The sequence below is a fragment of the Chenopodium quinoa genome, unplaced genomic scaffold (genome assembly GCF_001683475.1).
Source record: "Chenopodium quinoa cultivar QQ74 unplaced genomic scaffold, ASM168347v1, whole genome shotgun sequence".
NCBI classification, from domain to species: Eukaryota; Viridiplantae; Streptophyta; class Magnoliopsida; order Caryophyllales; family Amaranthaceae; genus Chenopodium; species Chenopodium quinoa.
Window position 1 is genome coordinate 3,978,314 of NW_018744080.1, and position 144,179 is coordinate 4,122,492.

The 144,179-nt window shown below is 35.9% G+C and overlaps 13 protein-coding genes and 1 pseudogene across 16 annotated transcripts in view; 9 read left to right on the forward strand and 5 right to left on the reverse strand.

The window, feature by feature from the left end:
- The first annotated feature begins 4,808 nt into the window (after positions 1 to 4,808).
- On the forward strand, positions 4,809 to 6,183 carry LOC110691611 (F-box protein CPR30-like). The gene is made up of 2 exons (XM_021868566.1): positions 4,809 to 5,956; positions 6,066 to 6,183. Exons 1-2 carry the CDS (start codon positions 4,809 to 4,811, stop codon positions 6,181 to 6,183), a joined length of 1,266 nt encoding a protein of 421 aa, XP_021724258.1.
- Positions 6,184 to 30,795: 24,612 nt separating this feature from the next.
- LOC110691556 lies at positions 30,796 to 31,840 on the forward strand (annotated as a pseudogene).
- A 757-nt stretch (positions 31,841 to 32,597) lies between these two features.
- Positions 32,598 to 37,819, forward strand: LOC110691612 (disease resistance protein RGA2-like). The gene is made up of 3 exons (XM_021868568.1): positions 32,598 to 32,646; positions 34,653 to 36,949; positions 36,998 to 37,819. Exons 1-3 carry the CDS (start codon positions 32,598 to 32,600, stop codon positions 37,817 to 37,819), a joined length of 3,168 nt encoding a protein of 1,055 aa, XP_021724260.1.
- Positions 37,820 to 38,376: 557 nt separating this feature from the next.
- Positions 38,377 to 41,725, forward strand: LOC110691555 (F-box protein CPR30-like). Its single transcript, XM_021868493.1, has one exon. The coding sequence runs from the start codon at positions 39,901 to 39,903 to the stop codon at positions 41,392 to 41,394; it is 1,494 nt and encodes a 497-aa protein (XP_021724185.1). The 5' UTR covers positions 38,377 to 39,900; the 3' UTR covers positions 41,395 to 41,725.
- A 4,944-nt stretch (positions 41,726 to 46,669) lies between these two features.
- On the forward strand, positions 46,670 to 47,938 carry LOC110691613 (F-box/kelch-repeat protein At3g23880-like). The gene has a single exon (XM_021868569.1). It carries the CDS (start codon positions 46,670 to 46,672, stop codon positions 47,936 to 47,938), a length of 1,269 nt encoding a protein of 422 aa, XP_021724261.1.
- A 5,376-nt stretch (positions 47,939 to 53,314) lies between these two features.
- Positions 53,315 to 59,640, forward strand: LOC110691557. Of its 2 annotated transcripts, none has more exons than XM_021868494.1 (8): positions 53,315 to 53,945; positions 55,303 to 55,356; positions 55,470 to 55,569; positions 55,656 to 55,697; positions 56,285 to 56,631; positions 57,215 to 57,349; positions 57,542 to 57,715; positions 58,329 to 59,640. In XM_021868494.1, the coding sequence occupies exons 3-8, from the start codon at positions 55,524 to 55,526 to the stop codon at positions 59,277 to 59,279; spliced, it is 1,695 nt and encodes a 564-aa protein (XP_021724186.1). In that variant the 5' UTR covers positions 53,315 to 53,945; positions 55,303 to 55,356; positions 55,470 to 55,523; the 3' UTR covers positions 59,280 to 59,640. The 2 variants fall into 2 exon arrangements, with proteins under 2 accessions (XP_021724186.1, XP_021724187.1); XM_021868495.1 differs by having other exon boundaries at positions 55,488 to 55,569.
- Positions 59,641 to 60,650: 1,010 nt separating this feature from the next.
- LOC110691558 lies at positions 60,651 to 64,744 on the reverse strand. Its single transcript, XM_021868496.1, has 5 exons — positions 64,450 to 64,744; positions 64,003 to 64,051; positions 63,807 to 63,907; positions 63,596 to 63,703; positions 60,651 to 61,026 (listed from the first exon to the last, which is right to left on the reverse strand). The coding sequence occupies exons 1-4, from the start codon at positions 64,525 to 64,527 to the stop codon at positions 63,596 to 63,598; spliced, it is 336 nt and encodes a 111-aa protein (XP_021724188.1). The 5' UTR covers positions 64,528 to 64,744; the 3' UTR covers positions 60,651 to 61,026.
- Positions 64,745 to 68,198: 3,454 nt separating this feature from the next.
- Positions 68,199 to 72,353, reverse strand: LOC110691559 (glycerol-3-phosphate dehydrogenase [NAD(+)] GPDHC1, cytosolic-like). The gene is made up of 5 exons (XM_021868497.1): positions 71,135 to 72,353; positions 70,156 to 70,377; positions 69,554 to 69,801; positions 68,751 to 68,890; positions 68,199 to 68,656 (listed from the first exon to the last, which is right to left on the reverse strand). The coding sequence occupies exons 1-5, from the start codon at positions 71,787 to 71,789 to the stop codon at positions 68,524 to 68,526; spliced, it is 1,398 nt and encodes a 465-aa protein (XP_021724189.1). The 5' UTR covers positions 71,790 to 72,353; the 3' UTR covers positions 68,199 to 68,523.
- Positions 72,354 to 81,129: 8,776 nt separating this feature from the next.
- Positions 81,130 to 82,007, reverse strand: LOC110691560 (auxin-binding protein ABP19a-like). Its single transcript, XM_021868498.1, has one exon. It carries the CDS (start codon positions 81,915 to 81,917, stop codon positions 81,285 to 81,287), a length of 633 nt encoding a protein of 210 aa, XP_021724190.1. The 5' UTR covers positions 81,918 to 82,007; the 3' UTR covers positions 81,130 to 81,284.
- A 17,962-nt stretch (positions 82,008 to 99,969) lies between these two features.
- Positions 99,970 to 100,675, reverse strand: LOC110691614. The gene is made up of 2 exons (XM_021868570.1): positions 100,381 to 100,675; positions 99,970 to 100,292 (listed from the first exon to the last, which is right to left on the reverse strand). Exons 1-2 carry the CDS (start codon positions 100,673 to 100,675, stop codon positions 99,970 to 99,972), a joined length of 618 nt encoding a protein of 205 aa, XP_021724262.1.
- A 2,442-nt stretch (positions 100,676 to 103,117) lies between these two features.
- LOC110691615 (S-formylglutathione hydrolase-like) lies at positions 103,118 to 106,574 on the forward strand. Its single transcript, XM_021868571.1, has 7 exons — positions 103,118 to 103,123; positions 103,574 to 103,763; positions 105,293 to 105,340; positions 105,486 to 105,682; positions 105,799 to 105,897; positions 105,989 to 106,054; positions 106,171 to 106,574. The coding sequence occupies exons 1-7, from the start codon at positions 103,118 to 103,120 to the stop codon at positions 106,348 to 106,350; spliced, it is 786 nt and encodes a 261-aa protein (XP_021724263.1). The 3' UTR covers positions 106,351 to 106,574.
- Positions 106,575 to 107,526: 952 nt separating this feature from the next.
- Positions 107,527 to 123,073, reverse strand: LOC110691561 (DNA helicase INO80-like). The gene is made up of 23 exons (XM_021868499.1): positions 122,660 to 123,073; positions 122,351 to 122,438; positions 121,434 to 121,827; positions 120,865 to 121,294; positions 120,470 to 120,670; positions 120,261 to 120,371; positions 118,948 to 119,357; positions 118,735 to 118,843; positions 118,568 to 118,648; positions 118,225 to 118,397; positions 115,675 to 115,800; positions 114,201 to 114,362; positions 114,028 to 114,085; positions 113,601 to 113,831; positions 113,340 to 113,486; positions 112,028 to 112,579; positions 111,388 to 111,648; positions 111,190 to 111,297; positions 109,827 to 109,921; positions 109,472 to 109,628; positions 108,915 to 109,112; positions 108,633 to 108,785; positions 107,527 to 108,304 (listed from the first exon to the last, which is right to left on the reverse strand). Exons 1-23 carry the CDS (start codon positions 122,705 to 122,707, stop codon positions 108,026 to 108,028), a joined length of 4,572 nt encoding a protein of 1,523 aa, XP_021724191.1. The 5' UTR covers positions 122,708 to 123,073; the 3' UTR covers positions 107,527 to 108,025.
- Positions 123,074 to 129,985: 6,912 nt separating this feature from the next.
- LOC110691562 lies at positions 129,986 to 138,812 on the forward strand. 3 transcript variants are annotated; one of them, XM_021868500.1, is made up of 5 exons: positions 129,987 to 130,429; positions 131,829 to 131,944; positions 132,048 to 136,855; positions 137,415 to 137,531; positions 138,535 to 138,812. In XM_021868500.1, the coding sequence occupies exon 3, from the start codon at positions 132,087 to 132,089 to the stop codon at positions 136,815 to 136,817; it is 4,731 nt and encodes a 1,576-aa protein (XP_021724192.1). In that variant the 5' UTR covers positions 129,987 to 130,429; positions 131,829 to 131,944; positions 132,048 to 132,086; the 3' UTR covers positions 136,818 to 136,855; positions 137,415 to 137,531; positions 138,535 to 138,812. The 3 variants fall into 3 exon arrangements, with proteins under 3 accessions (XP_021724193.1, XP_021724192.1, XP_021724194.1); XM_021868502.1 differs by having other exon boundaries at positions 137,438 to 137,531; XM_021868501.1 differs by lacking the exon at positions 131,829 to 131,944 and having other exon boundaries at positions 129,986 to 130,429.
- A 1,829-nt stretch (positions 138,813 to 140,641) lies between these two features.
- Positions 140,642 to 144,179, forward strand: part of LOC110691563 (probable calcium-binding protein CML49) — a 3,963-nt gene continuing 425 nt past the window's right edge. Inside the window, exons 1-4 of the mRNA XM_021868503.1 lie at positions 140,642 to 141,269; positions 143,018 to 143,064; positions 143,160 to 143,335; positions 143,453 to 143,471. Coding sequence (XP_021724195.1) covers positions 140,705 to 141,269; positions 143,018 to 143,064; positions 143,160 to 143,335; positions 143,453 to 143,471 — 807 coding nt within the window. The 5' untranslated portion in view covers positions 140,642 to 140,704. The remainder of the gene's footprint in view (positions 141,270 to 143,017; positions 143,065 to 143,159; positions 143,336 to 143,452; positions 143,472 to 144,179) is intronic.

Genomic DNA, 144,179 nt, shown 5'->3' on the forward strand with positions numbered 1-144,179 from the left:
TGGGGAACCTGCACTGATCATTCGTTCTGCTTTTAGTTTGTGTTGTTTGAATGATTGCTTGTGTGCTTGGGCTTATTCTAAAGGTGGAAGCGTAGTTGAGATGTGGATGATGAAAGAATATGGTGAGCAAAAACCATGGATCAGGTTGTTTTGTGCTGATATGGAATCTACATATTGGTATTTTTTTGGACTTACCAAGCCTAGAGAGGTTATGATTTTCAATTTTGATGGGCTACGGTATCTTGACTTCAGCTGCGATACACCAATATGTAGCAAAGTTAATTTTCAAGACCAAGTGAAAGCGGTGAATTATGTTCAAAGCCTTTTACCACCTCATGCAATAATCAAATATCCGACCTCCGGTGAAGAGAATAAGTGACATACGTTGGGAGAATTAGTTGCTCGATCGTGTTGGTACATTACATACATTGTGAAGCTTAGCTGCTCGTGTTGGTAGATACATTGTGAGAATTAGTTAGTTGCTCGTGTTGGTACATACATTGTGAAAATTAGTTGCTTGTGTTGGTACATACTGCTGCCTGAAAATTAGTTAGTTGCTAGTGTGGTTGAGACAAGCATTGTCAAAAATAAGCTGTTTGTGTTAGTACTTATGTTGTGAAAATTTGTTGATTGTGTTGATATAAACCTTTGTTATTGTTGTTATCCTGTTGTAAACCTTATCAGAAATGATAATGCGAATCTGCAAATAAGACTTAGCTACTTGTCTTGCTTGAATAATAAGTCAGTTTACCTGAATATTGCTATCATGAGCTGCAATAAATGAGTTGTTTTCTTGGTTTGATTAATGTCATGTGGTTACTGGAGATATGATCATATGAGTTGGATTTGTTTTAGCAAATTTCTTGTTTTAATGTTATCTTGAAGCAGTTATATTACTTAGATAACAAGTGTCAAATCTGCATAGTTTTGCAATTGATGTAATTACATCAATTGTTGGCTGCATGAAGTGTAGCAGACTGTAGGTTGAGCTATATGATCAGTACTCATCAGGAATGAAACCAGGTTTCCCGGTAATAGGTCATTTACTGCATTAAGTTGAGCTATGTGAGTAGATTGTTAGAATCCTAGTTCTGAATTCTCAGTGTAGTATCAGTTTATAAAGTGTGCTCATCTGTGAAACTTGTATTGTGATGCGTTACGTTCTTGATCGATTCATGCTCAACTATAGCTCTGTTAAGCGTATGACTTGCATTTTTCAATCCTTGCACTGATCTGAATCACCAGTTTCTGATTTAAAAAAAAAAAAAAAGAACTTTAGAGGCTGCCTTCGATTTGGATTTGGGTATGTGTCAAATTTGTACAACTGTTTTCATCTCTAGGTATTGATGAATAAAAGGCTTGATCTATGTGAATTATGTCAATTTAATCACTAGTAGATTTATTTTCTGTAGTTGATAGAAGCTAATGAAATGAAACAGATGATAGCAGATAATATGTTAAGCTATTGCAATGTTAGTCTTTCAAACACTTTGAATATATTATTAGATTATTGTTCTATCATGTCTAATATTGGTATAGATAATATGTTAAGTTAATACTTGTCTCACTAACTGTAAGATAGTTTCCCTTATTTTGCTAGTGATCGAAATGATACAAAATGTGCAGTTGAATCCCCTCTTATCATAAACTTGGATCAAAGAGAATACATTAGTTGTCTACTTTTTACATTAGTTATTAGTGAATAAACTTAGTTACTTGTCTACTTACTGGAGTTACTGCAATGAATACTATGAGTTGTTTTTTGCGTTTGATAAAATATCATGTGTAAATACTTTTTTATTGCAAATTTGATTACAAGGTGGTTCAACTAGCTTAACATTTGCTATTATATATAGCAAAACCAAATAATAATAATAATAAATATTTTTACTTGGTTGGAAATTGGATTCGCTTTAGCAAATTTCATTTTAAGTATCCTTTTTTTGTTTTTTTTTTTTTTGTTTTTTTTTTCTTTTTGGAAGGGTCATTTTAAGTATTCATCAAATTGTTTGAATTTGCATATTCTGACTTATATTAATTAATAAGAAAATATTTTATAATGGAAAAATGGTTGTTTGAAGAGTAAAAAATGCGAAAACCCCAAAAGTGGTATAAGAAGCTAGAGTGGATAGTAAATATGAAAAAATATTTAAATATGATATGAGGGGACTACTAATGAGAGAAAAAAGTGAAAAATATGTTAAAAGTTAAAAACAAACAAAAAAAAGATAGGAAAAATTAACAAGAATAATCCAAAACACAAACTCCTTTTCATTATAAACTCAACTAAGGGCATGTTCACATTTACTAAACTGTGCTGAACTGAACTGAACTGATTGGAGCTAAACTGAACTGAACTAATTGGAACTGAATTGAACTGAGATGGAATGAATATTTTATGAGAGAAGGAAATTAGGACATGAAGTGAACTGATTGGAGCTGAACTAAACTAAACTGATTGAAGTTTGAATTGAACTAAAATTCAGTAAATGTGAACATGCCCTAAGTTTTAAATCAGAATAAAATCCTAACTATTAGTGGTCCCTCTCAAATTAATCTTTCTTACCTACAACCATTAAGTTTTTTTTTTTTTAGGCAAGTATTTTTTATTTATTTATTTTAATTATTATCACCTAGACCTGGCACTCCTTACCAAGACCCGATGACCCAAAAATGATTCAAAAACATTGACCTGAAAATGACCCGACCAGACATTTACTCAACCCGAAAATAGAGTTGACCCGACACCCGAATTAACTCGATCCGAAGTTGACCTGACCTGATACTCGAACTTGACCCGAAAGACCTGATACCCGAAATGTCGCACTAAAATTACCTTATAATTGAACTAAAAATGTCTTGTGCCAAATATAACTCAAATTGTTCATCTTTAACCGTAGCCAATCTCATAAATCGAATTGACAGTTATTATTATAACAATAACAATATATTTACTCCATATAAAATTATTGATTTGAGCTTGATCCACAAATATAAAAAAAAAATTCGAACTTCACCCGGCCTATTTTGACCCGACCCAAATATGACCTGAACATACTTGACCCGAAATTGACCTGACCCGAACATACCCGACCCAAACTCAACTCGATACTTGATCCGAATCATACCCAAAACCCGAATCGACTGGGACCCAAATGTTAGCTGACCCGAAAGTGACCCGACCTAGACTCAATCAAAATTACCCATTTGTCATGTCTAAGAGGAACAGGGAGAGGGGGGACAGGGCGGAGAAGGAGAAGACTAGATGAAGTGAAAGGCGTCGAAGGAGGAGGAGATGCAAATGGGGATGTATGTGGGGTCAAGGGGTGGAGGTAGGCGGGTGGTGGGGTGCCGCAATTGGGAGGGGAGAGGAGGGGAGCTGATGAGGTGGTGGTGGTGTGGCAATGAGGACGGAGGCGGTGTCATGGTGGTAAATGGTGGTTTGATGGAAGAGGGAGATAGGGGTAGTGGTGGTGTTGGCTATGAAAGTGGCTAAGGTTTTAGGTGAATGATGGGTGATACTTGAGAGTAAAATGAGAAGAGAGCCAATAGTTTGAATTATTTTTGTTAATTTTTCCGAAAGGATATAGATTAAGTCGTACAATATGTCTGCAAAAGAAAATTAGAGGAAGTATTAAAATACAAAGAGAGTACTTGGTGTACTATTAGTCCCCAAATTTAAAATCTTACCTCTTATAAGAGCCTCTTCAACTAAAGGGGTTGGGAAACTAGGAAAGGCAAGTTTTGCTAGAAGATTCAACATATCCTCGTTGAAATTTTGTCAGAAATCTCATTTGAGGAGTCACAAGTGACTCAGTTTCCATTTATTATTGGAGTCTGAATGGTTCTCAATTACTCAAGTCCTCGAAAATCCCTAAAAGACGAGCGTGCCACCCCTCTTATTCCGTGCTGCATCCAACTAGGATGATTGTTTGAGTGCAATATACCCGCAATCAAAGCTCATTGGTTACATCTCTATCAAGTCATCATGTCAAGTATGCAGGTATGTATGACAATGGGTAGGGTCTAGTAATAACCGGACTCGTACCCGATATTTTTTTCCAATACATATACTCTACCCAGATTCTTAGGGTATAAAATTTTTAGGCCCTTACCCGTATTCTATGGGTATATCAGGGTCTAGCTAAGGTTCAATCAGGATCCTTTACCTCCCCCCCCCCCAATTTGTAATCGTATTTTTTTAGATGCCCGCCTGTCAGTAATGGGGGTTGCTACCATTTGGGTTTTATTTATGTATTTTATTTTTTTTAGATCAATCACGTGCTGACATGTGTTTGATAACTTGCTATATCAAATTGGATCACTGGTAATTAAAGTGGATTGAATATAAAGTTAATAAAAAAATAAATAAATAAAATTCAGTGTAATTTGGACCGACGAAGTAAAATTTGAATTAATCCCATTAATTTTTCCTTCTATTAAATGTCAAAAGTTACAAGTATAATCTATAATTCCATACCATATTCAAATTACAAAACTTAAAAAAAAAAAAAAAAAAAAACAAAAAACAAAAAAAAAAAAAATTAAACATGGTACAGGTGTATTTAAAACAAAGTACGAGTAAATTACAAGAGGTGTTTTCTGTAATTTTTCTGGGCTCCCTCGTTTTGGCCCAAACTTGTCTATATATAAATAGTGTTGTCTTATTTTCTCAGTTTTCTGTAATTTTTCACATTTAAATCAAACAGAGCATCTCTTACTGTATGTAGTGTTGCCGCCAAAACCACTACCATTTTCTCTCTCCGCCTAAATCGCCGCCGCAAATCAAACCCCCAACACCCAACTCCATGTCTTCTCCGCCGGAAAACGCCGACGAAAAAACCCAGATCAAAGAAATTCCGAACACTGAAACCCAAAACAGAGACACCTTGAACAGTGAAACCCAGAACAATGAAACCCAGAACAATGAAACCCAGAACAGAGAAACCCAGAACAGTGAAATCCAGAACAATGAAACCCAGAACAATGAAACCCAGAACAGAGAAACCCAAAACAGAGAAATCCAAAACAGAGAAACCCAGAACAGAGAAATTCCGGCGGACATCATATGGACTAAAATCCTTCCAAGTCTTCCCGCCATTTCACTTCTCCGATTCAAAAGGGTCTGTAAAGAATGGAAGTTGTTAATCTCGAGTTCCGAGTTCATCATTAAGCATATTCGGCACCCAAATTATATCTCCTCGAAGTCTGTTCTTTCAATTTCTCATAATACTTCATTAACTGCTGTCGATTATGGAGATTCTCAGAATGTTCAAATGATCAATTTTGGTCGATATTCCACTACAAATCCCATTTTCTTGATCGGTTCTTGTAACGGTTTAGTTTTGTTGATTCGTTCTCATGCTCTTAATGGTCAATTACCATCTCCAAGTCATCTTCTAAAATTTGGATTTGAATACCGGGTTTGTAATCCTGTTCTTAATCATGATGTTGTGATTCGCCAACCTCCAGGAGTTTTTCTTGAGAGTAATCATTTTGCTGCAAAGGATTATAGTTTTGGGTTTGGTTGTGTTTCAACCGATGACAGTCTAGAATTCTTCGTTGTTGCCATTAGTTTTCAAATGGGATATGTACTTGTGTTTGAATCTTCGACGAGAAAATGGGATACAATGCAAACATTGCGAGAGAATCTGCATATTTTATTTGAAGATGCTTGGTATATACATAGTGGAACACTGGTAAATCAAGCTTTACATTGGGGTGTTTCTATAGCAATTATTCACAAACGCATTGTTGTCTTGGATTTGGTTAATCGGAATAACATCAAATTTATGAAATTGCCGTATCCCAATTTTGGGGAACCTGATATCGTTCGTTCTGCTTTTAGTTTGGGTTGTATCAATGATCGCTTGTGTGCTTGGGCTTATTATAAAGGTGGATATGAAGTTGATATGTGGATGATGAATGAATATAATGTGAGGGAATCATGGACAAGGTTGTTTTATGGAGATATGAGACTTGAATATTGGTATTTTTTTTGGACTTACCAAGGCTAGAGAGGTTATGATGTTCCATTTTCATTGGCTACTAGTTGTTGACTTCAGCGGAGCTCCAGTTGAAGCGAGGCCTCTTGGTTTTGGATATCAAATAAAAGCGGTGAACTATGTTCAAAGCCTTGTATCACCTCATACAGTTTTTCTTGACGGTGAACAGAATGGATGACATACATTAGGAGAATAAGTTGCTCGTGTATACACTGTGAAAATTAGCTGCTCGTGTTGGTTCATACATTGTGAAAATTAGTTGCTCGTGTTGGTTCGTACATTGTGAAAATTAGTTGCTCGTGTTGGTACATTCATTGTGAAAATTAGTTGTTCGTGTTGATACATTGTGAAAATTAGTTGCTCGTGTTGGTTCATAGTCTTCATACATTATGAAAATTAGTTGCTTACATTGAGTCATTGAGACAAACATTGTCAAAAATAAGCTGTTTGTGTTGATCATACTTGTTTCGGGGTTTTCTGATGTCCTGCGGGAGAGTTACAACACCGAGACTGGAACCGGCCGCCTGTACCTGCAAAATAACGGAGACTCCTGAGAGCTCCGCCTCCAACGGTCAAGTTAGTACCTGATTAAGGAGTAATGAGTGCGGAAATTAAAGTGGTTTAGTCTCTCTAGGTGAGAGTGTTTAATGTATAATCCGTGTGTTATTAGAGTTCTCTGTCTTTTTCTCTCTCCTCTTAATGAGGATTAAGAGGAGTATTTATAGTCTTGAGAAGCGTGCCACTCTCTAGGTTTAGGGTAAACCTAGGGCTGACCGGGCTTCTAAACAGGATTGGGCCTTGGTGGCCGGTTTTCCCATTTGGCATGGGTGGACACATGGCGTGTCTCAATTGGTCCGCAGAGGACGTATCTGTGATTGACACGTGGCAGGCTCCTATTGGCCTACGTGAAGGACACGTGGCGGAACCTGGTTGGTCCACTTGTCAGACGGTGATTGGAGGATAAAAATCCCCTAATCATTTGCCCCTCACAGGTGGCACGTGACTGGTCACGTGTCGCCTGTGACAGGTGTCGCACGGTGACAGGCGACGGCCTGCTACAGGTGTCACCTTGCAAACGGCCGAGAGATTTTCCCGCCCACATTTTGAATTTGAAAGCGACCATTCGCCTTCTCACTTTGCCTATATAAGGAAGTGCTGACTTCGGTCATTTTCACATTTGAGAACTTTGCGAGAACATTCGGACCCCTGAACTTGCTCTGACATTTCGGACCTTTTCTGCCTACCGCCTGTTCTGACAAGCCGACTGACCCGGATTTCCAGAACTTCATCAACCGTCACTCGTTCAGGTAACTCAGTTCTCTTACTCTTAATTTTCTTTTTATTTTTTGAAATGGCACCACGGAAGCACACGACACGACCTAAGTTAGTGATCAGCCGGTCACCGGGGACGGCTGAATCTAGGACTAGGAGTGCCGCCTGCCCTTTTCTGGACCCATCTTTGCCCTTTATACAAAGTCCGACTGTATCTGTGTCTATGCAGAACGTGATGGCCAGAACAAAAAAGACTGCCATGATATCAAACTCAGACGGCTCCTCCCAAAGGGTGCTCCTTAGTGAAACATCTGACCAGGCGCCAGATGTAGAATTGAAACGAGGCGGCTGCCAAGCCGACAGTTCTGAGAGAGGGGCCAAGGTGGTCCCTTCCCATCTTACCGTTGATATGTCTAATTTTCCTCCTGCTCCTTCTAAGGGAGAGGAGGCGGGCCCCTCTGGGAGAGGGGAGGAGTCGTCCTCTTCGGACTCGTCAGAGGACGAGTCCGAGTCCAGCTCTTCTGGCCACAGTTCTCCAGGCTCAGAAGAAAGAAACAGTCGCCTACAAGAGGCAAGGCTTTCTCATGCAGTTGAGAAAGGGGACAATTGGGCGGAGCCGTCCGCCTCTCACAGAGAGGAGAACACCCCCTACTACTGCACGGTACCCCGGGGCCGGATCGCAACCATGCAAGACAAAGTGGAGAGCTTTATTGCTAACCACAGAATGGGCCCGGAATATTTACTGTTCGTGCCGGATCCAGAAGACACTGTCGTCTGGCCGGCTGGTACCAGCTATGATGACGACTGCTTTGGCTGCTATGTGGCGGCCATCAAAGCTGGACTGCGCTTCCCATTACATCCGGCTGTTCAGCGGATTTTAGATGGGTATGATTTGGGGTTATGGCAGTTAGCCCCCAACTCTTGGGTAAACGTACTCGGCTATGTGGCCGGGTGCGAAATGTACGGGGTGGAGCCAAGCTTCGAGGCTTTCGCCCACATGAACTATCTCAGCCGGACCCCTAAGTCGGGCGGTACCGGCTGGTATCAATTAACAAGCCATAGGGGTTACCTCATGACGAGAGGTAAGGCGAACAAATGGAAGGATTGGCGGAACACCTTCCTTATCATCGAGGGTTCAGACACGGAGCTGAACAAACGCTTTAACAAGTGGAATAGGGATCCGCCTCTTCTCGCAGGCGGCCGCAGCATGCCACCTGTTCCCCCAAAGGCTAAAAAAGAGATCCTAGACAAAGGACTCTTCAAAGTAGAGACTAGGGTGAACTCTACTTCAGGGGTACGAGAGCAAGTACCCCTGAACTGCGTCCCGAGCTTCAAGTGGCTCTATGACGAGTACTTTTTGGCCGCCTGTGGCCTCAGCAGTCGGTGCTCTAGAGGTAGCCGGCCTGACAAATACTCTGTTTTTCACGCCTTGTTTACTTGAGATTTTTACTAACTTTGCTGTTTATTTTTTTGCAGCTGACGCCATGAGTAAAATAACAGCATCCAAGACTGCGGCGGCCATGTTGCGGGCCTCTCTCATGAAACAGTCCTGTACCGACTCCCCCAACAAGGGGGCACCCTTGGTAGGCCTCGAAACTCTTCCTCTTTTAGGAGTTGTTGTCTTATGCATATACTAACTTTTTTTTTTTTTTTTTTTTTTTTTTTAGTCGGGCACTCCAAGAGCTTCTTCCTCGCAACAGCCGGACCCCAAGGTCCGGAGGACGACTGTTGCAAGCTCTCCTGGGTCTTCCAGGAAAACAGTGGCGGCTGAAAAGCAGCCGACCACTTCTTCTAAAACTCCGGCGGGGCCGCCTAGAAGTATGGACAATTACTTGTAAAAACCTTCACTTGCTTCCTTCTTGACTAGGTCTAACTTGCTTTTTTACGCTTGATGCAGCCGACCCTCAGGAACCTGACTTGGTAGAGGTAGCCAAGTCCATGATCAAAGCAGTTCCTCCATCTGAAATGGAGGCGGTCAGGGGTGTCGGCACCCTTGACCTTGATGGGATTGCAGGGGTCCTTGCTGAGGTATACTTAGCATTGTTTGTATTTGAGTTCCAGGACGCCTGTTATCTTGTTTGGAAACTGACGTCTGTTCCCTTTTTACTTAGGCCCTGCTCCGAGTGAACGGCCTTCGCAAGCCGCTTGATCGGAAAAACAAAGAGGTAAAGGCTGCAAAAGCTATGGCCGCCTCTAACTGTGACAAGGCAATGTTTCAAATTGCCCAAAATGAAGTTCTGACAATTGATATTCTTTATTATCAGGCGCAGGCTACCGCCGCTATCCGGGCCCAGTTAGAGGCGGCCCAGAAGCGGAACAGCGAGCTGGAGGCGACCGTCTCCAACCTCAAGGCCGAGCTTAAACCTCTCCGCCAAAAGATACTCTCATACGATGCCATGGAAAAATCCTTGGCCAACGTAAAAGAACGCCTGGTGACCCAGGAGAAGAGTCTAACCAAAGAGCTCTCGGAGAAGGCTGATCAAGAGAAAAGAGAGCTCACGGAGAAGGCTGAGCAAGAGAAGAGAGAGCTCGTCCGAGAGATGATTGAAGACTTTTCCCAGATCCAGCGCATGACCTGGAGCCGCCTCTTCCCCAGTGCCGACTTTGCCTCGTGGGAAAAAACGTACCGCCAGTGTTCTGAAATATATAATCAAGAGATCCTGGCGGCTGCTGAGGACGAGGCGTTGGAGGAAGCCTTGGTTGAGGATGAGCCGGTTGTGGCGCTTGTGCCACTTGGGGGTAAGGCATCAAAAGAGGATGCAGCTGAAGCCGAGTCTAGCAAGAAGAGTGCTGACCAGGCGGTAGCTGCTAATACCGAACTGCCCCCTTCTTAAGCTTAATGTATTCTTTCCACGGCCTGCGTGCCGTTTGCTTTTGTATTTACCCGACCAGGGGGCCGGGGTTCTGAATATTTTTATCTTCATTAATGAAGTCATTTTTTGCTTGAAATTTGTCTAAGTGTTGAATATTTGATATTGCATTGTACACTATATCGACTGTTTTGCATGGCCGATTGTAGACAGGTACGGATGGTCCGCCTATGCCCCTGGACGACTGGTTGTCTGTTTCCAAGCTGGGCGATCAGTCGGCCATTTATTCAATCGGTCCGACCGAGTAAATAGTATTACCATTTATTCAGTCGCCAAGGAATTAAGTAGGTTAACAAGCGGCGGGTACCGGTTGTTTCCCTATATTGCCAATGTTGGCTTTCAACTCGTAATTTGTTAACCTAGCAAGAGTAGTGGTTGAGAGCCCCTGTTTGTTAAAAGCAGGCGGACGACTCATACCTTTTAGGCTCCATACTAAGTTTGAGTGACTATTAAGTTAACATAAGAGTTACTTAGTCTTCGTCACACTCTAGATTGAGTAGTAGAGGTACCAGGCGACGGAGGCCGGCTGATCCTCTTGGTTTGCCAATGTTTGTTGGCTATTAACTCAATAGGTTACCTAGTAGGAATAGGGGTTTGAGTGCCCTTGTTTGTTTAAAACAGGCGGACAACTCAAACTTTTTAGGTTCCATACCAAGTTTGAAGGAGTGACTATGAGTTAACGTTGGAGTTACTCAGTCGCCGCCACTTATGTTTGAGAAGTAGAGGTACCAGGCAGCATAGGCCGGCTAGTCCCCTTGATTCGCCAATGTTTGTTGGCTATTAACTCAATAGGTACCCCCTGCATTTATCCCAAGTAATACAGGCGGTCATCTGACTCAGATGTCAACTGCTACCACTGGTTTGGTTAGTGATAGAGTTATCCTTGTCTCAAAAACGGCTACGTGGTTGCCCTTGGGGACAGTCGTATAGGTGCCGTGTAATTAGTTTATAGAACAATGTTCCACCCAAAAGGGAGCTGCTCTCTGCGACGAATTTCATCCGGAGGGATGCCGTCGGACGCCTGCTATGATGTTGGGACAGGTCGTATTAGTTTTGTAAATTTGATCAGTTGGCTTGGCGCCTGGTCTGATCATTCGGCCTACGGCCTTGGTAAGTTCTTGGTGAACGTAGGTGCTAAGTAAAAGAATGGGTAGCCGCCTGTAGGCACAGGGTCGGCCAGGCCCTAATCTTTTTAGCTAAGTATTGTGAGTAAAATACTCAATGGAGAGTAGCCGACTGTAAAGGAACAGACGGCATGCCCCTCTGAAGATAGAGTGAAACTCAATGGAGAGTAGCCGACTGTAAAGGTACAGACGGCATGCCCCTCTGAAGAGAGAGTGAAACTCAATGGAGAGTAGCCGACTGTAAAGGTACAGACGGCATGCCCCTCGTAATACAAAATTGAATAGTAAGTGCAAGCTTTATTAAGTAGCTCTTTACTTTACATCATTCAGAAGAAATATTTTTTAAGGTTATCTACATTCCAAGTTCGAGGCAACGGTTGTCCGTCTGGTGTTTCCAGACGGTAGGTACCGTCCCTGACTTCCTCATAGATTCGGTAGGGTCCTTCCCAGTTGGGAGTTAGTTTGCCAGACTCATTAGCCCTACCAACTGCTTCCATTTTTCTAAGTACAAAGTCCCCTACTTTGAGTGGACGCCTGTGTACTTTTTTGTTGTATGATCTAGTCATTCTCAGGCGATAGATCTCATGGCGCAAAACAGCATTGCCCCTCTTTTCAGGAAGTGAGTCTAATGCCAAGCGCATGGCTTCCCAGTTTGCCTCTTCGTCATATAGCATTACTCGAAGAGTCGGCTCGTAGTGTTCTATTGGAAGGACAACTTCCGCACCATAAGTTAGGAGGAATGGAGTTTCTCTAGTCGCCCCTTTTTCAGTCGTCCTAATGGCCCAGAGAACATGTGGTAGTTCATCCGCCCATAGGCCGCCTGCTCGTTCAATCTTTTTCTTGAGACCGTCTGAGATGATTTTATTAAAGGCTTCTACCTGGCCGTTTGCTTGTGGACGGCCGACAGATGCAAAGTAGTTTGCAATTCCTTGGTCACCCAACCAGCTTTTGAGAACAGGCGTCTCAAATTGGGGACCATTATCAAAATCCATAGACATGGGAACCCCGAACCGAGTGATGACATTTTTCCAAATGAATGAAATTACATCTTTCGTCTTGATTCCCTTTACAGCCTCCGCCTCTACCCATTTAGTGAAGTAGTCGACGGCAACAAGTATGTACCTTCTGCCGCCTGTAGCAGGCGTATATGGACCCAGAATGTCCATGCCCCACTTAGCAAACGGTAGTGGGCTATGAATAGTAGTGAGGTCAGTAGCCGGACGGTGAATTAATTTGCCAAACCTTTGGCACTTGTCACATTTTTTCACCATCTCCATAGCATCAGCTTCTAAGGTAGGCCAGAAGTAGCCCTGGCGCCTTGCCCTTTGAGCAAGCGTCCTTCCACCTATATGTGAAGCACAGTAACCAGAGTGGAGATCTTCTAGTATCTCTCGTCCCTTTTCTGGAGTAACGCACTTTAAGAAGGGTTGTAGGTACCCCCTTTTGTGAAGTTCTCCCTTTATCATTTCAAAATTGGTGGCTCGTCTTTTCAGTGCTGCCGCCTGTTGATGATCATCCGGCAGTGTACCGTTTGTCAGATATGCCCTGATTGAATCCATCCAGTTTGAGCTTCTGTCTAGGATTCCAATAGGGTTTTCCTCGATGCTTCTCTTCTCCATTACTTCCCAAAAAACAGTTCGGGGAGTATCGGAGGAGGCGGATGATGCTAATTTTGACAGTGCATCTGCCTGGTTGTTTTCTGATCTCGGCACTTGGATCAGATGGAAATCCTCAAGGGAGCCGACTGCTTGTCGGACCGCCTGTAAATACTTGATCATGGCCGGATGGGTTGCTTCGTATTCGCCATTGTACTGACTTACTATCAATTGCGAATCAGAACAGGCGTCTATTTTTCTTGCCCCTGCCGCCTTGCACATGCGGATCCCGGCTAGTAAAGCTTCATATTCTGCCTCATTGTTTGAAGCCTGAAAACTGAAGCGTAGAGCATACTCGAACCTGTCGCCCTCTGGAGATTGACATACGACGCCTGCTCCACAACCATTTGAAGTAGAGCTTCCGTCCACATATACCTTCCAGACTTGGTCTGGAACTTGAGAGTCAGGAGGACGAGTCATCTCTACAATAAAGTCAGCAAAGGCTTGCCCCTTCACTGCTTTTCTAGGCTCGAAAGTAACTTCGAGGCTCTGAATTTCTATGGCCCATTTGATCATTCGTCCTGACGACTCCATGACGGTTAGGGGCCGCTTGATAGGTTGGTCTGTATACACGACGACTGCATGTGCCAAAAAGTAGGGCTTCAATTTTTTAACAGCCATGAAGAGTGCAAGACCAAATTTCTCCACTAGGGGATACCTCAACTCGGCATTTTTCAGTACGTGACTGACAAAGTAGACCGGGAGCTGACAACCGTCCCTTTCAGCAAGGAGCACAGCGCTTAACGCATGATCAGAGACGGCCAAATACATGTAAAGTACTTCTTTGGGCAAAGGGCTGACCAGCCTCGGCAAGGAATGCAAGTGGACTTTTAATTTCTGGAAGGCGGCCTCAGCATCCGGCCCCCATTCAAACCTTGCCTTTTTCTTAATTGCCTGGAAAAAGTATAGGCATTTGTCGCCTGATCGGCTTAGGAATCTCCCCAAGGCCGCCAGACAACCTGTTAATTTCTGAACCTCTCGGACGGTACGGGGCGACTGCATGTCGATGACCGCCTGCACCTTCTCAGGGTTCGCCTCTATCCCTCTCTGATTGATAAGGAATCCGAGAAATTTCCCAGACTCAACTCCAAATACACATTTCTTGGGATTGAGCATGACATGGTGCCGCCTGAGTGTGGCGAAAGTTTCTCGGAGGTCCGACAGATGATCTGTCTGAAATTAGACTTGACAATCATATCATCAATATATGCCTCGACATTTCTCCCAAGTTGATCAAAGAACACAGTGTTTATCATACGTTGGAAGGTGGCCGGGGCATTCTTAAGACCAAACGGCATGACCGTGTAACAGTATAACCCCTGATCAGTGACGAAGGCCGTCTTCTCCTGATCTTTTTTCCACAAAGGAATTTGATGGAAACCAGAGTAGGCGTCCATAAAGCTCATCAAAGCATGGCCGGCTGTTGAGTCGACCAGGCTATCAATTTTAGGCAGAGGGTAACTGTCTTTGGGGCACGCCTTATTCAAGTCTGTGTAGTCTACACACATTCGCCAGGTACCATTCGGCTTTTTAACAAGAACCACATTTGCAACCCAGTCTGGGAAGTAACATTGCCGAATGAACCCTGCATCAAGTAATTTTTTAACTTCGGCGGCTGCCGCCTGACTTCTTTCTTCGCCATGGTTCCGCTTCTTTTGCCGTACCGGCTTCTTTTTCGGATCCACAGCGAGTTTATGTACTGCCAGATCAGGACTAATGCCTGGCATTTCATGGACTTCAAATGCAAAGATGTCCTTGTATTCTTTCAATAGGTTGTGAAAGTCGTCACCAAGGTTTCTTAGAGCAGTCGTCCCAACTTTGACTGTTCGGTCAGGACGTGAGTCGTCTAAGATCAGGTCCGCATGCTCACCAGCCGGCTGAGGGCGGAACTCATCCGGCCGCTCCTCTGCCAATGATTGCTATTTTCTTGCTTTTCTTGCGGACTCTGTCTGGGACGCCTTTCTCTTTTTGTCGCCTGTTTCTTGAACAGGCGCACTCTCCTTGACATTATCAAGGTCTGTTTTTTCTCCACTTGACCCAGTGGCCATAACAGTGGGCTTGACATCCGAGAGATAACACTCTCGGGCCATCCTCTGATCTCCCCTTAGGGAGCCGACTGTTCCATTATCCCTCTCAAATTTAAGCAGCATAAGAGACGGGATTATAACAGCCTTGGAATTATTCAGGGTTGGTCGACCCAGAATCATGTTGTAGGCCGAGAGTTCCTCTACTACTAGGAACCGGACTACCATGTGTCGTCCTTCCCCTTTTTCGCCCAGGCGAATGGGTAAATCTACTCGTCCCAGTGGGTGGACGACTCCTCCTCCAAACCCTATTAAAGGGTGAGAGGCCGGATGTATGCAGTCCGTCTGATATTTCAGTTTTGACAGACATTTGCTGCTGATGAGATCTGAGGAGCTCCCGGTATCTATGAGGATTCGGCCAACTCTCTGGTTGGCCACTTTACATTCAATAACGAGAGGGTCGTCATGCGGCCCCCTTACCCCTCCTAGATCCTCTTCAGTGATGACAATCTCAGGAAATGTATATTTGGACGGCCGTTCTTGGTGAACGGAATTTACATCTAACCGCCTTATATTATCTTTGTTGCCCCTAATAGTGGGGCCGCCTCCTGAGAAGCCGCCTGCAATGGTGTAGACGACTGCATCATCTGTATCGGAGCTGTCGGCCTGTTGATTCTTTTTGGCCGACTGCTTTTTGGAGGAAGTGTTCCCCGTAGATTTCTTGACATAAGTGTCAAGATCACCTTGCTCAGCCAAGCGGTCTAGGTACCGCATGAGACTGATGCAGTCATTGGTGTGGTGACCAACGTCATCATGATAAGCACAGATTTTGTCTTGGTTCCGATTGTTTGCAGAACCCTTCATGGGGACCGGTTTCTCAATTGAGAACCGTCCCTTTATTTCTTTTAGGATAAACTGGTTATCCTTGTTAAACACATACTTTGGGGAGTATGGTTTGAATTCTTTCTTCTTTTTCTGGGCCGGCTGTTTAGAGGAATCGGCCGCCCAGACCTCTTTTCTTTTCTCATCTTTGTTAGACGACTGTTTCTGTCGTCCTTCTCTTTTGTCGAACCTTTTCCCGTCCGACTGTTTTATCGTACACAGATCAGTCGCCTGTATATAGGCTTCTGCTTCAATCAAGGCCTCTTGAAGAGTCGCCACCCTTTTTCGAACTAAGTCAAATTTGAAGGTAGACCCGTCTTTGAGACCTCTAAAAAAGTCAGTATAAGCTACCTCATCCGGTAACCCTTGAATCTGTATTCTCATCAGGTTGAACCGCCTGATGTAAGAACGAAGCCCCTCCTTCTCGCCCTGCTGAATTGTTCCCAAATCAAGGGTCGTTTTCTTCGCAGGGATGTTCATGGCGAAGTTGGAGGCAAACAAGTAAGCAAGCGTCCTGAAGCTGTTTACACAACCAGTCGGCAGGTTGCCGAACCATTGCTGTGCGATTCCCTTGAGAGTCGCTGGGAAACACTTGCACCAAGTGGGATCATCCAACCCTTGAAGATACATCAGGTTGGTGAATGCCATCAGATGGTCTTCTGGGTTAGTAGTGCCGTCATAGGCGCCTACTAGTACATTTTTTACTTTGGCCGGCTGAGCGGCTTCAGTAATTTCCTTGGAGAAGGCCGACGGCTGTTCACCAAGTCTAAGCAACCGTAGCTGCCAGTCCATAGGTTGGGCGTTTTTTGCTGCAGGTCCACCAAATGGAGGTGGCTGCATAAAATACTGTTGTTGCGGTACAAACGGTAAGTTTGGTACCGCCTGAGCACTATGAAAGCCGGACTGACGGGAGGTACCGCCTGACTGACTCTCATGGTACGACTGAGTATGCCGCATCGAGGTATTTTGTAAACTTTCTTGAAAATTTGAAGTAGAAGCCGACTCTGACAGTCGGTCACTCTTCTTCTGTTCTAACAGCAGACGAGCGTCTGTGTATGTTTTCTTCGACCCGTCCGCCTGAATGTGACGAACAGGTTTCCTATTTCCCGTAGGATAACGGAATTTTGTGAAATCAAGAGCAAGTGGCTCCCGCTTCTTGGATTTAGGATGAGGAGTCGCCTCTCGCCCTTGAACTGGCTTCCTCTTCAGTGAAGTGGAAGGTTTTTTGGCCGACTGCTCTCTGACTGAAGCAGGCGGCTTGTTGTTGATCAACTCTTGAATCTCTCCCTTGAAGTCCCTCATGAAGGTCATGAGTTCGTTCCTTGTGATGGGAGCAGACCCATCAGTCGGCTGTTGCCGAGCAGGCGGTGCGCCTGCTGGCTCGCTTCCTGTTTGAAGATGCTCCCGTTCCCTCCTTTCGGTATGACGGGTACGTCGGGCCCTTAGGGTCCCGTCTGGAGCTGTATGAGTTTCCACTTCAAATTCACTTTCGGTGTCATGGTCCGACTGAACTTGAGGGTCGTTTAGGGGACGCCTCTCTTCAGGAGTCGGTACAGACTTGGATGCCATCTCAGAAGTACTCTCCCCACAGACGGCGCCAAATGTTTCGGGGTTTTCTGATGTCCTGCGGGAGAGTTACAACACCGAGACTGGAACCGGCCGCCTGTACCTGCAAAATAACGGAGACTCCTGAGAGCTCCGCCTCCAACGGTCAAGTTAGTACCTGATTAAGGAGTAATGAGTGCGGAAATTAAAGTGGTTTAGTCTCTCTAGGTGAGAGTGTTTAATGTATAATCCGTGTGTTATTAGAGTTCTCTGTCTTTTTCTCTCTCCTCTTAATGAGGATTAAGAGGAGTATTTATAGTCTTGAGAAGCGTGCCACTCTCTAGGTTTAGGGTAAACCTAGGGCTGACCGGGCTTCTAAACAGGATTGGGCCTTGGTGGCCGGTTTTCCCATTTGGCATGGGTGGACACATGGCGTGTCTCAATTGGTCCGCAGAGGACGTATCTGTGATTGACACGTGGCAGGCTCCTATTGGCCTACGTGAAGGACACGTGGCGGAACCTGGTTGGTCCACTTGTCAGACGGTGATTGGAGGATAAAAATCCCCTAATCAATACTTACATTGTTAGAATTAGTTGCTTGTGTTGATACATACATTTGTTACTGTCAGAATTAGTTACATTTGTGTTGTTATCTCTTTGTAATAAACCTTATCAGAAATGATAATGCGTATCAGCAAATAAGACTTAGCTACCTGTCTCGAATTATAAGACAGTTTACATCATGAGTTGTTTTCTTGATTTGATTTATATCATGTGGTTTCTCCTATCTATTTTACTGGAGATATGATCACAAAATGGTTGGATTTGGTTTAGCAGAATTTCTTGTGTTAAATGTTATCTTGAAGCAGGTATGTTACTAACAAGGTAACAAATGTCGAATGTGCATTGTTTTACAATTGATGTAATTACTTAGTTCCTACATCAATTTTTGGGTGCTTGACGTGTAGCAGACTATTTGTGTCATGGATGAAGAATATGATCATTAAATGTGCAAAACAAGAACTCTTTTAGGGCTTCTATATTTTGTTAAAATTTCTAGGATGACTAGCTAGGGTGTCTTTGAAGTTATTAAGCTCTCTTTCTCTTGCATTCATCAAGCAGAAATTCATTTAATTTAGGCTCGGCACTTTTTGACAAGAGTTGTGTAGGAACAGCCAAACAAGTAAGACTTCTGGTTTACTTTCATATATTTTTTGCCCTCCTTTCCTTAGTTCTGTCTATGTCAAATCGCTTTGAGTGGTCCTGGTGATTGGGTTTTGTGGGTTTTAAGCTTTGAATTGGGTGGTGTCTTATTTTATTGAGGTTACTAGGTGTACAGACTGCTTGATTTATGATGGTATTGATACTATTATGAGATATGGGCACTTATATTGGTAAATTTGAAACAAGTTTAAGAGTGACTTCTGGTTGAAGTTAGGATTGGGATCATCTTATGGCTGGACTTATACTGGGAATTGGACGAAAAGAAAAATTTTCAGGAGCAACTATGAGCCAGCTATAGAGCTTAATTGATATAAGCTGAAGCTATAGGTGCAAATATGAGCCAGCTATAGTTTTCTCAAGAATAAAACACAGCTTTTATGCTCCATTTATGACCTCAACCAAGTACTTGAGCTAATTAGCTTGGTTACTGCTCTGACTTGGGTATATTCCATGAGTCGGATCCTTCAAAATTTACAATTCAAGGACCCGGGAACACTTTTAAAGGGAATTTGATTCAGTCTTTGGTTTAAGGTGTGGAGTGAGCCATACTTAGAAATCCATTGTGAGAATGAAGAGTGTTATATTATTCACAAGAAGAGCCAAGTACATATAGCAACCTCTGCAAAGTGCAATGATGCAGATAGTTTGAGAACTTTTCTTTTCCTTTATTGTAGAAGTCTTCTTATAGTTTTTCTTTTCTTTTTATGGCTTGCTAAAGGGGGGAGTTGGATTATACCTCCTTATGTGAAATCAACAGTTTTTCTTTTGAGCTCATGTCTTGTTTTTTGTTCCCTGTGAAAGATTGTATGCTTCCCTTTTCAAAAATTAATTCTTAGATCATTCAGGGGTTCAGCCGTTAAGCGCCGCATGGGCAACCAGTACTACCTTGCCTCCTAGGAAGGCTAAGTTTAGAGATTTTGCTTCAACTTGGCTTGCCTTGTGCATGTCTTTTCGGCTTCATATGATCTTAGATCAGTTTTCAAGCGAGAAAAGTTTATAAAGGAGTAAATATTTGGTACTTGGTACTGTGTGGCTTTTGTAGATGTTTTCTAGAAGTTCGTATGCCTTATAGCTTCATAGGAGCCTTTTGGACATGTAGTTAGGATCTTATGTACTTACATGTTGAATGAATTTATTTGGATCGATTTTTTTTTTGGTGTTTAAAGAGCCACAAGGCGGACCAAGAAGAATAGATGATTGTTTGTATATACATTGTGAAACTTTTTTGCTCCTTTCATACTTAGGGTTTTACAAGTATTATTTGACTTTGATTTTTTTTTTTTTAATATAATTTGATAAATTGGACCGGTCTAGATAGAGTCTAGATTTGATGGACCCACGGATAGGGTCTGGGTCTGAATACATTGTACCTGAACCCTTACCCTATCCAGTACCGCCTATACTTATAACCTACCCGTACTCATAAGGTCTATAAAAATTAGACCTATACCCATATCTTAGGGTAGAGTATGATAGGGTCTAGGCAAGGTCGTGGACCCATGTCACCCATTGCCATCCCTATGTGCTGGTGGCTAAATGAAGATGATCGTACATCCAAGCCCAAAAGTATCCATTCCCCAACTAAGAAGATTATGTTCGTTTGAATTTTTTTTTTTCTTTTGTTTTTTCTCTTGTGCGTAGGGCTCTCTTGTGTTTAGGGATGATATAAATTTGGAACTTTCATCTTACAAATTTGTCGATCTTAATGACCTAGCAGGTTTCAAGATGACTACTTAGAAGTGACGCCATTAGTTTTAAGGTGTTTAATACTTGTATTCATAATTTAGATCTTCTAAGAAATGGTTGTAAATCAAAATAACTATTTTTATCATTAACAATATAGCAATTAAAAGACACACCAAAAATGATGTGTTATCTCCTAGTGTGTCCATAGTGGGTTTTTTTTTTTTTTTTTTATTAACTTTTTTTTTTTGACAAATTTTTTGTGTACTTTTATATTTATAAATAAAATGAGAGTGAAGAGGGATAGTTCAAGTGGTTAGAGTTTCCCTCCTCGATTCCCAGAGGTAGAGATGGCAATTGATCGGATTTGGATCGGGTGGAGCTTCACCCGTATCCATCCATTACTCTAATCGCTCCATCCACATCCATCCATCATCCGCTTCACCCATCATCCATATCCATCCGTCCATCATCCGCGGATGAAACGGGTGGAGCGGATGACTAATGGATGAGTATTAAAGTTGAAAAAAACTCACATAACTTTAATTTTCGGTTATTTGTACAATAGTTTTATTAATTTTATTAATTAAAAAGGAAACAATAACAATATATTGTTTGAAAAATTAATTTGCAACAAAAAAATACATATAATTTTCTTGCACATTTCAGATTTTATTATTAAAATTCTTAGATTAAAAAATTAATATATGTTAAACGGGTGGGTGGATGATTAGCGGGTGAAAAAAGTATCATCCATATCCGATTCGATCCATCATCCGCTTCATCCGTCACCCGCTTTTCATCCATTTAATTCGGGTTTTCATCCATTTATTTATTGCGGGTGGAGCGGGTTAGTGGATATCCACTTAATATTGACATCCCTACTTGTGGCTCTCTAGTATTGAACAATTTATTTTATATAATCATGTTTATTTTAAATATTTGTATTAATATTAAGGCTTGGACAAATGTGATTTTTATAATTGTATTTGTATTTATTTTCATTATTGTATGACTTATGTGTGTGTATATATATACACACACATAAGATACTTAATCTTACGTCATAAGTCATAACAATTAACAAAGGAGTAAAAAAAAATATATTTATCTTAATAAAAAATGATAAAAAATATATATATATAGAGAGAGAGATAGATAATATTAGCAATATCATTTTTGATTGAGCAAGTGTTACTTCAATTGTGATTTTGAGTTGCCAAATTTTGTTTCTAATATATATTCAAATTATATAAATGTGATTATTATTATCTTCATATTAATGGCTTAGACATTGTACATTTTCATAATAATATTTTTTATGCTATTTTCGTATGAATGTAAAGATATTGATGGCAGAATTGTGTATCGACATATGTGGCGGTGAAAGTGATCTAATGCATTAAAAAAAGTAAAAAAAATTGAAGAAAGTTGTGTTGTTATATATTATTTTAAATAATTAAAAATTGATACTCACGGACCGCCTTATCAATCAATAACTTTATACTAAAAACAAAATCAGAAATGACACATGTCATTTATAGGTTAAAAATTTTCCCTCCATTTTTCCTTTTTTTTCCCTTTCTCCAAAAACTTCAAGAAAACTATTTATAACCCATGATATATTCTTTCCCGATTGACAAAAATATTCTTTCCATTATCAAAATAATACCACTATCGAAGATTCATATGATATTATCAATTTTTACTTTGTTTCACTTTACTATTTTTGAACTTTATTTCAATTTAAAAGAGAAAATTCATTTTAGAAACTTGTACTATATATATTCGTATTAATATATAATAGCACAAATATTAATCAAAATTTTCATTTTTTTAACAAAAAATTTAATAGACCTTAAACTTTGTTTTTTAAAAATAAAAATAATAAAAATTGTATACCTTTATTTATGTAAAGAATTATTAAATTAGCATTGCAATTTGTTACAACATAAAGTTAGTAATAACCGTGCGTTGTACGGGACCTGTTTCCATTGCAATTTTGTTTTCAGTAATTTTCCTTATTAGATCAAAAGCAGCTCTTACACTCCTACTGTAGTGTTGCCGCCAAAACCACCACCATTTTCTCTCTCCTCCGTACTCTCCGCCGCAAATCAAACCCCCCAAAATCCAACTCCATGTCTTCTCCGCCGGAAAACGCCGACGAAGAAACCCAGAATAGAGAAATTCCGACTCACATCATATCGAGAGAAACCCAGAACAAAGAAATTCCGACTCACATCATATCGAGAGAAACCCAGAACAGAGAAATTCCGACAGACGTGATATTGACTAAAATCCTTCCAAGACTTTCTGCCATTCCACTTCTCCGATTCAAATGGGTCTGCAAAGAATGGCAGTTGTTTATATCGAGTAACAGACGTTATGTTGTGATTCGCCAACCTCAAGAATTGGTTCTTCAGAGTAATCATTTAGCTGGAAAGGACTGTAGTTTTGGGTTTGGTTGTGTTTCAACCCAGGATCATATGGAATTCTTCATTGTTGCCATTAATTTTCGAATGAGATTTGTACTTGTCTATGAATCTTCCACTGGAAATTGGGTTCCACTGCAAACATTGCCAAGAAATCCGCCAATTTCATTTGAAGATGCTTGGTATATACATAGTGGAACACTGGTCAATCAAGCTTTACATTGGGGTGTTTGTTAGGATTAGGATGTTCTATCAAATGCATTGCTGCCTTTAATTTGGTTAGTCGGCGTAGTCTCAAATATATGGAATTGCCGTCTGTCTTTTTTGGGGAACCTGATTTCGTTCGTTCTGCTTTTAGTTTGTGTTGTGTGAGTGATCGCTTGTGTGCTTGGGCTTATCATAATGGTCGATTTGAAGTTGAGATGTGGATGATGAAAGAATATGATGTGAAGGAATCATGGACCAGGTTGTTTCGCGGTAATATGAGCTTTGAATATTGGAATTGTTGTGGACTTGCCAAGGCTAATGAGGTTATGATGTTCACTTTTAACTGGCTAGTACTTGTTGACTTCAGCAGCCAAGTTCCACTTGAACGGAGGCTTGTTGGTTTTGGACCCCAGGAGACAGCGGTCAACTATGTTCAAAGCCTTATATCACCTCATACAGTTTTTCTTTACGGTGAACAGAATGGATGACATACATTAGGAGAATAAGCTGCTCGTGTATACACTGAAAATTAGCTGCTCATGTTGGTACCTTCATTGTGAAAATTAGTTGCTCGTGTTGGTACATTCATTGTGAAAATTAATTAGCTGCTCGTGTTGGTACATTCATTGTGAAAATTAGCTGCTCGTGTTGGTACATACATTGTGAAAATTAATTAGCTGCTCGTGTTGGTACATTCATTGTGAAAATTAGTTGCTTGCATTGAGTCATTGAGACAAACATTGTCAAAAATAAGCTGGTATGGATTCTTGTAAGGCCCTTGGATTGGACGGTTATAATGTTTACTTTTTTAAGCAAGCTTGGGGTGGGCCCTTTGTGTTGATCATACTTACATTGTTAGAATTAGTTGTTTGTGTTGATACATACATTTGTTACTGTCAGAATTAGTTGCTTGTTTGTTATTGTTGTTATCTCTTTGTAATAAACCTTATCAGAAATGATAATGAGTATCAGCAAATAAGACTTAGCTACCTGTCTAGAATTATAAGACAGTTTACATCATGGGTTGTTTTTTTGGTTTGATTTATATCATGTGTTTCTTCTATCTATTTTACTGTAGACATGATCACAAAATGGTTCAACTAGCATTTGCTAATTTGCTATTACAGAAAAATCAGAGAATTACTAGCGGGGTTGGATTTCTTTTAGCTTTAAATGTTATCTTGAAGCAGGTATGTTACTAAGGTAACAAATGTCAAATCTGCATTGTTTTGCAATTGATTTAGTTCCTACGTCAGTTATTGGCTGCATGATGAAGAATGTGATCACTACTCATCAGGAAAGAAGCCGGGTTTATACAGGTAAGTAGTGATAGATCATATACTGCATTAAGTTGAGCTCTATGAGTATTTGTTAGAAACCTGCTGGTTCTGAATGAATGGATGGATTCATTTGAATATGATCAGTTTATAAACTGTCTTTGTTAGGATTTCCTTTGATATTTTTTGAAAGAATGAATGGTTTAAAAGAGTATCATGGGGGGCAATTTTAGAAATGCACTCAGCTAACTCTCCCGCCCTTTAGCTATTGACTTCAACTTGGCTCATCTTGTACATAGTTGCAAGCTCGGGTTGTGACCTTAATTATGTGTGTTTTGCTATGTATTAACTCCTATAGTGCATACTGTTATTGGTAGATTTGTATGTTATTATCTTCTCAATAGACATGGTTGTTTGCAATTTATAATGTGAGAAGTTGTTTTCATCTTATTTCCTTTTTCTTTTGGGTGGTTAGTTACATAGTTATATTGTGCTTATTTAATCATGTCTCCCTTTAACAATAATCAGCACACTTAGCCCCCTAAATGTAGACTATGTCTTAAATCCTCATACGAATACTTGTTAAGTCTCTAGCCCTTCAGTTGACCATGCTATTTTATGATTCCAAATTGCATCATCTTTGTTGGACCCGGAAGCTTTCCCACAATAGGAAGCTTGTTAGAAAGCCACATATAGGAAATGATGGTGCAGAAACATTTGGTTTAATCTTGTATTGTGATGCATTCTTATTCGATAAAAAGCTTGTTTATGTCTATTCACTTAACAATTTGATTAGAATGATTTTCTAGAGTTCTCAGAAGCTATTGAAATGTTAGTCCCTAAAACACTGCATTGGGGTTTTAGGATGATAGTAGACTAGAGAGACTAAAGAGATCAATAATATTTTTCCGACTTGAAGATAGACCAAACAAATTATGTTGAACTGCTGATTGCATTTGTATGGGAATTGATCAAATTGTTGTCTGAATCAAGATTTGTGATGTATTGCAATTTAATTATATGAGTTTTTTTTTTTTTTTTTTTTTTTTTTTTTTACAATTCATGTTGAACCGCTAATTAATCCAATAAAAAAAATACACGACAAATTTGCTGATGTGGACTATATGGAGGGAATTATTTGTAAAAAGGATGTAATTCGGAAATTTTAACATTTTTGAGCATTTTTTAATGGAAATCACCCGATTTTAACTTATCATATACGAAGTATATATTATACTTCGTATGAACTTACCTGATCTTATTAGGCCTTATAAAAAAAAATTAAAAGAAGGTCTTATTAAAACTTAATTTAGTTTATAAGTTGGGACGCCAAATGTCGTCGTCTCGTGGTCTGGCTAAAAATTTAGCTTTATATATTAGTTACAGTATATGATTTGAGTAATCTTTATCAAAACTTATTTTTTTGAACTAAACTTATTACACATAAAATAATTACTAAAAATAAGATAAATAGAACAGACCCTTAAACGGAAAGCATAAGCACTAGCTCAAACTAACCTAAAAAAAAACTTAACTTTTTAAACTCTCTTTTGACTTTTATTAACCCCCTTTCCTCTATAAAAAAAATACTCCTAAAATCAGTTGACGACTTTAGATTAACAAAAAAAAAATTGTATTATTCTCTTTTTCAAATTCCCAATTAACTCATTTCTCACCACACATCAACATTAATTCCACAACAATGGCATCCACCTCCACCCCCACCACCACCTCAACCAACACACTCGAAGACAGAGTGGCCATTGTAACCGGCGCATCCCGAGGAATAGGCAGAGCAATCGCACTCCACTTAGCCTCACTCGGCACTAAACTCGTCATCGATTTCACCTCTCCTTCCTCCAAAACCCTCGTCGATCAACTCATCTCTCAAATCAACTCCAACGCCACCACAACCACCACCCGCGCAATCGCCGTCCAAGCCGACGTCTTCTACGAATCCCAAGTCAAAAACCCTCTTCACCCCCGCCGAACAAACCTTAAACACTCAACCCCACATCGTCGTCACCTTCGTCGGCGGCCACATAGCCTCAAAACTTGGTTCTACCTCCTGCATCCTGCAGGCGGCCACATAGCCCAATATATTAACCCAAGAGTTTGGGGCTAGTTTCCATACCCCAGGCGGTAACCATCAAGGATCCTTTCAACAGCTGGATCCAAGGGAAACTAAAGGCCCGCATGTATTGCTGCCGCATAACACCCAAAGCTTGAATCCTCATAGCTCTGGTTAAGCGGCCAGACGACTGTGTCATCTAGGGTGGGAACATTAATCTCATATCCGCCCCCCATCACATAGGTGTCCCGGAAATCATTCAAATTCTTCCGCATGAGCTTCTGGGTTGCAGCGGATATATGAGTAAAGTAAGGAGTAAACTCTTCTTGGAGAGAGGAAGACACCTCTCCTTAACCTCTTTCAGAGGAGGCGGACTCTCCCTCAAATTCCTCACCCCTCTCAGACGACCCCTCTTTAGTTTTAGAGCCTCCTGAGGTGACATCCGTATGGGATGACCCCTGTCCAAATTTGGGCGCCCCACCATCATGACCATTCTCAAACTCTTCCAAGATGGAGTCATTCGTCGGCGTACCTGGGGTCAGGCTCATAGTAATAGAGTTCGCTCCTGGGCACCCTAATAGGACCCTCGACCTCGTCATCACTAGAACCCTGAGCAGTCCTCTTAGTTCTGGCCATAGTGTCCTGCACAGACATAGAGACGGGCGGATTTGGGGACGAATGCATAATGGGGCAGGCGGCACCCTAGTCCTAGATTCAGCCGTCCCAAGTGACCGGATGACGACTATCCTAGGTCGTGCCGTGTGTGTTTGCGAAACCATTCATAAAGAAAAGGAAAAGCAAACACGGGCGGAAAGCAAAAATTTTGAGAGAGAAAAAAGCAGACGGTTACCTTGTGTGAAGGTACTGTTGAAAGACTACACGAACCGGTTGTAGCAGGCGGACTGTAAGCAAACAACAGATGACAGTTTTCTCTCAGAAAAGTCTCAAATTCTCTCAAGTATGTTTTCGTGAATATGCAAAAAAAATGAGGGGTAATTCAGGGGTAACCTTGTAATCTCCCAAGAAGGTGAACAGTTTAAACTACTCCACCAATAACTAAGTGACAAGTGTCACAGATGCCACATGGTGCGCCATGTGACATCTGTGAGGAGAAAATGTTTTGGGTAAAATTACCCCGCCATGTGGTCCAATCAGATGGGGACACATGTCTACCCAAGATAGGTCCAAACAGGGTCACTCGCAAGCTAACACATGAAATCCACTGTCAGCAATGGAGAATTGCGGCTTTCAAGGCCCAATTCCCCAAAAAGCCGCCAAAACGGGGGCAACCCACCAAATCTAGGTCACAATGACCTAGGAGAGGGCGCAATTTCCAATGACCCTATAAATAGGGAGATTTTCCCCATTTTGGGGACACATTCAATTATTGCATCATACCTACTTTCCCTCACATCAGAGAAAACATCTGATCTCGGAATCCGAGAAGATCTCACTTTTACCTTTTCTGCACCTTTTCCTATTCTTCAACCGATAATAACTTGATCGTCGGAGGCGGAGCTCCTACCAACCGGAGTCTTCATGTGTTGCAGGTACAGACCGCGTCGGACTAGTCTTGGAGTTGTAACTCTCTTGAGGGAGCAGAAAACACCAAAAACACATTTCATATGTATAAATTATTTTTTGATAACTCAAACTCTTTCCTAAAATCACTTATATATTTATGAGCAATAGTATTATATTATTTTATTTTACAAGTATGATTGTAAAGTGATTTCCAAAAGTAAAAATTCAAATAACGTAGAAGGATATTTTAAATAAAAAGTTTTATCTTAAAATTCAATAAATTACCCGGGCACGGGGCACAAAACTTATTAAATTAGATTTAATCTTTGTGAAAGCACACTTCTTTTATTCCAAATAAAATCCTTTATCTTTTCAAAAATAGGATGATTAAAAAATTACGTAAAAGTTATCCGTAAAACTTATTCGTGAATTAATAAATTACGTTAAACTTGTACAAATCATAATGACTTCAGAAATACTAATGGATCCACCACATGATCATGAGCCTATACAAATTTACAAAATGGAAGACATGTGATTGGAGTTGATAAAGAAGATGAGTCTATTACAAATTTATGAATGAAAGACATGCTGTTTTTCTTTCCAGTTGGTGATTATCCAACTTTTCTAAAAGGTGTCGATTTCATAGTAGCTGCGCCGATTTATTTGGACTTGCCCTCCTCTTTTATCGGAAAAAATAGTAGTTGAATCGATATCATCATTTCCCCCCTTTACTTGCTAATGCAACATAATCATCAACATACCATTTGATAATTTTCTTGCTGATGCAACATTATCATCATTGTTTCCTACTTTTTCTTGCTGATATAACATAACCATCATCATTAGAATGATTTTCTAAAATTTTCAGAAGCTATTGAAATGTTAGTCCCTGATAAAATGCATTGATTTTTTCTCTTGAAAATGTTACACTTAATGATGATGAATTTGATGGTTTGCATCCTTTCTTGCTAAAGTTAACTTAATACTTTATAATTACATCATTTCATAGTAATTAATACTTTCTGGGATGTTCAATAATTATTCGAGACCTTAGATGTCCTTTACTACAAAACCAGTGTAACAAGGAATATATTGTAATTGATTTAAATAAATAAAACAAAAAAAAAATCAACTCCAAAATTTATTTTTAAGGGATTTGAATTGGACCGAGAGATCGATAATATTTATTCCAATCTCAAGATTGTCCAAATAAATTATATCTGGTTCCACATGGTCTTAAGTGTTCTAATTTGATTACTCAAATAAGGAATTGTTTGGTTGGCAAGGATTCCATAAGCATTGTATTTCATTGGAATTAAAATTCCTAAAAAAATAACTAAATCTTGTTTGGTTATTATGGAGGTAGTTGTTATAAATCCTGGGAATTTTGAGTTAACTTGTTTGGTAATTTAATTTTGAGTTAACTTGTTTTAACTTTTTATGTTCAATCAAATAAACGGAAGACTATTCAATGGCTACAATAAAATTGTAGCTATTGTAAATAGTTTTAATCTTGGCCCTATATTTAAAATGTTCAATCTTGTCCATTCATCCAATTGACTCTCATTTTTAATTAAAAATTAAAAAAAATATATTGTTTTCTTGATCACGAGTAAAAAACTGTTTTATAGTTTCTAATGAAAAAATTTTAAACTTTGCCATTGATGCATATTCTAGCAATTTCTAAGTTCTAATAATTCTCCCATCTCTATTAAAAATCAATATTTGATTACAGTATATTAACAATAATTATTTACTGCATTATATATTACAAGCCCATAATTTTTGCATTAAATTTAATAAAAAAAAAAATCATCCTCCATTGTTAAAGAAAACTAGAAAAAGGGAGGGAAAAAGAAGAAGATGATTAAAAAAAATAATTGCGAAATTTGTATCTAATTTTCAAGGAACCAATCAATTGACATTAAAGATGAAAAAAATTGGAAACATCAAGTAAGATAAATTAGAAATTTCATTGTTCCACAAAATTTTCTGGTATTTAAAAAGTTTTTTTATTTATTTTTATTTTTTTTGTAAAAAAAATGTCGTTATGATGAATTTTATTAATCAAGGGTTGTGTTTCACTAAGTTACAATAACCACAATTTTATTGTAGTTATTAAAAAAATGTCCCAAATAAACCCCCTATTTTCAATTCACATGAATTCTCCCCCCCCCCCTTCCCTTTTAGTGCAATCAAACAATACCTAAGATTATTCATTAATATTTGACTTTTATTCAAATCAGTTTAAATTCATATGACAACAAAACACAAATTCTTCGTATAAGTTGACAATTATTCATTAATATTTGACTTTTATTCTAATCAATTAAAATTGATATAACAACAAAACACAATTCTTCGTATAAGTTGACAAATATGATTATAAAAAGAAAAACTCCTAGAATTTCAAAATACGCACCTAAACAAAAAAGCGTAAGCACGGACCTCAAACCAACCTCAAAAAACATTTCAAAATCTCTTATTTAAACTACGGCCAAGCAAAACTATCCGAAAACCCAAAAATTCGATCTGTAACCGTTCCAAAAATTTAGGGTATCCGATCCAATAACCATATAGTTCGGGTATTCGTTACGATATATAATTTGTTATCGGTATGGTTATTGGGTACTCCCTCCGTTTTTTTTTAAATGCATCACTTTGATTTTTGCACTATTCACATACCATGGTTGACTTAATTTTTTTAACCTTTATAAAATAAATAATTATTATTATATAATATATCATTAAATTTGTCTTAAAATTAATGGTTACCCAGTTTGACGTGACACGATACTTGGCGAAAAGTTGGAACGTCAAGTGTCGCTGCCTCGTGACCTGACTAAAAGCCTAGTTTTATATTATGATGATGATGATATGATATGATTAATAGATATTTTATTGGGTATCCAAACTTATTAATTCGGTTTATGGATCAATTCGGTTAGTATCAACAATACGGATACCCGTATCATGCTCACCGCTATTTATACCCCCCTTCTTCCTTTTCAAATTCCCAACTAACTCATTTCTCACCACACAACATTAATCGCCAACAATGGCATCCTCATCAACCACCGGCAACACACTCCAAGACAGAGTCGCCATCGTAACCGGCGCATCCCGAGGAATAGGCAGAGCAATCGCGCTCCACTTAGCCTCACTCGGCGCAAAGCTCGTCATCAATTACACCTCTCCATCCTCCAAAACCCTCGCCGATCAACTCGTCTCTCAAATCAACTCCACCACCACCACAACCACCGCCACCCCCGCGCAATCGCCGTCCAAGCCGACGTCTCCGACGAAACCCAAGTCAAAACCCTCTTCAACACCGCCGAACAAACCTTCAACACTCAACCCCACATCGTCGTCACCTCCGCCGGCGTCATCGACTCCAAATACTCCTCAATCTTCGACATTGAAGCTGCTGATTTCGACCGCATCTTCGCCGTCAACACCCGGGGCACCTTCCTCTGCATCAAGGAGGCAGCCAACAGAGTTACCCGCGGTGGTGGTGGGAGAATCGTGACGGTGTCGTCGTCGTTAGTGGGGTCTTTGAAGGAGAAATACGGGGCTTATGCAGCGTCGAAGGCGGCGGTTGAGACGATGATGAAGATATTGGCGAAGGAGTTGAAGGGGACTGGGATTACGGTCAATGCGGTGGCGCCGGGCCCGGTTGCGACGGAGATGTTCTTTGAGGGGAAATCAGAGGAGATGATTAAGAAGGTGGTTGATGAGTGTCCTTTAGGAAGGTTGGGGAAGGTTGAAGATGTTGCTCCTGTTGTTGGGTTTTTGGCTAGTGATGCTGGTGAATGGGTTAATGGTCAAGTTATTCGGGTTAATGGTGGTTATGTTTAGGGGTGTCAATTCGGACGTCTTGATCAGGTTCGGTGAGGTCGGGTTTGGTCAATTTTTAGAGTTGACTTATGTTAAATTATTATGTCCACGCGAGCCAATAAACTACATACATTGTGAAAATTAGTTGTTTGTAATCCCTCTATAAATGAATAAAATGATATTGCAAACTAGTGAATAAACTTTAGCTACTTGTCTACTTAGTGAATGAATTCTAGTTGCTTTCTGCGTTTGCGTTTGCGTTTGATAAAGTATCATGTATAATGTATATGACTTCTATCTCAATTATTGTAGATTCAATCACAAAATGGTTTAACTAGTATCTGCTATTATAGCAAACCAAAAAATAACTGGTTGGAAATGAAATGGATTTGTTCTAGCAAATTTCTTGTTTGGTATTCATGTGTTTAAATGAGTTGGTTTTAATGGGGCAGGGTTGATGGGAATGTTTCGTTGTTTTTTGTTTCTGTTATGTTACAGGACATGAGGTGCAAATACAACCAGAGGATTTTAAAAAAAGCTGCATTGTTTTGTAATTGCTGTAATTACTGATATCCTACATCAATATTTCGATATATGGCTGCATGAGGTGCAGCAGACAGTATGTATGTCTTGGACAAAGAGTATGATCTGTATTCTTCAGTAATGAAACCTGGTTTTGCGACATGGTCATTACTTGACAGCTTTTGTTGTGTTCGCTAGAGGTTGATAAGCAGATTCTAAATGTGCGAAACAAGAACTCTTTTAGAACTTCTATTTTTTTTTTTTTTTTTTTTTTATAAACTTGACTCACAAACCTGATTTAGCAGTTGGTTATTTCTGAGTTTAATTAGAGTATGTGTTGAGTTGAATTTAGATTGCATTAAATGGACATGCCAGAAAATGGTAATTATTTCCTATTAATGCAGGTAAGAAAGGGGCTAATCTGGATGAGTACAACCCCAATGGCCAATATCAGAAACCTGAAGGATGACAGAAAGTCAATGCTGGAGAGTAAGCCTTTGGTTATTACACAATCAGGTGGCACTTTTAGCTTATTATTATTGAATTGCATTGTTTTAATACTTTCTTAATATTTGGCCGAAATGTCTAATCATGTTTTGAAAGTGTATTAGCTAGTATTGTGGGGATATTAATTAGCTGGTTTTTTAATGCATAAGTTTTCACAGTGGTGTGGTAAATTATTTTGGTGCTCAATAACAGGCCAGCCTCACTTTCGAAAGTTTTGTGTATTAGCCTTTTTGTTGGAGACTAACTAATTAAATTAGGACATCTTTGAATATTATTTCATAAACTTAGTTAATTCACCATCAATTTTGCTTGTTTTGTTTGTTGAAAGTTTTTCCTTAGTTTCGTGTGTTCTTATTTGCTTACTTTTTTTTTGTTTGGCCAGTTTGATTTGAGTAAGTTTGGACAAGAGAGTTGGGGCCGTCACTCAATGTACAGATGTACTACCATTATCTTTGCTAATGCTTGGCAAAGCCACAAAGCTGACCCAACCTGAGTCCACCAATTTTTTTCTTGATTTGAACACTTTTGACATGAAATCCTGGTAACTGCTGTAGAAGTAGAACAACTGAAAATTTGATTTGACCTCAAAATTAAGCAAAGACTGACTTGCCTGAACATGAAATTATTGACCTAACCAATCCTTTTGATGAGTCTGGTTAAGCTTTTGGTGAGATTCTTCAGTCATGTCTGGCAGTTCATTTTCCCCCAGTAAATGAAATTTCCTCACTATATGAATGCCCCAAAGCTGTGATATTGACTCATATCCATAAATAATTTTGCACAATGAACATCCATTAATTTTGGTTAAGCTGTTAATCAGGCTTTTTTTTTCTGTTTTTTTTTTTTGGGGGGGGGCATATAGAGCCAACTAGCCAGGAAACAGCGTGAACAGGATATGATCTTAGGTTTGGGTATAGTTTAGATCATTGTTTTACTGTCTAAAGACAATGATTCTAATTTCTTCATAAGATTCAGCTGTCTTTTCTGTATACTTTTCCCTGTGATCTTATATCTGTCTCTCAGTAACTTAGATTTTCTTCACGAGTCCATGGAACTCTGGAAGAGAAAGGCTACTTCCACCAAGACAATCCTATAGTTTAGAAGCTGGAAAAGTCTTATTGAAATTTTGTTTGTACTTTATCAGAATATATATTTCTAATGAGTACAAGAAAATTATGTTATTACATCAGATTGTAAAAGTAATTTCAAATAGTAGACACATTGATAAGAATACCAATCTGAAACACCAATGTTGGCTACAATCTGATTCACCTCTTCCCTAGTTCCACTTCAAATGCTAGCTATAAGGGTGGGGATCCAAGGTTGCACTGCTTTTATCAGTTTTTTGGGTATTTAGTACTCTCGGTGTTGTGTATTTTTTTAACCGGAAACACCAATATCTGTTTATCCCTATGATTTGAGGTCTTCTATTTGTAGATTTTTAATGTATTAAATCAGTTACGGCTATGTGCATATTCTATTTGGGCCATTATTATACGGGATAATCTTTAAGGGACGGAGGGAGTATATGGTTACTCCTTGTCCCGTTTCCCTCTACAGTAGTATTTAGTTGATAACCCCACTAGATCAGTGAAATCAGGAAAGAAAAAAACAATTCGTGGACCACTGAAATTTTATGCTTTACATAATGCTAAGTATTTAACTGTGCTAATGACTGATGATGACAGATTTGACAATGTAGCACATTAGCACTACCTAATACAAGATATATAATTGGTCCGGTGTCACAAATTGATCTTATATTATTCCAATTAGCTTTTTTAATATTGAAATGATGACAATATAGCACTACCTAATCTCCTTTTGCTACAGGATTTCAACCATATTCAATTGCATTACTTCTTGCTTGGTTGGTGTATATCAGAGCTTACAAATCTATCATTACCATATTCATTCACATCTTATTTCAAGAAAAAAAAAATGGATATTGTTGGCAGTGCTATCAGGTGCTCAAACTCTGCTTACAGCGTTGCAGTGCTCAGAGCTTCAAGAGATCCTTACAGTCTTTGGCTACAAATCCCAGCTTGATGATCTCCGACGCACCGTCTCTGCTGTCAATGCTGTGCTTCTTGATGCAGAGGCCAAGCAGGATCTCTCCCATGAAGCAAAGCATATGCTTAATGAGCTCAAGGGTGCGGTCTTTGAAGCTGATGATCTGCTGGACGAGTTTGTTACTCTTGCTGAACAGAAGAAACTCTTGGAGGCTGGTGGTAGTCTCTCTAAAAAGGTGTGTCGTTTCTTTTCTGATAACCCACTAGGTGTTGCTTATAAGATGTCTCAAGGGGTTAAGAAAATTAGAAAGAAACTGGATGCTATTGCTTACAGTACTCGGTTTAGCTTTAAGCTTGATCCCGAGCCTATCTGGAGGAGAAGGCCCGAGACCTGTTCTTATGTGGATGCAGATGATATCATTGGAAGAAAGGATGACTTGGAGAAGATTATTGGTATGATGCTCGATTCTAATGTGCAACGCGATGTATCTTTTCTCACGATTGTGGGAATTGGGGGGTTGGGCAAAATAGCTCTTGCTCAACTTGTGTATAACGATCCAAGGGTTACAAGTACATTTCCTTTGAGGTTGTGGACTTGTGTCTCTGATCAAGATCAGAAGCAACTGGATATAAAAGAAATTCTTTGTAAGATTACTTCAACTACTGGTCAGCCTCAGGAGCACTCCACCATGGATCAGGTACAAAAACATCTACGCGATAAACTAGCAGGCAAAAAATACTTGCTTGTTTTAGATGATGTATGGTCTGAGAAGTGTGATCAATGGCGTGCCCTGGCAGGATTCTTAATCGGAGGTCAAAGAGGAAGCTGGATTATGGTAACAACACGTTCACAATTGACAGCAAAATTTATAGGAGATGGTCTAACATACGAGCTCCAAGGCTTGTCAGAGGAGAATTCTTGGTGCTTATTTGAAAGGATGGCTTTTGGATTGCAATCGTCTATGCCTCCTGATGACTTGGTCAAGATTGGGCTAGAGATTGTTAAAGGATGTGCTCGAGTTCCTCTTGCTATCAGAGTGGTAGGAAGTTTCTTATATGGTCAAGACAAGAGTAAGTGGCTATCACTTGCGCAAATACGATTAGCCAACCTTAGAGAGAGTCAGAATGACATCATGCCTATATTGAAGCTGAGTTATCATAATCTCGAGTCTCCATTGAAAAGTTGTTTCGGCTATTGTGCATTGTTTCCTAAGGATCATAAGATAAGAAAGGAGAAGCTAATAAGCCTTTGGATGGCACAAGGCTATATTGTCCCTTTGGATGAAGGTCAAAGCATTGAAGATGCTGCTGAGGAATATATTTCAATTTTATTGCGAAGATGTTTTTTTCAAGACGTAGAAAAAGATGTATATGGTGATATTGTGAATTTTAAGATACATGATCTTATGCACGATGTTGCTCAAACAGTAACCAAATTGGAGATTTGTGCAACGGATACCTTAGGCGGCATCTTGGATGATACATTTCGTCATCTGTCAGTTACCAGAAGCAAAGTTGCAAGATGTACATTATACAAGTCCCATATTCGAACATATCTTTGCGTTGGCCAGTGGCTTCAAGTTGTGAATATAGAGCAGTTCTTCACGGAGGCATTATTAGCCACTTGCTTTCACCTCAGGGCATTGGATTTGTCTCATTCAAGTATCAAAACGTTGCCAGAATCAATAGGTAAACTGTTGCATTTGAGGTATTTAGATCTCTCATGGAACTACAGACTTGAAGTGCTTCCAAAGTCAATTACAAAGCTATGTAATCTACAAACCATAAAGTTAAATTATTGCCTTCAATTGAAAGAGTTGCCAAAAGATTTGAGCAGGCTGGTGAAGCTTAGGACCTTATTAACGTTGTCTAGTTGCCACAAGATGACTTGTTTTCCCAAGAGGATGGGTAAGTTGACTGGCCTTCACAGGCTTACTGATTTTATAGTCGGTGGTGAAGGGAGTCATTCAACTACAAAACAATGGTTTGATGGACTGGAAGATCTAAAGATGATGAACAACATCAAAGGCTGTCTTGATATCTGGTTTAAGTGGCCTAAAAATGTCATTAAGATAGACGAAAACAGAGCTGAAGGACATTATCTAATGAGTAAGGAACATCTCAAGGGCCTTACATTTCATTTCCATCACAGGGTGGTTGATGGAGATGTGGATACTGAGGAAGCAAGAAGATTAATGGAAGAGCTGCAACCACATTCGAATCTCAGGCGGTTAGAAGTATGGGGGTACCGTGGTGTGAGAATGCCAGGTTGGGTAACACTTCTCCCGAATCTTGTGCATATTCTTCTTTGGAATTGCTAGGAGCTGGAGTACCTGCCATGTCTAGGAAACTTGCGACATCTCAAATTCCTTAGTCTTAACAGTTTGCTTAAGTTGGAGTACATAAAACTAAGTTCATCAGTTTTCAGTTCCACGCCTGAATCAGAATGTGCTGAAGGAGTGTTAATCTTCCCTTCCTTGGAATCCCTTGAGTTGTTTCATTTGCCGATGTTGAAAGGATGGAGAGATGATCTTTTTCTCCTTGAAGATAACAAAAACATGCGATTATGTCTCTCTGGACTGAGGATAGTGAATTGCCCAGAGTTGACATGTATTCCGTTGTGTCTCAAGGTGGAGGAACTACGGTTAGATAACTTCAATAAAAGACTGAAAATATTTGATCCTGAAAATTCGAGTAAAAGTAGTACATTAAGGAACGTGAATATAGACAATGTGGTATGGTTAAATTCTCAGTCCATGGTGGCTTTTGAGAGTCTTGAAAGCTTAACAATTGAGGGGGAGCTGGAGAGCTTGGAAGAAGTAGAGGAGGTGGAAAGCTTGGAAGAAGTAGAGGAGGTGTTTCGCAACTGCTCGTTTTCTCTGGAATACTTAGGATTTTATAATTGTGACAAACTAAGGAGTATTTCTGGAGGATTAAAGCATCTCAATGCCTTAAAGGCATTACGGATATGGAATTGTCCTAATGTGAGGCTATCAGAGGATGGCAGGCCATGGCAATACCTTCATCACTCTCTCCTCACTTTGTCATTTATTAGTCTTCCACAGCTAGTGAGTCTGCCTGATTGGATGCAATCCTTGGCTGCCCTCGAATACCTTTATATTAAAGATTGCAAAAGACTCTAATCAATTCCGAAATGGATGCCCAAACTCACCTCACTGAAACAACTTATGCTCTTGAAATGTTCAGAAATCCTGGAGAGTAGATGTAAAAAAGATCCCCCTGGGGAGGATTGGCCTTACATTAAACACATCCCCGACATCAAATTCCAAGAGGATCATTCATGACTTACGCAGCTTCTCTATAATCATTGTTATTTCATAACCAGGGTCGCGAACAAGCAAATACTGTACTATTCCCTGCAATACAATTGACATCATATTTAATATTTTCAAGCATTCTCATTTTATGTAAGTCACAGCATTGTTGCTCTTTCTAGATGGGTCTTGTGCTGATTTGCAATAAATTTTCACAGTTTGGAGCTATATGATCATTAATTAGTTAGAATTACTCTGGTTTAAGTTTGCCCAAATATATATCTCTTATGCTCTTTGCTAACAGTAATTCTGCTTTAAATGGTGTGCTAACTATTTTTGTTACATATTTTGAGTAAAAATCAAGGTTGAAATCCTACAATTGAAATTCCATCATAACAAACATGGTTTGCAGATGAGGTTTCTAAAGTAAAAGGTAAGAACAATCTTTAATTCTTTCGGCTATTGTGGTTGAGCCTACAACATTGGTCAAGAATCATGGGTTAGTATGGTTTAACTAGCAGTGTGATCTTGTCAAGGCGTATCCGCTCATGTGATACTGATAAATTGGCTTTTTTGTTGTTGATTCTAGGCATAGAGGTTTTCTCTGGTATACTTCAGGGGTTTGGAGGAAACCTGGATATAAAATTGCAGAAGGCGATTATTTTAGCTATGACTTTTATTGTAGGAGGCATCTTGTGGTTTTTCTTTTCTTTTTAGTTGCTTCAAAATTTGATGCTTCAGGTACTAATATGATTCATAGTGGCTAGAAAATTAATGTTGCATCAAAATAGCAACCTCTGTAGTGCTGTGTGAATATAAAGTGCAATTATGTAGATAATTTGCAATGTTATTTTTATGGCTTTGCTTTTACAAGGGAGGTGAGAACTTAAATTTTTAATAGGAAATGTGTTGTTATCCTTGTAATTTTGTTTTGGGGAGGAAGAAGTGAAGAACTAAGAAGAAAAGTTGTATAGTATCTATACATATCATAAATCTTAGTGGATTGCTAAACACCGCCAACAAAAATGATCACCACCGCCAACATTTGGTGTGAATGGACAATCGTACCCTTACTACTTCACCATCCCTTCATTCTCCCGGCAACCCACAACCCCTTCCAACCGGCGATCACTACCCCTTTTGACCGACGACCCACCACACCCCCCTCTATGACAACCCACCACCTTCCCTGGGCGGCGTGAAGGTGGTGGTTTTTATTTTTTTATTTTAGGCAACCGTGGTAACCGGAGCCCAAAACCGGCTACCACGCATGGAAATCGGTTTAGGGTTCCGGTTACCGTGCACCTTAACCGATTCTACGGTAACCGGTTTTGAGCTCCGGCACCGGTTACCATGCACGGTAAACGATTTTGGGCTCCGTTTACAATATACGATAATTGATTTTGGGCTTTGGTTACCGCGATTGCCTGAAATTTAAAAATAAAAAAATAAAAAAGGAGGGAAGGTGGTGGGTCGCCGGTGCAGTGGTGATTGTCGTCGGTCAGTGTGGTGGTGGTGGTGTTAGTCATCAATTAGGGTGGTGGTGTCAAGATGTTAGTGACTGATGGCAAGAGGGAAGATAGTAGTGAAGTACTAAGGACATGGTTGTCCATTCACACTAAATATTGACGGTTTTGATAATTTTGGATGACGGTATTTAACACCTATATAGGAAATTAATTAGTCCTAATATAAGTAGGAAATTAATTAGTCCTGATATAAGTAGGAAATTAATTAGTCCTAATATAAGTAGGAAATTTATTAGTCCTAATTTCCTAGTTTTAGTCCACTTATAAATATCTTGGTACTATGTACCAATATTAAATACACTGTAGTTTTTCTCGAATGATTTCAAACAAAGCATTTCTTAGAGTCCAACTGTAGTGTTGCCGCCAAAACCACCACCATTTCCTCTCTCCACCATAATCGCCGCCGCAAAATCCAACTCCATGGCTTCTCCGCCGCAATCTCCGTCGCATAAGAAGCTGAAAATCACCACCGAAGACGCCGACGAAGAAACTCCGATGCACATCATATCGAGCGAAACCCAGAACAGAGAAACCCAGAACTTTGAAACCCAGAACAATGAAACCCAGAACAGAGAAACCCAGAACTCTGAAACCCAGAACAATGAAACCCAGAACAGAGAAACCCAGAACTCTGAAACCCAGAACAATGAAACCCAGAACTCTGAAACCCAGAACAATGAAACCCAGAACAAAGAAACCCAGAAGCTGAAAAATACCGCCGACGAAGAAGACGTAATCGTCGCCGCAAAAACCCAGTTTTCAGACATTCCAGAAGGCATCATACTCAGTGAAATCCTCCCAAGATTACCCGCCAAAACCCTAGTCCGATTCAAAAGCGTTTCTCGTGAATGGAATGCAATCATCTCAAGTACCCAATTCGCCGAAACCCATCTTACGCACTTATCTTCGAGGTCTGTTCTTACCCTTGACTATTATAGCAACTTTGAGGCTCTTGATTATGAAGATTTCAATTTTGTTTTCAGCAGATTTGGCCGTAATACTCATTTTATTGCTTCCGATAAATCTAAATATGCACCTTTCAATTGGTTGGTTGATTCTTGTAACGGTTTAGCTTTGTTGGTTCCTCATGCTTATTTTAATTCTGATTTTAGTTTTGTGGTTTATAATCCTGTTCTTGGTCAAGACCCTAATGCTTTTATTGAGATTCAACGTCCTCAAGGATTTCATCTTCGTCCTTATCAATTGTCATATGATAACCATAGTTTTGGGTTTGGTTATGTTTCATCTCATAAGGATTACTACATTGTTGCCATTGAGTTACCTAGGTGCTTAACTCGTCCTGAAGTAGTTGCTTTTGTATACTCGTTTAAAACCCGAGAATGGACAATAAAGGAAACACCGCGAAAAGATCAGAAAAATAGGCTGGTATTGCAAGATCACTTGATTAAAAGAATTGGAATTCTGGTGAATGAAACTTTGCATTGGAGTGTTGCAGTAGAGACGAAGTACAAATTTATCGTTGCCTTTGATTTGGCTAGTCAGGGGGAGTTCACAAGGATGGAACTGCCTTATGATGGTTTTGGGAAAGGTGTATTATTTGCTTTTAGTTTGTGCTGTTTGAATGATTGCTTGTGTGTTTGGGGAAGAACTGATCAAATAGAAGAACTAGAGATGTGGATGATGAAAGAATATGGAGTGCAGGAATCATGGACCAAGTTGTTTACTTATAGATCGGTTAGTAATTATTGTCGCAATTTTTTTGGATTGACCAGTTCTGGAAGGGTTTTGGTTTTCTACTCTAGATATGGGCATGAGCTAATGCTTGCTGACTTCAGTCGCGATCCTCCAGAAACTCTTTTGGTTCCTAATTTTGTGGACAAAGTGTATATAGTGGATTATGTTCAAAGCCTTGTGTCACCTGTTGCTGTAACTGGAAGGGAAGAAGATGGATGACGGTGTTGATACATACATTGTGAAAACGGCAGATGGAAGTCTTTGCTGAGAAGCTTAGTTACTTGGGTTGGATACATACATTGCGGAAGTTAGCTGCTTGTGCTGGTACATACATTGTGAAAAATAGCTGTTCATAGACGTACGTTGTGAAAATTAGTTGCTCCTGTAGGTACATACATTGTGAAAATCAGTTGCTCGTGTAGATAGCTAGATACATACATTGAGGAAATTAGCTGCTTGTGTTGATACATACATTTGTCATTCTGTTGCTATCCCTTTGTGATTCTGCACATCAGTGAATTTTGCTATCCTGTGCTGGTAATGAATATGAGTTCTGTTCTTGGTTTGATAAATATTTTGCGTCTCTTCTATCTCTTTTATTGTAGATTTGATCACAAATTGGTTCAACTACCATTTGTATTGTAGTATAATCAAAGAATAATACTCTTGTTTAAATGTTTTCTTGAATTTAAATATTCTTGGTTATATTTGGTACTAAACATGAAATTCTGATCGGGTGGTCTTCTGGAGTAGTGCAACCACGTAGCTGTTACGTTACTAAGATAACAAATGTCAAAGCCACATTTGTATTTGGCTGCATGAAGTGTTGCAGACTGTTGTGTTGTGGACTAAGAATATGATCACTACTCTACAGTAATGAAACCAGGGTTATGTAGTGGTAGGTCATTTACTGCATTAAGAAGAGCAATGTGAGTATTTGTTAGAAACTTTGTTTTGAATTACGGAGTATTAATTTGGTTTCATTTTTCATCTCCATCTTGCCATGGATCATGGGGTTTATTATTATTTGCGTCTACATATTATATCTTGATTTTGACATTTATATTGTCAAAGTGCTTTAATCAGGTTGGATTCACTTAGACATTTCTTTGATTGAATTAATGAATCGTTTTATTAGTATCTACTGCTTGAATAAAAGAATATCAGGGGGTGCCTTCACTTGCAAACAAAGGGGAACAAATGAACAATATTAGAAATGCACTCGTTTAACTCTTACACCCTTTAATTATTGATTTCATTTGAGCTGATCTTGTACACAGTTGCAAGTTCGACTTGTGACCATAACTATGTGTGTTTTGTCATGTACGAAATCCTATATTGTGTACTGATATTGGTTGATTTGTATGTTATTATCTTTTTCATAGATGTGATCATTTCTATTTTGGTTTACATGTTTTCAATCTTCGATTTTCCAAATTCCATCATATATGTTGGATAATATCAAACCCGGAAGCTTTCCTACACTGCATTCATCATGATTTCCAAAGAATTTTTCAGGTTCATTCAACTATGATCACTTCATAGAACGGACTACTTTGCCTTGATTGATCTGAATCGCCAATTTTCTGACTCTAGAGACCAATTTGGAGGCTGCCTACTCTGTGGCTTTGGGTATTCGTCGTCCCATTCTAGGTCTTGATTAATAAATAGCTTGATTAATATGTATTCTTTGTGGTTTAAATAGTGGAAATTTAATTTGATGGCTAAATTCAAAGTGAAGTTCCCTTTTTTTTTTTTTTTTTTTTTTTTTTTTTTTTTTTTTTTTTTTGTGTGTGTGTGTGTGTGTTTTTTTGAGGAAAAGTTCTCTGATCTTAAAATGCAAGAATTTGTGTTATATGGGTGGAATGTGTGTTTATATAGTGTGCCATTTGTTACGCTTAGAGCAACTCCAATAGGAACTTACTTGGCTAATTTGCTTGAGAAAAAAGTTTTCAAAATTTTTGGAGATTAATATATTAAAACTAGTTTGAGGCCCGGGCGATGCCCCATGTCATTTTTTTGTATATAAAAAACTATAGTAAATTGTTTTTAAAAATAACTTTAATAAATTAAAATGAAATCTATTGATGGTTTTATAATTTAAAAAAAAATCTTTTTTATTTTAAATTTTATTGAACATTAACAAAATTCATTATCATATTAGTTTGTTTTATCTGTTAAATGAATGAGCAAACGAAATAATGAGGATTAAAAAATTAGAATTATGAACATTATTTTTTTGTGAGGAAAAATTGATGATTAGTTTTAATATGACTTGAATCACATGACCCTACAGCATTTATCAATCCATGACAACACGTGGCAAAAATGATGACACGTGGCATGATTACAATTTTTGCCTTGGGTTTTAATATATAGATATAGATAATTAAATTTATAAGGCTAATTGAAAAGGTTAAGCTTATTTAATTAGCAAGGTATCAATAGCTAACCATTAAGGCACAAAATAGCTACAAAGAGAGTTAATTTGAAATCATATTTTCCATGACAAGCTAATTGAATTGAAGAATCAATGATTATATTCGGAGTAATAGCTAGTTGCTAAGACAATTCATATTTCATGTGTATTTCCTCAAAAAAAAAAATGTATTCTTTTAGTGTTAATAAGACAATTCATATTTCATGTGTAATAGCTAGTTGCTAAGACAATTCATATTTCATGTGTATTTCCTCAAAAAAAAAAAAATGTATTCTTTTAGTGTTACTCTCACTACTCTGTAGACTGTAGTATTAAGATAATAAGATTGTACGAAGTATTAAGAAACGTCAATAATTTCCTTGTTGATTAGAAAATTTGACTCAATATATATTTATTTTTTTAACCAAAATATACTCTCAATTCCCTTCTTTTAATCCCTTTTTCCTTTCAAATAATAAAAAAATCAAACCGTTTGCAGTAAACCAGCTACCTGTTCAAATACATTTGCCATGCATCACTGATAGATGATACTCCGTGCGAGTAATTGCTTTCCTCTTTTCCTTTAAGAAAAATTAAATAATTAAACTCGAGTATTAATATGATTCAGAGTGGCCATGAAAATAAATCTTTTAATTTTTCTTTTCTTTTTTATTGCTTCAAAATTTGATGACTCGAGTACTAATATGATTTATAGTGGTATGTGAATGGGTCGGGTACTGATATGATTCATAGTGATATATGAATGAGTCGAGTACTAATATGATTTAGAGTGGCCATGAAAATTAATTTGATGACACGAGTACTAATATGATTCATAGTACTCGAGTACTAATTTGATGACTCGGGTAGTACTCGGGTACTAATATGATTCATAGTCGCTAGAAAATTAATGCTATCAAAATAGGATGCCTTTTAGTTTCATTGGAGCACATTTAGGCCTTGTTTTAGTTCACCTTATTTCAGAAAAAATAAGTTCAAATTATTATTATTTGTTGTTTAAAGAGTCACAAGGGCAGGGGTGAGAATCGATCCCAAGATCTCTTGGAACCGGGAGGAAAGCTCTAACCACTTGAGCTACCCCTCACTCTCATTATTATTATTATTATTATTATTATTATTATTATTACTACTATTACTATTATTATTATTACTACTATTATTATTATTATTATTATTATTATTATTGTTCAAACAATAAACGATAATAATTAAATTTTCATTATAAGCTCCAAATCATAAACGTTTACAAATATAATTTCCATCATAAGAAGTTTCAAATTTCCTTCGCTATATTAAGTTGTACTTCGTTCATTACAGCCTTACGATTCTTGTTAAACAAATCATAATCTGCTCTTGGTTCGATTTCTATATCACTATCAATGGGTATATCCAACTCATGTAATCAAATAAAATTGTGAAGTGTGAATGCAACAACCATAATCGCCAATTGATGTTTAGTGTCCATATTTGACATTATTGTGAGTATTTTCCCTTGAGATTTGAATTGTCCAAAACATCTCAAATCATTCCACTGATTTGTTACTTGTTTGATATTGAATTGCTTTCCACATTTTACGATCAAAGTAATCACTATTCTATCCCAATTAAGCTTTAACTATCCAAATTCTTTCATCTCCAAGCATATGTCCAGCAATATCTCCGTACATTCTTCAAACCATGCTACCCTACCAGCCATTATTACACTATGATAAAGAGCACTTTGAAATCAATATTTCATGCATAAATTATAGACATTAATGTTGAATTGGCACCAGGATTATAATCAAAAGGTTTCTTTTGAAATAAATTAACTGAAGATAAAATATTAATTGTAATTTACATTTTCATCGATATTACTTGCATTAGGTCAAATGTAAAATTCATGAAATCAAATAAATGTATATTTTCCTACATTATCAAAAAAAAACAATGGACAAATGATAAAATTAATGACATAGAGTGTTGAAGTATATACCTATGATGAAGATAAAAGACAAACAACCTATTGAACAAATGAATAGAAAAATATTTTAGGAGATTGATTTAGAGTGTGAAAATTATGACACTAAGATGTTTTATATAGGAAAATAGAGGTGTTACCCATAATTGTTCGGAATATTGAAATATGAAATGATAATTTTCAATTTAATTTAGTCAACCATTTTACATTACCAAAAAATTTGTAAAATTCCCTATAACAAAAACAAGTCAAATCTTTTTTTTCTATATAACAAAAAGCATGACAAATTTAATATGTAATTTAGGTTTTTTAGGATTCCATTTTAATGCTTTCTTATAAACAAGTTCATTTATGATGTGGGATATTGTAAATAATAAAATTATCAAATATTACAAGTATATTACCTTGTACTATCTGATAATATTAATACTTTTATGTTTCTTTTAAAATATTTGTAAGGGATCTAAAATATTTTATAATAATAATAATAATTTTCTTAACAATAATAATGATAATGATAATAAATAATAATAATAATAATAAAACATTAATATGTTTTAAAAAAAATATTAATATTGATTAAAATAAAAGTAGATTGTTGAAATAATTAAAATAAGTTCATATCAGAAAAAATAAGTTCAGATCAGATCAGATCAGAAAAAATAAGTTCAGTTCAGATCAGAAAAAATAAGTTCAGATCAGATATAAGAAAATATAAGTTCAAATCAGATCAGATAAGATAAAATCAGATCATATCAGATAAAATCAGATCAGACCATACCAGATCAGATCAGCTAAAATCAGGTGAGCTAAACAGGGCCTTAGTTAGGATCTAATGTACTTAACATGTTGAATGAATTTATTTGGGCCGATTTAAGTACCCAAGTAGAAGGATTAATTTTGAATTTGTTATGAATTTATGATGTGTAGTTTATATGCCTGTTACAAACGTTGTAGAGAGTGAGGGATAATCCAAGTAATTAGAGCTTTGTACACTTGAGTCACTTCTTCGGTGATTTCAAACAAAAGTGTTGCCGCCAAAACCACCACCATTTCCTCTCTCCGCCATAATCGCCGCCGGAAACCCCAACTCCATGTCTTCACCGCCGCAATCGCCGCCGCAAAATCCCACCTCCATGTTTTCTCCGCCGCAGAAACCCGCCGCGAAAACCCAGTTTTCAGACATTCTGGAGGACATCATACTCTGTGAAATCCTCCCAAGACTTCCCGTCAAATCTCTTTTCCGATTCAAATCCGTCTCTACAAAATGGAGGTCGGTCATCTCAGATCCCCAATTCGCCAAAACCCATTTTACCCACTTATCTTCTCTCTCCTCGAGGTCTGTTCTTACCCTTGACTATTCTAGCAACTTTGAGGCTCTTGATTATGGAGATTTCAATCTTGATTATGAAGATTTCAATCTTGTTTTCAGCAGATTTGGCCGTAATACTCGTATAATTGCTTCCGATAATCTTGATTTCAGCAAACCTAATAATTCACCTTTCAATTCTTTGGTTGATTCTTGTAAGGGTTTAGCTTTGTTGGTTCCTGATTATTGTTTTAATTCTGATTTTCGTTTTGTGGTTTATAATCCTGTTCTTGGTCATCATGCTTTTATTGAGATTCAACATCCTCAAGGACTTCATGTTCCTAATGAACAATTGACATATGAAAACCTTAGTTTTGGGTTTGGTTATGTTTCATCTCATAAGGATTACTACATTGTTGCCATTAAGTTTCCTCAGTGCTTAACTCGTCCCGAGTCAGTTGCCTTTGTATACTCGCTTAAAACCCGAGAATGGAAAACTAAAGAAACACCGCGAAAAGATCAGGAAAATAGGCTGGTATTGCAAGATTACTGGGTTAATAGAATTGGAGTACTGCTGAAAGAAACTTTGCATTGGGGTATTGCAATAGGACAGGATAAGTGTATTCTTGTCTTTGATTTGGCTACTCAGGAGGGGTTTACAAAGATGGAATTGCCTCATGCCAATTTTGGGGAAGGTGTAAATTTTGCTTTTAGTTTGTGCTGTTTGAATGATTGCTTGTGTGCTTGGGGAATTTATGAGGATGGAGATGTAGTAGAGATGTGCATGATGAAAGAATATGGAGTGCAGGAATCATGGACCAAGTTGTTTCATCAAAGATTGGATGATTATTATTGTCGCGATTTTTTTGGATTTACAAAGTCTGAATGGGTTTTGGTTTTCAAGTCTAGGGATGAGCTAATGCTTGCTGACTTCAGTCGCGATCCTCCAGAAACTCTTTTGGTTCCTAATTTTGATGACAAAGTGAGTGTAGTGGAATATGTTCAAAGCCTTGTGTCACCTCTTGCTGTAACTGGAAGGGAAGAGGATGGATGACGGTGTTGATACATACATTGTGAAAATTTGAAAACAGCAGATGGAAGTCTTTGCTGAGAAGCTTAGTTACTTGGGTTGGATACATACATTGCGGAGGTACATACATTGTGGAAATTAGTTGCTACTGTAGGTACATACATTGCGAAAATCAGTTGCTCTTGTAGAGATACATACATCGTGATATATAGTTGCTGGTGTTGATACATACATTTGTCATTCTGTTGTTATCCCTTTCTAAGTCTTTTAGGATGTGGTACTGCAAATCAGTGAATAAAGCTTAGCTGATTGTCTCTCGAATTATAAGACAGTTTAGCTGAATTTTGCTTCGATTTTAAGCTTCGATTTTTCATATTGCATCATATATGTAGGATTTTCCAAAGTATTTAAACCCGGAAGCTTTCCCAAACTGTGCCTTCATCATGATTTCCAAAGTATTTTTCAGGTTCATTCAACTATGAAGCATATTAGAAAGTCACTATTGGAAATTATAATATAGAAACAACATCAGGTTTAAATTTGTATTGTGATGCATTCATCATTAGTTCATGAAATGGACTAATTTGCCATTTTTCTGATTCTTCAGAAAAATTTGGAGGTACCTTTTATGTGGCTTTGGGCATCCATCGTCCAATTAGCTTGATTAATGTGTATTCCTTTGTGGTTTAAAGAGTGGAAATTTGATAGTTAAATCCAAAGTGACGTTCCCTGATCTTAAAATGCAAAAAAGTGTTATAAGGGTGGACGTGTGTTTATTCTTGTATATGTACTTGTTGGTTCAGAGTAATTGCTGGTTTCTATGATGGTTTTCTTAAATTGTGATGTTTTAATTTTAAAAAATTCTCACATTATAGTTTCTGTTTTCCCATATTTAGTCTCCTTGTATAAATAAACTTCTTATATTACTCGTACTTGATTATTAGATAACTAGTTTAGGACCCGTGTCATACATGGTAAGTCTAAAACAAATTGTACATTAATAATCCTATTATATATAACAAACAAAAAGATATTGAACAAAATATCGAATACCTAATTTATTTATGATAATTGATAATACAAAATGTAAACATAAACTCGTGAAATAATTGAGTGAAAAGATAAATAAAGTAGAATGGTGAATAAAGGTAGTTGATCACCAATCCCTTTACAATTCTTTATTTTTGCGAATTATACTATAGTATAACTGACACCTCGCATGCACATTTAAATAATTTTCCATTTAACCTGCATACCTATTCCATAAAGTCATACTTCAAAATATTTTTCCTAGAATATTTTTTAAAAAATTGTATGCGATAGCAATGTTATATTAAGGTCCAAAAAAAATGTAGTAATTATTGCAAATCCTCTAACTAAGAAGTGATCATGCATGTTAATTGGTTTGCCATCTTTTGTTGAATTGACATGCAGTTGCTAATATATCATAAAGATAGATAAACAACATTTATTTAGTAGTATGAGAATTTTATCATAAGAATATAATTATGAATTGAAGATGAGTAGAAATTACAAAGGTATAATAGCATATATATGAACATTAAAAATGGCTTTGTTTTTTTTATTTTATTTTATTTTATTTATTTATTTTATTACTACGTAATAAAGATTGTTGATTTGAATTACTCAATGTAAAGAATATATAGTAGCTTGCTTAGGTAATCCTTGTGCGTGATATTAGATTACCTTAATGTAAAGATTATTGATTTGATTTTCTTAACGTATATACATAATATTAAAGAACATTCTAGTAGCCTATTTAGATAAATCTTGTGCATGATATATAATTTGCTTAATATAAAGAATGTTGATTTGATTTAATTAAGGGTCTGTTCACATTTACTGAACTGAACTGATTGGAGCTGAATTGAACTGAACTGATTAGAGCTGAACTGAACTGAATTGAACTGAATTGAATTAAGCTGAAATAAATATTTTATGAGAAAGGGAAATTAAGAGTTGAACTGAACTGAACTGATTGGAGCTGAGCTGAACTGAACTGAACTGAACTAAACTGATTGGAGCTGAAATGAACTGAAATTCAATAAATGTGAACAGGCCCTTAAAGAAGTTTCTGGCTGGTTTAGTCTAGATCTATGCAGTGATATTTTATAACAAAGAATATTACAATGACTAATAAATAATACAATCCATTGCATGGTAATATGGCATAGTCAAAATATTACAATGACAATACGGTATAGAATCATTGTAGCTTTGTAGGCTAAATCGCTAGATCTTATGCATTGATATTCTATATTAATGAATATCACAATGAGTAATAATTAGTATAATGCATGGTAATTTGATATACTACGTATATAGTAAAAATATTATAATGACTATACGATAATACGATATAGAATCATTATTCTAATATTTCATCCTATTGTGAAATTAATATGTATCATATATAAACTTAATATACATATAAAAAGATGGTTTTGAGTAAGGGACGAATATTTCAATCAAAATAGAATCATATCATATAACTAAACTTTTCGTCAAGTGTCGCGCCACGTTGGATAGATTTAAATACACTGAGATAAAAAAGTTAGTTTAGAATTCTATTATAAATCAAATTTGGATAGAATTTTAGGATAAAATTATTAATTTAGAGTTTTATTTTCAATAAAATAAAATTTGAGTGTCGCGCCACGTTGTATAGAGATTTAAATCGACTTCATAAACAACTCGGGCATCGCACGGGGCACAAACCTAGTATTTAATATAAGGAATGAATTGAAATAGCTCAATAAATAAATAAAATATTACAATCAGAATATATTAAAATTATAAACTTAATATACATATATAAAGATTATTTTGAATAAGGGATGAAATATTTCAATCAAAATATAGTGAATATTTTTATATAAGGAATGAACTGAAATACTAAAAAGATGAGTGTTAGAGGTAAAGTAAAAGCACCAAGAAATGACACGTGTCATTTCTAGTGTCTGTTTTAGTATTATGTCGCTATTGATTTTTTTTAGAAAAGATACAGTTTTTATTCAACTAAAAGTTTTTATCCTACTTGACAACTAGACCTGTTCAACGGGCTAGGTCGGGCCAAACAGGGCTTTATATGGAATGGGTCGGGCCGTATCAAGCCTAATCCTAAATAGGACGAGCTTGTCCATGGGCCAGTAAGCCTAGCCCGGCCCATTTAAAATGTATGAACAAAGTACGACAACTATGAAGTTAACACAATATAAGAGAATTATAAAGAGCCTTAGCCAACAAGTTAAAACTTAAAAGTAGAGAACTGAGCAATGTTCTTGACACAAATTAGACAAGTTCAAGTAACTAAGTAATGTTCTTGACACAAATTAGACACCTAAACTTATGAAACTCAAAGCTCCCAAAAAAAACCTCAAATTTTCCAAAACTTATTTTTAGATTACTACTTCGTATTTTCTTAGATACTTTCTCTATTTCAAAGAATGTGATATTTGGTGATTTTACAAGGTTAATTATAAGGAAAATAAGATAGTCTAAAGTAACACAAACTTTCATATTATGTGGCTGCCACATTTTTTGCATTTTTTTTTTTTTCCACTTCTACTGTATTTCCCCTTCCTTTTGCTCACTTTCTCTCTCCTATCTTACAGCAATGGCAGCAAAACACCTCCACTCTTCTTCTTCATCTTCCCTAATCATCATTTTCAGTGAAATTTTTCAAGAAAAATGGAATCGTAACTGGCCTTTTCTAGTCGGTTTCGCTGTCATTGGCACCATCATCACCAAATTATTATTTTCTCTCTCCTATCATCATCTCAGTCTTCCCTAATTAGCCAATTTGATTGCATTGATGATCGGTTTTGATTTTATCATGATCTCTCATTGATTTTAGTTTGATGTTTTTGTAGAGGATTTTTATTTTATCATTATCTCATTGATTTTAATTTGTTGTTTTTGCGGAGGAGTAAGCAAAGAACTCGCCATTTGTTCAGAGGCACAAAAAGTAGGCAATCATCAAATCCTAGATCTGTAATTTCTACATTAGTAGACATCATATGCTTCATACACCAAATTGATTTATAGTTTGTTTTGATCCTTTTTGGTTGGAATGGGTGGTGGTCGATTGTTGTGGTGGTTGGAATTGGTGGTTTTGTGGCGGCTTTATCGGTGGAATTGATGGTTAGGTCAGGGGTTATCATATCCGGTTAGGGATTAATAGATTTGACCAGGGGTTACTAGGTCGGATAGGGGTTACTTTAGGGGTTACTAGAGAGGTTATTAGACAGGGGTTACTTCAAGGGATACTAGAGGGGTTACTTCAGGGGATACTGTAGAGGTTACTTCGGGGGTTACTTTAGGGGTTACTAGACAGAGGTTACTTCGGGGGTTACTTCGGGGGTTTTTTCGAGGTTACTTCGGGGATTACTAGACAGGGGTTACTTCAGGGGTTACTAGTGGGGTTACTTCATGGGTTACTAAACAACGGTTAATTTAAGGGCTACTTCAGGGGTTACTTCAAGGGGTTACATTAGGGGTTACTAATGTGGCACCTTGCCACGCCGTGCGGCTGGCCACACCAGAAACGCACTACAAAAGTAATGATTAAATGTCACATATATCAAATATGGAGTATATATATTACTCCTTCCGTCCCCGATTGATAGTTACTTTTGAAGAAAAATTACGGGAATTAAGGAGAATTAAAGAAAGTACGTTGAAAAAGTAAAATTACATTGGGTATGCAAAAAAGTAGAGAGAAAAAGTAATTAAAGTACATGGGAAAGTAAAATTTACATGGGAAAGTTAAATTTGCACAAATATTTTTGCAAATGTTAGAGAATTTTGGTAAAAAAATAATATTAATGGTACTAGAAAAAAGCAAATGTGACTAACATTTTGAGTCACCAAAAATGACAAAAGTGACTATCAATAGAGGATGAAGGGAGTAACTATTATTAAGGTATTAAATTAACTTTGAAAAATAGGAGCATTGGGAATATGTAAATATTTTTGTAAATAAGAATAGTTACATTGGGAGTATGCAAATATCTTGATAGTGTGGATAGATGCAATGAAAAATACAAAGTATGTATCTTTGAGTGAAATATGTAGATTAATAATTATTTATTTAAATATAAGAAATTATTTGAATATAACCAAATAACTATTAAAGGAGAGCATCTAAGATGGCAAACTTAACATTCTTTTAGAAATGGTGGGAGTACAATTTTAAATTAGTTATGTTTATGCTCATTTTAGATAATAGGGTCATGTTTTGTCGATTCAGGTACAATATTTCATACTTTGGCCTTGTTTGATTAACATAGGAAATAAATTCCTTAGAAGTTGCATTCCATGAGAGGTTATAAGCTTAGGAATTTCATTTGTTTGTTTGGATGGTAATATAAATTTTTTAAATTTTCATGGATTTTAATTAACGAAATGACTATAATCCATGTTTTGTGGGAAGTTGAAATTTCTTCCTGTAATTTTATTTTTGTGTGTCAATCGAATAACTAATATAGAGTATTACTCCTAATATTTAACTTATCAATTTTGGTGAATTTCATTTCTCAAACAAGCCATTTGTATTAAACCATGGGTGTTAGTAGTATTAAACCATGGGTGGTAGTAAATATACTATCATCTGCATCCGACCTGCCGAATTATAATTGTTACGGAGGAAATGAACTTGTATCATTATCTATTAATTTTACAAGAAATTCCCAAGGACTTGACTCAATAAAGTATGAACTACCTCATTAAATAATCCAAAGGCATAACTTGTGGGAGGAGATAAATTAAAGAAGAAGAATTTAATAAAGTGGGTCCAACATCATACCACCTTTATTTCCACGTGTTCAGAAAATGACCCCAAACTCAAACATATTTTTTAAATAATAAAAAAAAAACAGTTTATAAATCTGACGTCGCCAACCCTTCTTCTCAAATTCACTCACTAGTCGTAGTTCCAAGCAGCTTCTACTCTCACTTTGCTCTTTCTCACTCTCTTTCTTTCTTCTTCCCCAAATTCACGAAACCCTAGGTAATCTTTTTATTTTTCTTCTTCAATTCTTTACAATTTTTGATAATTTTGACTTAACAATTTTCATTTTTTTTTTCCGATTTAATTCATTTTGTATTTTTATTAATATTGTTGAATTTCCATTGCTGATTGCTTCACGCTTTGAACTAACTGCTGAATTTTTCTTTTCTTTTTTTTTTTTTTTATGGTAAAGAAATTTATTATAAGAAGTGAAATTAAGAAAATGCTGGTAGTTTGATGAATTTCTGAAAATCAGTGGGTTTAATTTTTGGTGCTGCATTTTCCGATCTTTTTGAGTTTGATTAATTTATTAATTTTGTTATTTGGTGATGGATTTGCAGTTAATTTTACTTATGCAGAAATTCTAAGTAGTGAAATTGAATGTTTGCTGGAATTGCATTTGTAGATTTTGATCAAATTGTTAATCTTTATGAATTATCTAATAGTTTTGCATTTTTTGGATTAGAATTTTGTATTTACTGTTGTAGTTTGAAGATGTTCTAATGTTTAAAATTGATATACATTAATTGGGATGAATTAAAGAAAAAGTTTTTGAGCTTTACGTAAGGAAGAGTAAATCTTTATTGTAAGAAGCTTAACCTAAATTACCCTAGAATAGATGTAAACGTGTTGAATTTTGATTCTATTAATTATAACTTTAATAATGACGATATAGTTAAGTTATGTGGTTATATTACTTCTAAGAAATTAACCAAAGAAGTCATGTTTATTGGATTAAATGAGGAATTTGGGTGGATAATGTGGAATAATAATCGGGCTAGAATGGGAATTAGGGGCAATGGAGGGGATGCTAGGGTGCAGAGGAGACACCTGGTTCAGGGTAGGCCGAACTTATGCGAAAAAGGATGAATAAACGAGTAGTTGTGCTTCTTGTGAACCATGTGATCCTTGATTTGAGAAATAAGGAGAATTTGTGATGATTAAGGTTAGCTAAATTTGACTAGTAAAACCTTAGGTGTTATTTAGTGCTTGCAACTTGAAAATTTATAAAAACAATTCTCTTGGAACCCTAGAATTCGTTCATGACCATGTTTTAATTAAGTGCTACTGCAGGAGTCCCTCTGAAGCATATGCTCTTTTTTACTAGTATGACTTTTACAACCAAATTTAGAAGGATTTACTGCTCTACGTTAAATTGAGCTTATGTACGGTGATGATCTTTTGAACGCTTGCCCTTGTTCGTTTTTTAATCTATGGTCGGAAGGAATGAGGATTGATGTTTATTCAGAATTTTGAGATTATATGATGCATTGATTGAATATCTGTTTATTTTAATTTGTAATTTGTCTTCCATTTGCATTTATTTGTGACAAACCAAGTGGTTATACTTTGGCAGTTCTCCAGCTTTCCATCATAGGAAAACAAGATGCTTTCTGAGTTAAAATGTCATGTAAGATTTTAACTTTTAGTCTCTCTGAGATTCACTTTCCCTTATTGAGTACAGAATGAATCAACTTTTTTTTAATGGAAGCACATTCTTTCTTGATTTCTTTGATGATATAGTGTGTTAAGATGATGCAGAAGTATGGTGCTAATGTTGTCTGCATGGTGTGACATATGTTACTTGACTTCATGGATTTCGATCCAAGAATTTTATCTGGCGGTGAGAGTTTGAATCTCTTTATTCTGGTACTGTTGTGGCTCTGGTGAACTAATTGCATCTGATACCTATGATACATTATCCTGCAGGACATGGGTGGCATTATAATTTTCACTTTGGCAACGGATACGGTAAATAATGTATTCTAGTCTTGTTTGTTAGCTCTTCTTTCTCATATAGTCATATGTGTTGGCTCTGAATCATCCCATCTAGCAGTCATAACAGCTTTGAGCCTTTGATCTAATTCTTTCCCTTACCGCATGCTGTTGAAGTCTTTCATCATAAATTCAAGCTTATATTTGATAATACATGTGATGAATATATTGAATCTGAACAAATTTTGTAGTGTAACTGCTGCATATACACATTGTACACAGATTAGTTTTTATGCACTATGTAGTTCCTCTGTCTTTTTAGTTGCAATGCTTCTCATTTCAATTTTGCCAAATTATAATTTCTCACATATGCCAAATCTAAACATCAATATGTATAAATTCTAAAATTTTGATATTATGAAAGTATAAATTGAAACAAATCTAACAAGACCCCACATGACTATAATTTTTCCTCAAGTACTAATCATAAAAGAGAGTCAAATGAAGTGTGTAAATAGTGCAAAAGTAAACTATTGCAACTCAATAAAAGCTGAGGGTGTATTTGTTATCTTTTGATTTTGTCATCCTTTAAGAGTAATGATTCTCTTTTGATATTACTTCAGATATCATTGAAGAAGATGTAGCCAATGAAAAATCTTGTGTGCAAGCGCTGCGATATTTGATTGCTAAAGCAGATGCTGAAATTGATGATCTTGAAGATGAATTGGCTGTCCTCCAATGTCAACTGAAGTGGGCTAAATCGGATGGGCAGAGGGATCCCTATGAAGTCTGCTGTGCTACTTTCAAGCGAAAGATAGATATGCTGTCTAAATCAATTAAGGATGCGAGAGATAAAAAAATACTTAATGAGCATGACAAGGGCACAACAAAAATCCAAGTGCCAACTGAGAGAATCTATGACATCATTAGTGCTTTAATTGAGCAGAATTTGTCCTCTCCCGATGAACAGGTCTGATTGATTGTTGTCTTTTTTCAAATTATATTCTTGTTAGTATTAGTATGTTTTTCAGTATCCACAAAACTCTTGCATTTTTATGTGTATGACATTATCTACCACTAGTTGAAGATACATAATCATTGTTAAATACTCGTTATTTTTTTAAATAAGTCAATGACAAGTATTGAGCAAATATCCATGCAATTAACTTTGTATGAAGCCAACATAATAACTACAGATTGAAGCAAACTAAGTCCAGTTGTGTGGATGACAACTTATGTAGATGCTATTTTTTTCCTGGGTAATTGGTCTATAACGTCCAATTTCCATCATTTGATAACATATATTTCTACCATCTATGCTACAATACTTTGCCTTTAGGGCTGAGATAGATACCTTTGACATCTCATTTGGGTGTTCCAACAGAAGAGGTATTGGATTAGGTTGCTAGATCGTGACACTTTTTCGTGCACTTGCTGCACTTTAAGTAAATAGTTGGTCTATTTCTAATCAAGTCCGCATGTTACAGCTATTTTGTCTTTATGCCTCAGTCAGCTTGAAGACACACCAACCAGCTTTTTCTTTGCCATGACAGGTGGAAGACAGGTCTAATGAATTGAATTTGCTTATAGATTCTGGCTCAATTGACACTGATATGGAAAAAGAAACAGCTTTTGAGTCATGTGCAGAGTCCAAGGAACTGTCGATAGAATTTGAAAGGCTATGCAAGGTGCTTTAACTTTCTCTATTTAAAGTCTATCACCTTATCAGACTTTCAACTCTTATCTAATGTGATCCTGGTTCTAGACTGTATGTTGAAATGATTGCTACTTTCTACTGCATGATTAGCATGGACCAAAATATTTTGATCAGCTGGCCATGCTTCTGTCTGAGTGATTTATTGTTTTCTTTGGATGAACAGCCTGCAGCCACTGTTTCTGAAGAATCTTGTTCAGATGCTACCCGATATGTAACAAGGGACTCCATTGAGGCTAGAGATATCAATAAGACTAATGTTGAAGTGATTGGGCAAAAGAAAGATGATGTTTACGAGTGCACACCTGCAGGGGAAAATGTATTCATAGCTTGTGTGCAGGTAAACTTGTCCTTCACTTTAAATGCATCATATCTCCAGTTTTTAGGTCTTAGGTCCTTTAATTTTGGCAATGATAACCTCAGGTTTTTCAGCTGTGACTCCATCTTTTGAACTTTCTGTTTGCCACATTTGGGAGTTGAGAGTCCTGCATTGATTATTTACTTTCCTTCTATAAATCAAGATGTTAGGCATGAATTGTCAACCTTAACCCAAACATAAATACTTGTGAGAAATGAGACAGAAGGAATGCTGCTTTGGATTTCTCCTTTAGCAAACACTTACTAATCTAGTATTTGATGTTCTGTACTAAATGACCTCATTAGACCAGAACTTAAGAAAGCTATGTGGACTTCAGGGCTTAATCTTCCTACATCAACCAGCTTAAGGTTTTCTCCTATAGCAAACACCTAATATTGTGCTCTAGCATTTATCCTTCCATCCAAACTTAGGGCTTAATTTTCCTGTATCAATAAGCATTATTAGTTTGTGGACTCAGAATGTTTAAGTGTCGGAAACATGCTCAGATGACCTGCTATTCTAGTGATATAGTCTGATTTCTTTTTTACAAGGTAGTTTCTAATTGATTAGCTGGATGTTTGCATTCTTTCAATAGGCTTACAATGATAGTGTGAACTCAAAATCAAGAGCTTTGCATCATGGAGAAATTGAGGAATATGTGACTGGATCAAAGAACAGTGGAAGTAGCTCTTCTCCTGTATCTTCAAAGACAGAAGTGATTGTAAAAGTTGAAAAAGATGATGATACAGATATGAGCATTCAACTTGTTGCTGCTGATTTCCTTTGCAATACGCAAGATCTTAAAAGCGAAGATCCTGATGAAGGTCATCATCAATTGGGTAAAAAAAATAAATCCCAACGAAATAAATCCAGTTTAAGTTCAATTCTAAAACCATCAGGGCAGAAAGTAAAGAGGAAATATGTCAAAGCTGTCAGACAATCTAACCTGAGCCTGATGCTAATGCCACAAAGGAGTGGAAAGAGGGAAAACCCTTCAAAAGCAGCTGACTTTGGACAATCTAATTCACCTGCCCTTCTGGTTAATGAGGGATCTAGCTCTCTTCCTGAAGTGATTCAGCAGAGAAAACCAGGAGACATAGCTCACACAAATCTCCCTAGGCTCTTAGAACCTCAGGAAGTTAGCAGCAAAAATGCTAGTATTCAGTCCCATGAAGTGATAGTTTCAAAGGGGGCTGATCTTTGTGCAAGGAGTGATTTGGCTGCAAAGATGCAGAAGCAATTAGTGTTTGGCCTGGAATCACCTCTAGCTGCAGAAGGGATACCTCTACTGCTTGATTCTAGTCCAGAACATGTGCATACTGTTGAAAGTAAGAGTGCTATTGCAGAGGATGTAGAAACAAAAGAGTTGGCCTCCTATGATAAAGAAAGCTTGACATTAAAGCTTTCTCAAGATTCTGATTTCTTGAACAAGATGAGAGTACCAGAACTAAAAAGAATTTTGAAGTTTTTCAAGGTCCGCGGTTTCTCTAAACTCAAGAAAGAGAACATGATTGAGGAACTGACCAAAGTACTAAGCAACACATAAAACTACAAGCAAGAAATGTACAGGAAAACAATCCATTTTTTTTTCTTCTAACCTGCTTTTTGTCTCTGCAGTGTTTTGCTCATTTTGTCAGGGCTTTGCTGTGGGATTATTTTTCAAGTCCCGGTAAGAAGTTGGCTGTAGGTATACATTGATGACAATATACATAATACAGAGTTTACATTGCAGATTGTTGCTAGGGTAAAAATATGTAGGGTCTTCTGATGCTGTCATTTCTTTTGTTTCATTTTAATGTTCGCCTCGTTCTACAATGGCACTGATGATTCATGTACAGAGCATATAAGTGAAACTGGAATTATGTGCAGCAAATTGAAGAATGATCATTCTATAGTTTTTTGTTTTACATGGTTGTTTCATTTTTCATCCGCAGTTGCATCGTGATCAAACAAGAATGTTCTAGATTCAAACCAGACAATGTGTAATTAATCGGTTAATCCTTGACCTTCTAACTGAGTTGACTAAGATAACTGAGTACCCGTGTTTTTGCAGCAAAAATTCGCATATTCTGGGGGGTGATAAATGTGTACTCTGTATCCGAGAATATACTAGAAGAAAGATTACTGTCCTTTTGAGGTTTATTTTTGACCCAAAGCCTAACCCGAGAGCTCGCACAATAACTACTTTTCTAGACGAACAATGAGCGTAGCCACTGCACAAGTATCTTTGCACAAGCAATTATCAAAACCACCTACCACATTTGCCCAAGCCACTATCGAAACCACCTACCATTCTACCACTGCTTGCGTTGCTATTGTTTGTTTAATATTCTTGCTCCATCCAGCTAACTTGCTCTCACATACAATAGGGCAGCGAGTGGTTGCTACCACTGTCTATCCCGCCAAAACTGCTAAAAAGGATGGACAATTACAACACCCTTTTTCAATGTTACTGTAGGTGCTCTATTTCCAAACCCTTCCTGCGCCTCCTCACCTTTTACTTAACTATAAAGTAGTATCCATACAATTGATTGAACTAGCGCCGCACACTAGAATTTCCAGTCAATTCAAACAAATTCACATGAATTGGTAAATTTTCAAGCAAATTATGCTCAAACTTAAGGAGAATGTCTTGCACTTTCCAAAATATCAAAATGGGTATGGCCTATACACGTATAGGCATGAGTATTGGGTCTGATTTTCTTTTGGCCCCAATGCATATTCAACATAATAATTTTCAAGCTTCGAATAAGTTTTTCACGATCAAATTGCTATCAAAATCGTAACAAGAAAATTTAACAGATTTTAGCACGCATGCTTTGTAGTAAAAATCATTGTTCCGCATTAGAAAGGTAAAGCCGCAAGGTTTATTTTAAAATTACTAAAAAAAAAAGGGGGAAAAAAAGTGCACCAGATATTAGCTGCTTAGCATACTTACCAGCAGTCTCAAAATGAGTTGTCTAATCACACCATTAAATAAAACCTTAATGCTACAATGAAACCCCCAAGAGAGAGGAGTCAGAGGACAACAGCATTGCTAGCATACATAGTCATCAACACCATAAGAAAATTTGCACATTTTTTGTTAAGTTTGAAGATTAATAACCCACCTATATCCACAATTTCATCAATTCAAAGTTTTTCAAACTGCAGCCTAACTTCAAGTTTAATTACCTACCCTTTTTTCTAAAGACTCCTAGAAAAATCACGCTGAAGTCAATCCAGTTCTAAAGATGGAATGCGCTTCGAAAGCTTGTTGCACCAAAGTAACTTGAGATTGTAATGTGTCTAACCTGCAAAAGAGGCAACCAGCATAGCATCAAGGAAGCTTTCTTTCATGCACATAATTTGGTCTATGAAATGAACAGACGCACATTTGCAAATCTCAACATAACTTAAAGGAATTTAATTCAATGAAACTTTGTCTTCAGTAATCAGTACTAGGTATAATCTTTCCTTTGCAACACACTATTGTTTTATGAACAATTATTGATGATAAATTTTCCATTATTTCTGTCTATCTTCAAAATTTGTGCCATGTTTCCAACAATATCACACGGACATATGAGAGCAGTAATCATGTTATTTATGTAACTTTTGCAGAATACACAAATATCATATTCAGTATAGGTGAGGTCAAAGGTATAGTAATAAGGAAAAGCATATACTACGTATATCCAACAAACCAAGCACACCTAGTAAGCCTATTGTTCCACAGTATAGTCAATATAGCCAACAGAAACAATTAAGCAAAAATAGCAAGGAAGACCTCAGTTATGAGTTAAAAAAGCAAGACAATAACATATCAGCAAACACATGGAACTTCTTTTGCGCTATCTCAGTCACCATGTGGAAAATCATAGTTGGCATACAGATTCAACAAAGCAACTCCACTATTATAGATCAACAACTAGTCATATGCAAGTTCAAAACCAGCAGCATCAGTGCTAAACTACATCTAAATAATAATGTAATGATCAACAAGGCCACTATTTTACTCTGTGAAGCTCCTAGATCTAACTACTCCCTCCGTTTCTTATTTCTTGCAACATTTACCATTTTGGGGTGGTTCATATTTCTTGCAACAAATGTTTTTTTTCCTTATTTGGAAACTTTTTTCTGTCAAAATGACAAATATACCCTTACTTAAAATATTTTAACACATAATAGTACACATAAATTACAACCCATTATAACCTTAATCTATAGTAAATTGATTATCTATGAAATCACACCCAATTAATCAAACCCATTATCTTTCTCTCTCCTCCTTCATCTATCATTTCATCATCTTCATCTCTCATAATCAAATTCCAAACTACCCTTTTAGTGGGTTTCAAATTTGGTTATTGGTGAGTTTGGTGGTTCGTCAATGCTTTTGTTGGTGTCGTGGGTGGTTCTGGTGGGTTGTCGGCAGGTTTTTGTGGTTTCAAATCTGGTTAATTGGTGGCTTATTCGGTGGTAAAGGTGGTTTTTGTGGTTTGTGGTTTGGCAGGGGTGGAGGAGGGTCGTGGGGTTGGTGGCGTGGGTCTTGAACTAGTCGTTTTCGGTGGTGTTGGTGGTGTCCGTGGGTCTAGCTTTGGTATTGTTGGTGGTGTCGGTGGTTTCGCAAGGGTGGAAGAGTAGTTTTGGTGGTTTCGTGGGTCTTGCAACTGGTCATTTTCGGTAGTGTTGGTGGTGTCGGTGGGTCTAGATCTGGTGGTGTCGGTGGTTTCGCAGGGGTGGAAGAGGGGTTCTGGTGTTGTGGGTTTGGGTGGTGGTTGTGGGTGGTTTCGGGTTGAAGTGGTTTCGTTGGGCGATTTCAGGTGGTTCTTGGTGGTTTCGGGTGAGTCTGGGTGGTTTCGGGTGGTTTTTGGGTGGTTTTGTTGGTGGTTCTAGGTGGTAGCTTTTCGTTGCTGATGGTTCTAGGTGGCGTCCCCGTTCATCGGTGGTGGTGCTGGACTTTTAGTTGTTTAATTAATTATTCACCCTCTCTCATTAATTACATTATTTATATGCCCTTACTTTATAATAATTATGCTTAAAAACTTTTGACTTGGGAACCGTGCACCCTTCCTTTGTTGCAAGAAATAAGAAACAGAGGGAGTATAATAAGTTGATAACACCGATCACCAGCAGATGCAAATAGTCGGTGTATCTAGGATGGCCAAAATGTATACCATGGAGACTTGTAGAATAGCTAGTTCTAAATGTGGTTGTAAATATGTAATGCATGGAAAATATATAAAAGTTATTCCCTCCATCCGAAAGTGAATCATGTAAACTAATATATAATGTCAGGCAAAAAGTTGTCATATTTCAGAAACTGCTAATACCAGACAGGACTGAGGGGGTATATCTTACATGCTCCAGTAAGCAATTCAGACTATGGAAAGTAAAAAACATTAGACAGTCAAAAGAAGACTCATCCAACTATCCTAGTAAGAGCTTAGAAGGAAACAAAGTAGTAAAGTGTAGTACCACACAATTAGAAACTCTAAGCAATTCTTCAATAAATGTCAATGAGACACTTTTTTATCAATAAATTTTGAAGAGGCTTCAGCTGAGGACACTTTCAGATAAAAATAGAAAGGATATATTGCCACAATGGTGTCCTATGAAAGATCCAATTTGGGCAACAAATTAGTAAAAAAATTAATAAGGTTCCTTTTAGAGATTATACAAGCAGTTTCCTGGATACATATCTCATGGAAACAGAGGCACTCCAATTATAGATATACTTTCAAATAAACAACATACAAAACGTGTCATGTGAACTCTCCAATGATTTCAATTCTGCATGACTATGCCTTTTAGATTCACATTAATATTATGATCTAGTATACTTGTAAGTCTTTAATTAATTTGAAGAAGCCAACCCACCTATTTGGTAGTCAATTGCTCCAACTTGAGATCAGCCTCTTTCAGTGATCGGACAAGGTGGATCATGCGGTAGTCCTTTTTAGCATTCTCAACGGTGAGCTTAGCAACCTACACAAAACCAATAACATTATCTTAAAGTTTCTTTCGTATCTCTTTAAGTTAAGGATAATCATAGAAGAAAAGACGAACACAATTTTTAAGCATAAGGGACCTTTTCTTTCTCTGCGGCTAACTCTGCAGTCACTTCTTCCAGCTTCAACTCCAACTCTTTCGCCTTCTTCGAACTTTCCTCAATGCCAACCTCATGAAATTCTGTTCATTAAGAAAATGCTGCTAAGAAACTAAATGAAATATTACACCAAAGCACAATTTTGGCGAAGTACCAAGGTTAAGCCTTTGTGCCATACCCTTCTTACTCGAAACCACGGTATCAAGCTCGAGTTTCGATAGGCGTTCCTTTGAAAGCAAATAAACATAACATTAGAAATTCATCTCATTTGATCAGAGGAAATAGAAACTGCTGTAAACTTCCAAAGTAAAAAGGAAGTTACTTTATTGTGCATTGATTCACAGCATACCCACTACAAAAACAAACTCAAGAGTACAACAATTGACGATTGCAAAGCATAAAGATCATTCATGAATTTTCCCAATAATTGAATTTCACATATATAAGATACCATATATTACAAGCAAAAAAACCCATTTCAAAAAAAAGCAATTATGAAGACAATAAACAAAAAATAGCAATAATCAGACTAATACACTCATAAAATCACTAAACTGGTAAATTATTCGAATATGAAGAAGTAAAATGGAGCAAAAAATGGGGAAAATTATAGTAGAAAGCAAACCTCGGCTTCAGAAGCTCTCTGGTGGAAGGGTTTGAGAAGATCTTTGAGACCCTCGTTTGGAATCGCACTATTCGCCATTTTTGGTATATCTCAAAAACCCTAAATGTTCGATTTTTCTTCTCAATCTAACGATTAATTATCTGTACTATTATTGAAAATTTAGGTGTTTTTTTTTTTTTTTTTTGTGTGTGTGTTTGCGATGGCCGCCAGCGGTGTCAAACTGTCAACAGTGGTGGTGCGCAAGGACGGAAATGCAAAATGGTCGGGTGCCCGTCGAGGATATGTTTTTTTTTTTTTTTTTTTTTTTTTTTGGTGCAGATTTTAATATTTTATATTATACACTCGGCCGTATAATGAATCATACGCCTTGGGGTGGAACTAATCTTTTGTACGATTACACTTACATTTGAGGTAGAACGTGTTGCTCACGCCGATTTACACCGCAAATCAGGTGTCAATTTTGTCTTGTCAGTCATAATAGTAAGGGTACTCTTGTCAACGCATACATAACTTGGCAAACGTTGGGATAATGCTGGATAGTCAATGTCGTTACCATCCTCAACGCCGTAAACCGGTACGCAGGAACCCACTTCTTCCTCCACGCCACCACTGCCTATAGTGGTTCAAAATGTTTGTCGCGAATGAAATGCTTTTCCTAAGGAGTTGATATGGCCTTAATTTACACTTTTTTCATATAGAATGTATTTTTGTTTCGCCGCGAAATGGCATTGTTGAGGACGAAGAGGAGGACGACGACGAGAAAAAGAGGAGGGTGAGGAAAGCTTTTGTGAGTTTGATTGGTGTAAGGAGGAGAGATGGTGGTGCCTGTGATGGTTTTTAGATGGTGGTGCCTTTGATGGTGATGGACTAGATGGTGGCTATGGTGGTGGTGCCAGTGGAAGATTAGAGAAGATGATTTTTTTTAAAAAAAAAAAAAAAAAGCAAGCTGAAATACGATGTTAGCAACTATATACTTTAGGTATTATAAGTGGAATTGCATGAATCATATTTATAAGCACCTAATTAGGATCTACAAGTATAACACATAAAGAACATGTAATTGTACCTTTGAAGCGTGATTCAACGTGTGATCGAGCTAGAACAATAAGGAGAACAAGAACCCTAAGCGTGATTACTCTACTTGGTCCACTGAAACAATTCACTGTATAGGTGAATTAAGACTTAACTTAACCCTATGTATGGACTTTATATATAGATCATATCTAGAAATAAGAGTTCATGTCAAGTCCAAATTCCTAACTCTAATTAAACTACTCTAGCCCAATACCTTTTGGGTCCATGTTAAGCCCAAATTCCTAGTCTCACACTTGTTTAGCCGAACACATATTCTTAGGTGCACACTCATGCACCTAGAAATAGGTGTAACAACAGCACAATATGAACATTAGTTTTTCATAAAGTGAACATTAGGTTTCTTCTCCTTTATTTTTCTCCTTCATTTTTTATTTTCTCTCTCCTCTGTTTTTTTAATTTTCCCCCTTTTTACACTTTTTTGATTGAATTTGTTTCTTACAACATGAAAGTAGTTATTAAGTATGAATTTTTGTTTGAATTTCGATTTTGTGCTTTAATTTTGATTGATTAAGGTATATATGAATCTTTGAATTCACAAATTATACTCTATTTTTTCTCCTTCCTTCTTTAATTCCTTTATCCTCTTTTTTATTTTTCCTATTTTTCTCGTTTTTTCGATTTAACGATTGAATATGTTACTTACAATATGGAATTGGTTGTTTATTTGATTTTTTGAATTCATATGAATTGAATTTTTTTTTTTTTTTGGCTTCAATCAATTTCATTTGTGTATGAATTTCATTTGATTTTCTGCATTTTTTTATCAATAAACATAATCATGCAAAATATGAACATATGCATAGGTTCCCTTAAATGTGAACATTATCTTTTCAGAAAGTGAACATAAGCATAAAACATATGAACATATGCATTTCAGAAAGTAAACATAACAATTCAAAATATGAACGTAAGCATTGGTTTCCTTAAAGCGAATATAACAAATTAAAAGGTGAACATATGCTTAAAAAATATGATCATATGCATTTAAGAGAGAGAAGATATGCATAAATAGACTTAATGAAAACAACAAATATTTACTATGAATATTTACATTATGAACATATAAAATATTATTATGAATTTAAGGCATTTTATTATGAACATAAAAAATTGAAGAAATAAAAATAATATGATTATGAAACATATGCATCATAATTCATAAGTATTAAAAATATGAACATATGAATTCAAAATATGAGCATATGCATTGGTTCATTTTTGAATGCGTATGTACATAATTAAGCATTTCAAAAGGTGAACACATACATAAAAAATATGAACATATGAATTTAGAAAGTGAATATAAGCATTTCAGAAAGTTTACAAACGGATTCAAAATATGAACATAAGAATTCAAAATATAAACATATGCATTTCGAAATGTGAACATAAAATATCCGTTTGATTTCACTAATTTTTTTTTACAATTCCAATAATAAATTTCGAACAATATTCAAACAAAATTTAAGTGATAAACTGATAATCATATAAATTCAAACAAAATTAAGTGAAATTTATATAAAATTGTCTTTTTGGGGAGGATCCTTTTGATTTTGCATCTCTTTCCTAATGCCCATTGAAATTGTTGCAATTTTTTAGTGAAAGAATGAAATAAATGAAGGAGTTGTGTCTTCGATAAGTGCAATTACTAGATATATTAAGGATCACTATTATGGAGATAATAAGTTCGTTCTCTTGGGGCGTCATCATTTGTTGCTAAACTATGAGAGATGATCTTTGGGCTAGTCAAATGGTCCAAAGCCCGCTAGAATGGATCCTATGAGGTCACACACAAGGGTATTGGGTTAAGCAAGTTAGAGGCCCATTAATGGGCCTCATGAGCAATTAACTAATCATAAAATGGATTGGGCTAGCATAGTTAGATTGGAAATAAGTTTTGGGCTTTTGACATGGGCTCTTATTTAGAGATGAGATCTATAAATAAGATCCATGCCTAGGTACACCTTTTGACATGGGCTCTTATTTTGACAAGGGCTCTTATTTTGACAAGGGTGCACCTTAGACTAATTGTTAACCGAATATCCTTATGGGTGACCTCATAAGATTCATTCTATTGGGTTTTGACTAACCCAAAGATCATTTATCATTCTATTAGGGCCCTTTTGTAGGTGGGATTTCCTTGCAAGTGATAGACCATATTAATGCTGATTTACAAAATATGTAAATCAACCTCTTTTTTTTCATTTTTATATAAAAAAATAATAAAATGGGAAGAAAGTATATGAAATAAATAATAATAATAATAATAATAATAATAATAATAATAATAATAATAATACCCTACCTTCAATGTATTAGATGACCTCAGTACCCCTAATTTACGCATTTTTGTAAATTTGACTTACTACTTCCGTTTTATATTTTTGTAATTTTGAAATATTTTATGTCTTACAAATAATACTCTAAAGTTGCAAAAAAAATATAAAACGGAGGTAGTATACTTGAATTTTCACCTTACACAATCAAATGCCACCCTCAAAGTGACGCATCATTGGCTCATTGCAATGCATTACTATCTCAAGAGTGTTTTTTTTTTTTTTTTTCAAGAGAATATAATAAGATAAGGCACTTGTACAAAATTTTAATAAGAAAAAAATTACAGATTTTTTTTTTTTTTTTTTTTGATGGAAAAATTACAAAGAATTGATGTTTTATTTGGAGGCAAATTTCACTATACATTTGGATTATTGGATGTACAATATAACCTTGACTTTTGATTCAAACAAATTTAACATTGTATCTTCCCAATTACATCTTCTCAATAAAATAAACAATAAGAATGGTACTACTTGTATGTAAACTGCATCTTTTGACCTTTAGTATAATAGCTTTATTATAAGAATATACTTTTTTTTTTTTTTTTTTTTTGACGAGAAGAATATACTTCATAAATCATTATATATGATGTGGAAGTGTTATTCATTCTTTTGATCCACTGCATAATTTCAAAATGATATATCATGAATCTATGGGCTTCCCCAGGAGTGAAGGCATGTAGAAAGCATGTGATTGAGCAATTTCGATTCGATCCCGGGGATCATTCATGTTCTCATCCCTCAGTGCTTGGAGAATGTCTTCTGAAGATTGTTCCCTGTAAATTATCACAGCAGGCAATCAACAAACTAAGCATCAGTAATATGTATCTTGCAAAATTAGCTAGTTAATCTGGCAGGAGTATAAATCACCTTTTTATGAGTATCTTGTATAGTGTCTTTAGGATCGGGCACAACTCAACAGGAGCGACTGGCTTGCGATCTCCATGCCGAGACACATTCAGAGAGGATTGACTCAGGAGCTCATAGAAAGCTCCAACTGCTGAGACACCCTGATAAATTCAAGCTCAAAGTCATTATACAAAGTGATAAGACAAAATTATCCATTGAAAAGAACTAATGTTATCGAGTTTGCATTATTTTTCTTTATCAACTATAAGAGTGATTATAAAATCATAATCACAATACCAACAATACAAGACACAAAATTTCAACCAGGTGTTAATCCCATTGATGACATGACCATAAATAGTCCAGCTTGGCAGATCTACCTTGAAGAATTACTGAATTAGGTGTCCTAAGTCCTAACTCCACCTAAAGCACCACTTTTTCTGGGAAAAAATTTTCATTTATTGAGCCCCGAGCTCGTGGTCCTCCTTTGATTACAGGTTTAATTGGATGGACATTTAAAGTTAAGGTCTTTAGACTAAAAAATTATTTCAGAATTTAAAGATTTTAAAGAACATTAGTTCTAGAAGGTAAATAAAGGGACCACTTTACAAGATAGCCAGACTGTTATGATTGTAGAAGTATTTAAGGATAATTGGGATTCCGGATTTCCGAAAGCCTCTGGTCCCATATAGTATTTATCAATGATGGTGACCAAAATATGCAGCTTCCTTGCTGCTCCTTAGTTGCCTTCAGAAAACTAACAGCCTAACAGTTCATGAGGTCACTACCCGTAAAAAGAAATCGAAAGGTTTGCAATAAATTACCTGAATCATCCCCTTGCCACTGATGCTATCACCCATATCCAGGTTCAAACCACCCTTTGCCAGCATTTGTCCATACCATGCATTCCGTCCTTTCAATAACGTCACATACGTGTCAGCTAGCAACGGCCCAGCAAGCTTCTCAGGATCCTCAGCCAGCAAATGAGTAATGAATATCATCTCTGATGTACAATGAGCAAAATAAACTGATTTGCTGGTAGCACTTTCATTAGTGAGGGCAGCTACCATTCCTGAAAATGTAAGCAATGGAGGTTGAACTTGGATTCATCAATTTTTTATTTTTAGATGACAGTTTTTGTATACATCCTATTAAAGTTGACATATGAACACTTCACTAGTGTCAGAAAATATAACATTCAGGTACCTTCTTTATATGAACTTCACTGTAAGATACCTTGTAACAACTGCTCAGAAATAACAAGGTAACTAAGCTCATTGAAATGTAATTACTTTTTTTTTTTTTTTTTTTTAATTTTTATAATACTAGTCAATGATGTCCCAGGTTTTCGCTAAAATGTAACTATAAATATCAGGAACATATAACTACGGGTTAGCTCCAATAATCAGAAGATTGTCAAACTTACCAGCTCCAATAGCATAGACATTCTTCAAACCACCCATAACTTCATGAGTGACAAGGTCACTGTTATCCCACACGATGAAATGGGGTTGCCTTAGAAACTTTGCTAGATGTTTCCTCCACTTTTCCGCACCACATATACGTGCATTAGCGTATTCTTTGTTGTAGATCTCAGAGGCAATGTTTGGTCCACCTAGATAAAGGATATTTTCCATCCGTACCCCAGCTGCAATGCACGAATAATTGTGATTAAGATTAAATAGAACAAGGCGTGCAAACATAAAACTAATTTCTATGAGTTTGTTAGATGAAAATGAGACGCGAATTGTTCAACAGATCACAAGTCTACTGGGGTCTACAGTATAGCTAGCAATTTTGCCAGAACACTACATTCATTGATTAATAGGGTCATAACTTTTCTAATTAGCACATCTTTCAACTTCTTTAGGTTTCTGCCTTCTTTCCTTAAACATGTAGTTGCCTTATAAACAAGGGAAGCAAGATGATAACAGGAAACAATTATCAAACAGTTGGCACAAAGAGAAGCATCTGCCAACAAGCTCCCTTTCTTAAAAGTAAGTCACCACTTAACATGATAATCATGAATTCGTGATCATAGAACACTCAATTTCTTCTCACCTTCCATTTTCTAAACTCTAAGCAGAACAAGTTCTGACAACCTTAAGTGCTAGTTATTCCGAGTAATCTGCAGTGAATTACTGAATTATATTTAGGCAAGGACTATGAAAATGGTAAAATAATTTAATACACCCAAGGACACACCTTTACTAACTTGTTTCCTCAATCCTCACTAGTGTTGTTGGGAGAATTCAACAAGAACATGTATTCGCTCGAAATGCCACAACTTTTTAACAATTGACTTAAACGGAGTATATCAAATTAGCAAGGAAAAATTAATAAGAAACAGGCTGAAACAAGTGATTTATTATACTAATCAAAGAGGGAGAAAGAGATTTTCTCACTTGCTCGATGAATCATCCGTGTGGGAGTGATTATGTGGGGAACAGGTTGCAATGCAGCCTCAATTCCCTTAGATAAAGATATGATTATAGGAACTGTGAGCCTTTCCTTCCAATACTTGCTGATCTCTTCAAACACTTCCCGAGTCTCGGTTGAAGGCAATCCATTCACAACAATGTCTGCATCCCAAACCGCTTCCTGTAAGTTGGTCACAACCTTCAAGGGACAAAGTGGAGTATCAACCATGTTTAGGCAGAATCCATCCCTCAATATCTCATCTGCATAAAGTGTTCGATCACCCAACCTCGCTTCAACATACTTCAAATATGCACAACGCCGAATCAATCTCCTTAATACATCCTCTCTTGAATTAATCACTTCAAAGAGATGCTCAGCAGTTGGTCTATCAACTGCTCTTCCACACCTCCTCCATATCCTAATTTGTATCTTATCACGATACCGACCATAACTATCTTGCAACAAAGCTAGAAATACACTACCCCAAGCACCAGCCCCAACACCGGCAATTCTTAAAGGATCACCATCGGCCTTTCCCAATAGCCTTCGAAGCTCATCGAGCTTTTCCTCATTACCATTATGATTATGAACTGATCCATTACTATAACCATTATTCATGACTTCAACACTTCCAACCATATCTTCTATATAAACCAATTATCAACACCAAATACAACAACACACCTCAAATCAACACTACAATAACCCCAAAGTCTTGTATTTATACAAAACAGGCAGTCTGCAATTTTCTAGCCCACTTGTACTAAATAATGCTTGCTTCTTAAATAACACTAGTAAAATTCTATCAATACCCACTTCGAATTCTGAAATCAGTATTGCTATTCTAATCCTATTACACCAAAATTCAACTCTATGTAGCCCAAATTAGAAATCCAATCATTCAAAACAAAATCTTGATGTCTAATTAAACATAATCTTGATAGGTGGATTTTCTCACCTAAATCATAACTAATCAAAATATACTTGCTAAAATAATTTGCCCCCAAATCTTATTACCACTAAGAAAAATAACAAATCAATTAAAGAGTTGAAAAAACAGCACATAAACAACAAATATTGCCAACAATACCCTTGGTTTTTCCGTCAAGTTTGTTCATCTACTTAGCTATACTTCCAAAACACTAAAACAAAAACAATCTCTAACTAATTTAATAATCAATAACCAAAATCAAATTTCAAAGTTCAAACCTTTTTCTTGTCATCTTCTTCCTTCTTCTTCCCTAGTCAAAACGGCAAAATTATACATTAAAAAAATTAATTTTTTTGAAAAACCCTCAAAAACCCCACTAATTTAATCAAAAATCATGCAATTATAGTTGAGAAAATTAGGTGCCCAAAATCTAAACCCAGCTCAAAAGTGCATTAAAAAAATGTGGGTTTTGGCACATGTATAATAAAATAGTAGTTGAATTTAATAGGAGAGAAATTCAAAATTAGAAGAAAGATTAATTAAGGATTAATTGGGTAGGAATGAAGAAGCATTAATAGAAAATACAGTGTGCCAACTCCCCCAACGGTCATTAAATATCATGGGAAAATGTTGTTGTTAAGGATGAGGAGGAGAGAGAAAATCACAGTTTTCAGTCTTTTTCACATTGCCCATGCCTACCCAATTCAATTTTTGGAGCTAACCTTTAATTTTGGGTTTTTTTTTTTTCCTTTTTTTTGTCAGTTTTTTTTTTTTTGCCATTTTTGTTGAATTTGTACTCTGTAGTCTGTAATTCTGCAAACCCCATACCATTGCCTTTTTCCAAGATAACTTTCTGTTATTGCCTCTTTGGTGAGCAATTGAACGTGCACTGTTTTGATGTTGAGCCCAAGCTTGTGGTCTATGACAGCTAACATTGGGGGCATATAACTCGCTCTTGATTCATGGTGATAATTAGACTGACTTGATTCTAAGGAATTATGTTCGAGTTTAGTAAAAATAATGTGAAATGCTAAATACCGCCTTCCATAATTTCCGCCACCGCCATCATTTCAAGCAAACGGACAATTTTACCCTTATTAACATTTTTTCCTATTTTCTTTCTCTAACAATAGTCCATTATCCACAACCATTACAACCACTACCTTCGACACCGGATAGACATGACGAAGGCGAAAGTCAAGGAGAAATGGATGGTGATAAAGGTGGCTCGACGGAAAATGAACTGGGGACACCAACTTTTGGTGGTTGAAATTCGAAATATTGAACAATGACGGTTAACCAGAGTAAAAAAATTATTTGTACGGTAACCGGTTTTGGCCTCTGGTTACCATACATTAAAATAAAATTTTGTTTTTTTTAAAAAATGGTGGCTGGTAATCAGTGGTAAAAACCAGTTACTGGCTGCGATCAACCAGATTTGGTCGCCGATTACCGTTAGCTGGCAACCGGTTTTCACCTCCGATTACCAGCCACTGAAAATTAAAAAAAAAATGAAAAATTGCAAAACATACCTTTTTCCCACCCATTATGTCGCCGCTGCTGCCTAGGACATGCCGTCGTCGCTGCCTGTGGTTGTCGCAATGTCGCGCTGCCGCCTCTGCTGCCTGAGTTTGCGCTGCCAAGAGCTTCCCGATAAACCAAAAAAAGGTTGTTGTGGTGGTTGTGTGGAAAAAGATGTGTGGTGGGTGTTTGTGGAGAGAGGAAAAAAAAAGGAGGAAAGTGGGTTAGGATTTAGTAAGGGCGGGATTGGCATTTTACTTCAAATGATGGCGATTTTGATAAATTTGGAGGGCGGTATTTAACACCCCCAAAATAATTTCAGTTTATAAAAAAAAAAAAAATTATGAGAAAAGGAGTCTAACTTAAGAATGTAAGCAATCCAAAGCCCCCTTTTTTTTGTGTGTGTTTTTCTAAGTTATGTGTTATGCCCCAAACTTCTTCGTTTTCTAAGTTGTATCAACGTCTAAATTGTGTCCTTAACCTCACTAATTTTTATTAACAATAACCTTTACCGTTAACAATAACCTTTTTTATTATTTTATTTTCTGGTTTTATTAATTTTTTATAAGTGTTAAACCAATTAGAATGGGACACGTGTCAAATTAATAACGCCACGACACCATTGTCAATGAAATAACTTAACTTTCGTTAACGGATATGGCTGTCATAGGGTATTGTTGATAAAATATTGTGGAGGGCACAACTTATAATTTCGAAAAAATATGGGTATAGCTTAGAAATTCAATAACCCAAAGACATAGCTTAGATCCTTTTTTTTTAACGGAAGCAATGCTAAGCTTGATTAAAGTATTTCATTAATTTTACTTTTTCCTTGTTTTTCCCTTTCTCTTCTTCATATTGAACTTAAATCTAATGGTAATTTTGGTGGGAAATTTCAGTAGTTCACAAATACATTTCACATGTTAGATTCTTAGTGGACCAAAATCTTTAAACAAAAAACCAAATTGTGGCATTACAACTACAGTTGTTTAGAAGATGTGGAAGTTTCTAGGCATGCCCACTAGATTCCATAATAATGGGAATATTAGAGTTTTCAAAGATTGATTTGACCTTAGAAATCGATACAAAGTCAGCAGCATTTATACTTGATTTTACCTGAGAAATAAGGCTATATATCAAAACCAGCTCAAAAATGATGTGATGTTAATCATACATTTGAATTAATATGTGAATTTAAGATTTGTCGCAACCAACTGAAAGAAATTAGACAACCGATGTGGACTCAATAACAACAATTGTGTATTGAATCCAAATAACAATTGACCTAATAACAACATAATTGATATAAATCGAGTAAGAATGCAAACATTGCAATCTACTTGTATATGATATAGTTTGATTAAAAGGAATTCCACTCAAACCCAAATTCAATTCGAAATGTTAGTCTGACTTGAGTCAATTATAAGTGGTATTAAGACCCCTTATTACCGGCCTGGCGGCCTTAAGTACTTACATATTAACCACTTTACTCCTTCATTCAACATGTTTATTTTAGCTTGACTTGGAATAACTATTGTAATTTCTCTAATGCATGCAACAAACTTCCATATACGGTTTTAATCAAGTTGAGAAGGACAAAGCTCAAGAGAGAATTTAAAAGTGGGTAATTTATGGCTTTTAGCCAATCTCGATAAATGAAAATTCACTACTTCAAGTACCAAATTACATGAACATTCATCGTGCATACAAGGTGAAAGTAAGAAGTCATGGCTCACTAAGCTAGGGGTCAATCAACTCCTGTTTTTAAAGAACTACTCACAAATATTGCAAGAAAGTACGAAACCAATTAACTACAATTCAATTGACAAAATACAAAATAGTACTTATCAATAATGACAATATAACATTCAATTTGAAAAACATAAGGAACATTACGAACAAAAAAGGTGATGAGCATCAAACTATTTAGACCAAAATATCTAATTTTTATTTTCCGATAAAGTCTTCAAATTTCCAAATTCAATTCGCTATTGTATTTTTTAAAATTATTTTTTCCATTTTAAAATTTAAATTAATATGTCATCTCCTTTTATTTTGCTATATCCTGATCTAAAATTTATTTCCAACCCCATTTTTTTTTAAAAAAAAATCGATAATAAAGGGTAGGAAAATTATGTGAACTTAATATTTAAACAATAATTTTTCTTCAAATGGTTAATTCCAAAAAGGGGGTTGGAGATTTAGGTAAGAAAACCACGAAAAAAATGAACTAAATTAAGCATTTGCGAGTAGTTTGTCGGAATTTTATTTGTATATTTTGGGTTAATTGTCGCCTAAGATGATATTTTTTTACCAAATTGTCATTTGTGGTTAGCTTTTTCTACCAAATTGTCGCCGGAGCTATTTTAGTTAAATTGTCGCTATGGGTCTTTTTAATTTACCAATTTGGTCAACTGGCCTGTTTTTTTCCTCGAACTTTTTTTTATTAAATAAAATCTATTTTTTTTAAATATCCCTTCATTGAATATATACAAGATATTCCATATATTTATTTTAAAAAAATATTTATCATATATTTACCAAATTAGAAAATCATTCGCTTACATTATACAAATATATTTAGGTCACTTGATAATGAAATTTTTATTTTTTTTATATATATAAATGCAATGTCTCCTATGTAATTAAGGAAATTATATTAAATAATATATTTTTAAATTACAATTGATTCACTTATATGTACAAAGTATATTATAATATGACCTACAAAAATGTATCAGATTAAAAATCTCATTCCTTTCTTCAAAAAAAAAAAAATCTCAAATTATACAGTAACTAATATTATTGTCTTCTCATTTTGGTAATCATATTCAATATGTATACAATTAGCTAGATATTTGACATATCTTCAATAATATACTAGGTAAATTATATATATATACTATTATATAAGGTAATTAGAGTTTACCTAAAAAAAGGTAATTAGAATAATAACATTATCAATTATTACAGTATTATTATCATCTTTTTTCTCAAACTTATTGGCGACTCTTCTATTTCTAAAACTTATTGGCGACTCTTCTATTTCTAACTTCCTTCCCTTGGAGCGCCGTCATGCTTAAAAGCATGAACACAGTGGGGCTCAAAAGGTTGAGTTTGAAAAATTCCTTGCAATTTTTGGTGACTCCACTGGGGAGGATTTCTAATTTTGATTCCTATAATTATTTTGGCAATCGATTCAGAATGAGTGGATGAGACTTGAAATATTCTAGATGGTCATTGTGCGTAATTTTGATTAACATTGTGGCATAAGCATAAAAAGGTTTGCATTGGAAAGACCATCCGTAATGCATCAAAAACATAGGACTTTACACGTAGGAAAAGCCGGGAATATCTTTCACAACTAAAATCGAATAAGCACTACAAAAGTTTGGAAAAATCGTCGAATTCCATAATTGTCGCGATGCGCTTGAACTGTCGCGAGACGACAGAGACCATCGCCAAACGACAACTCTATCGCGACGCGATAGACTCTTTTTTCTCCATTAAGTTCTCTCGACATTGCGCCAGTTTTCTGCTTTCGTGTTTTGCATGATTCTAGTCATGTTTTACCGATTTTACTTTGTGATTGAGTTTTTCAACTTTTATGGACCCATATGTGTTCTACATATGGTCTTAGCCCTTGGGAATTCACGCTCTATCACTCTAATGAACGCTCTGTGCAACAAAGGGTGCATCCGAGATTGTGAATTCACTAAACCATGGAAGCGAGTTTAACTTGCAGGGTCCCATCCATCGTGCCAATTCTTCTAAGGTAAGACTTCCGCGCGATGCATCTGGACTCATAACCATGGACCCTTTTGACACCATAATCCTTGACCTTAGAGAACTAGAACCATGGTTAGGATGCAAACTCATTGCATCATGTTGTGACTACTTGACTACTTGTGCATCTCTTACTAGTGCATATCGTTACTTTTGATTAAACTAACCCTTTATGTTCACTTGTTTCTTGTAAATAAAGTCTTAATGAACTAACCAAGGACTAAAAAAGACTTTTCTCATTAAATTGGTTATTTAATTTGAACCTATAAAGTCTAAACGTACTCGACTTAGCCGTCTATAGGTTTACACCTTCAAGAGAATCACCAAAAACAGATTAGATTAACGTTCCATTCGTGATGCAAAAATCTGGTTTGTGCCGCGAAACGTCAGCTTCATCGCGCCATGGTATCCCTATCGCGCCGCGATGGAACCAGCGTTTCATGACAGTTCCATCGGTTCATTCTTTCCGAGTCTTCATGTCGAGTCTAATTCCCATAATTTAACCGGTTTAATGAATATACGAGGTCTTAACTTGGTCTTTGTTGAGTCTAATCACATATTTAGTCCCATGGTCGTCACACGAGTTTTGAACATATCACTTTCACTCACGAGTCATTGCACACACTTTTGTACATGTCATTTTCACCATGACCATGTCTAGAGTCTTTTTGACTTTTTTTGTCCGGAAATAAAAATAATTGCCGAAATGTTTACCATGCTCCCTAGTACCCCAGGGAGTCTAATTGGGTTGGTAGAACCATCCAATTTGCCTTTAAACGGCAAATTTAATTACCGGTTTACAACTTGCACAAATTTCATTAACTCAAGCCTACTACGAACAATTATGATAACATATAATGATCATATATGGTTCCAAACGACATAATATGACCCGAGATGTATCCCATAGAATTTCAAGACCTTTCGATACCGGGCCCCGAAACCTCCAAAATTTCTCAAAAAGCGTGTATATTAGCCTTCTATTTTGGAATTTTTTGACTTTTTTTGCCCGGAAATAAAAATTGCCGAAATGGTTACATGGTCCCTAATACCCCCCGGGAGTCCAATTGGGTGTGTGTAACCATTCAATTTTCTTTTAAACGACCAATTTACCGGTTTACAACTTGCAATGTTTTACCGGTTTACAACGGCCAATTTAATTAAGTTGCACCGAACCCGACTTGAATTGAATTTACCCAAACCCTTTTTAACTAGTCAAACCCAAATTTCACCCGACTTGTTACTAACCTGACATGAATTCAACCCGACTCGTTCCTAACTTGACCAAATTTAACCCAACTGAAATCAACCCGACTTGTTATTGACCTAACCCAAATTCAACCCAACTTGTTATTAACCCGACTCGAATTTTACCATACCTATTACTAACTCGACTCAAAAATTCAACTCGATATGTTACTAACCCGACTCGAAATCAACACGACTTGTTATTGACCCGACCTAAATTCAACCCAAATTGTTTCTGATCACCCGATTTCAAATCACCTTAAATGCAATTTAGACCATCTTTTTATTGTTGATAAAAGCATTATTTTGTCTAGGGAGACCAAGTCGGTTCAGGACAACAAAACGAAAGGAGCATCATTTTCAAATTTAAGAGTTAAATATAGTATATATTTGTTGTATGGTTAAAGGAGATAATTATCTTCCTAAATTATATACTATAGTTCCCTAGTATATTGCCATATATATTATAGTCAAAGGAAATAATTAGTTTGATAAAAATGATAATTATCTATTTATAGTTAGTTGAACTCGAATATGACCTGACTTGGAAATGACCCGACCTGATTGTAACCTGCAAATTATTGACTTCAACATAACCCGATTGAATCCGAGAATGACCTGACTTGAAAATGACCCAACCCGATTATAACCCGCAAATTATTGACTTGAACCGAACTCGACTTGAAAATGACCCGACCTGATTATAATCCGCAAAATATTCACTTGAACCGAACTCGACTCAAACCCGAGAATGACCCGACCTGATTCTAACCCGCAAATTATTGACTTGAACTGAATCCGACTCGAACCCGAGAATTACCCTAACCCGTGAAAACCCGAATTAAACCCGACCTATTGTTCACCGACCCGAATGTAACCCGACCTAAACCCGACTCAAACCCGATAAGAAGTATGACCCGACGTGACCCGACTCAAGCATGACCCAACCCAAACCTAACCCGCATAGGTTATGGAATTAATCTGAATTGACCCAACCCGAGTTGACCCAATTCACTTTTACCCGTCCCAAACCCGACTCGTTTATCCGAATTGACAGCTCTAATTCCATCTAATGTTTATGTGATAATGTTCTAACATGTAGCATTTATTTTGATATAAAACAGATTTGGTTAGTTGGTCGGATATTTGATCGGATCAACTTAGTTATTTAGTTTATTTCATGTTCGTATAAATATATATATTAGGGATGATTCTATAGTTGTTATTTGGACCATAAGTCCATAACATATATTTATGGTAGCCTTGGTCTGAGTTGTAACTGGCCAGTAATAAGTATAAAGCTTTATTTTAATTATAATGATATCCTCGCTATTTTTATTATATTAGTTTGATTTGGTAAAACATTCGCTTAAGGTTTCATATAAGCTTTTGAGATTTAGGCATGTGCGCACGTCTTGGGATATTTTGTTGCAATTATTTTGATTGGAAGATTAAATTCTTCTTCAGAGGTTTTTTTTTAGTGCGGCAAGCCACATAGTGCGGCACGGTTACTTGTATTTTAGGGTTACTTGTATTTTGGGGTTACTTGTATGGTATTACTTGTATTATGAGGTTACTTGTATGGGTTACTTGTATCGTGAGGTTACTCGTGTGTGTTACTTGTATTCTGAGTAACTCCAGACCAAAATCCCATACCAAACCAGTAACACCCTACAAGTATTCCCGACCCTAATCAAAACCAATAACAGCCATATAAGTAACACATGACAAAACCAGTAATACCCTACAAGTAACCCCGACCAAAACCAGTAACACCCATACAAGTAACCCCATAATACAAGTAACACCTACAGGTAACCCTTGACAAAACCAGTAACACCCTATAAGTAACCCCGACCAAAACCAGTAACACCCATATAAGTAACCCTATAATACAAGTAACACCTACAAGTAACCCCTGACAAAACCAGTAACACCCTATAAGTAACCCCGACCAAAACCAGTAATACCCATACAAGTAACCCCAGAATACAAGTAACACCTGACAAAACCAGTAACACACTACAAGTAACCCTTGCCGCACCATGTGGCCAGCCACATACAAAAATTTGTAATTCTTCTTTATTTGCATTGTGTTCATGCATGCTAGCTAGTAGATTATTTCTAAATTCAAATTTCATAGCAGCATTATACTCCTATATATTATTTATATTATTATGGATTGCTTTTCAATTACAGTACTAATTTACCCATTTACAACTATAATATTACACCATTCTTTATTATTAACTCATTGTCGTCATTCCCTACAAATTAAACAATGTGATTCCAAACAATACATAAGACCTTGATGAGATGCACTGTAGGGATGTCAGTGGGGCGAGGATGGGTTTTGTTGAATAGATTATTAATTTTCAATTATTTTATAATAATACTCAAATATTTGCATCTGCGTACGTGCAACCCTAGAAAAAATGGAGCAAATATTAAAATATATGAAGGGAGTAGTTGTCACGAATGGCTAAAAAGGAATAATAGTATACAAATACTAGTATATGAATTATGAATAGTGACCTGAAGCTAAGTAAAAGTTTGATCAATTTTTTTTTTTTTTCTATAATAATTTTTTTAAAAAAAAAAATACAATTGAAACTTAATAAAGAGAATTGGTCCCTTAGAATAATATATCAATTAGTGCCACCAAACATCTTCTTGAGCTTCTTAATTTGTGCATCATCTAGCAAGGCAACCTTCTTAATCAATTCCGAGGGTAGACTGTTTCCAAACAAAGCAGTGTCAACTATTTGAATACCAGGATTTTCACTTGCGAAACTTGCGTACGCAAGAACCGGCGTTGATCCTACATTAACTTGGAAGTGTAGTAATGTTGGTGGGAAGATCATTACGTCTCCTTTGGTTAAAGTTTTATAGTATGCAGTGTTATTTGTATCGATAAACCCTGCAATAATTGTTCCTTCTATAACGATGATAAGCTCAGACACTCGATGTGTGTGGATTGGTACAACTCCGCCGACCTCCAAGTCTGCTCGTGTAATGGAAAGACCCATACCATTCAAACCCGGGAATTGAGGGACAAATGCCGTACTTGCACCAAATTTGAAAGGGTTTGCGCTGTTACCAGCTACTCTCAAACCCGAATAAACAAAATCATCAGCTGTGACTTTTGCAGGATTCTTACAAGAATATCCCGCCGGACTACTAGGTAGGCTCAAGTCTCCAACACAATAGTCGGATTGAATAATATTAGCATAAGAGAGAGATACTAGGAGAGAAAGAACGGAAAAAATAAGCAAATTCATCTTCGGAAGTGTATGTATTTTTTGTGGAAAATGCTAACAAGGGTGTTTTTATTATTTTTCGTTTATTTAGACATATACATTTTGAGGGGTTTGTAAGCCTATTTATATACACTCTAATACTCAACGAATATAAGACAAGATATATGGGTAGGTTATAATTTACTAATTTACTGACTTTCTTACATACGTGTTCTATCTAATGGAGTTGACTTTTTCAATTCGATGTGGTAATCATTAAAATGATTACCCAATTAATCATTAAAGTAGTTGATGTTTAAGTATGGATAATATGGTTTTAAAAATGGTTTGCGTGCACGACTTCAATGAGCTCTATTAACCACATGTGTAATATTCACTCGAGTCTAACCCAATATTTTAAAATATTATAATATATTTTGTTGCACCTTTCTTTGTATTCCGAGTATAGGTTTGAATTTTTTGGCTCACTATTATAAATCATCTATAATTAAAATTTATGGAGTTTGCAATTAGTCAGTACATCCTCTATATGGACATATCCGATGGAGTATCTATTAGCTACCTGTATAATGCGACTTAAAATAAAATGTTGTTGATGTATGTCCCCATAGTACATATGTCGCTGTATCATAAAAAAAATTCTCGTCTAAATCATAATTTTTTTATAAGTTCAAAGTTTTTTTTTTTAATACTAGCTAGTATAAAAAAGCTGTTTTTAATTCTTTGAATGTTTTTACTCTAGATAAGTGTGTCCCTTTTTTTTCAACTAATGAGTAAATTTATTTGGCATTTTTGCATTTGTTAATACTTCTCCTAAAAATACACGGATAAAAAGTTTATTAATAAACTTATTGTAAACAAGTATCACAATGAATTTATTTAAACTGTGCATTGCACATTGGCACGGGAGTATAAACTAGTGGATGATAAAAACAATAAATAAAGACGAGAGATAAATTAGTAGACCAATTCAATTAGAGTGGAAATAAACAATCAGATTGATTACCTTGTGTATGTGAAAAGAAATTAGCATATTCATTTGTTTACGTATTATTCACGCGTTTTGGTAGCTGGAGCATTCATTTTATGTGATTATCTTTATAGTAGCTCTGATTTTGATTTAAAATAGATCTTTAATTAGTTTAATATGTGGGTCGAATAATGATTACGTTAAGGGCTACCCTGTTACTAGGGTTCTGGCCGAAAGGCTTCCAGTTCACCTGCACATTTTTTCAAATTCGTAAGATTCATATAATAAACGCATCAAACTATAAAAGTGAAAATAATTTAAACAATTTACCTCTAATGGGGATATCCTATCAAGCAATAACCGTATCGATCACAGGCGGTCAATGGACTTCTTCTCGAACCGCGGACTCCACGCATAGGCATGTGGCTGCACATCCCCAATAGGAACCGGGTCGCGGTGTGGTCAAAACGCAGGAAAATACTCATATATCCAGGTCTGTAACAATGTCAGACATCTAGTGATACCTTCCGCATCAGCCCGACTCGAGAGTCCTAACTGGCGATACATATACGCCAACGTAGCCGACCCCCAAGAAAACTGGCCTACTCTGTCGGGCTCACATGCGTGAACTATGTCGCATGGCCTGAGCTTGTTTCCGCTCTTATCCGGAAACAAGGTACACCCGAGGAGAAGAAAAATATACGCAACCAGCTGTGTGTCCTGCGTCCTACGTGCAGTGGGGTGCAAACATCGCTGCAAAACGGTTGCGATCTTAACACCGCCGTGATCCCAAACACCAAGTGCCGATGTGTACAACACAGCCCTATCCACCGCCAACAGCTCTGCTAGTAAATCTGTCTGGTCCGCATCTGTGACAACAAAAAGTCGGTATCCCTCTACGGGAATCCCAAGCATGACCTCGACGTCATGCAACATGATCGTCATCTCACCGAACGGAAGGTGAAAAGAGTTCGTATACGGCTTCCATCGCTCAACAAAAGCCGTGATTAGCGTTGGTCAATCCTTTCGTGCATGGTGGCAGGAAGGTGACTTACTCTAGTGCCCCTTAATCGGCCGAGCATCTCGCTCTCCTCCGGCCAACCATCAGCCCAACTACGCAAAAAGTTACAAGTCTTTTCTCGGGTTTGGCATTTCAAAATTCCCACATCCAAAGCCCTCTCTTGGTCCTCCCAGATACAGGTAGCGATGTGTCCTAGAAAGCTAGGAATCATACTCCCGTCTACAGGTCCCCCAGCCACCTCACCCCTCACCACCCAGAATCATTAACGGCCCTCGACCGTTTTCTGCTAACCGCAGACACAATGGACGCAAATGATGTGCCAGATCTACTAACAAATCTACCATCTCTGCCCTTACACACATCTACCATATGCGTCTCATACATATCATCAAGCCTCTGACTGAATGGACCGTAATCATCATATGGTCCACCCTGATCGTCCACATCCTCGTCTGCGTCCTCCTCCTCTTCCTCATCATCATCATCATCACCATCATCACCATCATCATCCTCATAACAGTGCACCCGTTCTTTGCGAGCCGAGGCCGAAATACCACGGGATCTAACGTGTCTGGGCCCCGAGCTCTCTCTTGAGTAGATCGTACTTCTCATAACGTCCATACTCTTCCCCGCACCAGGTCGAAAATGCGACGCCTAACTCCATTTAAATTACGAAAAACCACCGCAATTGTTATTATTATTATTTATATTAATAATCTATTTTGAAAAGTATCAACAACAAAAAATAGAAAAATCTAACAAAAAAAAATAACAAATAAACAAAAAAAATACTAACAAATTGACATTAAAAAAGAAAAGTACACAACATCGAAAAAACAAATTTAAAAAAAATTAGAAAATACACACAAAAACAAAAAAAAATACCAAAACATACAATATGAACATAAAAAAAGTAAATAAAACATATAAAACAATAAAAAAAATTGAAAAGAAATATAAACATAAAAAAATAACAGATTTGAAAAAAACATATCAACATAAATAAAACAATATAAACATAAACAAAAAAATATAAACATAAACCAAAAACAAAAAATATAAACAAAAACAAAAAAAAAATATAAACAACAAACAAAAAAATCTAAAAGATAAACAAAAACAAAAAAAATCAAAATACCAAGAAAAAAAAAGGAAACCTAAACAAAAAAATAATAACCAAAAAAATTGAAACAAAACTGGAAAAAAAAATCCAAAAATAAAAAATAATGAAAAAATATTAAAAAATAAAAACCCCGAAAAAAAAACAAAAAAAAATGAAAAAAAAAATTAAAAAAAAAGGGAGTGGCACCTTACCTACACGCCAAGGCCACGGTGGCGGCGTTGGGCAGGACGCTTGGGCCACGGTGGCGACGTCCACGTAAGACGCCACCGTCGTGGCCCAGGCGTCCTGCCCAGGCGCCGCCACCGTGGCCCTGGCGTCTGGGTAAGGCGCCACCGCCGTGGCTCTGCCGCCTCCTCCCGGTTTTTTTTTTTAAAAAAAAAATTTAAAAATACCTTTCCACCGTGAGACCGCCTTACCTCCGCCATCGGTGCCGCCACTTCCTTACCTTGCCGCCTCGATATTTTTAAAAAAATAATTTAGAGAGAGAAAATGAGAGTAGAGAGAAGATGAGAGTATGTTTTTTAATTTGTGGGCAAAAGTGTCATTTCACTTCAAATTTGTGGGCTTTATGTAGAGATTTGCGGGCGATATTTAGCAGTTGATATTAATACGAAAAACAATTATATTCTACACTTTTAATATTCTCAATTACTTCTTTTACAAGTAGTTTGTTTGAAGAGACGATATTATTATTATTACGTAATTTGCCTAATTTTAATTTCCATAAAAAGAGTTTCTTAATTTCTAATTTTTGTCGTTAATTTTATTTTGGAAAATTTAACAAAAATAGACCAAATTTTTCTCCATTCTCCCAAAATTCACCAACCTTTAAATCCGGCCAAAATTAACTTAAGTTTCTTATTATTCTCCCAAAATAAACCCAATAGGTCACCTTACCCATTTATACCAGGTAAAATTCCACGTGCCATTAAATTATTGGTCAAGTTTTTTTAAAAAAATAATTAAATAAAAAAACAAAATAAAATACAAAATAAAAAATTAAAAAAAAAAAGAATCAACCCTTCTCCTTCCTCCGATCTCCCACGTGAACCAGTCCCCACCACCGAAACCCCCTGTAGCTACCTCTTCCCCACCGGAGCAAACTCCCTTCTCCGTTGAGCCCACTCCCCTTGCTTCCTTGCTGGCCCTGTTAGGTTTTCAGTGAACTCAATAAAAAAAACACTTATAATTTGTGTGGGAACAAAACCTAGATTATATGATTACAATATAAATTGTAAATATCAAATACAATACAATGTATTTCAATCAAGTATTATAAAGAACTAAGAAATTACATAAATTTCTAAAGACTACACTAATGTGAAGAAATTAAACTTGCCTTTCCTCCAAGCCGATAACACAAAGCATGAACATGAGAATTCTGTTGACCACGTGAGTCTCAAACCTTGATACACTGTCAAAGGCGTGTATACACTTTCCTAAAAAGGTTTATTTTCCCCACATATTGCTTGGGTTAAACCGAAAATCCTCTTTGAGATACAATTGACATCCAATTTCGTTCTTAGCACTAGAAACGAAATACAATGAACAATTCGCAAAGTTGGCTAAATTTCAAGAATTTTTCTCACAAAAGTTTGCAAGAAGTTTGAGAGAAATTGTGGAAAATAATGTTGGGAAGAAAAATCTGTAAAAAAACTCTGTCCTTTCAATCAAACGAAAGATATTAAAAGCCGAGAAAATACCCGCAAACAAGGGAAGCAGCGCGGGCGCAACTAAAAGAGGAGCGGGCGCGACCCAAATCTGCCAATATTTTGCATCTTTCCAAAGACTTAGCGCGATTTTGACGAGCTTTTATCGCGGGCCGCGCCAACCTTGCACGGCGCACTAACGATGGCGCAGGCGCTCCACTCTGACACCTCTAAATAAATCAAATGATCACAATTCTCTCATACACTCTAAATCATCTAACAATCCTCCACCATTTAGAGTGTATACCTTTTAAAACATTCTCCACTTCTATTCACTTAGCCACATCTCATGTATCAATGTTAATGTCCCTTCAGATTGAATTAACACCTAGTACAACACACTTAACGATGATCATATCCCATGATTTCCATATGGATTGAATCACACGGATATATCCAACCATTCGATGGTGAAGTACACACAAGACAAATCGAATTATTCATCACTTGACACTTTTAAACAACCATGTGTCTGTATCTTTCATAAGTTCAGCAAAGTCTATATGTCCATCTAGACTTTTTGAAGCGGCTAACCTTCGAACTTATATAGGTAGGTTCTCATATACGTAATAGTTCCCTTGTGATAAGACACCTTCATTTAGAGCTTCTTAACTCTAAATCTTTGAGAACTTTAAATTAGACGCTATCTTTCACATCACAAGTGCCATAGCAATGTGGGTCATCAAACATTGCTAACAAACAACAAAAATGTAATTCAACCACATTGAATCTAAGACTTGATGTTTCTTCAAGTGTTAGATTGGGTTCCACAAGTTCGTGTTTTTGGACATAAACCCATTCCATTCATAGCAAATATGATGGAATGCCTTGGCATTGCTTTAGTAAAACAATCCGCCAAATTTAATTTTGTTGGAACATAGTCAAGACTTATGACCCCATCATTGATAAGCTCTTTCACTAGGCTATGCCTAAGTGAAATATGCCGAGACTTACCATTATACACTTAACTATATGCCTTTATCAAAGCCGAATTCGAATCACAATGAATAGCCACCGGTGACATTGGCTTAGGCAATAAAGGCAACTCTAACATGAGATTTCTTAACCATTCAGCTTCCTTACTAGCTGAGGCAAGAACAATAAACTCCGCTGCCATAGTGGAATCCGCAATGCAAGTTTGTTTCTTGGAAGACCATGAAATGGCACCTCCCCCAAATATGAATACCCAACCACTAACAGAAGAGTCATCCTCTTTGTAAGTGATCCAACTAGCATCAGAAAACCCTTCTAAAACTAAAGGAAATCCATTATAAATCAGACCATAGTATAACGTACCCTTAAGGTACCTCAAGACCCTCCGAATCGCAAACCAATGTTGTACACCCAGGTTACTAGTAAATCTACTAAGTTTCCCTACAGCCAATGCAATATCCGGTCTTGTACTAGTCATGGCATATATCAAGGATCCAATTATCTTTGAATATTCCAATTGGTAAACCATTTTCCCCGAATTCTTAACCATTTTAACATTAGGTTCCATGGGGGTTTTCACGGGACACTTATCAAACATATTAAACCGTTTGATCATCTTCTCAATATAATGACATTGACTTAAGATAAGTCTTCCATTGTCCCTAATAATCTTGATGCTCAAAATGACATCCGCCTCCCCCAAATCCTTCATCTGAAAGGATGAGGATAAGAATTCCTTGGTCAATTCTACTTGTTGTAGACTTGTACCAAAAATAAGCATATCATCAACATATAGACAAATGATGACACTATGAATTTTGAAATCAATTTTGTTATATATACACTTATCAGATTGATTCACTTTGAATCCAAAGGACAAAATCGTGTCATCAAATTTCCGATGCCACTGTTTTGGTGCTTGTTTAAGTCCATACAATGACTTAACCGATTTGCACACCTTATCTTCCTGTCCTTAGAAAACAAACCGTTCGGGTTGTTTCATATACACTTCTTCCTCTAGATCTCCATAAAGGAATGTCGTTTTGACATCCATTTGATGAATCACTAGATTATATATTGATTCCATTGCAATCAATAACCTTATGGAGGTAATTCTTGCAACTGGTGCATAGGTATCGAAATAATCAACACCATGCTTTTGCCTAAAGCCTTGAATAACCAATTAGGCTTTAAATTTCACTGTGGAGCCATCCGGCCTCCTTTTCCTAGTGAAAATCCACTTGCAACCAAGAGGTTTGCAACCAAAATAAACAGATCAGCTATCAAACAAAGCTCTTCAGCTTTCACAAGATATGACTATCAATTACAATGCTAGTATGTAAACTCTAGACATCAACAGTGGATTTTCTCTTATTAGTAGAGCATAACGCTAAGCATTTCATATTTAGCCACCCCCACTGAACAATTTCCCCATTGTATGACTTATATATAGTAATTCTGCAATCTGCATAAACTGCCTCGGTAACAGCTTCTTTCTACAATCTACATCACGGTCTTACCAAAAGTTGGATTTGGACCACCTAAAAATTTTAACTTACGAAGACCTCTAAGAACCAAGTATTATTTCCCATGATAGAGTCAATCTCATCATTTATAGCTTCCTTCCAAAATGCACTATCTTGACTAGATATTGCCTCGCTATAAGTCTTTGGGTCACTATCCACATTAAAACAATATGGAGTAGTATTACTAAGGATATCCCTAGAACCTTCAACTAAATAATAAAGTCATCAAGAGGGTTCCTAGGTCTTCTTTCCCTAGTACTTCTCCTAACTTGAGGAGTTTCAACATTCTCATTATCGAATGTATCTTCATGAGGTTTAAGTTGATCATTCAAATCTACTATATATTTCCCTATCATTGGCACTAATTTGTAGATCTTTCGGTCTACTCATCGATGAAAATCAATTTTCATCAAAAATTGCATCTCTTGACTCAATAACCGAATGAATCGATATATAGTCATTTTGTTCTATTACATAGAACCTATAGGCTTTGCTATGCTCAGCATAACCTATAAAAATGCAATCCAAGCCCCTTTCACCGAGCTTTCTCTTTTTGTTGCCGAGCACTCTTACGATTGCCCTACAACCCCAAACCTTGAGATACTTCAAGTTTGGTTTTCTTTTGTACCATAGCTCATAAGGAGTAGATTGTTTTCCCTTAGTGAGAACCCGGTTAAGAATGTGACAAGCTGTCAACATTGCTTCACCCCAGAACCATTCACTCAAATCAGAGTAAGATTACATGGAATTAACCATTTCTTCAAGAGTTCTGTTTTTACTTTCAGCTACACCATTTTACTGTGGTGCATAACCCGCTGTAGTCTCATGAATTATACCCAAAGATTGGAAATAAGCTGGATCATAATACTCACCTCCCTTATCAGTTCTAATTCTCTTAATTAATGATTTTACTTGCAGTTCTACTTCCCTTTTATAAATATCAAACTTTGTTAAAGCTTCATCTTTGGAATGCAAAAGATAAACATAACAAAACCTAGAATAATCATCTGTAAATGTAATCATGTATCTTTTGTTCCCCAAAGAAGGAGTACTATGAAAATCACACAAGTCACTATGGATCAGTTCTAAAATATTAGAACTTCTCTCAACTCTCTTAAAGGGAGTTCTAGTGATCTTGTTCAACATGCAAGTAGAACATTTATTAGGAGAAATATCACAAAAAGGTATCAATTCTTGTTTTGACATGAAAAGCATTTTATTATAATTCACATGTCCTAATCTAGAATGCCATAAGTCAAACATACTCAAATCAACATGATTATCATTGACATCAACATTCAAACAAATATCATCATCAAATACATACTTGTCTCTCAAAGAGAGTTTAAACAAACCATTATCCAAATAACAACGACTAATAAACGTTACACCCCTAGTAATAATGCATATATTAGCGTCAAATACAAGCTTATAGCCAAGACTATTCAGGGTAGGCCCAGATACAAGATTCCTACTAATTTCCAGAGCATACAAAACATTCCTAAGAATAATTGTAGTCCCCGAACTAAACACAAGCTCAACTTGTCCTCTTCCAAGAACCTTGATGGTAGAGTTGTTCCCCATGAAGAGCCCATCAACAACCTTTTGAAAGGTTTTGAACCAAAGTTTACTCTTGCACACGTGCCTCGAAGCCCCCGAATCAATCCACCATGAGTCATCATCCTGCACCATAAAAATGTTAGGATCCGTTGCATTTAAATCCAAACGAAATTAAATTCAACCTCATGAAATAGATTACCTTTGGTGGGTGGGTCCTGCTTTCGGTAGCACGACCCTCCTTGGCTTTCTCCATTCTTTTCTTAAAAGAAAAACAGTCCTTCTTGCGGTGACCAACTTTACCGCATTCCCAACAAGTAAACTTGTTACTTGTCATTTTCTTTTTGGACTTATTACAAATTTAAAGTTATTAAAATTGCTAACTAAAAATTTCTTACTTGAAGCATCTTCCGCCATGTACTTGCTCTCTAAGGACTCCCAAAGCTCCTTAGCCGATTCAACATTTTAGTACACATCAAATAAGTTATCCTCCATCCCATTCAAAATGTGACCACAACATATGAAATCGTCATTGTCCCACTTCGATCTTTCCCGAACATTCTCCAAGGTTTCATTCTCATGTTCACCCGGCCTTGGAGTACTTATAACATATGCAACATTCAAAGATGTAAGAAGAAAATACATTTTCTTCTTCCACCTTCGAAATTCAACACCATCAAACTTTTTAAGTTTGACAAAGTTCGTAGTTAATTCCTTCACACTAGGCATACTTGATTTCAATTCTAAATAAACCTCTTTAGATTGTTAGGTTTTCAGTGAATTCAGTAAAAAAAAAACACTTAAAATTTGTGTGGGAACAAAACCTAGATTATATGATTACAATATAAATTGTAAATATCAAATACAATACAATGTATTTAATTCAAGTATTATAAAGAACTAAGAAATTACAGAAATTTCTAAAGACTACACTAATGTGAAGAAATTAAACTTGCCTTTCCTCCAAGCCGACAACACAAAGCATGAACATGAGAATTCCGATGACCACGTGAGTCTCAAACCTTGATACACTGTCAAAGGCGTGTATACACTTTCCTAAAGAGGTTTATTTCCCCCACACGGTGCTTGGGTTAAATCGGAAATCCTCTTTGTGATACAATTGACAGCCAATTTCGTTCTTATCACTAGAAACAAAATACAATGAACAATTCACAAAGTTAGCTAAATTTCAAGAATTTTTCTCACAAAAGTTTGCAAGAAGTTTGAGAGAAATTGTGGAGAATAATGTTGGGAAGAAAAATCTGTAAGAAATTCTATGTCATTTCGATCAAACGAAAGATATTAAAAGCCGAGAAAATAACCGCAAAAAGCCGCGGACAAGGGAAGCAGCGCGAGCACGACTCAAGGCGGCTCGGGCGCGCCATCATGCCGCGCGGGCGCGCCTACCCAAATCGGCAAAAATTTTGCATCTTTTCGGAGACTTAGCGCGATTTTGACGCGCTTTTATTGCATGCCGCGCTAAACGATGGCGCGGGCGCTCCACTCTGACACCTCTAAATCATCCAAAATAAATCAAATGATCACAATTCTCTCATACACTCTAAATCATCTAACATGCCCTTCCTTTTCCACCATTGAAAGCGATTTGGTTGAATGGTTCGGTTTAGGGGTTGGCCTGGTTCAGTTTTGGGGTATGAATTCGCTGTCTGGGGTTGAAGATGTTGGAGAAGGGAGGTAAGGAGGGCAAGATTTTCAGTTCAAGACTCAATTTGTTGTTGTAGGTGGTGGCCGGAGATGTTGGAGAAGGGCGAGTGGTGGCCATGGTATGTGGAGGCGGCTGTGGGGGAGTTACTAGTGCATGTGACGAAGGGATGATGATGTGACTGGTGATGTCATGGTTGTTGTTTAGTGGCCACGGTCGGTGGTTGTTGTTTGTCATGGTTGATTGTTATGGGGGGTGGCTGGCATTGAGGTGGTTGTTGTTTGGTGGCCACGGTCGGTGGTTGTTGTTCACGGTAAGTGGTTGTTTTTTGTTATGGTTGATTAGTGATGTCGTGGTTGTTGTTTGTTGTAAGGGGTGGCTGGCAGTGGGGTGAGGGGAGGGGGGGCCTGGCAGTGGGGTGGTTTTGGGTTTTTTTAATTATTTTTTAATTTTGTTAATTTTAAAAATATAATTAAAGGTTTATTAAAACAAATTGAAGGAAAATAAAAAAGTAATTGGTTGTTCAGGTCACAGGTCACTTTGGTTTATTTTAGGAGAATAATTAGAAACTTTGGTTTATTTTGGGCAGATTTAAAGGTTGGTGCATTTTAGGAGAATGGAGTAATAGTTAGTCTGGTTTTGTTAAATTTTCCTTTTATTTTTAACTTGAATAAGCATCGTATAAGAGACATTTCATATATTTTTTTCTTTCTATTTCTTTGTTGTTAAACCCCTAATATCAACACTAAAGTAGTTAAACCCATATCATCCCTCTCTTCTTTACGTTTATTTTGAAAACAGAAAAAAAAAAAAAAAAAAAAAAAAAAAACCTAGCCTCCGCTCTTTCTCTCTCTTCACTCTCCTAAAATCTAGCCTCCTTTGTTAATTTTAAAGGGGCTTCCATCGGATTTCACCGGTGGAAAGTCCCGATCTTTATTTCTTCTAAGGTTTTTTATTTTGTAGATTATAATAATATCTCCTTCGAAATAAAGGGTTTGTCTCTTTCGAAAGACAATATTTTATTTGCGTTTAATTTGGTCTTCAGTTGTGTACGGCTACAATTGATTATTGCTCGGATTTGGGTTATGAAATCTATACAAGAATTTTCTTTCTCACAAAATTACAAAGCGGCAACGGATCCACTCATAAAGTTGTATGAGACAACGAATCAAGAATGTGCCGAATTGTTATATTTATGTAATTGGATTCTTAGCCCTTTTCCGATCAATTTTTGTTTGTTAAATTCGTTTTCATTATTGTTAATTGTCAATTGTAGATGTTGTATGGCTTTTAATTAATGAAATTTAGTGTCCGTTAAAACTTTTAAAAAAAAAATTAAAAAAAAACCATTGAACACTATATTAAAAAAGAATCTATATTTTTTTTGAAAAAAAAATAAAGATTCTTTTGTAATATAGTGTTGAATGTTTTCAATGATTATTTTTTTTAATTAAAGAAATTAATTTCCCCAATTTCAATGATTAGTTTTTTAATAGAATAAAATTTTCATAACACAAGCAAGATAATCTAATATCATATCATTAATAAATAAAGCCGATCTCGTAGCTAGGCCACGAGACAACGACACTTGGCATTCTACTTTTTCGCCAAGTGTCGTGCCACGTAGGAGATAAATAGTTATGACACATATGATGCTAGGTAAGCAATTTTTGGATAGATTTTTTAAGATTAAATTGTTGCATAGAGTTTTATTATCAATAAAATTCTAATATTTCATGTATACAAAATTAATCATAACTTTTAAAAAATATCCCATAACTCAATTCTATTTCCATTATCAAATTTATTTTAAAAAGTTCTTTAAAATAAGATCCATTTACAATATATGTAATCACAAACTTTTATACGTAGCTGGCCTAACCGTGTCACCAACCTAACCATTACAAGATCAGAGTTACTTCGTTAGTGCTATAGGGGTTACTTGGACAGTGTTATAATGGTTACTCAATCAGTGTTATAGACAGGGGTTACTTAGTTAGTGTTAGAGGTACACTCAGTTAGTATTACAAGGGTTACTCGATCAGTTTTATAGGGGTTACTTTGTCCGGCTAGATGTTGTGGTTAGCCGAATATAAAATGCAGTGTTATTTAATTTACTTACAAAAATATTAGAGAATCAATAAAATAAGTTTTAATCAATAAAAATAATTTTAGTTTGGTAAAAATACTTTCAGTTCAGTGAAAATAATTTAAGTTCAATACGAATAATTTCAAGACAATAATAACATAGACATCTATTTAAAAACAATACTACACAAAGTACACTCCATATGATATCGTATATCTAAATATCCTACATTATCAGAACGAATTATTTGACTGTATTTAACATTCAAGTAAAAAATTTATCTTAAAATTTTATCAACCATCTGGGCATCGCCCGGGCACAAAGCTATATATATATATATATATATATATATATATATATATATATATATATATATATATATATATATATATATATATATGTATATATATATGTATATATATATGTATATGTATATAAAGGGGAGTTTTTTCCCTATTTTTTAGAGAGCCATGTAAGATTTAATTTTTCTTAGCACACCATGTAGGATTATAAATTTTAGTGGTAGCCAATTAAATAAGAGATTATTAATTTCTTTTAGAATTAAAAAATTCAAATGCCACGTAAGCAAAATTGGTGAATGAGATTTTTTAAGTTTAAATTAATTAAATATAAAATATTATCTTTTGATGTTACGAAATTTATCTAAATATATAACAAATTTTAGCTCATATATATATAAAAAAAAACGTTTTAAAAAATTCAAACAAGTTGTGCATCACACAGGTAAAATTAATTTTTTTTAAGACCAGTAAAATCTAATATCATATCACTAATAAATAAAGCCGGTCTCGCAGCCAGGCCACAAGACAACGACACTTGGCATTCCAGTTTTTCGCTAAGTGTCGCGCCACGTAAGAGATAAATAGGTATTATTGTGACACATATGATGCTAAGTAAGTGATTTTTGGATAATTTTTTTAAGATAAAATTATTGTATAGAGTTTTATTATCGATAGAATTCTAATATTTGATATATATAAAATTAATCATAACTTTTAATAAATATCCTATAACTCAATTCTATTTCCATCATCAAATTCGTTTTAAAAAGTTCTTTAAAAAAAGATCCATTAATAATATATTTAATCACAAACTTTTATACGTCGCTAAGCCAAACCGGGTCACCAAGTATTACAAGAGTGACTTCGTTAGTGCTATAGGTGTTATTTGGTCAATGTTATAGTGGTTACTCAATCAGTGTTATAAATAAGGGTTACTTAGTCAGTATTAGAGGTTACTCAATTAGTATTATAGAGTTTACTTGGTCAGTTTTATAGGGGTTACTTTAATTTGTCTGGCCAAATGATGTGGCTAGCCGCATACAAAACGCAGTGTTATTTAATTTATTAAAAAAATTATTAGAGAATAAGTAAAAATAAGTTTTAATCAGTAAAAGCAATTTTAGTTTGGTAAAAATACTTTCAGTACAGTGAAGATAATTTAAGTACAATAAAAATAATTTCAAGTCAATAATAACATAGATGTGTATTAACAAACAAAACTACAAAAAGTAAACTTTATATGATATCGTATGTATTAATATCCCACATTATCAGAACGAATTATTTGACTGTATCTAACATTCAATGATTCAAGTAAAAAATGTTATCTCAAAATTTTATCAACCATTTGGGCATCGCCCGGGCACAAAAGATTTATTGTACAGAGTTTTATTATCGATATATTTCTAATATTTCTTATATACAAAATCAATCATAACTTTTAATATATATATCATATTACTCAGTTCTATTTCTATCATCAAATTCGACTTACAAAGTTCTTTAAAATAAGATTTATTCATCATGTATTTAATCACAAACTTTTTATATGTAGCTGGAAACATCGTGTCTATAAGGGTTATTTCGTTAGTTATATAGGGGTTACTTGGTTAGTGTTATAGGGGTTACTTAGCTCAATCAGTGTTATAGACAAGGGTTACTCTGTCAGTGTTAGGAGTCACTCAATTAGTATTACAAGGGTTAAGTTTTATAGGGGTTACTTTGTCCGGCCACATGGTGTGGCAGTCCGCATACAAAATGCGTTGACATTTAATTTACTTTACAAAAAGAGAGAATCACTAAAAATAAGTTTTAATCATTAAAAATAATTTTAGTTAGGTAAAAATACTTTTAGTTCAGCGAAGATAATTAAGTTTAATAAAAGTAATTTCAAGCCATTAATAACATAGATATCCATATACAAATTAAATAAAACTACAAAAAGTACACTACTATATAAATATAAGTAATATAATATCAACCATCTGGGCATCGCCCGAGCACAATACTAGTTTTGTGCCCGGATGATGTCTAGATGGTTGATAAAATTTTAAGATAACATTTTTACTTGAATTTTAAATACAGTCAAATAATTCGTTCAGACAATGTAGGATATTTAAACATACGATATCATATGGAGTGTAATTTGTGTAGTTTTGTTTGTAAATAGATATCTATGTTATTATTGTCTTGAAATTATTTTTATTGAACTTAAATTATTTTCACTAAACTGATATTATTTTTACCAAATTAAAATTGTTTTTTCTGATTAAAACTTGTTTTACTAATTCTCTAATATTTTTTAAATAAATTAAATAACAATGCATTTTGTATGCGGCTAACCACAACATCTGGCCGGACAAAGGAACCCCTATAAAACTGATTGAGTAACCCCTGTAATACTACTTGAGTAACCTCTAACACTGACTAAGTAACCCCTGTCTATAACACTGATTGAGTAACCATTATAACACTGACCAAGTAACCCCTTTAGCACTAACGAAGTAATTCTGATCTTGTAATGTGCTTGGGCGATGCCCAAATGGTTGATAAAATTTTAAGATAACGTTGACACTTGAATGTTAAATACGGTCAAATAATTCGTTCTGATAATGTAGGATACTTAGACATACTATATCATATGGCTTATATTTATATAATAATACTTTTTGTAGTTTTGTTTGTAGATAGATATCTATGTTATTATTTACTTGAAATTATTTTTATTGAACTTAAATTATTTTTACTGAAAATTAATTTTACTGATTAAAACTTATTTTTACTGAATCTCTAATGTTTTTTTAAAATAAATTAAATAACAATGCATTTTGTATGCGGCTAGCCACACCATCTAGTCGGACAAAGTAACCCCTATAAAACTGACCGAGTAACCCTTGTAATACTAACTGAGTAACCTCTAACACTGACTAAGTAACCATTATCTATAACACTGATTGAGTAACTATTATAAATATGTATTCTTGTGACACATATGATTCTAAGTAAGCGATTTTTGGATAAATTTTTTAAGATAAAATTGTTGTATAGAGTTTTATTATCGATAAAATTCTAATATTTCATATGTACAAAATTAATCATAACTTTTAATAAATATCCTATAACTCAATTCTATTTCCATCATCAAATTCATTTTAAAAAGTTCTTTAAAATAAGATCCATCTATAATATATTAATCACAAACTTTTATACGTAGCTGGTCAAACCTTGTCACCAACTATTACAAGATTAGAGTTACTTCGTTAGTGCTATAGGGGTTACTTGATCAATGTTATAGTGGTTAATCAATCAGTGTTTTATAGATAGAAGTTACTTAGTCAATGTTAGAGGTTATTCAGTTAGTATTATAGGGGTTACTAAATCAGTTTTATAGGGGTTTGTGCGGGCCAAATGGTGTGGTTAGCCGCATTGTTATTTAATTTATTTAAAAAAAAGGAAAAATTGCATTTATTAATCCCAACTTTGCACAATTTCATTTTATTAATCCTAACTTTAGAATATTCTGCAATAATCATAACTTTGATATGGGCTTTCATTCCTCATACCAAACACTGTTTCTTAACCTGTTGTACCAGGTTACTGTCCTACGTGGCAAGCGTTGTTACTTTAATTTTTCTTTTTTTTTTTCTTTTTTTCTTTTTTTTAAACTCCTATATTTTTCTTCTTTCTCACCCTCTATTATTTTCCTGTTTCTACCCCCCCTCTTCTCTGTTTTCCTTTGTTTTCAACATCCTCTCCTTTTCTTCTTCTCTCATAGTTCACCATTAGCAATGGCTGGAGGTAGAAGTGTACCAGTTTCTTCCTCTAGGTCTTCTTCAAACTTGCGAGGAGGTTTGTACAGCACGACAAAATGCACTTGTGGTTTGGACCCCGTTGTGCGAACTGTGAAGAGGGGGAATAACATTGGATCCAAATTTTATGGATGCCCAAAATGGCCAGTAATGGTTAACCTGTAGTTATTTAAGGTTTAATTACTCGTAATTAGTCGAAATTCACTTTATTTGTTAGGCAAAATTAAATCCCAATTGTAATTAGGGTTTTGAGTAAAAAGTTTATTTTTTCTTACAGGATACCAATTGCAATTTTATGAAGTGGGTTGACTGTACTAATGGGGATGATCTGCAATTAGAAATATTTGAAAGGGACACTACAATTGCTGAATTAGAGATGCAGAACAAATTTCTTGAAGACAACTTGAAGATAATGTAAGGACAACGGGAAAAAATGGAGGTGGTGCAACAACTGAAAGAAGAGCTATGTGACATGAGGACTGAGCTCATGAAATGTTCAAGGAATGAGACTAATTTGTTTATGGCCCTTTTATTTTCCTGGGTTTTTTTTGCCATAATGGTGTTGTACTTAAAGTAAGATTTATGGTGTGTACCTTTTGAAATGAAATGAAATGAAGTATGGTTTTTTCCTTAACAAAATGTTTGTAATTTTTTTTGGCGCATAAACAAATAATCATGCAAAGTCATTGGCAAAATAGGTACATTATGTACCAACCCAACTATAAGTTCACAAATCCAAAATACCAGGGCTACAACAAATAGTGTCATACACAAAAGGAAATTCTTGCCTAATTCTAAAGTGAAACAATATCCACTTCAACCTAATAGTAATTAGGCTGGAACTACTATACAAAAGTAGTTTGCTAACTAAACTGTCTTTGACATGAAATGCTTTTTACTTAGATGGCTGATGGAGGGTTGATTGCTGACTTGGGATTATGAAATTCATTCTTTGGTCATGGCTTGGCCTGGGTGTCTGTCCTCCTCTCCTGTTGGATTGGCCACACACCTATCACATGAATAAGTAGGCTAAGTTAGAATAGCTGAATGAAACAACACAGATAACAAAACCAATTTGCAATTATTTAAACACATACATTGGGTTGTACTCCCATCCTCAGCAATGTACATACCCACTCCTCTTAGAATTCTCTGTCTTTCCCTACCACCACTGTACCTACCACCTCTTCCTCTCCCAGCAGAGCTCTGAGCTTGTCCTCTTCCACCAGAAGAAGATGCAGATGTAGCAGAACTCTGAGCACCTCCTCTTGATCCTTACCCTCCTCTTATAGCTCTGCCACCTCTCCCAAATTGTGCAGGCTGGGCAGTGCATGAATGGTGTGGAGCTGATGCAGAAAGTGTGAGCTGAGTTTAAGGGTTTTCAGGCACATTGCTATAAGGTGGATGGCCATCTTTTCTAGGCTTGCCCCTAGGCCTTTTTGTAGGTGGTTCAGGAGGGGATGGTATTGTATCCCTGTTAGGACATCTTCTTTTGTTGTGTCCCTTGTGTTTGCACAAGGAACAGGTCATCTCAACACCAGTCTTAGTCAAACAGCCAGGTTTTTTAGGGTTCTCAAAAGGGTCCCTAATTCTATTTTTCCTTATCCTCCCTGGACCAATTTTAATTGGTGGTGGGTCCAAGGAACATTGCACTTTTGGCCAAAACCTCTCACCTTCAAGGGGTGGAATTGAACCTGTCCCAGTCAATTTATTCAAGCACATCAGGTAAACTAGTAGTAAGTTGTTAAATTAGTGTCACATAGGAGAAGAGTTAGTGTATACCTGCATAAGCCTGTAGATATGCTTCCCTTGTGTAACACCTGTCCACATAGTCTTCTGCTTCTTTGTTCATAAAGAAGATGCAAGCAACTGCATGGCAACAGGGAATGCCAACCATTTCCCACTTCCTACAACTGCAAGTTTTTTCTTGCAAATTAACAACTAGTTGGTCCAGGTCATTGGTGACATTGAATAATTGGTATGTGGAAGGCTGCACATCACAGTATGAAGCCTTGTGTTTCTCCTTCTCCAACTTTGCCTGAATTCTTGGGCACAGAACACCTGACCATTTCTCCATCTCTTGCCTTTTTTTGAGTAGCCTCTACATCAAGCATGTTCTGATATCTTCTAACATGTACAACAGGTGCTTTGTTCTTGCATTTATTATATAGCCATTGAAAGTTTCAGCAATATTGTTGGTTATTGCATCAGTTTTCATTAAGTACTCAAGAAAGCTCTGCAAAATAAGCTAGGATTATAGCCTTTGAATGCCTCAGCTGCTTCAAAATTGATTACAGTGAGGTCGTTCAATGCATCATCAATATCTGCCTTGTTGTAACACTTAGCAATCTTCCAGAATTGCAACTTCAGCTCATCTCCTCTATATGTCTTGTGCCAGTTGACAAATATATGTCTGGCACAATGCCTGTGTTCTGCTTGGGGCAGAACAGAGGACAAATCATTGACAATAGCCTAACATCAAAGCAAGTGCAATAATTAGGAAGTTGCAAAAATTATTTGAAAACAAATTTGTGCTTAGAGTGAATAAAAGTCAAAGTGCTCATACCTGGTGCTCATCAGACAAGACTGCAACACCTTCACCATCTCCCAACTCCAACACTTTTTGTAGATGCACAAAAAACCATTCCCAACTCAGATTATTCTCACCCTCAGCAACAGCCCATGCCACTGGGAACATTTGGTCATTGGCATCCCTTCCAACAACATAAAGCAATTGACCACCTAGAAAGGTCTTCAAAAAGCTTGCATCAACAGCCAACACCTTCCTACAACCATCTATCCATCCCTTGGACAACCCCTCAAAGCACATGAAAAATCTTTGAAACACAGGTGGACCCTTCTTCTGTTGCACAGTCACTAGCTCATATGTACTTCCAGGGCTGCTTGTCTGCAATGATGCAAGATAAGCTCCCACTTTTTCGTAGTGGTCATGCATTGAACCATGTAGGAGAGTGTGGGCAGCATATTTCACTCTGTAAGCAAACATCCTATTCACAATACTTATAATCTACATGACTGAAAGAACAAAGCATACTTAAACAAAGAACAAAGCATGACTGAAAGCATTGCATGTAAATGAAATACATTAAAGGAATGCAAATAGTTGAAAGCAATAAATGAAATTGGATAAAGGTAGATAGGGAAAAAAAATCATTTAAATTGAAGAAGTAGGTGGATAAGGAGATGGAGTAAAAACATTAATAGATAATGCAATTTGAGTTTTTACTTTTGCTAAATGTTAAATGTAAACGAGTTACGAAATTAGTACAAGTCAATAAGTAATTTTTCATTCTACAATTGTATCAAACCTCCTTTGTAACTTTACGTTCGAATAAGACTGGTATGTTTTTATTTTATTTTTCTTTTTTTGTAAATTTAAATTGTTATTTGGAGTAGCAATTTATACTATTAATATTATATTTCCTATGAGATTCTTCTTTGTGGGAGATTGAGGGTGGAAAATGGAAATTGAAAAATTTAATCTCAAGTGCTCAAATCTCATATATTGTTCATGGGGATTGAGATTGAAGAACTTGGGAACATTTTCCTTATATGCCAAAGGATTTAATATTAATTGATGGGGTTGGTAATTGGTATTAGAGGTTGAGAATAAGATTATATTTAAAATGACTTTTATCTTTAATGAAAGTGAACGAAGCTAAACTGAATCAACAATAAGGGCATTTTTGCAAGTTTTATATTCTTACGGAGTAACATATTTCCAACATCTACTAAATAAGGTATTGGGTATATTTTTATGATTCCCCATAATTAATTCCTATTGTTATCTCACCATCAACCCCACACACCAAACAATTCGTAAATAACAATAATAACGCTCTTAGATTTGTCATTTCAAACTCTTATAGTGTATTGTGTCTAGTAGGTTCAAGCTCATCAAGGGTTTACTTAGAATATACTTCAATTGAGGGCCTTAGATTAACGAGAGGGCATCAAATGTAATTTCCTTAGACATCATATATTTCAACGTCTTCTTTTTGTTAAGAGGCAAATCTTGAAGGATTTTATGATCAATTTGTCATTCTAACATCATGAATTCATTATAAACTTCACAAATATGCATTATGATCTCGAGTGTTAGATACATTTTGTCATATTTAAACACCATGACGGTTTTTGTAGCTTCTTAACCCACACAAGGCCTATGGATATGCACCTCCAACTCAAAAGGCCCGTTGTTTAAACTAAAGCCCAAAAGCACATTACCAGACATTAAACTTGATTACTGTTTTTGAGTGTGAATTTCTTTACTGATGCATGTTAATTTTATCTGTATTTTTAGGATTTCTATATGATTATATTATGAATTATGGTTGGAGATTATTGTAAAAGACATTTTTTATGGCCTTTAGCATAGCAGAAATGTAATAAAATTGTGAAATTGAGTAGAGAATAAATGCAGGGAAGCAATTAAATTATTAAAAAAAAAAACTCAAAATTTAATTTCGTGTGGGAATTGGGAATAAAATGATCCAAAATGGAGGTAATAAATCCGGAAAACGAGCTGCCAAAAATCCTATTTGTGAATATCAGGATCATGAGAGTCCACAAAAGTCACATTATTCGGGCGAAGAGTATAATACTTGATATAACTCTTACAGCGATTGAATAAAAACTCATAAATGAGCTTTCTAACGCATTTTAAGGGTGCACAAGCCTCTTGAAATGCTTGTATATCTCACAATTGTAGTGAATTATGAATTTGAGACAGAAAACTTAAGGAAGAAGCTGAGTTTATTTTGTTTGATAGTCTGAAATAATGGGAAATTTTGAGATATATGAGCAATCCAAGAGGTTTGTGCATCCTTAAAATGCGTTAGAAATTATATGGGAGAAAAGGGCGTGAATAAGAAGCCCCCAAAAATAAAGAATAGGAGAAAATGTATTCTATTGGGGCTATTTTAGCACCATTGTGATTATACTTTGTTTTTAGAGATCTTTGCTACTTTTGACATCCTTGTGTCACTTAGAAACAATAATTGATATTAACTTGATTAATCCACAGGTGCTTTACTGGTTATCTGGTCTTACATGTACAGATGAAAATTTCATCATTAAGTCTGGAGCTCAACGTGCTGCTTCTAGTGAGGGCATCGCTCTGATTGCCCCTGATACATCTCCAAGTATGTCACATGATTGCTAGAACTTATTTTTGACTCTGTCAATCGAATAACTTTTAGTAGTTGCTTTAGATGCCAGTTCATAGCAGTGTTTGAAATAAGGCAATAGGGGTAAGCGCTTCATTTGGCCTGGGCGAAGCGTATTTGATTAGGCACACCTGAATTTCTGCCAATTTTTTTACTGTTTATAGTTTTATACAGTGCGCCACTTCAAAGAGGCGCACCTAGGCGCTGCATAACCCTTATCACTTCAGCACACCTTGAGCTTTTTTATACATTGGTTCATAGTTGCCAGTACTCCAATACACCTCAAATGTTTTTGTTTCTTGGAGGAACCTGAGTGATTCAATCAAATGTATTTTATTTTTGGAAATTATTGAATTTTTGAGCGAATGGCAGTGGCTTAGTTTTTCTGTACCATGGATTATATGATGATAAAATAAATCTACTTGATAAAAAAAATACAAGTAATTAGTTGTGTGGAACATATCAAATTAAAAGATGAACCCAGTTCCTAGCTCTAACCGCATTGTATTTTTATCTTTAATTTGTAGCCAGATGGATAAGAGTGTCACTAATATCTGACATCAACAAAATTTGTGTGTATATCAATATCTTTATATGATTTTGCAACAAAAAGGTGTATTAATATAAACTTATATATGAGCACAAAATACGGTTTTTTCTCAGACTCTTCCTAATTGATCTGGTCCAATCCAGGATCTCTTTTTGCCTGTGCAGTCTCTTGGTCTTTTACAAAAATTTCGGTGTCAAGTCCAATTCTGGAGTGGTGAACAGCCCTGGATCTGCATTGAGTTTCAGAGATTTAGGCTATGATTAAGTGGGGGTTGGTAATAGTTATCAAAAAGGGATAATTCATGGAAAAAAAAAATGTTTTTTTTTGAAATTTGTATGGATAAATCAGGATGGGGCAAGTCATTTGTTTTCCTTTGTACCTTGTGAATATTCTTGGTGATTAATCATCTTATAAATTTAGGAGGGGCCAACCTTACATAATCTATTGTTTAAAGGACTGGGATTTAAATCCTTAAATTATGAAGCTACAGCTTTTAGGGAGGGAGGCAGCAGGGGGAAAGGTTTGGGGGTGGGAAGGGCTCATCCCACCTTACCATACTTAGCTTATGAAGAAGTTTGTTACACTTGTTAGTACGTTCAGGGTGTCATTAGATGATGTTGAATGATTGGATAGGTCCTGCTGCTTATAATAGGAGCTGTCATATGTATTTGAATTTTTGAAAATTTTCTTTCATTCTATCTATTGAGGGTTATAGTCTGTAAATTCTGGCCAAGGACTGCCTGTCTTCAAATTTGAGAAATTCTACAAGCGGCTATGCTACAAGTTGTCTGTTTCATTCTTGGACTATCAAGAGTATCAACCAGCTAGCTATGCCAAATTTTCGGTTCCTGTTTTACTGTGCTCTTACTAAATTTATTGTCATTCTGTTTGTTTTTGTTTCTAGTCATGCTTTCTAAAAGCTTCACATTGACTGTCCCTCTTATTTGTATTCCAGGAGGGCTAAATGTCGAAGGAGAGGCTGATAGCTATGACTTTGGTGTAGGTATGAACTATAATTGTAGTTGTTATTTGTTATGCGATAGTAATCGCTTGATACTTTTGTTCACTGTAAGATCATGATTAGTTTAATTATATACTGATTGCCCCATTCCATGTTTCTGACTCCTCATCTTTCTCCTCTGTTATAGGCGCGGGGTTCTATTTGAATGCTACACAAGAGAAATGGAAGAATTGGCGTATGTATGATTATGTTGTTAAGGAGTTGCCTGAACTCCTGAAAGAGAATTTCCCACAACTTGACACAACATGTGCATCAATATCAGGGCATTCAATGGGGGGGCATGGGGCGTTGACTATATACCTGAAGAACCTTGACAAATATAAGGTATATCTATTTATCACAAAAGAAAATGCCCACACAATTCCGTACATAGTAATTATGAGCTTCGACACTGAACACCCTTCTATAAATCAAATCTAATAGAAGCATGTTCGCTGCAGACGGCATCTGCCTTTGCACCAATTGTGAATCCAATTAACTGCCCTTGGGGCCAGAAAGCTTTCAGTAACTATCTGGGAGGAAATAAGGCAGACTGGGAGGTACTAGCACTTTGTTCTGGTGTGTTGATATAATGACGAAGATTCATAGTTGTTACATCACTTTCATGGTGTAATCTTCGCTATCTTGCAGGAATATGATGCTACTTGCTTGATTTCAAAGTTCCATGATCTTTCTGCATCCATACTAATTGATCAGGTAAGATTTGCTTCAGTTAAATCATCATCTCATTTGGTACACAGTCAACTCGATTATGATAAAAATTTGGCTTCCATCCCTGTTTTTTAATTGAATTTACGAATTTGCATCCACAGGGGACAGATGACAAATTCTTGCATGATCAATTGTTGCCGAACAAATTTCAAGAGGCTTGTGAGAAGGTCAATGCACCACTTTTGTTGCGACTCCAGCCTGGATATGACCATTCCTATTTCTTCATTGCTACTTTCATTGATGATCACATCAGCCACCATGCTCAAGCCTTGAAGTTATAACTCTGTATTTCGAGAATCTAGTGTGAGTGTGTGACTACTTACGTTATGTATTGCTGTTAAAATCATGTTGGAATCAATTTTGCCTTAGCTGAAAGGTGAAGGATAAGTGTCATGGATAGAATGTCAATAAGAAATGTCATGTATGTTTTCATATGTGATTGTGTCTGTTATGGATTCATGCCCACTTTTGAAAGTGCCAAAATCTATGCTTTTAAACCCTAAAACCTATAAAATTACAAGTTTCTGAAAAGCATGATGTATGCTTCTAATTGCAGTTCTAACAGTATCTGGGTATCTTTGATGACAGATGACCTAGAAACACACTAAATTTGCACGCTAGTATTCCTGTTGAAGAAATATTTTGTTCACCTAGTTTCTACTTATTAGGGAAAAAAAAATGAGGTTTGTACTCATGAAACTATATTCGATTTTTATTGTCTTACAAATGTTTGTTGAACAACTCTATAAGTGAATTGATCTCAGGCAGTGCTCTCATACCCTTTGGGTAACATTGTTCCCTTGCACCAAGCTACCCCATGGACTAATATATGACATTATTACTCGGTAATTTGTATTTTTTTGCATTTTTGGATGTAAACACTAAACAGAGGGTGAAATTTTGAGAATTTATGTGCTTGAATTGATTTGAGGATGGAGAAGCATTAGACAACTACTGGAATGGTTCGTCGTCAAAGTGGATTTACAATAACTCGGCCATTAGAATCATTCATAAAGAAGATACTCCAGCTTATTTAGACTTTTTGGAGTATGCAAGCGTCAACTAATTTGGCTAGCAATACAAGACATGATAGAAGACAAATGCTAATCAGTTTCCTTGGACCATCTTACCTAATATGGACCATATTCTAAGTCGATGATTTACAACTTTGGTATGAAAAAAAATTGGCTAGAAAGGAGGAAAATAATACACTCGAATATGGCGATGATTTACAACTTTAGTATGGAAAAAACTTGGCTAGAAAGGAGGAAAATAATATTAACTCGTAAATTTGAGCTAGAACCTCTACATTAAGATGCATATAAGCGCATCACCAAAGGTAATTTTAAATTTTTACAATGACATTATCCGCTGATTAAAAAGACTACTCTTGGGTGCATTGTGCATCTAGTCAATTACATGAAAAAAATAAAATTAAAATAAAATTAAGCCCAAGATTACTAAACAACAAGAGTATATAAATTAATGTTTGGAAACCATGTGAACTAATCAGTCATACAAACATCGACAATAAACATTAAAATGACCATTCCAAAAGATCATGCAATGTTTTTCTCCAAAAACTAAAGATCATGAAACCTCTTCAGTATCTTCTGATTTACATTCTAAATGAATAACTTATATACAGCAAAGACAGTACTTTGCTTATATTTCCTGTGATTAATCATTTGATATTACTTAAATACACTGCTAACTATTTGCTAAAACTATAATTGCCAGTTTAAAAAGGCACCATTAATTGAAGAACCTGTACAACACTTACAACCCGGCATCTTGCTTCCCACAATCCAACGTAGGGATCAGCAAAAACGGAAGCAAGAAATCCAGTTAGGTAAAAACAAAGCTAACATGTACTGATGATTCCTAATTCCTAATACTGGGAAATATTGAACCATAAGGCTATAAGCTACTTTGATGAGATGGGGGTTTTTCTCCTCACAATGTTGCCATACCTCCTAAACTCTGATCAACGGAAGGCACGTTTTGAGCTTGAGGCTGCTGAGGAACTGCAAAAGGAGCAGCAGTAAATGCAGGTTCGATGTTTTCATTCACACTCTTAGTCGGTCTTTCCCTCTTTGGCCTCTTTGGTCTTTGCTCTTGATCAGGGTTGTTAATGAAGCCATCCAACTCATTCCCTTGCCCAGCGTCATTTTTTTCTGCATCAATGGCTTTTGCAGCTTTCTGCTTCGGCTGACGTTTATCACCAGTTTTTCTCTGTAATAATAAAAGATAAACATCAGTTGCAGAACAAAATGCTGATATATTTCACAAGCACCTGCAAACCAAGTCTACCAAAAAGGTAGTAAAGTTACAACAGCTACTGGAGAAGAGCCCAGAAAAAGAGCATTGTACCAAGTTTGTACTTCGGTTATTAGACAGGAAAAGGAAAACAGAAAAATGCACAAGCTTCATTACACAGAGTAATCAAGCCATACTAAGCCGATGATCATTTTTTTTATGGGAATAACCTCCAAGCATACTCACAATAAAGCACAAAAGCATAAACAAAAGGAATCAGAAAATTCTCACTAAGTCCCATTACTTTTTTATTGGACTTTGGCTTTTCTGAATCTGGAGAGAGTTCAATAACAGAAGCTTCATTTGCAATCTTATCAAGATCTTCCAAAGTAGCCTCTCCTTCTGCATCTATCCTTATGCCTTTATTTGCTCGCTTCCTCTTTTGTTTATCTTTGACCTGGGAAAGTGGAAGATAAATTCATTTTAAAAATGATTTTTGAGATTTAGTGAAGACAGGGACACGACCAGAGTTTTTAAATAATACATGCCTGGAGTAGTCATGTTGTATATTTGTTGCTACACTAACCTGTATAGGAATTTCTTTCAATTTCTGCTCCAATTGGGCATCATCAATGAGTAAAGAGACAACATCTTCTGGCGCCATTAAATCACCTTGTACATGGCCTCCAGTCATAACAAGCTGCTGAACGGTACTCTTTTGACCTGCTCTTTGTAAAATTTTCTCCTCGACAGTCTCTTTGCAAATCAAACGGTAGACGGTAACCTATAATGTCAAAAATGCATCTGTTATAAACTTCTAACAGCAATTACTTTGAACTACAAACCAAAACCACTCTTATCCCTTCCTTCCTTGAGGGCATCCCACCCCACCCCCTTTCTTTTTCCTTTACGCTTAGAGGATAGGGTGGGGGATAAGAGAAAAACATTACAGAAAAATCTAACAGCCCACGTACAAAAACATTTATTATTCCCTTACACATCAGTTCTACAGTTATGTAGTATGATTGACAAAAGATTGACTAAATAGGCAAAACAAAATAGCCATTCATCCAAGAAAGCAAAACAAGAAATATCTATGTTCGAAAAGTCTTCTTATGAAACAAACAGATCAAAAAGACTCACATCTTTGGTCTGACCCAAACGATGAGCTCTGTCCATTGCCTGCAAGTCCAAGGTTGGATTCCAGTCGATTTCATAAAATATCACAGTATCTGCAGCTGTTAGATTGATACCCAGACCACCTGCCCTTGTACTAAGCAGGAATACAAATATATCATTCCTGCAAAATAAATAAATAAAATAAATAAATATCACTCCTGCAAATCATTAAATCAAGTGTTCCATCAACTAGCTTAACAAAAGTTCTCTGTCCATTTACTCCCAACCACCCCCCTCAACCCCCGGCTGATTGTTTTGCTAGGAGAAAACAGAGGAAACACCATAACCACGCAGATTGAAAAGAAAATAAAAACTTTACCTAAGTTGGAAATCTTGAACCATGTCCCGCCGATCCATGATGGTTGATGATCCATCAAGTCTAAGATACTTGTATTTTCGATAATTCATATAGTCCTGAAGAAAACAATAGTTCAGACCCGTTATATACCCCTCAACGATGAGGTGATAAGGAAAATGATATAAGAGCATAATGAAGAAACAGCAGTCAAAATGCACTACAAGACATTTTTCTTGCTGCAGTAATAACCAACTCAAAACTACAATACAATTTCATGATATGAGAATCTACAAGCTGGCAGCTAAAAGCTAGAATAAGGCTCAATTGCAAGGTGTTGCAACTGGAGAATTGTATCAGCCACTAACTAAGATAAACAAGCATTGCATATTACAAGCTACACACACTAATGATAACTCCAATAATAAAAGATATATGCACAACAATTCAAATTTATACTATCCATTCTAAGAGTAGTCTTTCACAAAACTCTGCCAAGTAATAATGCGGCTCTATTGCCTGTATACCATACATACACATTCGTTAATTTTGTCCCCTTGTCAAAAAGGGACAAATGTAGGCAGAACTGCAGAAGTGCTTGAACCCACAGCCTTGTAATAAAAAAAAAAGGTGGAAATTACCTACAAACAATGACACAACTAATGACAACAAATCATCAATAAAGGAGAAATGGCTATAATAATGAATTTCAGAACATATATACTCAACTTTGTTAAGTAGCTTATCAGCAAAAAATGAAGTTAACAATCTATAATCACACAACTCAGGTCTCACCTCTCTTCAAGTAAATATACTCCGTATTCAGGCATCATTTTTTTCTAGAAATTTTCCAAAGACTCATATTCATACATAACTATTTATTAAGGTAACAAAATAATGACAGGAGAAATAAAAATCTTTACACAATTTTTTTTGGTTAATCAAACCAATTTATAATTTTTGTTTGCTGTATATATAAAGATTGTACATTTGAACAAAATTTTCACAAGAATATATTTTTAAAAATGAACTGTTACGATATATATATATATATATATATATTACATCTCACTCCATACTCAACACATACATGAATCATGATAAAAGTAGTACTCGGAGTACATACATGCACCTCAAAAAAATGTTAAAACATTGCTCAAAAGCATCCTACTGAATAACAAGTTACTCCACAAAATGTAGAACCAACAAATTAAAGGTAACTGATTATATATATATAAGAAAATAAAACTATAGCAAACTAAGATGCTTGTTCTAATAGTAACAATAACTAGATAAACAAAATGGATTTATGGTATAATAGAATTCTTAATATAAGGAACTTTATAGTAAGACATGAGTATTACATTGTTGGATTAAGTAAAAATACCTCAAGAATATTTAGCATTTTTGTCATTTGTGCAAACAAAAGAACACGGTGATTCCCTGCTCTTAAGCGCTTCAATAATATATCAAGTGTCTGTAGCTTTCCAGAATCCTGAAATTCACATGTAATGCCAGCATAATTATAATGCCAGCAATAAAATAAAATCAATTGACCAAAGCAATGGGAAAAAGCATATCTTACAGTGAGCAACTTCGATGGATCAAAACTTTGCATGGGTGGGCATGAACCAAATATCTTGTATGTCAGCTGAAGAGCTGGCTGTACAACAGGTAATTCAGAATCTATCTCTTCAATTAATTGATGAGGTGGTCCGTCAGGCCTTCTAGGTGCACTAAAATCAGATGTGCGAGCAAACCCAACAAAAAGTCTCTTGACCCAGGGGTTATGAAGTTCATCAAGCATTTGATAAGAGAAGTTTCTATTCGGACAGTGAGCACAAATCTAAAGAATCAACAAAAGACTTGTATCAACGCCGAGTTAAATTAGGCACAATAAAAACAAAAACTAAAATAATAATAATAAAAATACTTCCTCCGTTCCATTTTGTTCACACTTTGAGTTTTGACTTTCACCACTATTCACATAAGTAACTTTGACTTCACTTTGTGATTTATTCTCATGAAAAAATATAGTCGACTGGGGTCATGTTTAATTCGTCTCAACTTTTATATCCCAAAAATCAATTTTTAACAAAATTTTTGGTTGTACACAATTGAAGATATTATTACTTGAAGTTATGCAATGGCAAACGCACCAATGAAATGTGTCAACTAATATGAGACGGAGGAAGTAATAATAATAGAAAAGACAAAATAATTACCGGTGGTGCTCTACTTTGAGGGATGAAAGTATATGCGGAATGAAGAAGTGCAATATTTGACATGAGTCTATCCTCATGAGAAACCACCAGTTCCTCAAAGGGAGCATGGTTAGGACCAGTTGCGAGCTTTCTTCTCAGAATACCACTGCCTGATTTACTTGGTGTTAACAACATTCTAGTGACAGCTCTGACTTTTCCTATCTCAATTTGAAGGTCACCATCTTCAACCTCTGTCACTAAGTTTACAATATCATCCAAGTACTGCCTCTCTTGTGTTTTCACAGAGAACATCAGTCTCTCCAAAAAGGAGCTATTAGCCAAGAAAGCAACCTCTGCAGGTGATAAGTCAATCAGATGGGTAAAGCCAAATGCTCCACTCCGAATAGATGCTACATCAGTGGCATCTTCTCGGGGTATTATGGATCGATATATAACATCTGGAGTAAATATGTTGAAATATTTCTCAAAAGATCCTCTACTGAGACCACGCCCAACAGCAGAACAGAGTGTCCGAGAGCAACGAAACATATCTTCATAGATTAATTTAGGTATCTAAAAAGAAAAACAAACCTCAATCAATAAAAACTTGAGCAGGATGGCAGGGAGTGGAAACTAACAAAGAATTCTAGTCTTCTTACTTCATAGTTATAATAGACTAACATTAGGAAGGGTAATTTGGGAAGTCTAGTATTTTTTAGGTTAATAGTCCTTACTCCTCAGCCTTAGTATAAATAGGGGAGAGTATATGCAGTAGGCATGATGTGAATTGTGAGGAAATATGTTGAGAGTAGTAACCAAAAGTTACTAGGAGAGTAATAACCTAAAGGTATCAAGAGAGTAATAGCCTCAAGCAATTATCCTCCTATCACTTGTGTACTCAAATTTCTGCCATTATTAATCAAAGTCTCAAGCTTTTATCTTTGTTTATTAGTCTTATTAAATCAGAAATACAAGTCAGATTATCAGTCCATTACAATAGTTCATACAGTTAACTAGATAGATAAAACTAAATACAAACAGAATCTGAACTGCCAAAAATAAAATGCAAAAACAGTTGGATCCAGAGAAAGAATAAAACGCACCAGCAGGAAGTGCTACTTATACAATTACAATAACAAACAGCACAAGACCAATATCAATACGATCAAATAGGACAGATACACAGGGTAATACTATGTCAAACAGAATGAACAATCAAGAATCAACGAAAACATTTAAACATTCAAAGCATTGCATAAACTATTGCTCAGCTCCGAGGATATAATAAAGCATTGAAGTAAGTCTCCACCAAAACAAATTTGTCATGAAGTACCTGGTATGTTATAGGATTTCGACCACCAGTATATAGTATGTCCTCCAGTTCCCCGAATGGAGGAGGCAGAAGAGAATTTGAGATGTCTCCAAAGTAGAAGTATGAGCTACCCTCATTCCTTTCAAACAATTCTGGATGATTGCAGACCTGTCAATTCACAATAAATCAAATTTATCAGATTCCCAGGCTGTAACACCGAAACTAATCAAAAGGTATAATAACATAATTGGACAGAAAAATAAGAATATAAACATGAAGTACCTTTCTCAATTGTATAACAATATTCATCAAATTCATCAATTTCTTTTCATTAAGATGCCCACGACTGTTATCAATTATCTCAGTTAGCGAAATCTTATTCTTTATAGCTTGATAAAAGGCTTGCTGTCGGGAACTCAATTTGCAGTGCACAGTTATCTCTGTCTTTCCTGTCAGCTCAGTAACCACATCTTTTTTGACCCGGCGCAACATAAAAGGTTTTAGCACTGCATGCTATTTTTAAGGGGAAAAAAATGTTATCCAAGGAAATAGAATAAGACAAAAAGCTGTTTAAATTTGAGTGATCAGAAATTATAGACAAAAAGCTGTTTAAATTTGAGTGATCAGAATTTTTATATCAGCTGCATCTCACAATTAAAATTTCTAATAACCCACAATCAGAACATACTGACAACACAAGCAGACTCACCAATCTATTTAGCTGATGTTCATTCAAGGTGCCACCATGCTCTGCATGACTCTCTATCCTGCACATGTGCAGCAACGAAAAGTGTGCTTATAATTCATCAAAGAACACATCACGGTAATTTTTTCACTTTGTTTACAAAAGTCAAAATTATACTACATAGTAAAGATCTGTACCCTTTGGAGAACCACTCATTAAATTGCTCATGGCTGTCAAACAAAGTAGGCATGATGAAATGTAAAAGAGCCCATAACTCTGCCATGTTATTCTGAATAGGCGTACCCGTCAAAAGCAAACGATTTCGACAATTAAAACTAAGAAGCGTCTTCCATCTTAAGCTGCAGCCAAAAGCAAATGGAGTCAGAAAGCATTGTAAATGTAAATCCAAGTGCTTAGGTGCGCATATTAAGGAGGGGTGAGGAAGAATGACACAAGACAAAGACTGAACAATTACAAATAGTTTCTCACCCCTACCTACTTATCCACCTACCCTTCTCCTTGACAAGTTGACATATCAACCAACCACCACCAAATTCTCAACCCTAACACCACTTCCAAAACCAACAACCTCTTCATCCCACCACCACCACCTTCCTCTTCTTAAATATCTCCACCATTGCCTATTTGCCTTCAAAATTAACAGCCAACCACCTTCAACTCCCTTCAACCTGCGAGTCATCACCACCGTCAAACATCATCGTGTGCGGTGTGTCACTAACAAATCCATCGTCATCCTCTATTCATTCTTATTACAACATCAAAATCCTTGTACCCTATTCGAAACACTATACTTGTCACAATTCACCTTCTCTTCTCTATAATCGATACTCACATCGCTTTCAAATCTTGAGTTTAAGAAGAAAAAAAAAACCCCTTTATCAGTGGAATTGGTTAATGAGATTGGAGTAGAATTAAAAAATCAGGGATATAAGTCAAAATTTAAGGTTTAGAGAAGGAAGCAAAGAGCAAGAAATTTTATTCACCATTGTTGACTGCTTGCGAATAACTCTCCAATGTAAGATTAAATATGAAAGAGGGAGATTTAAGATGAGGCCGGATCAAAGGACAAAATGAAGATTCAATTGCTCTTTCTATAGTTTTTGCTTTGTCTCAGAACCGTCTCGGAGATATTGGTCCAAGGTGGATGATTAAGGATAGAAATCAGGGAAAGAAGAGCAATTATTGGCGGCAGCAAGGAGAGGAGAGAAAATACCTGCGGCGAGGGAAGAGAGAGAAAATGGGATCGCGGCTTTGAGGGAGGAAAGAGAAATTGGGGTTGTTCAGCTATGCGAGAGAGAGTAAGTTAGGGAGGAAAGAGAAGGGAAGTGAGGGATTGACATTTTACCACATAAAAACTGCCCAAAATAGAAATATGTCAAAATGAAAAATACTTCATCATGTGTGCTATAAGATACTTCCCAAAATGAAAAATGAGTCAACTATTTGAAATGAAGTAATAAACTACAAGATCACTACTTCATCATGTGTGCTTCAAATGAAGTATAAACTGAAAAGGAACAACAACCATCATTTGAATAGAAAAGGGAAAGAAAATAAACAGTAATGTTCACATATTATTCCTTCTAGAGGGGAATTGGTGCTTTTGTCATATAGTTGCAATTCTTTAATTCAAATAATGGAGAAAAAAACCTGCTTGCACTCTTAATTGCCTGAGCCTCATCTAATACCATGTACTGCCATCTGACACGCTTTAAGTACTTCTCATCAGTAACCAATAATTGATAGCTAGTGACAAGTATATGAAATCCAGCATCCCTGCCAAACAAACAAACAAAAAAAAGTCAACAATGCCTCATAAGTGTCACAAACCCAAGATGCATGCATAATGGCAGCAGAAATATGTTATCATAATGACAATGAAAGCATTTATCTAGAATTACATTATTATGCTGCACTAGATAATAATAACGGTAGTTCAGCACAGAATATACAAATTAACTGCAATAAGTTCAATTTAAGAATGACAGGAACATGATATAGATTATAAAGACCAAGAACACATGATTTATATGTGAGTACATAAAATAAGGCATGTCTCTTACACCAAATATACTTCATTTAACCACATGAAAGCACACCAGTTTCCTAGGAATTGATTCCAAATTTATAAGCTGTTTACAATGGGGAGCCTGAAAGAAAGTGGGATAGAAAGCCTGCACATGAAAAGAAACTCAGGAAGCAAGCCACAGGCTTTGTTACTTGGAATTTTCATGTCACACCCCATCTCATCTCTCCTCCCACCCCACCCCTCAAAACCAAAAAAAAAAGATTGTTTAATGAGGCATTAGAGACATTGGACATGACATTTGGACACATCAAATTGGGCTTCAACAGTTAGAGTGGTCTCAAGTCTCAACAATGGCCTTTCCTAGGTAAAAGTTCCAAGTTTCAATTAATTAAGAGTGGTCCCAACAATGAGAGTATCTACCAAAATAAGTCCCGTGTAACTTATAACCTACTGGAGAGGTAAATTAATTTTCCTGTTCCTTTTATAATTTAATGTCTTTTTCTCTCCTTTTTCTCCTCTAATAATTGTCTTGCACCAAGAGCACCATCCACCTCCACCTTCCATAACATAACCACCAGGCAGGCATCAACTCTTCCTCGTAACCATCAGCTCCCCACCCATTCCTGCCAGGCTGTCACCATCCTTCCTCCCCCTTTCTAGCAAGGCTGCTACAAACAAACCTCCTCATCTCTGCCCCTAGCTTACAACAAGACCCATACCATCTCTCTATCTCTTTAGGAAGAACAAAGCCAAAAAAAAAAAACCCTTCATTAATGATATCACTAGTTAGCAGCAGACACATTTTCTTCAAAGTTACTTTTATTTATTTTGGGTATTTAATTGTATATATATGCAGAAGTTAAAAAATGGAATAATAATGATAAAAGGAGATCCTTTGCTAAAGACTAAACAAGGCAATTCTTTATTAAAATGGGCAAGAACACCTGTAGAAAAGACCATCAACAATTTCACCCACGCCCCCATACTCTCGCCCCACTGCTTTATGTTTGTTGGCTCTAATATTGGTGGCTATAATTGTAAGCAAATGCCTTGTATTTTTCTCCACTTTCTCTCTCTAACCTTTGTCTATAATTGTAATTTTCACTTTTATTAATGTACTTCATCCACTTCTCCTCCAATTTCTTAAATACCGTGAAAAAAAACACAAACAAGAACTATATTATGGGACGCAGGGAGTACATTTTTGGATTCGTTATAATGTATACTAACATAATATCAAGTTTCCTATGATTTTACTAACATATAATTAGATAAATTAATGGAAAATTCGTGTCTCGACATGCGTGTTTGGTCAAAGTGCAACACTTTATTATAATACGGAGGGAGTTATGAGCTTCAATAAGCACAGTGCTCTATCCCCCTAGTTGCTAGAAATAGGATGCAGTCCTCCACTATGTAGCACAGTGTTTGAAAAAGCGCGCCTAAGACGCGCCTAGGCGCTAAGGCTCAAGGTGATAGGGGGTAAGAGCTTTTTTGGGTCTGGGCGAGGCGTTTTCAATTAGGCGCACCTGAAGTGCCCGAGGCGCACCAAAAGCGCACGAGGCGCACCTGAGGCGCTTTTGAAGCAATTATCTGCCAATTTTTTAACTGTTTATACAGTGCGCCTCACTTCAAAGAGGCGCACCTAGGCGCTACAAAACCCTTATCGCCTTAGTGCGCCTTGAGCTTTTTTATACATTGATGTAGCATGGGGGCATCATCATCCTCATGCTATGCTAGACCAATGATATGAAAATGAATTTTTAAAAAAATGATATATATAGCTAATGTTATATCAAACTGCCATGTTTCAGTGGAAGTCATGTCAAACAAAAAATGCATATCAGCCACAGCAAACAAAAATTGCAGAAACCTACATGCGGCTACATTCTGATTGTTAAGTAAAATAACTAAAGAAACAAAAAAAATGCTAAAAAAGTACAGGAATAGTTGTTTAAAAATTTTAACCAGGAAAAAGGAAGACATAAATTCACTATTTGAATGCTCTAATAAATCAGATAATACCAAATTTAGCTAACGATAATGACAATATTCCTAGATAGTGGCAGCCAAAATATGCTGCCTAACCACATAAAACATTAACAATAATGTCTGTATTACACGTTTACACCAAACTTAATGCAACAGTTCAACAAAGTTTTGTTCATTACCTACGATAAAGTCGTTTTGGGTTAATATTTTTCCTGAGAACCTGTCGCTCTGAAAGTCCACCCCAGTATGGTAGAGTTTTCAGATCAGGGCAAAATCTTTTAATTTCATCAGCCCAGTTATTCAAGACTGACGCTGGAGCACAAACCAGAAATGGGCCCCATATATTTTTATCCTGTACATGAAACATAGTTGAGTTGTTCATGAGTTTTAGTATACCATAAACAAGATATACTAGTATGATACTCCCTTCGTCCCACTAAGATCGCCCACCTAGAGATAGATGACACGCAAAAGTTCAAGGTGAACACATATAGTAGGGCAAATAAGTGTATAAGCATTTACCTCAGCCAAATGAGCCAAGAAAGCCATGGCCTGTATAGTCTTTCCCAGTCCCATCTCATCAGCAAGAATACCATTTAAACCCTGGAAAACAAATAATGAATAAAATTTAAATATTCACAGTATGCAGACACGAGAAGAGGAGGTAAATGTAAATCAGAGAAAGACACCTGTTCATAGCAATTAACAAGCCATTGAAGGCCTTTCAGTTGATATTCTTTCAAAGAACCTTTGAATAATTCTGGTGTCTGTACCGTCGAAGTAACTGGCATTGTTGATCTGAAGAAGTAGCCAAAATTTAGAGGATTCATACACTAATTAATGAAATAAAAAATAAAGTCAAATTCTATAGTTCAGAGAAGACTTGATAAAACAACACTCACGGATGAAGTAGATCAATATTGCTAGATCCAGTGGCTGAGGCATCTTCACCCAGAACTTCATCATCGGCTATCTGCCGCAACTTCATGCATTCGTCATCAAAGGCACTAGTCAATTTTTTCTGCTTCGAGACAGCATCTTGAGCAGCCCTTAGGGCTTCTTTCTTTAATTCAGCATCTTCCGTATCTTCTTCAGCCTTTTCATCTTCAAATTCTTCACTGTTTATATTTTCATCACCAGGAATCGCCTCGGAGGGACGTACAACAGGCTTATTTTGCATAAAATGACTGTAAAGTTCTGTCTGTGACAACAGAAAATCAAGCCTCTTCTTCTGTCTTCTTGCTTCTTCTTGCTCACGTTCACGCTTTAAAGCTTCTGCAGCTTCTTTTTCTTCTCTCTTTCTCACTTCAGCCTGAAATGGGACAAAGTGATATAAACACAAGAGAAGCGCAACAGATTATTATAATTGACCATAAAGACATAAATTATATCACTGAGGTCATGGAACGAAAACAGCAGACTGTGGAAAACACAAATAAATCAGCTGAATCTTTTTTCGCAAGATGTGGGTCCCAAAAAAATGACATGTCATGAAGGTAACTAGGACATGTATTAAAATTTAAAAGACCAAGAGTATCCCCTATATACAGAAGAATATCTATGCAGAGATATAAAAATCCTCTGCCTCAAGGAAAATTTAGCAGAGCATAAAAATATAAATATAAAAACCCATTATTGATTAAACTCTAGAATATACTCCCTCCGTCCCTAAATTACATTCCTCCTTTCTATTTTTGGTATTCCAAAATTACATTTCTCCTTTCTATTTTTGGTAAGTTTTTTTAGTAAATCAACTCTCTTTTTCAGTTTTATATTTAATGCTTTCTCACTCATCCTTACCTAATCTCACTCATAATCCTTGTGCCAAATTACAATGAATATGATTGGTTAAAAATTTTCAATTAGGAGCATGTGATTGGTCCTTTTTTTTTTGCAAAGGATTGATGACATGTCATGAGTAATAACTAATCTATCTTTGTACTTCCCATTGCATTATCTAATTATTGTTATTTGTCTTATAAAAGACAAAGATAACTCCTAGAACTCAGGCTACGGAGGGAGTAATACCGAAAGAAGACAAGAGTAAGACGTTCATCAGAAACTCTACTGTATCATGCTCCTGTCAGATGACGTGAATGCATGGTGGAAAACTCATGCATAACAATAAAAGACAAAGATAACTCCTAGAACTCAGGCTAAAAGTATCTGCCAAAACATATACTCCTTATTAATTAGAAGGAAAGAAAAAAATTACCATCTCCTTTTCCAATCTTTTCCAGTACACCACCATGTCTCTAGCCAGTTTCCTTGTTCTAATTGCAGCACCCCTCATCAACCTGTGTGATCTACTCACCTTCAATTTCACCTGGAAACAACCGAAATGTCAACTACTTCCTAAATGTGCCAATAAGCATTAATGGCATCATAAAATAGGGAAATTAAAAGGAAACAGATAAATCATACTTCTCTTTGACAAGTTTCTGCAAGCCTCTTTGCTTCCATAATTTGCTTGCGGTGGTTGTTAGTAAAAATTCGATGATGCTTTGGTAGATCTCTTCGAGCAATATTGACCCAAACTTTCCCAACTTTATCTTTTTCCTCCCTCTCGATAGTAGATTGATCTTTCTTTACCTTTTGCTTTTTCGGTAAGCTCCTTTCAATAATCTGCCATTCAAAATATGAAACTAAATTAATAAAAACACAATACTCTTCTATTTTAAAAATTTGAAACTAAATTACTTGAAACCCGATAGTTCTTTCAGCCTCTTCCTACTTCCCAGACTACCTCAACGACAACAAAAGGAACAAGAAAAAGATACTATAATCACAGTCTCACATTACTTGAAAAAAGAAATTACCTCATATGTGTCTCCTTTCTCCAACACCTTCACATAGTGAACTTGCAGTTGACCACTCTCTGACAATATTGACCTTTGTATCCTTCCAGCTGCCCCTTCAGGAATTGAGTTCAACCCTTCCTCAGTCACTTTCAAATTGAACATCTGAACCTGATCACTAGAAGCCAAAGATTTCAGTTTTGCTTGAAGTGAGTCATATTGAGAAAGTGCATCCCCCGTGCAAGTTCTACCTCTGGCTCCAAACCTCCTATCAGCTGCCATCATTGCAGCTAAGGAACCCAAATCCAGGGTACTCTTTAAATAGTACTCCTCCACTCTAACATCTGAAAAGCTTGGCAAGTTCAGAGTTGCTGGCATCTTATCATAACTTGGCGGAATTTGGTAAGTGATACCCTCCCCAATGTCCAAATATACAGATTCCTGAGTCATTCTGTGAAGCAGTATTCACAAAGTAATAATATTTCAGAAAGGCAATACCAAATATATTAGCCCACAACCTTCTGCACAATTGGAATATTGATACTCTATGCCAACAATATGAAAATACAAAAATCATTAATAACCAATACCTGTCATTGGCATATTTAAGTGCATAGCCTGCATCATAATGGCTTCCCATATTTTGAGGAACGAAACGATTCAAATAATCTGGAGTTTTCTCAACTTGTAACCCACCTCGGTGCTCATTTACATATTTCCGACTTTTGAGAGCCACGGGTGCAGTTGCGCTGCTTTTAGGAATAGGAGTAGGGATCCGTGCAGGTGCTGGACTCAACGAAGAATCTTTGAGCCTCCTCTTATGCTTTTGAAGATGTTCACCTAGCATAGATCGATAGTGCTCCTCCGTAATAGGAGTCCTATAGTAGCCGTTTTCTAACTCATCATCACTGTTCCTAATCCTCTTCCTTTTTTTAGCTTCTCTCTCGGACATGATTCCGTTACTATGACCACCTATCCCTCTACCTATATAAAGGAAGAGAAAAAAGTTTAGATCATCATCAATTTTATTTCTATGAATATGTAAATGCTACCCATCGGTTCCCTAACTAACCATTCTAGACATTAAAAACATATCCCAAAATAACAGAAATAGAGTTAAGCAAAAGTGAATGAAGCCCCAATGAGTATCATCATAACATAAAAAAATACGTCATTAATAAACTGAAACAGAAAACCCCTTAAAACAACATAGCATTCATCCCTTCCCATCCCACTCCATTGGAGAGTGAATGTTTCCATAACAAAACATCAATAAAGACTTAAGGAGTGAAAGGTAACTTTTTTCAGTTTCAATGATGTATTTTCCATATATTTCAATCAGAGAAAAACAACAATGCCCGGCGCTGGCATTGTAATCCGCGTCTAATGGACATCGAGAACACGAACAAACAAGTGTATACATTGACACTACCACATACAACACATTTCAAAAATAATTAAACAGAATTGTAATTGTATAATACAGAGTAGAGCACAAGAAATGCACCTTGGCTACCTCTGCTTTCATCCTGACTGCTACTCCCATAGTAATCAGAATCATCTTCCGGATGCGGCACTCGAAAATTCACCAGAGACTACACCAAAAAAACACAAAATCAACCCAAAAAAAAAACCATTAAAAATTACAAAACAACCAAAGCAATGCAATTCAATGACACGCACAAATTCAACGAAACAGACAAAAACCCTAATTCCCCCCTCAAACAATCAAATTCTCCAATTAACAAAATCAAAACTTCCAATAAATTAAACCAAAATCACCAAAACATCGAAAATCACAAAGACAACGACAAACCTCAAGGTTGAAGAGACTGGCGAAAGATAACGGCGAATTACGCTCCATATTGCAAGATTTAAACAACTGGTGAAAGAATTGAAACACAAAGAAGAATCAAAGAGACGCCATTGGAGAAGAATTAAGGAGAAAGAGGCGAAAACATGGAATTGCAGAAAACCCTAGAAAATGAAGAAGAAGGAGAAGAGAGAGAAAAAAGACTTTGGGTTCTCCTGTAGTTGTGTGTGGTGAAGGCGCAGGATAAGGAAGAGGAGAGAGAAAGTTGAAGGATTGGAGTTGGAGGAAGACGGTGGATGAGGAAAGCATCTTCCCTCCCCAGTTTGCTAACTTACGCTTTACCAGTGACATTCTTGCTAACGTGCGCCATTCAATTTTTTTTTTTTTTTTTTTTTTCCAAATTTGAATTTTGGGTTTTTATTTGGTTAATTTTAAAATTACCACCCAAAAATGTAACCATTTTTTAACTAACCACCCGTTTAATTTTTTATTTTAAATTACTACCCCTTAAATTGAATAAATGCTCAAATTACCACCAATTTCAAAAATCCGGTAGATTTTCCGTTTGTAGGCCCCACCTAACACTTTCTTTGACCCTTTTAACTGATTTTTTCCCCCGATTTTTCTCTTTAAAAACGCTCTTTTTAAACTTTAATTCACATTTCCTTCACCAAATTCTACAAAATTTCAAAGAGAAAAATGTGAATTGAAGTTAGGAGAGCGTTTTTAAAGAGAAAAATCGGGGGAAAAAACCAGTCAAAATAAGCGTTAGGTGGGGCCTACAGACGGAAAATCCACCGGATTTTTGAAATGGGTGGTAATCTGAGCATTTATTTAATTTAAGGGGTGGTAATTTAAAATAAAAAATTAAACGGGTGGTTAGTTCGAAAATGATTACATTTTTTTGTGGTAATTTAAAAAATTTCCTTTTTATTTGGATGTTTTGTTTTGTTATTTTTTGGGTTCATGAGACAATGGGTTCATACAATCATACGTAAGGAGCTTTGGAGATGAAAATATGATATTGTTTCAAATAGAGAAAAAAAATGAGTAAAGCCTTAATCATTTTCATGTAACATTGATTTTTACTATGAGTAAGGGCCTGTTTCATATTAACTGAACTGAGTTGAAATGAATACTTTATGAGAGAAGGAAATTAGACTGAACTAAACTAAATAGAGCTTAAATAAATATTTTATGAGTGAAGAAAATTAGGAGCTGAACTGATTGAACCTAAACTAAACTAAAATTAAGCTGAAGTGAACATACCTTAAATGTATTTTGCTCTACCAAAGGTAAAGTTAACACATGTAAAATATTATTGATGTAATCATGAAAAAAAACACTTCATAATGTTTATGAAAAACACATATTATTCACCTTTACATCTCGTATAAGTTGTGATGCGTTTTACAACTAATCTAAAAGCTTATCGTGTTATCATTCAAGGGGGATTGGGATAGGTCATGGGCACCCCCTTGATTTTATATGAAACAATTTTGTATGTGGGTTGTAAAAGCGCTTGGTAGTTAAATAATTGACCAAATGTGTACTTTAGATCATTTATGTGCATGTAAGACAATTGTTCCCATTTTATTGTTGTTTTTTCTCTTTTACTCCTTTTATTTATTATGTGTGTTGTGTCTTGCAAACTAGTGGGCTTAACTAAGGCTTTACTTGACTAAATTTCCTATGCATGGTTTTTTTTTTCCTCTCCTAACTTTCACACATGTTTAAAGCTACATGACTCTTATTATAGCATGGTTATTGAATGATTTTTTTTTTTTTTTTTTTTTTTTGGTGAACATCAAAATTTTATTTTTTGTCCAATGAGAAATGACTTGTTGAAATTAGTTTCAGGTAACCATAAATTAATTTTTCCACACCTACTAGCTTGTGGCACTACATACTTTTATTATATTGCAAGTAGGTACTTGTGGCACCACATACTTTTATTATATTGCAAATAGGTACTTCAGCCCAACTGTTGTGGCCTTGTGGGTGCACTAAGAGCAACTCCAACAATGTAAAATTAGGACTAACTTGCAATTTATGAAACTAATAAATAATTAGCTTAACCGTTGGAATTGCATTACGAAATTAGCTGGGCAAAGCTATTCGCTTAGCAAATTGTTCCATTTAACAACAAATAATTGCTGCGTGTATCTCACGCTAACAAGAATTTCTTTGCGTGATTGTCAGACGCCATATTGCATTTTTCAAGTTGCATTTCTTTTTTTATATAAGTAGGTTAAATCCCGTGCCATGCACGGTCATAATTAAACTTTACAACAAAATTTATAAAGAATGGTGTTAATTCAACAAATTTACCCAAAAAAAAATATTTGTAACAAAATAATAGTCTCTAATTAAAGATATTGATGGTCAAAGTTGTGTCGCAACAAATGTGCAAATTCTACCATAACTTATAAAAAAACGGAGGAGCATAATATAATAAAATGATTTTGTTCAGTTGTTCTTATAAACGTATTGTATATTTGTAAGATTTATACAAAGTATCATACCAAAATAATTATTCCTATTTTTAATTAAAATAAATTTTAAGTCAGAGGAAAAAAAATTATAATAATATTATGATAATCTTGGATGATGATATATGTCAATACCTTAATTTTAAACTACGTAAGTATATTTGTAACTAAAAGATTTATAGTATATAAAATATATGTTAAAAAATAATTAAAAAAAAAAATCTAAATTGAGTATGATTGGATTAAATGTGTTGTCAAAATGGAAATAAGTATTATGGTAGGTTATAAAATGGAAGTTATTAAAATTTGGCAAAAAAAAAAAAAAAAAAAAAAAAAAGGAAAGATAAAAAGGCGGGAATTTTTTTTATAACATCGTGACAAGTGTCACTTTAGGTTCGCTTTTAGTATAGGTTAATTGATTGATTTTAATTATATTTTTACATTTATATTTATTTGTTTTAGGTACTTTTGTCTTTATCCTATACTAGTTTACTACTTTTGTAGCTTTTATATGTGAATTCATGTACTACTTTGTAGGCAAATTGTTATATCTTTGTTATTTTATACATAAAACTTGCAGCTTTTACGGTGCTATTTATTAACTTTATTTTTTTTTTTTTATATTTTTTGTTTTTACTTTTTCAATTTTGGTTTCAAGATTTTTTTGGCACTATTCTTCACTAGTAGAGTACTTTTAGCATGGTTGTTATAGTAATAGAGTACTAGAATCGGATACTTCATGTGAAATACTTATATAATATTCAATTATTCATATACTACTTTATAGACTATTCAAAAATAATAAAAAAATAATTAAAATAATTATTAAAAAAAAAAAACAGAAATATACTACTTTAATTTGTATAGTATATGATAAGGACAAATTAACAAACTTTTAGTGGATTTCAACGTATTACATGTATACTGACTTTATCAATCCTTTTGTTTCAAAATTAATGGATTTTTTTTCAACTTTATCAACCCTTTTATTTTATTTATATATATATATATATATAACCACATTAATAACACATCTTTCCACAATTAGTTTTTGAAAGTTGTTTTTACCAGCTCACCTTAATAATCCAACAATATATATTAATCAACACAATGACATTAACCTTTTTTTTTTTTTTTTTTTTGTGTTTAAGTAGACTCTCTGTTTTCGGAGTCTACATAACCTAATTTTTTTTTTTTTTGGTGTTTAGAGAGCCACAAGGGCGGGGGTGAGAATCGATCCCAGGATCTCCTGGAATCGGGAGGGAAGCTCTAACCACTTGAGCTATCCATCACTCTCTACATAACCTATATTATGAACCCTTATAATATTTGTTACTCTATGTCAATCCTTTTAATATTTTTGCCTCTTTATATCCTTCGTTTGTCATTCCGTATATTATGCAAAAACCCTTATTTATTAGCTTTCCCTCTAATTCAGTCCTCTAATATTATTCTTTCATTATGAGACCCTTATATTATAATCAACTAGCTATTTTACGAGGCCATCATCATTACATTTGGTGATTGTTGTCAATCTTGGCACAATTAATTTTATCAACCCATTCGACTTGAATTTTCGAGTAGTGGTTAATTTTTTGTCAGTTATCAGTGGTGTCTCAATGTTTGGATATTTTTTTTTTTTTGGGAAAGGTAATCACACATAATCTTCTTGGAGTTGGCTTTGTTATAATTCGTCTTATTATGTGTAGGTTTATATAATTTTTATTCATATGATCAATTATTGCATATATTGTTAATATGTTGTGATATATGATTTAATTGTCGTATTATTTTGTTGTATTATTGATTATATTGATTGTATTATAATTTGAAGGATTTAATGTTGTTGTTATAGGGAGTAATGTTTTATCGAGGTTTTAGGGTTGCTAGTGCAGAGTATCATTTTTTGGGTTGAGAATTAATTATTTTTGGGTACTAGTATTAGCCCTATAAGAGTTGAGATACACTACGATCGGATCGAGTTCTAATTATTATATTATTTGGGAACATGTGCCAATATTGAAAATTTATTATCATGTGAAAGATTACTTGATCGATGTATGAGATCAAAAGGTTGAGATTATTATTTTGTTATTGATTTGAGGCTCGGCGTTATAGACCTTAGTCCTTGACATGTTGGTAATGAGATAATGATCATAAGTTAAGAATGAGGTACGATCTTTATTAATTATTTTTCTATGGTCCCCTACTGTGGGAATTGGCCCGTATGTAGTCTGGTTCAAGGTGGTTTCTGGTTATTGGGAGTATTCAAGTTTTTATACTTGTTGGTTTTATTCGAATCACCCATGTCCAAGGCTAGGTATAAAACAAAGAGCATGCCACACTTATGGGTTATATGAGTTAATTGAGTAAAAGTTCGTATTATTATTCAAGGTTGAGTTGATAAAGGTTATTTTCCAGAGTACAATGTGTAATGTAGTTTCGAACTACATTGTTTAAGTGAGTTAATTATATTAATTGTTATATTATTCTTTGTATTCTGATATGTGGTGATTACTCAGCTTTTTGTTGACGTGTGTGTTATTTTGTTGTTCTATTTATGTTTGCGGCCATGTCTTTTTCTTATGGTGGCCCTGCGACGATCTATTTTGGAATTTGTCCTTAATGGTGAGCAGTCAAGATTTTCTAAGCAGGTTGATCAAGTGGTCGTAGCTAAAGGAGTTCAAGTGTTTCGATTAGTTTGTTATAAGGAGTTTATCAAGTTGTACGAATCGCTCACTTAGATTTATTGGGTTGTAATTATTGAGATTTTGTAAGCCTTAACACTTGACAGGTTGTCGAGTGTGGCGGTAATACCTCTGATTTAGGTGTACGCTTCCGCAATTTTATTTAAAGGTTGTCTATTTTTCCTCTACTTATTGTTTATTATTAGTTAGTAAATCGGGGGTGTTACAGTATATATCCCGAGTGGGCGGCATTTGTCAAGACATTCTCACATCCCAAAGACCATAAGAGGCTACTATTTAAGCAAAAGCAAGAGAGTGCAAGGAAAGACGTAGAACGAGCTTTTGGAGTACTTCAATCTCATTTTGCAATAGTTCGTGGACCTGCATGATGTTGGCATAAACGCAAGCTCCATGATATAATGGACCCGTGTGTTATTTTGCATAACATGATTGTTGAAGATGAAAGATACACATACGCTAGAAATTGTCCTCGAGACGATTTTACACCAATAATTATCGGTGATGTTGTTCAAGGAAACCCTCTAGATTTTCAAGCATTTCTTGAAAGAGATGCAACCATTAGAGATAGACAAATGCATCATCAACTTAAGGTTGATCTAGTGGAACATATATGGAGTTGTTTTTGAGGCCAAACTCTTAATTGAGTATCGTGTATTATTATGTTTAATTTCTTAGTTTTCTTTTCATTGAATGTCTTGTATATCTTGTTTACGCTATTGTTAGAACAATGTTGTAGTTTTGCATTCCAAAAAATTATTTCATTGTTAAGTCTTCTTGTTTTTAATCGAATACTGTATTTTGAAATAATTGAATGTTTAAATTTTTTATTATACGAATTTATTAATTTGAAATTATCAAAGTAATTGTTACGATACCCTACCTATTATACCCAAAAAAAAAAAAATTACTGTAGTATAAAACAAATTAGCTAGTGTGTATAAAAAAATAATAAATAAATAATACTTGTAGGAATTAAAAAAAATTAAATAAATAAAAAAAATTATTGAAAATTAGCTTAACCATTGTGGGATAAATTAGCTAGGTAGATTAGCTTTTCAATCCTAGGTGGCATGGCAAATTTATTCACAATTAGCTTACCATTGGAGTTGCTCTAAGCAACAAATCTATCTTTAAATATCTTTAGATGTCTTTTTCTTTTTGACTTATTTATTTAAGTACCTAACTATCTAAGTAGTAATTTCAGTATTTAAGCTTTCTAACTAAATTTATCCAAAAAACCTCTCGTCTCTCTTCCTTCCTCTCACCAAAACCCTAGCCTTCATTGTTAAATTTTAAAGGGGCTTCTATCGATTTTAACCGATGGAAAGTCTCAATCCTAATTTTTTTTTTTAAGTTTTTAGGTTTTATAATAATGCTTTCTCCTTTTGGGAAGAACTTTTCTCCCTCAAAAGAAAGGGTTTCCGATCTCCTTCGAAAGACAAGAGTTTTTCGACCTCCTTCGAAAGACAAGATGTATCTCTTTTTTTCGGGGGAGAAATTTCGTAGTTTTGAATCCATGATATTAAATCTAATGGATTGTCGTGAAATTATTTCGTTGGTGAAAAAGTTATCAAGTTTTCGAATGCAGACATGTGAATCAGAAGAAAAATATCCTCACGGCTACAAAAGATCGTTAGATTGTCTCTCCAATAAGGCTTTATTTTCCAGCGATATAAGCGGGAGATGTTCCACAGTGCAAGATCTACTCGACGATCGTAATTTTTATGAAGGAAAATATTATTTGATTCAATGTCTTATGTATTTGTTAACGTCGAATCTATATTGTAGATGTCGTATGACTTTTAATTAATGAAATATTTTTGCTATTAAAAAAAAAAAACTACCTAAGTAGTATATATTCCACATATAATGTATTTCTCGTGTTGAAATATTTTGCACTCCATAGTCACACTTTAGTTATACGGAATATGTTTTTTTTTATCGAAGATCCACTACATTATAAAAGCCTCAAGTGTGAGCTTGCTTGTTAGTAATTTTTTGGTAGTAAAATTGGATAATATTGTGATTTTTTTTGGTGAATTTATTAGTGGTCTTAACGATTTACTTGTACACTATAAAATTACTTTATTTTTGAAGAAAAATTAGCATTTTAATTAGTATTTTCTCCTTAAATGACAGAGTTAATTCATTTTTCTTTTTCGAAAGAGAGTTCAGACAATTTTTACACTTTCATGAAAAAAAGCCCTTTAAATTTAAGAAGTCAAGTTTAGTTATTCCTACAGTTGTAATAATGTTTGACCATTTGACTTACCCTTCTACAAAAAGACAATAATAAAAAAGAAAAAAAAAAAAAGAAAAGAAAGAGAAAAAGTGTCTGATTAGAATACGAAGCTTAGGTTGGGTTCGATTTCGAGAGCAGGAAGCTTAGGTTACGTTTGTTGTCAACTTCTTCCTCAATTTTTCTTAATCAATTCTCTCAATTTTCTTCAATCTTTTCCCCAGATTTTCTCACTGAAACACTCTAAATTTAGCTCTACTTCTTTCTTATACTCTAATTTCTCTCTCCTAAGTTGGTTGAATTCATTAATCTTGAACTGCTGCCTGCTTATTAGGTATGATTTCTTCTTCAATTCGGTTTAATTTATACTGATTTAGTTGATTTTTCTGTAATTTGAGATTAAGGGTTGCTAATTTTAGGGGAATTTTGGGATGATTCAAGAAATGTTCGTTAATTTTCTGTTAGCTTTTTGTGTAACGATTGAGCATAGAATTGCTACTATACGACTGTGTGATAGTTCTTAATTGGGTAAAAATGGTGTTGTTTTTCTTTGAGAGTTGTTTTATATGCTAATTAGTTTGGATTTAAGCTGTTTACAAGTTTAGGTTCAAGAAAAGAAAGAAAATTCAAGTTTAGATTGAAGCTGTTTTTCAGATTTGCAGGATTATTCTTGCTGATTAAAATTTTTGTTTAATTTGAGCTGTTTTTTTTGGCCTGATCTTGTCCCTTTTAATTTGGTTAGTTAAAATATTAAAAATAAACCTAGTGAGTAGCAGGATCAGTGTTGTGCCTTGTCCCGCGCTCTTTCTCAAGTTGTGTTATTTTCACTTAAATTCACTTGTTTGAGCTTATTGTAGTTGCGAGTTGATCTTGGGTAGCCCTTATCGGAACTTCTCAAACTTATTTTGAGCTTATCTGAACCCATTTATGCTTGAATGAGTGTTTTGAGGACATGACCTGATGTTTTGTTTTAACAATCTGTTTGGTGAAATTTTTATCCCTGGACTTGTTTCTTTGATGGATTGTTTGGTTACTAAATAAACTTTGGAGAGGATGGCAATTTCGATTAGATTTTATCATTGGTGGGTTTTGTTTATCTCTTTATTACTCCCTCCGTTTTAAAATACTTGCTCCATTTCTTTTGGACACGCATGCAGATGCTAATCTTTGATCACTAATATCTTTAGTTATCAATAAGTATAAATTCTAACAATTGAAAATTAATAATCTATTTATTGAGAAGATTCCAACAAGTACCCACAACGGCCACAAGACTATATTTTTTCTTATGTATAAATCACAAACATTAGTCAAAGTAGAACAAATGAATAGTGCAAAAAATAGAAATGGAGCAAGCATTTAAAAACGAAGGGAGTATTTTTTTATTTTTAAATTTATTTTTGTATTTTAAAATATAATAATTGGGATGAAGTCATGATGGTGGAACTGCTAACATAGGCAATGTGGATGGTTCGTGGTTAATATTGATACAAATGCATAAATTATTCCAATTGACATTACCATGTGTCATGCATCAATTTAAACCACTTCAGTTTGCTTACAAGGCTTTAGAGTGCTTTATATTTTGAAATGGAAGGAGTAATTATCCTTAACAGTATATGTTCGGTGGGAAATGTGTTTCTTTTGACTAGTTATCTATTTTGACAATATATTCTCAAATAATTATAATTTAATTTCTAATTAATTTTGATCATCAATGTACACTGTTTCAGAGTGTTGAAAGCAGTTCTAGAAGGCTTTTGAGCATCTGAGCATGCAACTCTCCTTATTAGAGCTTTTATCCCTCATGGACAAAGCTGATAAAATTTTAGCTTACAAAGGACATAAAGTACGTGTGTGATATCTTTGTTAAATTGAATCTCTTTAATATCTCAAATCTTATTCTAGCATGCTTATAGTTTGCAACATGTGTGTACATTTTGTGATTATAGGAGTGAAGTTTAGCATTGTCGGATGAATACTTTTGAAAGATGGATGCAAAAATAGTTCATAGTGTGGAAACAGAAGTTCCTGATTTTTCTGTTGGAGGCAACTCTAGTTTCAAACAAGTTGGAGAGAGAGAATATGAAAACAATGTTGCTTGTAAACAACCCCCTTTGCTAGTCAAGTCATTTAGTGCAGGCATAGATCAAGGATTGGAATCTGAACCTGTGGCTGACCTCCTGAAATATAGATCATGTGATGATGTTCTTGAGGTCGACGCAAATATAGAGGATTTGCAGGAAGTAGAAGAACAAGCTGCTAAAATTGAAGTAGTTGGGCTTTCTGAACAACACGAAAAAGATCATAAGTCGATTCCTGAAATGATGGATTTAAAAGTAGTTTCCGTTGCGAAAACAGAAGTTTCTGGTGTTTCTATTGGAGACCATGCTGTTAATGAACAACTGTCTTTGCTAGTGAAGCCATCTGTCCACGGACAAGAATATGAACCTAATTCATCCGTGATGGAGGTCTTGGAACATAGAGCCACAGTTGATCATCATAAGGTTGACTCAGAGATGGAAGATGTAAAGGAAGTGCTAGAACAAGCTGTAGATACTGAAGCAGTTGAGTTGCCTAAAGAACAAGAAGTAAATAAGGAGCTGCTTTCTGAAATGATGGATGCAAAAGCAGCTCCTATTGTGGAAAAAGACGTTCCTGATGATACTATTGGAGGCAGCATGGACTTAGATTCTGATGCCAAGCAAGTTGGGGTTAGAGAATATGGAGACAATACAGGTGATGAAAAACCACATTCATCAGTCAAATCATTTGATGAAGCTGTAGATCACGGACCAGAATGTGAATCTAGCCTCTTAGTGGCTGAGCACCAGGAATATAGAACGACAGTTGATTTTCATGAAGTTGACTCAGAGATGGTGGTTTTGGAGAAAGTGCAAAAACAAGCTGCTGATACTGAAGCATTTGTGTTGCCCAAAGAGCATGAAGTAGATCGAATACTGATATCTGAAACGGTGGAAGCAAAAAATGTTGAAGTAGTTCCTGATGTCTCTCTTGATGGCAGCCTGTATTTGGATCCTTGTCCTGGTCAAGCTGGAGATAGAAAAAACAGAGCCCTTCCTACACCTGAACAACCACCTATACCCGTGAATTCATTTGATAAAGGTGCAGATTATGGACTAGAAGATGAAGCAGGCTCTTCAGTGGCTGAGAACCTGGAATATAGGGCGACTGATGATTTACGTGAGGTTGACGTGGTGATCGAGGATGTTAAGGAAATGGAAGAACAAGCTGCCAATACCACATTGCCAAAGGAACAAGATGTAGACAGGGAACTTGTTTCTGGTAATAGGGATGCAGAAGTAGTTCACGCTGTGGAAAAAGAAGTTCCAGATGTTTCTATTAGTGGCAACCTGGACTTGGATTCTGGTCCCAGACAAGCTGAAGATAGAAGTAATGGAGAACTACCATCTTTTTCAATCAATTCAATTAATAAAGATTTAGATCATGGACAGGAACATGAATCAAGCTCTTCAATTGCCAGGCACTTAGAACATATAACAACAGGTAACATTGGCGAGGTTGACTCAGATGTTGAAAACATTAAGAATGTGCAAGGACAAGCTGCCGTTATGGAAGTAGTCGAGTCTCCTAAACAACAAAATGTAAACCAGGATCTGGTTTGTGAAAACGTGGAAGTAAAAGTTCCAATTTTGGAACCAGATATTTCTAACGTATCCAATGGAGGCAGCTCAGTGGCAGGCGTGGATACCGGTGTCAGGCAAGTTAGAGAATGTGAAGGTAATACTGCTTATGAACAACCAGCTTTGCAAGTTAATTCAATTTGTAAAGGTGTAAATCAAATTCCAGACTCTCCAGTGGCTGAACTCCTGGAACATAGAGCAACAGGTGACATTCCTGAGCTTGACATAAACATGAAGAATGCTAAAGAAATACGACAACAAATTGCTGGTGTGGAAGCAATATTGCCCGACAAACAAGAAGAAGATTGTGAGGTGCTTTGCAAAAAGATGGATGCAGAAATTGCTTCTATTAAGGAATCAGAAGTTCCCAATGTTTCCATTGGAGGCAGCCCAGCGACAAACTTCAATTCTGGTCTCGGACAAGTTAGAGATGGAGAATTTGGAGACCATGCTTTTGTTGAACAGCAATCTTTGCCTATCAAGTCATTTGTTGAAGGTGGAGATAACGGACTGGAATATGAAGCAGACTCCTTATTGGATGAGAACATGGAGCATGTACCATTAGGCGAAGTTCATGAGGTTGACACAAACACACATTATGTACAGGAGGTGCAAGAGCAAGCTGCCAATGCTGAAGCAATTGAGTTGCCTGAAGAACAAGAATTAGATCAGGATTTGGTTTCTGAAAATATGGAAACTAATGTAGCTCTTGAGGAACCAGAAGTTCCTGACGTTTGTGTTGGAGGTAGCCCAGGGGTAGATTTGGATTATGGTCCTATACAAATTGGAGATAGAGAATATGAAGATGATGTTTCTTGTGAACATTCTAGTCCTATACAAGTTGGAGATACAGAGTATGGAGACGATGCTGCTTCTGAACAACCACCTTTGCCTGTCAAGTCATTTGTTAAAGGTGTAGATCAAGGACTGGAATATGAACCAGACTCATCAGTGACTGACCACCTGGAACATATGGCAACAGGTGATGTTCTTGAGGTCGAAACAAACGTAGAGGATGTACAGGAAGTGCAAGAACAAGCTGCCAGTAATGAAGCAGACGAGTCATCTGAGGAACAAGAAGATCAGGAGCTGATTTCTCATTCAGCAAAGCTTCGGCGCAAAGAAGAAAAGAATGGTAAACGTTCATCTTTAAAATCTGGAAGCTTGACAAAAGATTGCCGTGTTAGCTATCAGCTACCCCCAGAAGTTGAAGGTGATTTTGCAGTCTTTGACTTGGTATGGGGTAAGGTGAAGAGCCATCCTTGGTGGCCTGGGCAAATATTTCATCCATCTGATTCCTCTGAGAAGGCTATGAAATATTATCGAAAGGATTGCTATTTGGTGGCATATTTTGGAGATCGGACATTTGCGTGGAATGAAGCATCAGTGTTAAAGCCATTCAGGAATCATTTCCCCCAGGCAGAGAGGCAAAACAATTCAGAAGCATTCCAAAATGCAGTGAGTTGTGCTTTGGAAGAAGTTGCTAGAAGGGTGGAATTGGGGCTAGCCTGTTCTTGTTTTTCTGAAGAAGCCTATGACAATATCAGATATCAAATAGTTGAAAACACTGGGATAAGGGAAGGGTCAAGGAAAAGGGAGGGAGTAGATAGATCTACCGACTTGGATTCTTTTCAACCTGATAAACTCGCAGAGTATGTAAGGAGACTTGCACTTTTTCCAACCAGTGGAGCTGACCGGCTTGAGCTTACGATAGCAAAATCACAGTTATTAGCTTTTAATCGACAGAAAGGTTGTGATGCATTACCCGAGTTCCAGTATTGTGAAGGGTTGGTGGAGTACGATAATACACTTTTTGGGGATCAGAAGATGTCAAGTGAGAATGAGCATTCAGATTTAGTGACCGAAGCAGATGCCAAGAAAGGCCCTCATAAACGTAAACACGATTTGAAAGATATTGTGTACCAAAGGAGAAAAGAAAAAAGCATGACAGAATTAATGGGTGAGTATTACCTTGATGGTGAATTTGATTCACATGAGGAAGATGATATAAATTTGACTTCTCCAACTGCTGTGTTTGCTGGTGCAAAGCGAAAAGGTTCAGGTTTTCTCACAGATGATTCTAAAGCTCAGAAGAGCATAAAAACTATCTCTCTAGCTAAGGTTTCACATACAGCATCTCCAAATCCGCAGCAATCCTTTAAAGTTGGTGAATGTATTCGTAGAGTTGCAAGCCAGCTGACTGGATCAGCTGCAATCATCAAAGGCTGCAGTGAAGGAAGCAACAAGCATTCAGGAGATGATGCTGATGAAGTATCAGAATCTCCTGATGATGCTTTAACTGAAAGCGTACCAACACCATCAAAGGAGTCTTCTTTGGATGATATGCTCTCACAGCTTCACTTATGTGCTCGAGATCCGATGAAAGGATACAGCTTCTTGGGTAACATAATCAGCTTTTTCTCTGAATTTAGAAATTTAGCCGTCACAACTCAGCGACAAAAGATGCGCAAAGGGTCTGGCAGAAAACGAAAGTCTTCTGCTCCTGTTGTTGGGTCCCCAGAAACTTTTGAATTTGATGATAGAAACGATTCCTATTGGCCCGACATGGTTATACAAGATAGCGGTGAAGCTAAACCGGTGCGACGTGCTCGTAAGAAAAAGGATGAACAGCTTGTCTCTGGTGATCCTGAGAAGCCTCTTCGACAAAATCGTAGGAAGTATTCCAGGAAACAATATCATCATGACAATCATGAATCAGCCCCTGAGATGCCAACTAGGGATGAGAAGAAGCTGGACCTGCCTACAGAGCTCATGCTGAACTTTGGTGAGATGAGTTCTGCTCTTTCAGAGGTGAATTTGAACAAAATGTTCAGGCGTTTTGGGCCTCTAAAGGAATCTGAGACAGAAGTAGATCCACAAAGCAGTCGTGCTAGAGTGGTTTTTAAGAAGCGTTCAGATGCTGAAGTTGCTTATAGTAGTGCTGCAATGTTTAACATTTTTGGGTCAACACTAGTCAATTATCAGCTTAACTATACACCTGCTTCCTTCAGGAATTCATCCCTTACACTGACTGATGCAAAAAATGATGCAACTTGATGTCATTTAAAACTTTGTTCCACCAGGAAGAGTTTCAGGTATGAGCTTTGATCCTCTGGGCTTTGGCTTCCACACTACTCAATAAGAAAATGAATTACTGTTGATGTGACCAAATTTTGTCTGGTCATCTGATTCTCTAGCAAATAGGAATAAATACAATCACTGTCCATTTAATACCGTTGACTCGTTGAGTGAAGGATTCATATCTATATAATACTTTTTTTTTTTTTAGAATATCTATATAATACTTGGTACTCATCACCTATCAATTATTTGATCAAGATTTTCAAACCATAATTTTATCTAGTGTCTTGCATGTGTGTGTGTGTGTGTTTTTTTTTTCTTTCATATGCATTGCCATTTATTTAGTTAATTACTGTAAATCGGCTCATTATTATCATGCATGCTTGCATTTGATTGTATAAGTCCCTTTTTCCTCTCTTCTTGATGCTTCTCACTTTTAGGTTCTTTGGCTATTTGATTTGACATGAATAATTGATTCGTTAGATAAAATTCTTTGTTTAATGATCTATGATTTGCAAGTTTTCTATTTTTGTTTTCCAAGGATATGAATGTATTGTTTTCCTTGACTAACAGAACCAAACATCGCTTTGTACCAGAAAGTTGAGAAACAAATTGTAAAATAAGCACTATGCTTTAGGTGTTCCTGATTGAGGAGGAGCATCTCATTTGACCTTGGATGGAGTTCAACAGGTAGTTTATTAAACTTATATTACAAAGTTCAAAGTTCATTCAATTTCTCTACCATCTTTTCCCGGAATAAGTTTGCATGATTTTCTTGGATATATTACCTGCTTCTGGTTTTTGGTACATATAGATTCTGTCTCATTGTCATGGTGAAGTAACTTACTCAATATACTACTCACATGTAAGATGTGAATTACTGACTCTGTTTTAAGATGGTGTAGCTATATTCTGCTAGTCTGATGATGTCATGAAAATTTCCGACATGGATAAAGTGTTACGGACCTTACGGTCCATTGCAAGGTCTGGGACTTGAGTCCCACATTGGTCATATGGAGGGCTGATGTGGGGTTTATATAGGACAATGGGCTCTCCTCCCCTTGAGCTAGCTTTTGGGGATGATTCTCCTGTTGTCCTGTATCATAAAGTATAAAACTGGAGTATCTCACTTAGTTAAGCCATACAATGAAGCTAATTTATACCAAGGAATGTCATTGAACTTTCCAAACATGAATAAAGTAGTCGCTGGCTGCTACCTTCATTTATGGTGATTTTGTAGAGGTGGCTTGTCATGCAGTCTCTTAGCTGAATACATCAATTCAGCTGTATATGTTAGTGTATGCTGCATAAAAATCACTTAAATTGAATAAGGTATAGCTCATCCTAAGTGAATACATCAATAAAGCTGCATGTGTTGTGTATGCTGCATCAAAATCACTTAAATTGAATAAGGTATAGCTCTATGCTACCATAAACGGAATATCCTAGCCATCTTGTTCAGGAAACAGAACAATTCCCAATTCCCAAGTGAAATAAAATGAATCCATTCAAATTTTCTTCTTGATTATGGCATTTTAATTTTCAAATATGCAACCAGTACAAATTAGTTAATGATCATGGTTTTGTTCAGTAATTTCACATGGTTTGATTTGCCTTCATTTATATTGTTCAGGAATTGCACATGGTTTGATTTTCTATCATTTAAGATAATTTTCTCCCCCTTGTTATGCAGAATTGAGTAAACTGTACTTGGGAGTTATGAACCTAACAAGCAATTCTGCGTGAAGATGTCCAGATGAGCGAGGCACCCAGTCATGAACATGATAATAGGATAGATTTGGTTGAGCTGATGGTAACTGTTGTATAGTAGTACTTTATGTAACTTGATCTTATTTTCTCATTCAATCTAAATTTGTCTTGAAGTTAAATTACTCGCTCTTCTGAGGTTGAAGTGAAGGAGCATCTTGATATTGACACAAAGATATTACGAATGCAAAATACAATTACACATATCTGGGTGGTTTCCATGACAGATGGGGGCTAATCTTGACTAGAAATTTAGAAGCTGTATTATGATGGTTTCTAATTTGAAAAAAAAAGTTTATTTGCCTAGTTAGGTGGCCAACTAATAGGGAGTGAAAACACGGGATAACACATCATTTATTGCTTCTCCTCCATGCTAAGGCACTGTAATGTACACCTGAGCAAGTTGTCTCTATGTAAGGTTAGAAATAATACTTCTTCCGTTCTTTTAATATCATGACTAATGACTAGTGTGTGGTCAGAGCGATGCATCATGTTTTCTTTAAATATCAATATTTATTATTTAAGATATAAAATTATAAACTATATAAAATAATAAATAGGAACTCTCAATTGGTATTTTATACCTCTTCCCTACACAAGCGAAAAAATAAAATAAAATACGGAGTACTTAACAAAGAAACCAATGGGTAAGATACTAAGATGGCATTGACTGATTAAATTGTGCCCTGTGTGGTGCATGTGAGCTAAGAAATGGCTATAGCCTCAACCCAACCCATAATAACTTGAAATGACAACCCAAACATTTACTTTAGGGAGTACAATAGTACAATACACTCCTTCATGTCAAATTTCACTTATTGTATTTTATGGTTTCTAAAAGTTGTTTTATACATTCGGGTGTATGGTAAATCAATGAACATTTTGTTCTCATTTTGATATTGAATTTTATTTAATCATCAAGTGAACAACAAAAACTAACTTTGAATTAATAGGGTGCACAATATACCCGAGTATGTATAAAATATTTCATACTTTTTCCCGATTAAATAATAACCAAACACACCCATGGTCCCTCAATACTAGAAGTTGTTATATACATTCAAGTGTACCGTACACTCGTCACCCGCGATCATTTGTTCATTTAATCAAATAATATTTTTACTCATTTATTGATTGAATGAGTATATGATCCAGAGTGTACCATATAACCGGATGTACATGATAGGCTCTCCATGGACAAAACATACTGACGCGCAAACAACTTGTGATAAAATCGCTTTTATAACTTACAAGTAGGGCTGTACACAGTTTGGTCTGGACCGTAACCAAACCAGACCAAACCGTATTTTAGCGGTTTGGTTTGGTTTACGGTTTATAAAAGTACGGTTTGGTCTCGATTTTTTTGTAAATATGGTTTATGGTTTGGTTTGGTTTTGCAAAAAATATAAACCAAACCAAACCGTAAACCAATAAACCGTATTTTAATATTTATATAATTTTTCAATAATTTTTTTTATATTATATAAAAAAAATTAAAGAATAAATAAAAAACCATGAAAAATAGATAAAAACTATACCGTCAATACTCTATAATTAATGACTATAATGTAGTACTCATATGAATATCTTTTATTGTTATGTATTATTTTTATTATGTGTTAGCACTTGATATTTTTATTGTAACTTTGTAGTACAATTTAATCCGTTTGGGCTACTTATTTAAACATTATTATAAATTAGTGAAGTATTATTTGACAATTTTTGGGAAAAAAAAAAATCATCTCATCATAAACCGCAAACCAAACCGCACTAAACCGTATTATTACGGTTTGGTTTCAATACTAATATGGTTTGGTTTGGTTTGAAAAATTTACCAAACTGTATTTTGCGGTTTGGTTTGGTTTGGACTCAAACCGCACCAAACCAAACCATGTTCACCCCTACTTACAAGGACGTTAAGAGTAGTAGAGTACTATGATTTGTAAATTAATCAACCTATTTTGAGTTTTGACCCAAATCCTGGCGCAAGCGCGTAAGTCGTAACTACTCCAATAAATAGCAAGTACAACACCTCCCATTTCATTCAAATTCCGATAATCCCAATTTTCTCTCTCCTCCAATCACACCGATCAACAATGTCAGGCTACCCCCACAACCCACCCAACTACGGCTACGGCCAACCCTACGGTGCACCACCACCTAACCAACCTCAACCTTACGGCGCACCACCACCCAACCAACCCCAACCCTACGGCTCAACCCATTCTCACCCACCTCCTCAAACCGCTCATCCCTACGCCGCACCATCCTCCTACGGCTCCACCCCTTCGGCCCCACCTTCTTATGGGTCTAAACCCGATAAGCCCCCTAAAGATAACCACCCTTCATCTTATGGGGCCCCTCCTCCTTCATCTTACGGGCCTCCTCAACCTTCATATGGGCCGCCGGGTCATGGGTCGGCTTATCCGCCTCCTCCGGGTCATGGGTCCAGCCCATTTGCGTCGCTGCTACCGTCGACTTTTCCTCCGGGTACTGACCCGAATGTGGTGGCGTGTTTTCAGGTTGCTGATCAAGATGGTAGTGGGTTGATTGATGATAAGGAGCTTCAGAGGGCTTTGTCTTCTTATAATCAGAGTTTTAGTCTTCGTACTGTTCATCTTCTTATGTACCTCTTCACTAGCTCCGATTCTCGCAAAATTGGTATGTTTTCTTTCTCCTACTTTTTGATTTTGGTGTTCATTCATCTTTATTTCAAATTGAATTGTTTTATGTCCTTGTTCTTGTTCAAATTAATTACACTAATCGTGATTTTATTACGGCTTTTTGAACAATTGTGGCACCATTTCAAAATAATTGTTTTGACAGTGAATGCAAGGAGTATTTTATTTGTATATTGTTAAATAGTTATTAACAGTTAATAATTTGAAAATACATATTGAGACCTTTCAACAAGATTATGTTTCTTTAATATGCTAATGAGACTTTATAATAGTTAAATCATACGGAGTAAGAATGATGTTTGTATTTAGCGGATTGCATGTAATAGAATTCATTATTTAATTATTTATCCTGGGTGAGAAATTCGATAATTCTTGAATAGAATGTGGCAGAAATTGGGATATTTTTGGATCTTAATCAATGCTACACGTTTGTAGGTTGGTGTAAACTAATGGTGGGTTCTTGTATTAGGTGTAAAAATGACGAATTAGTCCATTATTAGAGTAGTCTTTCTGTCTTTGTATTCTAGGACTGTAAACGGGCTCCACATTAGTCTGTAATTGGATTTGGTTTGAATAAATTAAGCTTGTTGGTAGTGTATTTGGACTCTAACGAAGTTAAAGTAGAAGATATAGGTGGTAAGAATTGAATACTGCTGTAAATTAACTCTAGAAATGATGACTTAGGAATTTGAGCTCATAATGGGTATACTATATTATCATTTGGCTACCTTTTTTATGTAATAAGGAAAAAAAATAAGGGATGGGTGTCAATGAAGTACTTGATGGCACACCCTTTAGGCCTTTACGCTTATTTCGTGAATTTTGGGATTTAGACCATATTAGTGGCAAAATTCTCATTAGTGGTTAGTGTTATTGCTTTTTTCTGTTGAAAAAAGTGAGTAATTGAGTGTCTACATTCTTTAACAACATTCATGGTTTGATCTTTGTGGAGAACTAGAATGCTAGCACTTGCATCTTTTTTGTTGTTGGTTGTTATAAATTTAGGTGGTGAACGATAATGTGTTACAGTAGATGGAAATGTTATCTCAATAGAAAGAGAAGGGGTTCTGCTACATTGAAGTAAACTGTGAATACACTAAGTTTTAATAAAAAGATGCTTTGTTTTGATCATCGTGTCACTTGGCAGTCTCTTTGGGTTATAGCCAGTTGCATTAGTACTGTTTGGGGTTAATGTCAAATAATGTTTCTTTTTGTTCCAAATGCAAAGACGGATATGATTTTATGGACCCAGATGTCTATTTTTATTTTTTGTACCTCTAGTTTAGCTTTTTTGTAAAAGGGCCCTAAGTTTTCTATTGGACAAGTTTATAGTTATGCTATGAAAGTATCCCGAAGAAAGGTGATATTAAAATATCTATTGGACAAGTTTAAAGTTATGCTATGAAAGTATCCCAAAGAAAGGTTATATTAAAATATGACTTAGAGCCCAATATCAATTCTTGGTTGCTTTGAAGCCAATTATCTTAGCTGAAGAAGTTATAATATCTTTTAAAAGTTGATGATGTGTTCATAGTTCACACCCATATTTGATCTCATAGTAACTCCTTTATTTGTGGTGCTTTATTTATTAAAGTGATACTTCACTACTGCTCGAAACATTGTTCCATTCTTGCTACCTACGAGAGTACAGGACATGTACAAAATAAAATGATATTTGTCATAAATTGAAGTTAATTACTGCCCATTAACATCCACATATCTGTGCAGGTCCTAAGGAGTTTATTACCCTGTTCTACAGTCTGCAGTCTTGGAGGGTATGTTATTCAAAAATTATATTACTGTACCATGGATTATTTATGGAAAATTAATACTAACTAGTGGCATCAATTTTTGTTTGACTGTTCTCCAGGAAATATTTGAGAGATATGATAGAGACAGAAGTGGCAAGGTAGATGCTTCAGAGCTGCGTGATGCGTTATATGGTCTTGGATTTTCTGTCTCCCCTGTAATCTTGGACTTGCTTGTCTCTAAGTTTGATAAGACTGGGGGAAAGAGCAAGGCCATCGAATATGATAACTTCATCGAGTATGTTACTGATTTTGATTTTACTGGAATTACTGTAGATTATATATATTTTACATACGAAGTATTTAAATATTTTTATTTGTTAGCAATTCTAATTATCTATTTTCTGTGCTGCAGATGCTGCCTCACCGTGAAGGTAACCTTTTGTTCTTTCTTTTCCATCTTTTTCTAGTTTGTATTTTGACTGTAAAACTTAAATTTTTATTCCCAACTTACCAAATTCATGCATTTGTGTCATGCCATATGCAAGTAATAATTTGAGGCTAGTCTTCTGCTCAAGGCTCTCTACTCTCCTGTATTCTTGATTTTGGCACATTCTTGGTGGTTACGCACAGGATTTTGTTTTTGTGTTCAAGTGTTCCATGTTTGAACTACGGAAGATGGATTGTTTTCATTATAGTTTTAGATTCATTTGCATGAGATGCTATTTTTCCTTTTAGTTATCCTTCTTTTTTCTGATTGATTTGGCGTGTATGGATTTTATTTAATTTTCTGGATTGCGTACTAGCCTACTTGGTAATTGGTTTTTTAAGAAACTAATTTTCTTCTGGAAACGTCCCTGGATTTGTAGTTATCATGCACACAGGCTTCAATTTATACCATGCCCCTTAGATCCCCTCCTTTTGTACCATTTGCAAGTCTTGCTACTAGTCTCTTTCTGTTTCTTGAAAAAACTAGTTTTTGAGTAAATGCAAGTAGGAAATATGCATATTTAAAAATCGAAATCCGACAAGAAATTTGAGAATGTAGACAATAGCCACGTTACTGCAGGAGATTTTCTGAATGCTAATTTGGCAATGGGGCTGTTATTGCTGTTTTAAAATACTCTTACAGCCCTAGAAAT

Coding starts and splice junctions, on each gene's coding strand:
- LOC110691611 (XM_021868566.1), top strand. CDS start 4,809: ATGTCTTCTCCGCCGGAAAACGCCGACGAAAAAACCCAGATCAAAGAA. Junction 5,957..6,065: donor GTGAGGGAATCATGGACAAG/GTTGTTTTATGG, acceptor TGTTGACTTCAG/CGGAGCTCCAGTTGAAGCGA.
- LOC110691612 (XM_021868568.1), top strand. CDS start 32,598: ATGGCCAATATCAGAAACCTGAAGGATGACAGAAAGTCAATGCTGGAG. Junction 32,647..34,652: donor CAGAAAGTCAATGCTGGAGA/GTAAGCCTTTGG, acceptor CTCTGCTTACAG/CGTTGCAGTGCTCAGAGCTT. Junction 36,950..36,997: donor GTGTGAGAATGCCAGGTTGG/GTAACACTTCTC, acceptor TGGAATTGCTAG/GAGCTGGAGTACCTGCCATG.
- LOC110691555 (XM_021868493.1), top strand. CDS start 39,901: ATGGCTTCTCCGCCGCAATCTCCGTCGCATAAGAAGCTGAAAATCACC.
- LOC110691613 (XM_021868569.1), top strand. CDS start 46,670: ATGTCTTCACCGCCGCAATCGCCGCCGCAAAATCCCACCTCCATGTTT.
- LOC110691557 (XM_021868494.1), top strand. CDS start 55,524: ATGTTACTTGACTTCATGGATTTCGATCCAAGAATTTTATCTGGCG. Junction 55,570..55,655: donor TCCAAGAATTTTATCTGGCG/GTGAGAGTTTGA, acceptor ATTATCCTGCAG/GACATGGGTGGCATTATAAT. Junction 55,698..56,284: donor TCACTTTGGCAACGGATACG/GTAAATAATGTA, acceptor ATATTACTTCAG/ATATCATTGAAGAAGATGTA.
- LOC110691558 (XM_021868496.1), bottom strand. CDS start 64,527: ATGGCGAATAGTGCGATTCCAAACGAGGGTCTCAAAGATCTTCTCAAA. Junction 64,052..64,449: donor AGAGAGCTTCTGAAGCCGAG/GTTTGCTTTCTA, acceptor TTGCTTTCAAAG/GAACGCCTATCGAAACTCGA. Junction 63,704..63,806: donor TAGCCGCAGAGAAAGAAAAG/GTCCCTTATGCT, acceptor GGTTTTGTGTAG/GTTGCTAAGCTCACCGTTGA.
- LOC110691559 (XM_021868497.1), bottom strand. CDS start 71,789: ATGGTTGGAAGTGTTGAAGTCATGAATAATGGTTATAGTAATGGATCA. Junction 69,802..70,155: donor TGTCTATGCTATTGGAGCTG/GTAAGTTTGACA, acceptor TTACATTTTCAG/GAATGGTAGCTGCCCTCACT. Junction 68,891..69,553: donor GTGGCAAGGGGATGATTCAG/GTAATTTATTGC, acceptor TGAATTTATCAG/GGTGTCTCAGCAGTTGGAGC.
- LOC110691560 (XM_021868498.1), bottom strand. CDS start 81,917: ATGAATTTGCTTATTTTTTCCGTTCTTTCTCTCCTAGTATCTCTCTCT.
- LOC110691614 (XM_021868570.1), bottom strand. CDS start 100,675: ATGGAGAAATGGTCAGGTGTTCTGTGCCCAAGAATTCAGGCAAAGTTG. Junction 100,293..100,380: donor ATATCTACAGGCTTATGCAG/GTATACACTAAC, acceptor TGACTGGGACAG/GTTCAATTCCACCCCTTGAA.
- LOC110691615 (XM_021868571.1), top strand. Junction 103,764..105,292: donor TGCCCCTGATACATCTCCAA/GTATGTCACATG, acceptor TTTGTATTCCAG/GAGGGCTAAATGTCGAAGGA. Junction 105,683..105,798: donor AGAACCTTGACAAATATAAG/GTATATCTATTT, acceptor TGTTCGCTGCAG/ACGGCATCTGCCTTTGCACC.
- LOC110691561 (XM_021868499.1), bottom strand. CDS start 122,707: ATGGAGCGTAATTCGCCGTTATCTTTCGCCAGTCTCTTCAACCTTGAG. Junction 114,363..115,674: donor GCAATTAAGAGTGCAAGCAG/GTTTTTTTCTCC, acceptor TTTTGGCTGCAG/CTTAAGATGGAAGACGCTTC. Junction 108,786..108,914: donor TGAAAGAAATTCCTATACAG/GTTAGTGTAGCA, acceptor CCACTTTCCCAG/GTCAAAGATAAACAAAAGAG.
- LOC110691562 (XM_021868501.1), top strand. CDS start 132,087: ATGGATGCAAAAATAGTTCATAGTGTGGAAACAGAAGTTCCTGATTTT.